The sequence below is a fragment of the Colobus angolensis genome, unplaced genomic scaffold, assembly GCF_000951035.1.
Source record: "Colobus angolensis palliatus isolate OR3802 unplaced genomic scaffold, Cang.pa_1.0 Scaffold493, whole genome shotgun sequence".
NCBI classification, from domain to species: domain Eukaryota; kingdom Metazoa; phylum Chordata; class Mammalia; order Primates; family Cercopithecidae; genus Colobus; species Colobus angolensis.
Window position 1 is genome coordinate 583547 of NW_012118410.1, and position 144179 is coordinate 727725.

Sequence of the window (144179 nt, forward strand, 5' to 3'; positions counted from 1 at the left end):
GAGTGAGTGAGTCTGATGCATGCTAAGTTTGAGAGCCACTGATTTGAAACATCATTCGAAAGAAGAGTGGCCTGAGGAACAGGACTCAAGTTCTGCTTCTCCACCATTCTTTGGATTGCAGTTTATGTCATATCATGTGTTTTTTTTATTAGGCAAACTCCTGCTGAAAACACAGGAAGCCTGCAGCAGTTTCAGGTGTCAATCCAAGCCCAACAACATTGAAGGGCAACCAAGGAACAAATTCTTCCTGTATCTCTTATTTAGAGCAAGACCTTTCACCAAGCCCTCCAGTAGACTTCTGCTTATGTCTCATTCACCAGAATTGTATCACATGCAAACCCACTTACTGGCAAGGGAAATGACTCTGACATTATTGGTTTAAAGTACTTTCAACCAAGCAGGACACATCAGGGCAAAAGTTTGTGGATCTTATACAGGAAGGCAGAAATCTGTACCAAATTGAGTTTTCTTCTGGGTGCGGTGGGAGAAGGAGAAAAGGTCAAGGATGGGTTTTGGATCGGTATCCAACTACATTTGCTACTGCTGTGGCACTAGTTACTCGGATATAGAAGCAGAAGTTATGGGAATAATGACTTCAATTTTAGATGTACTGCATTTTGGACTCTATCAGACATACAAGTGAAGATGTTCAGAAGGCAGTTGATTATAGAGATGTGAAGCTCTGTAGGAAGTTCTTAGTCAAAGGGTATTTGAGAATCATAAATTTAGAGATAGCATTTGCAGCCAACGGAGCAAATGAATTCACCTATGAAAAGTGTATATACAGTAAAATGTGGAGAGTCACCAGGAGATATAGTGAGGAAAATCAGCATTTGAAGGGAGGAATGTGAGGTGAATTTGATGAGGGGCCTCAAAACATGGTCCAGAGAAGCAGGGAGAAAAACTGAGTGAGCAGTGTTAAGGAAACCAAAGAAAGTATTTTATATAAGGCAAGAGTGGCCAACTATTTCAAATGCTACAAAAATTTCCAGTAAGATAAGGACTGAAGAATGTGAATTGCTTCAGTGGAATAGGTGGATGGAATTCATATTTCCGTGACTAGATAATGACAAATGGAGACACCAAGACAGACAATACTTTACTGACATACAACCCAATGGACAATGAGTTTTTACAGATGAGAAATGAGATAGGAATAAGTCTCAAAATTATATTTAGACAGTTCAAAACCAGCGTAAAGTTAAAAAACTTTCAATTAGGAAGGTTTATGGTTGCAACATCATTTGGATGGATAGGGAGAAGAGCTGAGGCATTTGTTTCCTGAGAGAGAGCTAGAATGAAATGCAATGAAGCCAAGCAGATTCCATGAAATAAAGGAAATGAGTGAAGAGAAGAGGAGAGGGCAATATTGAAATTTAAGAACTCTAAGAGCATATTGTTAAAACATATAATACTAATAGAAGACAATAAGATGTTTATTTGTGTAGAAATTATTGTAATTGCAATTGGGAGTTGGGGAGATTAATGATTAATCCACTGTCTTAATAGACAACTTTTGAAAACCATGTGGTACAGTTTAGAGGACAATGGTAGTCCTCTAAGTAAAAACTAGGGATGACTAGATTTTACTATGACAACTTTGTGGGAAGGGCTTGGCTCTGCATATACTTCTAAATTGCCCTCTATAATGATGCACAATCATTAACTAAATGTCCTTGTCATCTGTGCCCCCAACACTACCAAATGAAAGCAGCCTTTAAGTACTGAATGATCCAACTGAAGGAACACTTAGTTCATGTCATTTTATGGCATACAGTATCATTTAATGAGAATTATGATTTTTCTCAGAATAGTTCTATTTAAGTAATCTAACTCATTAATTGCTGTGAAGACAAATGTGAAAAATAAGATTTTTTAAACCTTATTTCAGCCACAGAAGACTGAAATTAAAAATAAAACTATCTGATAGATGAAAAAAATGCAAAGATCACATACAATAATTAGCAAATGAACTTGCTTTTCACCCTAGCATTTTCTGAGTTTGCTTTTCTCTCGGTGTAGTATGTCCTCAAATTTAGATGCTTCTGTGTTTTTCCATTATGAGTTCATTCTCTGTATATTAGAGACTTTTTTTTGTAGTGTCAGCAAATAAAAGTACCGTCACAAAATGTTTCTTCTATCATCAATCATCCTTGATGAGAATTTAAGTACGAAGTGAATACTTTTTGTATTTAAGTACAAAGTACATTTTTGTATTTAAAATTTACAAAGTACACTCTTCGTATTTAAGTACAAAGTGAATACTCTTATGCGGCCTGTTTCTAATAAAGAGCCTTGGATTGCATTTTGATATATCAATTTTACAAGTAAAATTTAATATTAATTTATTAGCTGTATCTTACAATTTGTTGTCCTAATTTTTAAAATTTTGATTTTTTAAAATTTAGAACTTGGAGCTACCATTTAATAGTGTTTCTCTCAAGTAGTCACCCAAGTACATGTATGCTCATATTTCAATTGTTCTTCATATTTGCAGAAGATTTTCCTGTAACGTTACCTGCAGTCATGTTTCATAGTTGAAATGTTGAAATGCCCGATTTCCTTTAGTATTTTTTTCCTTAGTTAGCATTCAAAATTGAGTTGTCATAAAATTAGTGTCAATATTGGTGAACTGACTGTACTTTATTAGTTCAATTTTGGTAAGATTAATTTGCTACTAGTAGTGATGTGTATTAAAAATAGCATCCAAAAATGTATCCTTCCATAAAAACAACAACAACAATACCTGGAAAATAGAATAAACTTTTTCAGATCTTTGGAAATTAGCCAAAGGCTTGTAGCAAACCAGGAAGCATTTATTTAAGAAAAGCTGATGAATGTTGGTAAGAGCAGCAAACTTTGTGGTGTTTAAACTTACCTTAGTCTCATTTACCACTTCCTAACTTAGAAACAGCCAAAAAAAAAAAAAAAAAAAAAAGGCTATATTCTCAGTATCAAAAGGAGCAGACTAGAGCTGGAGCTCTTTCAAAACTTCATTCCCAAAGCATTAACATGATTTGATCTTTTGATCTGTCTGCTGATTCCCTAGAAGACCCAACTGGAAAGGCTTGTCCTTAACTGACCCAATTCAAGTTTGCTTAGTGCTAAAATCTTCTCCCCAGAGAGACCATTTGTTGAAAACATTTATAGGCAAGTGTTTTGCCATCATGATGCCAGAGGTGATGGGTAATACTTGGGGCAAACAACAGACTACTCAAAAAGCTTGAATGACAAAATCGAGGAATGGGGTGTCCACAGGGGCTTTGAAAATCTCTGAGTATTCCTGGGAATCTAAAAAGTCATATACATGTTTAAGGCTGAGTGCATAACCAGGAAGGATCTGAGAAGGCCCTCAGCAATTAACTCTGGCTTACGTTGAAGCTCTGCACAAGCAGGAAGTGGATGTTAAGGAAGACTTGTAAGGAGACATGCCCCAAAATGCATGCAAAGCTCCTCTCTGTAAAGACTGGGGGATTTACTGGTTCCAGGTACTTAAGAAATTACTGTTTACTCATTAGCTGATCACTAAGCTAACTGAGTAGAGATTGCGGTGGCTACAGGTGACAAAGAATAAAGACTTTACTGAATTAGTCCAGAAATATCACTAGACAAACAACAGGGTGAATTCTACCCAATATTTAAAGAATTAGTGGCTAGGCGCGGTGGCTCACACCTGTAATCCCAGCACTTTGGGAGGTCAAGGTGGGCGGATCATGAGGTCAGGAGATCGAGACCATCCTGGCTAACACAGTGAAACCCCGTCTCTACTAAAAGTACAAAAAATTAGCCAGGCGTAGTGGTGGGTGACTGTAGTCCCAGCTACTCGGGAGGCTGAGGCAGGAGAATGGCGTGAACCCGGGAGGCGGAGCTTGCAGTGAGCCAAGATGGCACCACTGCACTCCAGCCTGGGCGACAGAGCGAGACTCTGTCTCGAAGAAGAAAAAAAAAAAGGAATTAGTAACACAAATCCTTCATAAACATCTCCACTCCCCCAGAAAAGAGGAGAAAACTCATTACGAGACTGTTCCTACTCGGACACCAAAACCAGACAGAAAAGCAAACTATAGACCAATATCTTTTATAATGTTGATGCTAATATCCTCAACAATATACTAGAAAACTGAATCCAAGACATATATAAAGAAGTATACACCTCAACCAAGTGATATTTTTATTCCAGAAATAAAAATGCAAGGGAGTTTCAACATACGAAAATCAATCAATGTAATACACTATATTAAGATAACAAAGAAAAAAAATATGATTATCTCAATAGACAAAAATGAAACCAAAGCAAAATAAACACTTGACAGCATCCATTTCAGGATAAAATACTCAACAATTTAGGAATTGAAGGGAAGTTTCTCAACCTAATTAAGGGCATCTACCAAAAACCTACATCTAATGTCATAGTCAAGGTAAAAGACTAAACGAATTCCCCGTAAGACCAAGAACAAGATAAGAAGGCACTGTGATGGTTAATTTTATGTATCAACTTGACTGGATGTCAGGCTGCCCAGATATTTGGTTAAACATTATTCTAGATGTGTCTGTGAGGGTGGTTCCAGATGAGATTAACATTTGAATAAGTAGACTGAGTAAAGCAGATTGCCATCCCTGCTGTGGGTGGGCCTCATCCAATCAGTTGAAACCCTGAATAGAACAAAGGATGGGGTAAGGGAGAATTTCCTGTCTCTACCTGTTTTTGGTTGGGACTTTGGTCTTCTCCTGCATCTGGACAGGAACGTATACCACTTGCTCTCTTGGTTCTCACACCCTTGTACTAGGACTGGAGCTATACCACTGGCTGTCCTAGGTCTCCAGCTTGAAAGACAGCAGATCATGGGACTTCTCAGCCTCCATAATCACATGAAGCTCTTCCTTTAATAAATCAATATCTCTCTCTCTCTCTCTGCCTGTCTCAGAGATGGATAGAAGGTATAGATTCTTTTTCTCTAGAGAACCCTGACTAATACAAGGCCCTTTCACTCCTCTGCTTACATCACATTTTCTCTTATCCCACTGACCAGAGCAAGGTACACAGTCAGGACCAGAGTCATCATAAGAAGGGACTTTTCATGAGTGCAGAGAGGGATATTAAGGCATTCATTTTGCAAAAATTTACCAAACTGGGCAAACTTCTCCTTATGTATTCTACATGGTAAATCCCATAGTTTCTGAGCAATTGTCCATGTTGGGTGTTTCCCTGAAAACTAGGAGCATAACTTGAGTTGATCTTCTACATTCCTTAAATCATTTTAAAGTGTGGTTGCCCCAAACATATTAGATACCAGACTTATAAACCTTTTTCTCTGGGGAATTAGAAATGGATGAAGATATGCTTAATTATGAAATGTGTCTAACAATGATCTGAGTTACCAAGATGGCAAACCTGGATGTTTCTAGCATCTAGGTTGCTTATAGGTTTCAGATTTAGGTTCTGAGCTACATTAGGTACCACAACTACACAAGTTGTAACATAACAACAATAACAATATTAGCAGTAGCAGCAGCAGCAGCAACAACAGCTATCACTAATTAAATTATTGCTGTGTTTCAGGTACTATTCTAGGTGTTTGAATTGATCAGTTCAATCTACACACAACTTTATTAGATTGATCTTATTTTCATTTTTGAGCTGAGGAAATGGAGGCAAAGAGAAGTTATGCCAGAAGTGTGAAGTGTAAAGGACTTAGTAGTGCTTTTCTTCAAGACATGGTGAAGTAATGTTTTTTGTTTAGTACTTTAGTCTGTCCTAAAATCATCCCAGTTTTAATAAAAGTTCTATTAAGACTTTAATAAAAAAGTATAGATAATTGCATACTATTATTGGGGAGAAAATAATTGAAATACATCAATTAGATTGCAGTTAAATGCATAAAATGGAGAAAGTTCATTTCTGTTTCATATAAATTCTGAAACACTGCTTCTGAAAAGGTCAAAGTCAAGATTCATTGGTAAATAGAGCTCATACTTCTTCCAAATATAAAATATAGCATTGTGTTATGACGTTCACACGAATTCAGGAGAATTAAAATAATTAAAACATTTTAAATATTTACATACTATTTACTTGGCATAACACTGCATACCTGAATTTCTTTTTCCCTGGTAAGAGAACTCAAAGGCCAGGGTAAGTGAAGAGAGATGTAACTATGTTATAATATCAAATACGCAACTATGTTTGTTGAATTCCACTAGTGATGCAAAAAATTTTGCTTCAGTTTGCTTTAAGGTAGATCAAAAATGAGGGAAAGTGACAGTGACTCAGGTGGCACAGGTGCCAGGGCAGCACTTTTTCTAAGAAGTCAGAGAAAACATTGCAGAGAGGAAGCACTAGGCCCGAGCGGAAGAGGTAGAAAGTGAGGAAAATAGAAAATATGAAAGAAAAAAGGAACAAGAAGACCCATAAACAGAGAGGTGGAAAGGGAGGAAGATTGAATTGAAAGAGGAGAAAAAAGAAGAAATGATACTTGGATAGATATATGGCAGTTAGACCCAGATCCAGAAATGAACATGGCAACTTCACCCCGTGGGAAAGCTGATCTCAAATTACTTTTCATGAATGGTCAAATATGTATATGATTTTATGAGTGGTCAAATACAATCTAACAAAAGAAGCTGAAGCAAATTAATAGAGAGGATTTATTTGGGCCAAGGTTGAGGACCGCAGCCTGGGAAACACCAGCAAGTGCACTCGCTATTCAGCCTTTGTCACAAGAAGGTTTTTAAAGGTGAAAGGGGACAAGGAGTGTACTGATATAAAGGTGTTAGAAATTCTCATTGGTTTAAAGAAGTAACATTGATTAGTGATTGGCTATATACATTGTTGAACCATAAGGTATGCATTATGTTGTGCAGTGTATGGAATTTTATGGCTAATTGTCATCAGTCTAGAGCTCACATAGCAAATGAAGAAGAAATTATTTTGCTTAAGGGCTGACAGATGTAACTGCTATCACATTTTAATGCCTCTGTCGACCTGAGAGTTGAAATGGGCTCACATTCCTCAGATAAAAAGTTTCTTTCTCAATTTTAACGTCTCAACTCAAATATCATCTCCTCAGAGACCTCTCCAGACCACCCAATTAAAGCTGCCCTTCCAGTTAAACTTATTTATCTTCTTCATAGCACTCATTATTTCCTGAAGCAATCTCATTTACCCATCTACATGTTTACCCCATATCTCTTTTCTCCATAACATAAGGGCTTATATTGAGGTCAAGGCCATTCCTTGTTTTCCAGTACATTTCCAATGCTTAGAAAATCAAATGTTTGTTGAGCACCTATGCTATGCCGAGAAAAGTTCCTGCCATATAGTAGGTGCTCAATAAACATTTGATGACTGTTGAGTAGGAGAAATATATATATATATATATATGCACTTTTTTTCATGAGCTCGAGACCATATACCTTAAAAACAATTATATGTACAATATCCAGAAAAATGATTCTATCTTTTCCTATTCTATTGAAGTTTTACTAGTGTAGAATTTTATGAAGACACGACCGAGTGGGAAGATGACGAATTCCCTACAGAGCCAGGATATTTATAATAAGTAAAATTACAGTAACTAGGATTTATATAGGGGAATATGGAGTGAGTAGGAAAAGTAGCAAGGTGTCATCTTAGGGAAAGAATTAATAAAACATTATTCACTATGAAATCTTTTCTTTTCTTTTTTTTTTGATTGGGTCTTCACTCTGTTACCTAGGCTGGAGTGCAGTGGCACAAGCATAGCTCACTGTAATCTCGAATTACTGGGTTCCAGTGATCCTTCCACCTCAGCCTCCCAAGTAGCTGGGCACCACTACACCTGGCTAATATTTTATGTTTTGTAGAAATGGGCTCTCATCACGTTGCCCAGGCTGGCTTTGAAATCCTGGCCTCCTTCCTCAGCCTCCCAAAGTCACTACTAAATCTTAAAAGGGGTTCTTTATTCCTACTATTCCCCCAAGCCAGACCCCCTAAGCCAGACACCCCTTGCCTATCGTCCATCATGCTACCTTCCAGTCAATGAATGAACTCACAGCAATCCTGGACTTGACAGTCTACAGATTTCTTCTCATAACAAAACAGGGACTCTCAGGCTGTATAAAAACAATAGCTATTTTTCTCTAAATTTATTACGTATGAGATAATTTTTTAAAAAACAGAAACCTCAGTTTGCTTAGTATTCTTCCACAGTGGGATGAGTATTTTTCTGTATACATCTGCATAAGATTGGGGCTTAAAGAAAACTTCCTTCTTCTTAATATGACCTTTACTTTTCCCCTTTTTGGAGAGGCTTGCTCATTTCTATAATCACTTTTTCATTCCTAACACCACTTTGCTGAAGAATAACATGACATAAAAAACAATGTGTCAGGAAGATAAGAATTTTAAATGTTTAAAGGGTTTAAACAGAAAGATACTGGTGATTTTGTGAATCCTCAAGAGGCAAGTAGTTTATTTGTATTAGTAACTGTATTAGAATCAAATCTGTGACATAGAGAGGAAATAAGTAGAGGATCACTTCACCTACCAAAAATACAGTCATCTGAAAAGCGAAACTAGAGGCTATACAGAGTTTTTTTGGTTGTAGTATTTAAAAATGAAAACAAAGGAGTTCAGTTAGAACTATGAAGGGATACTTTGGTGAACTGAATTCAGTTACATAGAGAACCAAACGAATTACCACAATTAATAGTGTTTATTTTTATTTTTATTTTGAGACAGAATCTTACTCTGTCACTCAGGCTGGAGTGCAGTGGCGTGATCTCAGCTTACTGCAACCTCTGCCCCCCGAGTTCAATTGATTCTCCTGCCTCAGCCTCCTCAGTAGCTGGGATTACAGGTGCCCACCACCATGCCTGGCTAAGTTGTGTGTTTTTAGTAGAGATGGGGTTTCACCATGTTGGCCAGGCTGGTCTTGAACTCCTGACCGTAAATGATCTGCCTGCCTCGGCGGCCACCCAAAGTGCTGGGATTACAGGCTTGAGCTTCCGTACCTGGCCAATAGCATTATTTTAACCTAAAGTTGCAAAAAATGTTTTGGAAAATATTGTTGAGCCTCAATTTTGAATCTTGCACTCAGTAGGCCCATCAAGAACCATCATGGAGTTGAATATGGACCAAGGATTGGGAAGGGTAGAGGAAAGAAGGATTCCAGAGTAGTCCAGTCCTTGAATTTTCTACAAACTTCCCTAGGAAAAGTCTTTTAAAGGATCTGTATTCAGACAGCAGATTTTGATCACTTTGTATGTAAGGGTTCCTTTTAGGATAGGTCTGGTATGGTTGTGAAAATTGAGGCATTAAATGGATTGCTTGGTTTATCCCAGGGCTGACACATTCCTGAGGTTAGAATGTAAAACAATCTGGCTTATCCCTTGGGCACTCAGAAGGAAGGTAACCAAGGTCAAGTTAGATTTAGAGGGCTTCTAAGGGATAGAACAAAATGCCTAAGGCCAGACTCAATCTAGAGTCTCTGGATTGGCTATAGAATCAAGCCAGCTTCCAGAACTGAAGGTGAGGCAATGTATAAACAAGTAGTATGAAACTATAAACTATGTTGTCTTCTATAAAATGTTGTCACCTCATTCCATGGTGACCTAGCATCTCAAATATATATATTATTGTTTTTATATTTATAATTTATTACATTATGGACTCAAAAAGACCCAACAGCTTAATAGTATGTAACCTCAGTTTATCAAGTCCATATGTCATTTGATAAAACCTACAATAGCAATTGACACAAATGCTATGGTTCAAAGAGTTTGAGTGCCACAAAAATATTTATCTTCCTTGTGCAAGTAACTTCTAGAACCTATAAGGAGGCAACCCAACCCAATCCAAAACAAACCAACCATAGATCCCAAACTTTCAGGTACTTGAAGGTTTTGTAAGATGTGTGAACTATCAGATATATTAAAGAACGATAAGGGACATAAATTGGGTCCATTTGTTTCTTCCATTGCTCTCAGAATACACATTCTAGGAATTTTGGCAGGATGGAATTTTGGTTGGAAGGAATTTTCAAATCAGAGTTTTAGTCTGGACACAAGGCTAGCGCTTTTTACCAGTCACCAAAGGAAGCCTTTTCCTACCAGTGAACAGGGCAGGAGTACCGAGCCCATCACAAAGTTACGACACTATATACTTTACTAAGAAGGGAAAAGGGGTTACTCACACTGCATACGGTGATAGCACATGACCTCCAAACATAGGTTAAAGCTGGCTCAGGATGGTATTTGGTCTTGGGGGAAGGTCCACTGGGCTTCGGGATAGATGAGTCGGCTTTGAACCTTAGTTCTGCAACTTAATAGCTTTGAGCTCTTGAGAAGAGGTAACATTTCTGTCTCTCTCTTTTCATCTGTATTTCCATCTGCCCCATTTAAGTCAAGGATTATGTCACTATGTGTTTTAGGACACTGTGAAGAAGCATAAAATTTCTAAGTCATATTATATGCATATCAGATTCTAGATATGCAAGGCTTGAGAAGACTGAGAGGGAGATTTATGGTGTGTGACCCAGAGCCTGCAGAGGAAAGATGGATGGATGAGACACTCATGTGCAAACAGCTCCCTCAAGTACAATGTTACAGAGGGAGCTCAGCCACCTGGCTCTATTGCTTCTTCTCATCTCCCTGCTTCATCTACACCTTCTTGCCCCTAAAGCGTAGCCTTCACAAAAGCCTTCAAGTCAGCAAAGTGCATTTATCTTACAGCATTTAGTGAAGGGTAACTTTGTGGAAGCATATCAAAAACTATTACATAACTCTTTTAAAACCTGCATTTATTTACATATGTCTTTCAGTTTTCCCTGTTCTAGCTTAGATTTATACCGTTACACTTGTAAAAGAAAATAGTACCATATAAAATCTATGTATGATGAAGTTTACTAGCAGATTTACTTGAAAAAAATGTGTAAATTTTAACTTCAGAAGGGAAAGAACTAACGACAGGAGGCATTAGGTAATGTAATATCTTATTTTCATTGAAAAATCATATATAGATTTCTGTTATTACGAAGTCAGTGTAATTTGTGACTGACCTCTTACTTTTGGTAGCTTTTCATGGATTAAAAGGGAAAATAGTGGAGTATTTAGGGTGTTAGGAACTGCTGATTGAGTATAAAAGCCACTGACATCCACAATATTTCTTTGTAGACAAAATGAAGTGGGCAGTGACGATTGAGTTCTAGGAGGGTCTAATTTTAAGAAGAGATTCAGCATGAATTGAAATATCTATAAGAACTAGATCAGGGTTAGTTGGAGCAGTAACTGAAAACATTTGTTTTCATAAAGACCTAGTAGTTACTAGGTATTTCTTGTTATAATTGTCCATCAAATTTAAAAAAAAAAGTACTTAGTAATGCTGGTTAATGTTTTTGTTTTTAGGTTTAGTGTAGTAGTTATCTGTATTTTTTTCCTTTTTAAAATAAATTTTTAATTTTAGAAGAATTTTTATTTATTTATTTTTTGAGATGGATTCTTGCTTTGTTGTCCAGGCTAGAGTGGAGTGGCGCGATCTTGGCTCACTTCGGCCTCCACCTCTCAGGTTCAAGCAATTCTGCCTCAGCCTCCCGAGTAGCTGGGATTACAGGTACCCACCACCATGCCTGGCTAATTTTTATATTTTTAGTAAAGACGAGGTTTCACCATGTTGGCCAGGCTGGTCTTGAACTCCTTACCTCAGGTGATCCACCAGCCTCAGCCTCCCAAAGTGCTGGAATTACAGGTGTGAGCCACCATGCCTAGCCTTAGAAGAATTTAAGATAGTACAAAGTTATCATATATCCCATACCTATTTTTCCCTATTATTAACATCATATATTTGTACATTTCTGTGGTACATTTGTTACAATTAATGAAAAAATTTTGGTATGTTATTTAAACTAAAGTCTGTAATTTATATGTATTTCTTTAGTTCTTATCAAATGTCTTTTTTTTTTTTTCTATATTAGAGAATCCCAAATATTACACCACATTACATTTAGTCTGTGTTTCTCCTTAGGTGCCTCTTGGTTGTGGTAGCTTCTGAGACTTTCTTTGTTTTTGATGACCTTGAGAGTTTTGAGAACTGGTCAAGTATTTTATTCAACATCCCTCAATTGGAATTTGTCTGATGTTCTTCTGGTTATTAAACTGGGGTAATGGGGTCGTAGGAAGAACATCAAGTGCTATTCTCATCACATCACATCAAGGGTACATACTGATAGTATGTTACTCTGTTGATATTTACCTTGACTGGCAAATTACACTGTTGATATTTACCTTGATCACCTGGCTGGGCTGGTGTTTGTCAGGTGCCTCCACTGTAAAGTTACTCTTTTATCTCTTTTCATACTGTGCTCTTTGGAAAAGAGTCATGACATGCAGCCCACAGTTAGAATAGGGACTTATGCTCCACCTTTGAGGGCAGAGTATTTACATAAATTATATGGAATTCTTCTGTGTGGGAGATTTCTCTATTTTCTTCCACTTATTTATTTGTTTAATTATTTATCTAGATAATTGTGGATTCCGATTTATTTATTTTTCCTTGGATTATAAGCCAATACTACTTTATTTTGTTGTTCAAATTTTCCAGCTTTGACCATTGGTAGGTCCTTTTGTTGGCTACTTTGTTCCTTTCCATAACCCATAGTTTTTTTTTCTTTCTTTCCTTTTTTTAAGTACTTCCTTACTTTCTTTTTTTTTTTTTTTTTTGAGACAGAGTCTCGCTCTGTCGCCCAGGCTGGAGTGCAGTGGCCGGATCTCAGCTCACTGCAAGCTCCGCCTCCCGGGTTTACGCCATTCTCCTGCCTCAGCCTCCCGAGTAGCTGGGATTACAGGCGCCCGCCACCTCTCCCGGCTAGTTTTTTGCATTTTTTAGTAGAGACGGAGTTTTACCGTGTTAGCCAGGATGTTCTCGATCTCCTGACCTCGTGATCCGCCCGTCTCGGCCTCCCAAAGTGCTGGGATTACAGGCTTGAGCCACCGCGCCCGGCCGTACTTCCTTACTTTCTAGCACTACAAGATGCTTGCTGTAGGCTCATATTAAATATTTTCTGCACCAATCCTAGAATCAGCCTATTCTCAAAAGAGCCGTGATTCTTTTGATTGAAAAATGGTATTAGAAAACAAGATCTGGGTGTTAGGTGTGTGCTTGTTGAAAATGGGATGTTGTTGCTTTTAGGCCCTCTCCAGTGACAGAGGAAGGAAATATATTTGTGGATACTAACCCATGTATATATACATATCTATAATTTCTCCCATGTTTAGCCATCTGTATCTGCATTAAGCTAAATATGAGTTCATACTGATATCTCCAAGTCTAATCCATGACCACATGGATCATTAGGAGATTCTTTCCCTTGCCTGTCTGCAGATCTCACTCCAGCAGTGAGAAACCTGGCTGTATCATCCAGTTCTCATTTTCTTAATTGTTTAATTTTAGTATATGTATATATACTATCAGTATATATCGGTATAAGAATTGCCCATATTCTTATTAGGAACAATATTATTCACTAGAGTACACTGCTTCTGTACCAATTATTTTTCCTTTAGCTTTACACATTTCTCTCATTTCCAAAGTTACTTAGATTACCTTTCCCTCCCACCCCATTCAGTGAGTTTATTTCATACATTTTTTTTGGTTTGTTTTTTTAGATGGAGTCTCACTATTGCCTAGTCTGGAGTGCAATGGTGCGATCTAAGCTCACTGCAGCCTCCACCTCCCAGGTTCAAGCGATTCTCATGCCTCAGCCTCCCAAGCAGCTGGGATTACAGGCTTGCACCACTACACCTGGCTAGTTTTTGTATTTTTAGTAGAGACAGAATTTCACCATGTTGGCCGGGCTGGTCTTGAACTCCTGACCTCAGGCAATCCACCTACCTCGGCCTCCCAAAGTACTGGATTACATGAAAGAGCTACCATGCCTGGCTGTGTTTCATACATTTTTAATACCCTTAGATTTATTTTATACATTGGTAATACAGTCAGCCTTGTCACATTCTGCATTTCATCCTGGGGTATTTGAATCTCCAAAATGGTTTTGATTTTTAAAGTTTGCATACAATAAGGTTTACTCTTTTTTTTATTTATTTATTTTTTGTGTGTTTTATTACTTTGTTATTTTTTTTTTTATTATTATACTTTAAGTTCTAGGGTACATGTGCATAACGTGCAGGTTTGTTACATATGTATACTTGTGCAATGTTGGTGTGCTGCACCCATCAACTCGTCAGCACCCATCAATTCATCATTTATATCAGGTATAACTCCCCAATGCAATCCCTCCCCCCTCCCCCCTCCCCATGATAAGCCCCAGTGTGTGATGTTCCCCTTCCCGAGTCCAAGTGATCTCATTGTTCAGTTCCCACCTATGAGTGAGAACATGCGGTGTTTGGTTTTCTCTTCTTGTGATAGTTTGCTAAGAATGATGGTTTCCAGCTGCATCCATGTCCCTACAAAGGACGCAAACTCATCCTTTTTTATGGCTGCATAGTATTCCATGGTGTATATGTGCCACATTTTCTTAATGCAGTCTGTCACAGATGGACATTTGGGTTGATTCCAAGTCTTTGCTATTGTGAATAGTGCCGCAATAAACATACGTGTGCATGTGTCTTTGTAGTAGAATAATTTATAATCCTTTGGGTATATACCCAGTAGTGGGATGGCTGGGTCATCATCACTCGCCATCAGAGAAATGCAAATCAAAACCACAATGAGATACCATCTCACACCAGTTAGAATGGCCATCATTAAAAAATCAGGAAACAACAAGTGTTGGAGAGGATGTGGAGAAATAGGAACACTTTTACACTGTTGGTGGGATTGTAAACTAGTTCAACCATTATGGAAAACAGTATGGCGATTCCTCAAGGATCTAGAACTAGATGTACCATAGGTTTACTCTTTATGCTGAAAAGTTCTGTGAGTTTTGACAAATGCATAGTGTCATGTATTTATTATTACAATATCATACTAGATGGTTTCAACACTCAAATAAATCCCTGTTCTTCATGAATTCAAGTGTTACCTAATACCTCCCAAAAACCTGGAAACCACTGGTGGTTTGACCATTGCTCTAACTTTGACTTTTCTAAAATGTCAGATAATTGGTGTCTTTTTCTTTGTCAGCATAGTTGCTAGCCTACATTTATTAAGTATTCACCATGTGGCTTTTTCTATGCTATGTGTTCTTCAGGTACTATCTTATTTTAATTCTCAGACTAACTGTTTACAGGAGGTGCAATTATCATCCTTAATTTACAGAAGAGAAAACATAGAATGGCTATGTGTCACTCCTAAAGTTGCACACAGCTTAGAAAAGGACTTGTCAGTTTAAAACAAGGGTTATTTGGCTTTGAAACTTGTGTCCAACTAGTACATTATACTGCAAAATTCATATTAATAACAGTTCTGTACATAAAACATTGGGACTCTTTACAACTCCAAATATGTATTACTTTCATAGGAAAATATGTTAATACTAAGAAGGAAGGAAGGAGGAAAAAGGAGTAAAGGAGAAAGCATGTCAGGTCCAGGAACAGGTTCTGTGGCTCTGTTAGGTTCTGCTTAAGGTCATGCATTATCTCAAGAGGGTGCACAGCAGTGAACATTCTGCTGACTCAGAGCAGCCCTTGAGTTCTACCAGCCCTGGAAAAGGTAAGTCCAGAGCGGCACATTTCATAACTTTTGCTCTAAAGAGGCTGTGATGTTCAACATATTTTCTTTTATTCACGTTGCCGATTGACTCGAGAACATAGTAAATTTTGAAAGTTCTAGTTATGTACCTTATTTGATAATGTGGCTATTAATACAGATTGCAACTATGATTCATGCCATGTTTTTAATCTTTTCACAAAACTTCAAAGAAGGCTTTTCCACCGTGTTTCCCATCAAACCCTTAAAAGTTAGCCAGTAGATGGATTATTGATTGTTGTTAAAATAAAACACTTTCTTGATATTTGAGAATGTTTTAATGTGAATTTAACCTATGAACCAATGGGTAAACAATTCATTCTGAGTATATAGATGTGTCTTGGAAGCCCAGAAAAAAAAATTTAAATGACCACTTATGAATCTGGTATCAGATTTCTGATAGAAAAGCATTCTCTCCAGAAAAAAAAAACATTAGCCTTCTTTTAGCAAATGACGGCAACATATTGGGAAACACAAAAGGTAATATCTATGTAAAATCATTTAGAAGTGTTCCCTGTGAGGCCATAAAATCACATGTGGAATTTCAATAATCTAGATATTCTGCTGTGAATTGGCATGACCATGGGCTTATACACATGGCATCCTGAAAGAGGAAATTACCTTGTTCATTAGCAAGATGCTTAGAATGGTCATAACGTTTCTCAAAGGTACTTGCATTGGTGGGCTGGGGCTGCTGCAACAAAGTAGGTGGCATAAACAACAAACTGGGTGGCATAAACAACAGGAATTTGTCATCTCACAGTTCCAGAGGGTAGAAGCTTGAGATTAAGGTGTGGGTATGGTTGCTTCCTTCTGAGGGCTGGGAGGGAGAATCTGTTCCAGGCGTCTCACCTAGCTTCTGGTGATTTGATGGCAATCTTTGGTGTTTTTGCCTTGAAGATACATCACCCTGATTTCTGCCTTCATATTTACATGACCTTCTCTTTGTGTCTCCTTCGTGATTTTCCCTCTGTGCAAGTCTGTGTCTGCATCCAGACTTTTCCTTTTTATAAGGACATCAGTCATACTGGATTAGGATCCATCCTTGTGACCTTGTTTTAACTTGATTATCTCTATAACGACTCTATTTCTAAATAAGGTCATATTCTGGGGTATTAGAGCTTAGGACTTCAATATATCTTATTTGGGGGACACAATTTAACCCATAACTCTGCCACTGAGATTTATTCTGCTAATACAGAGCCAATAGCCTCTACTATGCCCTACTTAAGCTCCTTTTCCTCGTTCTTTCCATTTACTCTCCGTTCAGCAAATTTCCTGGATGAATTCGGCCTGCAGAATGAACTGGGGGAGAATGAGGATGGGATTTACATTAGGCAAGAGGCTGAGATGGTGTGAGTGAACTAAAAACTCAAAAAACACATGATTCTGGGTAACTGATACTGAAGCCGTTCCTTGACTCTCATGAAAAGATGGAACCTCTGAAAATGTTCCCTATAAGGAGGTCACACTCCGGATTTGGACCAGCTTGGTAATAACCCAAATCCACCATTTCCTTTGGCAGATTATATTTAACATTTCTGAGTCTCAGTGCCCTAATTTTAAAATGGAAATATTAATATTAATATCCATTTCATAGGATTGTTTTCAGGATTAAATGGGATAATCTGTTGAAAGAGCTTAGTGCAATGCCTATCACATAATTAGCACTCAATAAATGTTATTCAGTGTTATTACTGTTATTTTATTTTCCTAGTCTTGTTATTTTTGTTGCCCAAAAGAAGACGTGAGTTCTCCTCTTAAGGAATTTGTATTTTATGAACTACAACTTGAATATGGATGTAAGAGTCTTTCTCAGTTCTCTTTCCTATTCTCAGTCTTTATTTCTCTCTTCTCTTTATTTTCTCTACCTTGAAAATTTCAGTTTCATCTCTTTCTACCACTTACATTTTCACCTATTGATATATTATTCCCGAATCCTTATCTTTGGTTCCAAACACTTTTATGACATATTTCATATCCTACTTTGGGTCAGAATTCTCTATCTTTATGCATTTCTAATTATTAGGAGTAAAATGAAATAACCTTTGTATCATTCACAGTGCCTAACAGAGTGTCTGACACATAGTAGGTGCAAAACAAATATCTGGGGATAAATATATGAGCTAATGTTTCAGAATTTAAAGTCAATCTAGATGATTCAGGACCCAAAGGGTTTCCCAGACTTAACGGGATAAATGATTTTTTTTTTTTCATTTCTTCTTTTTTGTTTTGAAAAAACAACTGGTCCTTTTCTCAATTTCATGCGGATTTAGAGGCACAGCCAATTAAGGTGTCTGGTGACCATTCTGGCCATAGGCATGGGTCCATGCCCAGGCTGACTTATTCACAGATGCCCTTATTTCTGGCACAGTGGCTTTTTCTCAGATAGGTGTAAGATCTGTTTAGGATTCAGCCATCTTCCCTGAGATTTCTCCATGGAAAAGAAGGGAGAGAAAAAATGAAAGAGAGAGAGAGAGAGTGAGTGTGTGTGTGTGTGAGAGAGAGAGATTGATAATTATTTAATTGGGGTTGACAATCTGGTATAATATGAAACTGAAATTATCACTAGCTTTGTCTTTATCATACACAAATGACTTGTCTGTAGCTATAGAGAATAAGGTAAACTCTCAGGAAGAAAAGGAGAGTGAGACTTCCATTGAAACCTCTGGATCTGGCTGTGACTGAAACCAGATCTACCCATGAACTTCCCAATTACATAAGCTAATGAATTGCCTTTCATTTTTGCCTAAGCTAATTGTAAGTTAGATTGCTCTCATTTGCAACAGAGTCTCAATTAATACAAATAATTAGTTTTATTTCTTACTGTCTTTGCTTGAAAGTTCTCATTGAAAGTCATACAAACATAAAGTTAGTTATTTTCTCTATGTAGACAAGTAGCAGAATCTTATTCTACGTTTTCTTGCTCCATGGATTTTTAGTGAAACAAACAGAAGGATCTGAATCTAATTTTCAGAGGAAGCCATAATTATACAATTAGTGATGTGAATATTTGTCTTATAAGCTACCTGAATAGGATTTCATTGTCCTGGGATAGGACATCAATAGGTATTAATAAATACCATGTGTGTATGTTGTACTGCAGCAGATTCAGAAGACAGTCTCTTCCCTTAAGGAGCTCACAATCTAGCAGAGGAGATAAAGCATATGCACACAAACAAACAAACAAAAAAAAACGGAACAGTACAACTATCCAATCAATAATTCATGCTGGACTTAGAAGGGTGTTTAGAATTCTAAAAGGGAAGGGAAGGAGAGGTGTGGAAAAGGGATGAAGAATTTCAGTGGTGACGTGGAGTAAATAAAAGCAGAGATGGAAAAGTGAAATGCTTACTTAGAGGCCAGTGATTCATCCATTTGGCTTGGGAAGGGATACCTGCAGAGGAGCGATGGATCCCAAGACTGAACAGTTAAAGACTGTGGTCAGATTTTTAAAAGCTCGGAATGTCACGCTGAGGAATTAGATTTCAGGTTTAAAGCAAGGAGAGTGGCTACAGGTATTTGGGTGGAGTGGGAGCTGCAATGTGACCAAGCTCTCTTGTCTTAGGTGTTTCAGGATATAGGGCTATAGTGATCTGCCCTAGGAACTCTTAAGGCAGAAGCTAAAGCAGGGAGTCATGCCAGGAGCTGTTGAGACACCTAAGGCATGAAGCGATGAGAGCTCAAATGCGGTCAGGCCAAAGAGAAGGGCAGGGTGAAGACACATGAGAGAGGAAACAAATTTGGAAGAATGGACAGAAGCCAAGTCTAGACTGGAGGAAGAAGATGAGGCAATGGATTTTGATCTGGGATGAAAGGTTGAATTTTGTGGGATAGAATTAGGAAATTTAGGAATTTTACTGTTTGAACACTGCTGTAATTTTATATTTATTTATGTTATCATTTGAATAATGTTCTTCTCTCATTATGGACTATACATTCCTTTAATTTGTGGACTATTTCACTATTTGCTATAGTTTTATATCCAACATTTAGCATGGCACCTGAAACATAATAGTGGCTCAATGAATATTTGCTGAATGAATGAATGTTTAGTATGGTATGTAAACTAGCATTCAGCATACACATTAAATTATTAATATATTTATTTGAGCTGAAATTGATATAGTAGTTTGAATCATATTTAAATGTTAAAGTAACTCTGTAAGAAAAGTTATAGAACTAATATTTCCCCAGTTTTATTGAGGTATGATTGACAAAAATTACATTTATTAGAGTATATATTGTGATGTTTTGGTATATGCATACACTAAAAAATGATGACCACAATCAACTCGTGTAACATATCCATTACTGCACACATTACTGTTATCATTTTCTTTCTGTGGCAAGAACTTCTGAGTCTACTGTCTTAGCAAATTTCAACTTTATAGTACATTATTAACTATACTAATTGTGTTATACGGTAGATCCCTGGTACTTATTCATCTTACTGCTAAAAGTTGGCATCCTTTGACCAATATCTCCCCTTTTCCCCTTCCCCAAACTCCCTGGTAACCATCATTCACTTTTTGTTACTGTGAGTTTGACTTTTAAGATTCCACATGTAAATGAGAACATGCAGTATTTGTCTTTCTGTGTCTAGCTTATGTCACCTGGCATCACACCCTCAAGGTTCATCCCCATTGTTGCAAATGACATTCTACAAAATTACACTTTTTTAGGCTGAATAATATTACATTGTATATATGCACCACATTTTCTTTATTCAAATGTTGACAGACACTAAGTTTGCTTTCATTATTCACTGTTGCAAATAATGCTGCAACGAATATGGGGGAGTGCAAATATCTCTAAGATATTGATTTCATTTCCTTTGGATATATACTCAGAAGTAGGATTGCTGGATGATAGGGTGGTTCTGTTTTTAATTTTTAAGGGAAACCCCCTTACTGTTTTCCATAATGGTAGTTTTCCATAATATTCATACCAATTTACCATCTCCACAGACATCACACAGTGTTCCCATTTCTCTACATCCTTGCCAACACACTTTTTTCTTTTGACTTTTTGATAACAGCCACCCTAACAAGTGTGAGATAATATCTCATTGTGGTTTTGATTTGCATTTCCCTGTTGATGAGTGATTTCAAGCTTCTTTTCATGCACTTGTCGGTCATTTGTATGTCTTTGGAGAAATGTCAATTCAGTTACTTTGCCCATTTTTGAATTGGGTTATTTGACTTTTGGCTATTAAATTATATGAGTTCCTTATATATCTGGATAGGAGCCTTGTACGAGCTGTACGGTTTGCAGATATTTTCTCCCATTCTGTAGGTTACCATTTTCTTCTGTTGATTGTTTGCAATGCAGAAACTTGTTTATTTTTGCTTTTATAGCCTGTGCTTTTGGTGTCAAATCCAAATAATCATTGCTGAGACCAATGCCAAGGAGAATTTCCCCTATGTTTGTCTTCTAGGAATTTTACAGTTTCACATCTTATGTTTAGGTCTTTAAATCATTTTGTGTTGTTTTTTGTGTATGGTATAAGAACAATGGGTCTAATTTCATTATTTTGTATGTGGATATCCAGTGAGGTAAACATCATTTATTGAAGAGTCTATCCTTTCCCTATTGTACATTGTCATTTGTAACCGATAAAGAAGGAAATGTTTTCAGGTAAATATTTTCTGAATTGCTAAATGTTACACCAACAGCAAAGTTAGTCATCAAAAGTGCTCATTAAGTCAGCCACAGGATTATCATCTGCTTTCTGCTTCAATGAATTCTACATAAAGGAATTCTTGCTCAGTGGAATGATGATGCAATTTTCAATTCTGGTCACAATGAGCAACAGAGAATTCTCTTTAATTTCTGTTTAAACATCATAAACATTTGGAGTTAGCCCTGACTTAAAATGCCAGCTGTGTTCTGAACTAGCTGTGTGACTTCGGGCAAGTCACTTTATCCCTCTGAGCTTCAGTTTTCTTACCTGCAAAATGGAAATAACAGTACCCACCTTCCTGCTTGTATTGTTGTGAGGATTACATCGGATAGTCTATGTCAGGTCTTTCGCATGGTGTCTGACTCATGGCAGATACTCAGTAAATATTTTTCAATTGTTGTTTGTACTTTTATTCCTATCATTATTAACTCAACATGTGTGAGTTTTTCAGAGAAAAGATTATGTCTTAGGCATCTTATACCTAATGTCCAACATGCTGTTGTAACCCTAACACCTAGCTCAAGCGTGTTTACAGAATTGAGCTAAGATCCTCCTCTTGAGAAGGATAAGAAAAACAAAGGAGCTGTTTAATAAAGAAGTTCAGCCTTTGTAATTATTCAGCCATGTGCTTCTAATTCAGGTTAAAAAAATTTGAAGGCCAAAGAATCTTTTTAAACATATCTTACACAGGAAGGTAGATTTAACTATTTAAGTGGAGTCACTGACAAACATGTTCTAGGAAAACAATAATGAACTTGTGTAATCGAAAGGTGATCTTTATCATTGCTTTGTTAAAAATAGTCTTCTCATCTAAAGCTGCTTTTATATATGCAACTTTGTGAGATCCTTTTACAATTCTTGTAATGGAAAAGCTAGAATGACATGTTATTAGGATTTTATCGTAATATATAATGTATAACATTACCCTGACTTATGGAATGACTAAATATGTGGAATAATTAGCTATGTTATAGTGAGATTCTCTTCTTTGTGGATTATGTGAATGCTTCAGAAGGTCAGTAGCATTACTATTTCTACTGGAGAACTTTCATTTTTAAATATATTATAAAAGTGACTTTCAATAATGACATAAAATGTAAAACTTTTTTATTACAGGAATTATAAAACAGTTTTGCACCAACTATTGTGGTAATTTAGGCTGAAATAATGCCAGTTATTTTGCTACTCTGCTGAAGTCCCCTTTTTTGAGCCTACACTGAACCTGTAATACTTATGGAAAGTGTTACTATAGCAACCTATATTGATGTCACAAGCTCAGGCTTCTGACTTCATTGCATAATGCAGTAGCAACTGGATTTGCAGCAGAAACACTCTGCTACAGAACAAGTGTCTTGGTTCACAGCAAAGAGGACAAAGAAAACAGCAAGTTTTAGGGGGTTGAATCCTGGATTGTGAGTCAGATTGCCTGAGTTCTTATTTTAACCCTGCCTCTCACTTGTTGCCTTGTTTTGAGTAATTGTGTTTACATGTGTGCACTGAGGTTTGAAGCAAGAAAGCTTCCATCTCTAGGATGGACAGAGCAGAGAAAAATTGAGGATATCTAATGTTTTGCATTTGGTAGAGAGCTCAGTAAAGCTAAAACACCCTAAAAATAACTTGACAGGAAAGGAATTACTAATGCTTTGTAGTAGGTATCTAGCTAGCTCACAAAGATAAAAAGGACACTTTGAAATTAAAAAGCATCTGGCTGGATTTTTTATTTTTAGTTTTCTGAAATAGTAATGGGTAAAGGACAAGATTAATGTCCTAATCTTAATTTTAGTAAGAATAGAGAGAACTTGTACATAAATATGTCACTATATCTATGTAACTATATTAACATAAAGATCTATTTAATGGGTATGCTGCTTCTCATGTTTATACTGTATACATTAAAAAATAAATGTGTTCTAACTGTGTCATATAAATGTTGATTCTCATTAGTAAACAGCTGAATAAGTGAAATGGCCTTGCTAATTTAAGATGACATTTTAAACAAATCCTGATGATACCTTTCTTAAAAAGACTTTGCATTGGAGCCTGTAACCTGTTCATTATTTCCATTGGTCTGGCTTCTTGTTAAAGACTACATTTTAGAATTGAGATGTGAATATTTTGGGATTTGAAAAGGCACTTAAACAAATCAACTTCCACACTAGAAACTAGGGTGAAAACATGATATGTCTTTTCATTTTTATTTTCTCTAAGGTAATAAGGCTAGACATTTTGATAAGGAGAACTATGACCCTTTATAACCATTCTATTCATATGCTTCAGTCATTCCAAATTGTCAGCCAAAATATCACATGCTATAAACATCATTAGCTCAATTCCATGTTGAATAACCCCCATGAAGACACAATTTGTTAAGTCTTAGGAAATTTTTAAGTTACTGTTGAAAATGTAGAGTGAGGTAGAAGTTGGGGGCATATTTTTGAATAAGCACTTAAATGCAATTAAACTCCACATTATAAAGAAGCACAAGCATTTGCATGAGGTGCAAAACCATCTTTTAAAAGCCAGAATTTAGTGTACAGTGTTTTATAGAATATATAAGAATGCAAATTAATTCTTTCATTATAGGCATCATGCCTCTCAAATTAGCTAATGTAACCTTTCTTTTATACTAACAAAAACTTGTGTGTTTGTGTGAATTTAATTAAACAGATTTTTATTCACTTTATTGACATGAAAAGGTCCTAAATGTACATAGTAAAGTTTTGTAAAAGAACAGGTTGGACCCCATTTTTTTATTTTCATCTTAAGCAAGACAGCAATATTGGTAATTTTCTGGACTCTATGTAGTCCATGTGCTAAATTCCACCATTTTCTATATACAACTTCTGCCAATAGCAGAGACTAAGCACCCATCATGAATATCAAGGAATCATACGTATAGAAGGAGCTTTAGTTTATTGACCAAACTGAGATCTGATAGATTTAAGTAACTTTCCAAAACTTAATTGGTAGAAGAATCCATACCTCAACCAAGTACTTGTTCTGTCACATTAGACTGTCTGGATCCTGCTGGACAGCTTCTGTCCAGAATCACTTCCTTGACTAATCTTGAAATTTCTATACTGTCCATTTCTTGAGATCTGTTCTTTTAGCTAAGTTTGTAATTATAAACTAAACTTGGCTATTGATAGTTATTCAGTTAAATTTATTCAACATTTTGAAGTGTCTATGTGTGCAGAGTTTTATAGTATATAAAAACAGCATAAGAGTATTTATAAAACTCTGGTGGGGTGATATTACTTTGAAAAGTAAATCAACCAGAAAACAAAATCAGATGCACAGTAATGCTGTCAAAATCGTATACATAAGAGTTAAGGGAATTCCAGGAAAGGGAATAATCAGAGGCAATGAGACCATGGACTTAGCCAAAGAACATTTCTTAGTGGTGTAATATTTCTTACATTTTAAACCTTCTTCTGTCCTGTCTCTCTATTGCTCCCCTTCTCACCCTCACTGTTTTTTTTTTTTCATCATACAAGTAATCCATATTTATTGTTGAAACATTAGGTAGAAGAGTTGAGCAAAAATAAAAGGATAATTCTGTGATCAAGAGATTATCTACAGCATCTTCTGCATGTCTTTTCTCAATGTTTTAATCTTACCTGTAGGCTCAAACAGTTTTTTTCAAAAAATATGGGAGCATATTCTGCCTATTACTTTGTAACTTTTTCTTCTTATATAAAAATATTGTATAACAATCTTTCTGTGATTATAATTAGAGATTTATCTGAATTTCAGTTACAGAAAATTCTATATATGGCTGTACCATAATTCATTTAATCATTTTGCTCTTTTTAGACTAGTCAATTCCCAGTTTCTTGCTGACATAATTTATATGTAAATTAAAACCTATATGTGGCCAGGCACAGTGGCTGTAATCCCAGCACTTTGGGAGGCCGAGACGGATCACTTGAGGACAGGAGTTTGAGATCAGCCTGGCCAACCAGTCTCTACTAAAAAAACAAAAAATTAGTTGGGTGTGGTGACATGCACCTGTAGTCTCAGCTACTCTGGAGGCTGAAGCAGGAGAATCGTTCAAATTTGGGAGGCAGAGATTGTAGTGAGCCAGGATCACACCACTGCACTCCAGCCTGGGTGACAGAGCAAGACTCCATCTCAAGAAAAACAAACAAACAAAAAACCCCACCTTTATACGACCTTGAACACTTGTTCAATTTTTTATTTAATTGAAAATAATTTTGTTCAAATTTTTTGAGATACAATTGACATACACTCAGATGTTTCCTGATTGTAAAACCCTAGAAGGGGAATAGCTGAGTCAAAGGGTATAAGTTATTTTAAGAATTTTGATACATGTTGAAAAATTGATTCCTAGAAATACATCAATTGATAATGTCACAAGAATGAAATGTATTTCCCTGCTCCCATGCTACTAGAGGATATTAGCATAATTTTTCATCATGGCAAAATGCTGGAGAAAAAATAGTACTTTAATAAAATTTGTGTTGTTTTTGTGAGATCTTCTGATGTTGAACAGCTTTTCCTATTTGAATTTAATTCAATTAAAATTCAAATTTCTTCTTTTAATTGACTATGTATATCCTCTGGTTACCTATTGGTATTGGTCTTTTTTAAAATTAATTTAGAAGGGTTACTTTTATAGTAAAGTTATATAATTGATTGCCACATACCATGCTAATTAGTGTTCTAGTTAGCCACTTGTCTTTTAACTATGGCTTTCATTTATTTGTTTCATGTTATTTCATAATTTTTACATACACAATGTATTAGTGTTCTCTTTTATGGTTTCTTCTTTTGGCGTCAGCCTCCAAAAGATCATATAAATATTTGCCTATTTTTTTTCACAGCATTGATTTTTCTTTTCATTTATTTCTTCTAGAAATTATTTTGACTTAAGAAGTGAGATATATTCAAATATTCATTTGAATATTTTTCCCAGTGTTTTTCTCCACCCTTCTGAAATCCAAAGTTTATATGTAATTTAAAAAATTCTGTTGCATGATCTAATCTCAGTATCACAATTTTATTTAATTAATTATTGTTTAATAATTAAATAATTGCTTACTTGCTTAAATAAAACAATTGTTTTATTGTTTGAAGCTTTTTGTATCATACTTATAATAATGTTGTAAAAATAATTATAAAACCTATGCTTTCTCCAATGGGTATACAAAAAGGGGATATTGCACTAGACTCTTTCCTTTCATTTGCTATTTTAATCCAAGACTCACAATTTTATCTTTGTTGTATCTAGTTGAAATTAACTAATTTTAACTGCTATATTATATTTTTTATTAACTATATAATAATATGTTACCTTATCTTTTCAGGAGGCGTTTGATTTGTTTATTTGTATTCAGTGCTTTACACGAATCTAGTAAGATGATTTTATGGTTTTTATTCTTAAGCTGTTAGTGAAGTGAATTACACTGGTAGATTTTTCTAATGATAAACGACTTGCAGTTTTGGCATCAACTCAACATAGTCATGATAGTATCATTTTATAGACTATGGGGGTTCAACTTAGTGATATTTTTATTTAGGATTTTCACATCTGTGGTGTCCAAGGAGATTTTCCTTTCTCATACTATCCCTAGTTTTGATATGAGAATCATACTTGCCTTAAAGGATGAGATTGGAGATGAGATTGGAGCATTCCTTTTTTCTCTTTTTCCCTGGAAAGGAAATTTTGTCTGTTCCTGTATTTATGGTAGAATTTTTTGTAAAGCTGTTGGATTTTGCAGTTGTTCTTGTTGTTTTTATTGTTTGTTTTAGAGAAGTGCGACTCCTTGAATTATGGTGGAATTGCCTGTAAAGCTATGTAAACTTTTGTTGTTCTTATTCTTGTTTGTTTGGGGGAGGGATGGAAGAATACGTAATTTACTGGTTTCAGTTCCTTAGTGGTTATATAAATCCATGTATATATGATTTTGTTTGGAAAATTTCTACTTAATTTTGTTTGGTAAATTGTATTGTTTCTAGAAATTTGTTTTATTTTAAAGTATTTATTAGTTTTATCTTTTGAATGTCTGAAATATAGTCCTTTTTAATGTTTTATTTGTGTCTTCTCTCTTTTGTCAATATCACTAAAGAAATTTTTTCAGCCTTTTCAAAAAGTAAAATTTTAACTTCCCTTACACCTCTTGTAATCGTTTGCTGTCTAATAAAGTAGGCAAAAGCTGAGTAGCTTAAAATGATCATGATTTTATTACAGGTCATGATTTTGTGGGTCAGAAATTCAGATAGCGTTTGCCTGGGTCATTCTTTTGCTCCGTGTGATATTAACTGGGTTCATCTCGTGGTATTTGCCGGTGGCTAGTCTGATCTGGAGAGCCTAAAATAGCTCTACTCGCATGCCTGGTGCCTTGGTAAGAACAGCTGGAGGGCTGAACTCACCTCGGTTTTTTCTTCTACCCATGCAGCACAGGGTCACTCCACATGTCCTCTCCAACAGAGTAGTCAGACTTCTTATGTTGCAGCCAGTGCTCCAGGAATGTTCTGAGAGACAGAAAGTGTAAGTTGCAGATTCTCTTAAAGGCTAGACATAGAACTGGCAAAGGGTCACTCTGCCATATTTTTTGTCAAAGTAGTCACAGAATGAAGATTCAAGGGAAGGGAAATCATGCCTCTTCCTATTGAGATTAGTAACAAAGAATCAGGGCCATTTTTACTCCATCACATTGATCCCATGTTCTATGAGTATTTAGGAACAATGTTTTTAAAATTCTAATCATGTGTATCCTTAACAGTGTGTCTCCTTGGGACCTAGGAGACATATCAATCAATTGCAATATATGATTCTAATTTGGATCCTGACTTGAACAAACAAAAATATGAGATAATCAGGGAAATTGAACACTGACTAGATATTTGAGACTTTTTAAATAAAGATATACCATGATATTTTGGTTATGTTAAAAACAAAAAAGCCTTTCTTACATAAAGTTACAAACAAATATTTATGGATGAATTTGCTTCAGAAAAATATCAATGGGAATGAGTATGTAGATCGGCTATGAACTGAATAATTGTTGAAGTTAGCTGAAATGTACCTTTGCATTCCATATACTATTTCATCTACTCCTGTAGGTGTTAGAAATTTTCATTAAAAAGTGAAGCATTTATCTTATTGATAATAATTTCTAATTTAATTTCATTGTTGTCAGAAAAAGTAGAATGCACACTTCCTCACTCCCACAAATATACACACACGTACTTATGTACATACATATAAATTAAATGAGACTTGCTCCTTTATACCTTAATACATTCAATTATTCAATTTTGGTAAATGTACTATATGTGTGGGAGAAAACTATGGAATCTCTAATCGATTTATCTGTCTATATATACATTAAATCATTTGGTAGTCCTAAATTTTCATTTTTTATATACTTTTTCTGCTTAAACTGTTAGAAAGGTGTGTTTAATCTTCATATTTTTATAATGATGTGTTGATTTTATAATTCTGGAAATGTTTTGCATTGTGTGTAATTTGAGGTTATCTTTAGCTTCATATTACATGTATAGTTGTTATATTTCACTGAGATTTAAAACTTTAAATAGTATCACTTCTTACTAATAATCTATTTTATATTAGAAACTATCTTTAGAATATTGATATAGTTGCCCCAGCTTTTGTTGAGTTATTATTTACCTGCTCTATCTTTATTTTTAATTTTTAAATTTTTTTTAAAATTTATTTTTAGTTTTTGTAGGTACATAGGTATATATATTTAGGGGGTACACAAGATGTTTTCGTATGGCATACAATGTGTAATAATCCCATTATGGAGAATGGAGTATTCATCCCCTCAAGACATTTATTCTTTGTGTTACAAACAATCCAATTATACTATTTTAATTTTCTTAAAGTGTACAATTAAATTATTAATTACTATAGTCACTCTGTTAAACACAGACAAACCCGTAGCATTTCTCTATGCCAATACTAAACAATCTGAAAAAAAATCAAACAAGTAATCCCATTCACAATAGCCACATGTAAAATTAAATACCTACGAATTAAAAAAAAGGAAAGATCTCCATAATAAAAACTATAAAATACTGATGAAAGGAATTAAAGAATATACCAAAAAATGGAAAAAATATTCCATATTCATGGATTGGAAGAATCAATATTGTTTCATCAAAATGCCAAAAGCAGGCTGCAGATTAAATGCAAAATACTGATGACATTCTTCACCGAAATTAAAAAATTTTTTTTTAAATGTATGTGAAACCACAAAAGACCCAGAATAGCCAAAGCTAATCTGAGCAAAAAGAACAAAACTGGAAGAATTATATTACCTGACTTGAAATTATACTACAGAGATAGCTCTATTCTGTTCCATTGTTCTATGTGTCTGTTTTTATGTCAGTACTATGCAGTTTTGGTTACTATACTATAGTATAATTAAGGTTCTTTCTAAGGTAAGGTTCTTTTGTGGCTCCATATAAATTTTAGGATTTTTTGCTATATTTCAGTGAAGAATGTTGTTGGTATTTTGATAGGGATTACATTGAATCTGCAGATTGTTTTGGGTAGCATGGACACTTAACAATATCTTTCCATTTTTTGAGGTCCACTTCAATTTCTTCCATCAATGTTTTGTAGTTTTTATTATTGTTATTTTTATTGTAGAGATCTTTCAATTTCAACTCTTTAACTCCTAGGTATTTAACTTTATGTGTGACTATTGTAACTGGGATTACTTTTTTGATTTATTTTTCTATGGTTCACTATTGGGATATAGAAATGCTACTAATTTTTGTATGTTGATTTTGTATCCTTCAGCTTTACTGAGCTTGTGTATCAGTTCTCATAGGTTTTTGGTGGAGTCTTTAGGTTTTTCCTAATACAAGATTATATCATCTGCAAACAAGGATAAGTTGATGTCTTTCTTTCCAAATTGGATGACCTTTATTTCTTTCTCTTGTCTTAGACTCTCTAGATTTCCAGTATTATGTTGAATAATTGTAGTGAGAATGGACATGTATTTAAATCATTTTCTGTCTTGTTTTATGTATATCCCTTAAATAGAGCATATAGTTTAATTTGTTTGGTGAGCTTTAAATTTTTTTTTTTTTAAGTGACAGGTTTGGTCTATACATATAAATATTGTGATTAGTGACATATTTTTCTTTTTCTTTTTCTTTTTTCTTTTTTGTTTTTTTTTTTTTTGAGACAGAGTCTTGCTCTGTTGCCTGGGCTGGAGTGCAGTGGCGGGATCTCAGCTCACTGCAAGCTCCGCCTCCCAGGTTCACGCCATTCTCCTGCCTCAGCCTCCGCCCGCCACCTCGCCCGGCTAGTTTTTTGTATTTTTTAGTAGAGACGGGGTTTCACCGTGTTAGCCAGGATGGTCTCAATCTCCTGACCTCGTGATCCGCCCGTCTCGGCCTCCCAAAGTGCTGGGATTACAGCCTTGAGCCACCGCGCCCGGCCCATATTTTTCTTTATTTCTGTGACCTTTCTGTTTGTCCTCTGCTTGTTAATTTTTCTGTTTCACTTACCATTTTCCTTTCCCTAAGTCTCTCAGATTTTATCTGAAAATACTAGAAATATCTTTACTTTGAATCTTGAAGATTTTTTTTAGCTATAAAATAGTAGATTAAGAATCATTTAAAAAATAATTTCCTGAAGAAATTATTCCACTTCCAGCTTCCATGGTTTCTACTGGGAAGTCTGCTTTTATTTTAATTGTCATTCCTTTATAGATGGTCTCTTCTGTCTCATTAGTTTTAAGACTTTCCTTTAAGTTGTGTGATTCTACATTTTTCTACACTATGTGTAGGCATAGATATCCTTCACGTATTTCTCCAGAAACTTTCATTAATTCTAGAAAAATTTCCAGTATAATGTCTTTGAATATTCTTCTTATTCATCCTTTATAGTATTCCTTTCTGAGCTCTTCTCATTCGAGTATTCATGTACAATTATCTTTCTTCCACATGTTGCATTTTCTTTTTTCTGTTTATTCTTCCCGTAATTTCTTCAGAGAAATCTGCCAAATTCCTAATTCTCTCTTGAATTATACCTAAACTGCTAGTCACTTCATCTCGAACATTTTATCTTATTTATTTTCATTATATTTTTCATCAGGTCCCTTAAACTTTTTTAGGTTGTTTTAATAGTTTTTAGGAATACAGAGTTGTTGAACACATGGAATAAAATATTGCTTTTTAGATTGGAAGTTCACAAATTATTTTCTGAAAAAGAAGAATTTTCTATTGAAAAGGATTAAATGAGTTTAATATTGACTTGATGGGGAGGGAAAACGTTTAGTATTACATTTATCCACAAAGTAAAAATTACCACTTTTTTTCATAGAAAACTAAATGATTTGATGAAAACTATTAGAGAATGGCAATTATGAATAATATGAATGCAGTTAGGAAGAGACTAAGATTAGAGAAACCAGGTTAGAAATGCTTTTTCTATTAACTAGGTATGACAAAAGGGCTGAATTGATCTGGAAAGGAAAGCTACTCTCTAAGGCACTTAAGTGTTGGTAGCATTTAAGGAGTTAAAGGTGAGAGAAGGAATCAACATGTCAATAATAATAATGCTGATGATGTCATCACTACTACTAGGAGTCCAAGAATGTAATCCCTAAAACTTGCTATTTTATGATATATTATGTAGGAATATTTTATTTAATATTCTTTTTATGCACTGAGAATAAATATGAAGTTGCTAAGCTTTACAGCCTAAACAAGCTATGTCTATCATTGCGTTCTGTATCCAACACCTCTTATATCCCAATTCACAATCTTTCAGCTTCATGTGTCTTTTGTTTCAACTGCTGCTGCAGTAACCAGCTGTGTGTGGGTTCAGAATGATTTCACTTGGAACTTGACAGTGTCTTACTTTAAGACTATGCCACGTGCTTCTTACCTCTCAATCCAGGACTCCCCTGTTGAAAAGGAAGTTTAAGTAATCTTACTTAGTACCCACAAATGCACAGTCTGGAATTTCGTGTGAATTAAGTCCCAGTGAACAAACTTTGGACTAATGGCTAATAAGATAAATGATAAATACTTTCCCTTTCTTCTCAGCTATCTATGGCCTTGAGGTGCGGTTCATGTGACTTTCCATGGGAGAGTTCTATGACATGAAGAAGCCTAATTACTGTTAACTAGTTTAGCAACACTCTTCAATCACCTTCTCCTTTTTCCCCACCTTGTTTCTTTTACGCTCACTCTCTGATAAAAAGTAGCAGCACATAAATCTTGACATTATGCTGTGCTTGCTGAGGTGCTGAGGCTAAAACACCTGCCCATATCTTAGCCCGTACTGAGGGGATATGGCTATTTCCTTCACATTTTTCAGAAGAGGATTGAATAGGGATGGACATCTAACACAAAGGCTAACACACAATTCAGCAACTAAGCTAATTATTTTACTCGATGTGTACAGGGAGATGGGAGTCTGCTTCTTTAGTTGGTCTCAGTTCCACTTAACTCATGGATTATGAGCATCTAGCTAAATGGAATTTGAATCTATTATATATAATAGATTATTTACATAGAGATTATATATATATATTATAATATGATTTTTTGAGACAATACAGATCTTAAACTCAAGGCAGCTGGTTCACCCAGGACTCAACCAAAGAATCAGCAATCTGTTCCAATAATGGATGGGAAATGGCCTATGGTGGCCTTACTGAGAGACTGTTCCACTGTTATACTGTTCTAAGGGGTTTTTAAGGGTGAATTTGATATGAGAATTTTACTTTTAATTATGACTTTAGAACCAAGATGTTACCTCTACAGAGTACAGAGTTTTGGGACATGAGAAGATCTCTGCCAAAAAGAGTAAATATTAGAATGGCTTAAGAAGAAAGAGATGTGATACTGAAGTCAATGTTATCGTGGATTGCCTTAGCCCTACTTTTCTAGCATTAGGGAAGATAAATAAAGCTACTAAGATGGAAGACACAAAGTTGCTTGAGGACCCCACATTTTTAAGTAGAGGAGTTTCTTTCCCTCCCACTTAACTCCTCATTTCTATAGCCCAGATCTTGTTTAGGTTTCTTCACCCTGTGGTCCAGGTAAAGGCATTTGAATGCCAACCATTTTCCAGGCCGCTGACTAAACACTTTATGTAGTTTTCCTTATTAAAAATCTGTAACACTGTCAAGAAGTAGTATTATCTCCAATTTACAAATGAAATTGAGGCTCTGAAGTCTAGCTGATTTATTCAGCTAATAAGTGAAGGAGCTAGAGTTGAAATGTAGGCAAATCTAACAATAAAGCTTGTTCTCTTTCTAGCACACAAGACCCTGTCCTTTATGTTGCAGACTCTCTGGTCTTATCAGTGTTTCTTGGGGTTGACTTGGAATGCCCTTTATAGGAGGAAGGAGAGGTCATTTCTTTCCCCCCTTATATGATAAAATTTTCCTAAGAGTCCTTAAATTATAAAGCTGCCACCATTTCTTTATGGCATTGCCAAAAGTGGAATGAGGTGGTGGGACCGGAAAGGAGGCTAGAGGCCATGCCCTGCAACAATGGCTCAGCTACAGTTCCCTTGATACGTGTTTTGACTTCAGAGTCCTTTGTCTTATGATTTTGGTGGCATTTAGGTAAAACCTAAATGTGAAAGTGGATGGTTTAGTTTTCCTGATGGAAAGCTTAATTTAGCTCTCCAGTATGTTGCTTGTAGCCTGCTTGTAGATGTAATTGTTTACTTAATGAGGATGCATCCTTCCTTTCAAAGCACTGCCTTTAAAATGAATTTCCATAGATTTACATAAATTCCCTGGGGATCACTATAATGTGAGCAAAGAAAGAATTGCCCAGCTGTGCACTGATTTAATAGAATTATGATGCTTTAGGGCGTGGACTCTGCAAAATATATCTGGGGGAAATAGTCACTCAAACTGTTGGAGAAATAATCCCTTAAATGAATTTTCTCTGATTCCAATAGAAGATTTTAGAAGCCAGCATCAACCCAAGAATTTTTTAAAAAATTCGTCTTAAGGCCAGGCACGGTGGCTCAAGCCTGTAATCCCAGCACTTTGGGAGGCCGAGATGGGTGGATCACGAGGTCAGGAGATTGAGACCATCCTGGCTAACACGGTGAAACCCCGTCTCTACTAGAAAAAAAAAAAAATACAAAAACTAGCCGGGCAAGGTGGCGGGCGCCTGTAGTCCCAGCTACTCGGGAGGCTGAGGTAGGAGAATGGCGTAAACCCAGGAGTCCTGCGGAGCTTGCAGTGAGCTGAGATCTGGCCACTGCACTCCAGTCCAGGCGACAGAGCGAGACTCCGCCTAAAAAAAAAAAAAAAAAAAAAATTCGTCTTAAGAAAAGCTTGTGAAAATGCTGTTCATTTAAGAAATAATTGGTTTTACTTGAGAATGGATGTTAATATTTTATTATAACAGTTTTCGGGTAGAGGCATTGATTTTAAAATAGTTTGGTTTAAAATGAAGAGAATTAGCTAATGCCCAATATTTCACCCTGTCAAAACTTGAAACTAGCAGCATCCTCAATACATTTACCGTTAAATGTAACAAGGGTTCCACACCTCATCAGGGCCAGAGTTTATTAGCGTTGCTTTCTATGTCCTTCACACCTTAATCCTTGTTGGTGATGTTTAAAAATCCAAGAGGTTATCAGTTTATGGGGCTCAAAGGTTTTATCTATTCAACTTCTTTGCATCTTCCTTTAGATGGTGGTGTCTGAAACAATTATGTGGTTTTATACTCTGTGGCTGGTTGTATAGGTCAGTTAGAATAATATAATAACAAGGGTAAGATCTTATGATTCCCTTGGCATTAGAACATAGTACTGTGAATGACGTGCTTTTCAAGATAATACCTCATCCTTAGCTAGCTGTCTATAAATGCATATCTTCATATCTTTGGTTTACAGGGATTTACTCAAGAATATGAGTTGATCAATATTAATTTATATTCTGTGTTGGAAAAACAACCACCGATATTGAGTCAATAGGTTCATCTTTGTGTGTGAATACATAAATCCATCAATAAATATTTAGCAATATACGGAAAATACTCAGTGGGAGAAGCAGAAAAGGAATAGATATTGTTTTCGTGGCATCAAGGAGTGTTTAGCAGCCATACCAAAAAAAAACCAACAATAATAATTCACACATATTGTACATTCATTATGAGCAAGGATTTTTCTTTCATTATTTCATATAAACTTCAAAGCAACCTTAGGATATAGGCACTCTGATTATCCCATTTTACAGAAGAAAACTGAGGGAAGAGAGGTTAAATTACTTGCTTCACAATTAGTGTGTAGGGTAGCTGGGCTACCAACCTTGACACTTTGACTCCATACCTTATGTTCTTTTAAAAATTCAATTCTTACTTTTTTATGATAAAATATGTGTATCATACCATTTTAACTATTTTTTAGTGTGAATTTCAATGGCATTAAGTACATTCACACTGTTTTGCAAACATCATCACCATTTATCTCCAGAACTTTGCCCATCTTTCCAAATTGAAACACTGTGTCTATTATGCAATAACTCCTAATTTCCCTCTTCCCTCCAGCTCCTGGCAAACACCATTCTACTTTCGGTCTCTATGAATTTGACTACTCGAGGTACCTCATATAAGTGGAATCATATACTATTTGTCCTTTTGCGTCTGTCTTATTTCACTTAGCATGTCTCCGAAGTTCATCCATGTTATAGCATTTATCAGAACTTCATTCCCTTTTAAGGCATGGATATACTACATTTGTTTATTTGTCCATCAGTGGACTCTTAGATGTCTTCCACCTTTTGGCTATTGTGAATAATGCCTCTATGAACATGAATGTTTCAATGTCTGTTTGAGTCCCTACTTTCAATTCTCTTAGAGGTGTCTGTTTTCTGTTGCTGTAAAAGAATACTATAGACTGGGTAATTTATAAAGAAAAGAAAAACTTATTTATTATAGTTGTGGAGGCTGGGAAGTCCAAGGGCATGGCACCAGCATCTGCTTGGCTTCTGGTGAGGGCCTTTTTACTCAGTCATAACATGGTAGAGGCAAAAGGACTAGAGAGGATGCAAAAAAGGAGAAAGTCGAGAAAGCCGAGGAAGCCGAGCTTGCATTTATAATAATCCATTCTGTGACAACTGATCCATTTCCTCAAAAATTAAACAAGTCTTTCAAGAAAGACATCAATCTACCTTAAAGACCTGATCACCTCTTAAAGGCTCCATCGCCCATCACTGTCACACTGGCAATTAAATTGCAATGTGAGTTTTGGCAGAAATGAACCACATCCAAAACACAGCAGGATGTATACCCAGAAGAGGAATTGCTATATCCTATGGTTATTCTGTTAAATTTTTGGGGAAGTGCCCTACTGTTTTTTATGGTGGCTGGAGCATTTTACATTCTCACTAGTAATGCACAAGGATTCCAAGTAATTTCTCCACATTCTGGCCAAGACTTTTTTGTTCTTAATAATAATTTTCACCCTAATTTGTATCTCATTGTGGCTTTGATTTGTATTTCATTAAGGATGATTGACTATTTTTAAATCTTCTTTAGAGAAAGTTCTGTTTAAGTCCTTTGCTTTTTCTTTAATGGAGTTGTTTTGTTGCTGCTGAGTTGTAAAAATTATTTCTATATTGTGGTTACTAATCCCTTATCAGTCACATGATTTATAAATATCTTCTCCCATCCCATGGGTTGTGTCTTCACTCTGTTGATAGTGTTCTTTGATGCACAAAATTTTTAATTTTGTAAAGTTCAATTTATCTTTTTTAAATTTTCTTGCCTGTGTTCAAACCCTATGCTCTTAACTATTACACTGAAGCATACAATCAAGATTGTAATGTGCGAAATTATTTGGTACCTGGTGGTGAAATGAGAATGAGGGTCTGTGTTGTCGAGGAATGCAATGAAGAAAGCAATGAAACCTAGTACATTATAGATGTTTTTAGGGCATGTTTCTTGTTGTGAGTTTATTTTTCCATAAGAACTGAAAAAAAAGTTGACTGAATGGTATGGCATCTCCCTGTCCTTTCTTATGTATTTCTTGGGCATTTAATGGAGGACGGAAGGGTTAGAGAAGGGGTGGGTTGCCTGGTGGTGAATAGGTATAGCTGTCCATCTCTTAGCTGAAGATACATCATCAGGATGTTTTCTGGTAGAAATTTTATTAAACTGAATTTAAAGTGGTAAAACAAAGCCTCTCTGCAGTCTCATTCACTCCCTGCCGCTGGAAGCTCACTTTTCCTTGGAGCTTAACCAAGGCAGAAAGTGAAAGAGAAAAAAACAATCCTTTCTTTTACCTTTTCTTCTCTGCCTAGAACAGCACTAAATTCTGTCCCCTGGGTATTATTGGGGCAGAGGAGATAGACAGAGAACTGATCCCATATTGTGCTCCTTCGTCTAAAGAAGGTGTTGTGTAACTTCAGAGTTCTTTGCTTCTAACTACATACCCCGACTTTTGTTTTTTCTTTGCTTATAACTTAGCCCTCTAGTTCTTTTTTTTTTTTTTAATTTTTGGACTTGGGATACATGGAAATTAAACATTTTTTTTTCCTTTTTCTCCCTGTGTTTTTTGTGGATTATTAATTTCATGCCTCAGACTCAGAGGTTAGGCACAGATGCTGTAACAATAACAATTGGCAAAGTAAATAATAAATAACCTCATCCTTCCCATGTAAGTATAGGAATAAGCCTCAAGTACTCACATTCTAGGCACATGCTTTCTCCAGGCTCTTAACATTCTCTACCTTTAAGATAACCATAAAAGGGGTCTGCAAATGTAATGGTGATAGCCTCCAAGCTGTCAGGAAGTTTGCAATACGAGGAGCTCTTTTGTAAGCCTCCTGCTAAGCCTCCATAGCCACAATATTAGATGAAATAGTTTCCTCTTCTTGCAATGGCTTGGGTAAGAGGGGTGAAGATTGTGATACTGCTTGATTAAGCAGTGAAGGAGATGAAGATAGGAGAGCATAAGGAGGGTCTTCTAGGCTGACTTGACTGAATTTCATATGATGATCTCCCTCCCAATATAGAGACTCAGTGGTCCAGGTATCGTACCTCCCTGTAAACTCAGGGTTGCAGTGTCCTGGTCATCTATGGACTCCAAATGACTTTATTCCACCTTCCAAGGTCTACTCTAGCTTGACTTCAATTATCTTACACAAGTGAGCAATGAGGTCTCTGTTCCATACCAAAGGCCAAGAAGAAGATTCATTTTGAAAGATACTTTTAATAATACTGTTGTTCATTGTGCTAAGTGTTTAATATTTCATTAAATTCATTAAATTCTGAGAACAACTGTAGAAAGATTTTATCATTCCCTTTTCCTAAGGAAATTGAGGCTGGGGAGGGGAAGGGAATTTGCTCACTGTAATTCCACCTGTGGCATGCAAAGCTTGTAGTCTGAGTAGGTCTCCTAGGTTCCACAGCACCTCCTGCTTCCCCTCTTTGCCTCTATCTCTTCCTAATCTTCTCTCTCTGGCCTTTGACTCTTGTTCCTTTTTGGCCTTTGACTCTCGTTCTTTTTACACTGTTGTTATAGATTCCAGAAAACGAAGGAGAAACAGGGATGCCTTATATGGGACTTGTTAACTGAAATTAGAAACAACTACTGCCTTTTGGAGGAGAGAGCTGCTGTTCCTTAAGCATTTTAGAACATAAAGTCGGATACAATCCAGACATTAGTTGATGGTCCTGTCCACATGATAAATGAATCTAGTACACACTCCGTTTGATGTCATTGTTGTTTCACCAACTAGCACAGTTGACTAAGGAAATGTGAGATGCAGTTTTCACACTGCTTATGGAAACCACTGGGTGAAAGAATTGCTGCATAGGTGGAGATATGATCATTCAGCTGCAATGAGGGCAATTTGCAAGAGAGAATTGCTCTTGCTCATCCTGAGGCCCAGTGACAGGCCTTGGATTCTCATTTCATGGCAGAAACTACTTCCTGACACATTTTTTCTTTCTACGGCTCAGTCGTTGGCTTGTTCTTACTTGTTTTTATCAGAATAATGATTTTTTGTAGTGTCAATTTCATGGCACAATTATTATTCTGCCCAATCTAGTAATCAAGGAAAATTAACAGCATTATATATTGATTTTTAGAGAGAGTAGGTTTTATTGTGCTTTATTTACTCTTGAATAGGCTAATTTGATACCCCCCAAAGCCCCAGTAGGCTTAGACAATGCTACTAATATATATAGTTATGTATATCTATGTATATATGTATATATAATGTATATAATACAATAATTTAGAAAATATTATATTTTCCTAAATTGCATTTTCTTAAATGTAGCATAAATATCAGAGTTCTAATCATTTTTCAAATGACGCTTACAAAATAATAAGAAAAAAATTCAACTTTGCCTGTTGAGAATTATAGCAGAGGTGCTTGATAACTTCCCTGGCATCTTGAAAAAGAAATTGTTATAAAAAATTTTTTCCTTGAAAAAAAATTATAACCAGGTAGAAAGTGTTTCACTTAGCAGCTGTTATCATGAGCTATTAACAGATATAAAAATAACAACCTTATCTATTTCTTAGATGGTCATTAAGTCCCAGGAGAGGAGGCAGAGGGCATGTCCTTAAGCTGTAAGGTATTTCTAAAGTTAGTGCTTTGGGTGGGGAGCGGACATCACCTTCTTCGTCATCATAACAATAATAGCAAATGGATAGCATACCAAGGTCATAGGCACTATTATGAACAATTTACATGTCCTAATTCATTTAATCCTCATGGCAACCCAAGGAGGTAGAAACTATTCATTTCCTTACCTTACAGTTGCGGATACTGAACCATGAAGAGGTTAGGTAACTTGCCCATGATTACACAGCTACATGGGAGAGCCAAGAATAAAACAGCTTGGCTCCAGAGTTTATGCTTTTACCCACTACCCTAGATGGCAACATTTATTGAGGTCATATTATATGTCATGTCATGCATTATGCTGGGCATGGTGAGTGGGGAGATAAAACTCATTCAAGGGATTTACAGTCTAACACACATGTATATAATCTTCCTACCTTGAGAGGTCATTTTAAAAGTTTCTTATGGTAAGGAAAAAATTTCCCCAACTGACTGTGAATTATGTGGATTTATGTTAATAAAGAAACACTGCTCTCCATGAATGAAGTGTCACAAGGATGCTCTCAGAGTTAGAATGAAGCCTTAACAACCACTGCACCAATGACCATGTATTGAATGCTTCCACAAAGTAGGCATTGCACTAAATACTCGTATGTAGTCTCACAGTATACCCACAACTACATGAGCCAGGGCTTTAATTAGAAAGAATCGCCATCTCCAGCCCCACCCCTGCATTGATGCTTTTGGGTTGGTTTTGTTGGATGTACTGCTAGGCAGCACTCTTGCAATGTGCCTTGAGTCACAGGGAGGTGAAAGATATCCTCTTGTTGGTTTCACGGTTTCAGCTGTAAGACATCTCTTCTTATATAAAACCCAGAAATCATACCACACACTCAAGATAGTCTGTTTTTATGAATTTTGTAGGGGAAAAAAAGCCAGCTAATTTCTACACTCCTCTGATCCTGTTATTTTCATGATCACACTTCCCTGCATTTCCTAGTTTCAGTTAAGGCTGAAAACAATGTGCCAAACTGCAGGAGTGTCTATTCTCAGAGTGCTTCCCTCTCTGCAGACAGATGGGAGGTGGCTGTTCGTCTCACCCAGATCCAGAGGCTTGCTGGACTTCTTGCCGTCTATTAGATGTAGCAGATGTAGATCTAAGCTTATATCTAATAGATGGCAAGATCTATTAGAAAATGAGCAAGCTTTAGAAACCTAGCTAGAGTTTGAGGGGAGTACTTAAAATGAACTTCAAAAACATTTAAAGGTTTGCCTTCTGATGCCCTTTTCTGGCTTCAGCAGCTAGAACCATGAAATGTTAAATTGAACAACACTGGGCTATAAATATCCATGATTCATATTTGAATAGCTAAAGATTTCATCATAATACAAACAGTTCAATTAAACCCTATGTGAAATGGTGAAAAGACCCCAATTATGAAGACTCTCTCATCTACAAAGACCCATCTTTAGCTGTTATAAAACCCCGGTGTCAGTATTTGATAACCTTGACCATAAAGTTTGAAGAACATTTCTGTCTCTCTGCGTTACCTCCTTGTATGTAAAATGTCTGCACAGGTGCAAAGAATACTAGACAAACAATTGAGAGAGAGGAGCTAAGGTGAGGATACTCTTATTTTTTACTTTTGTGTATTAGAATTTTTAAAACACAAATACATTTTACTTTTGAAATTTTAAAAGTACTTTTAAAATAAAGAAGTAAGTTGCCAGGCAAGGTGGCTCACACCTATAATCCCAGCACTTTGGGAGGCCAAGGCAGGCGGATCACTTGAGGTCGGGAGTTTGAGACCAGCCTGGCTAACATGACAAAACCCCGTCTCTACTGAAAATGCAAATGTTAGCCAGCGGTTGTGGCAGATGCCTGTAATCCCAGCTGCTCTGGAAGCTGAGGCAGGAAAGTCACTTGAACCTGGGAGGTGGAGGTTGAAGTGAGCTGAGATCACGCCACTGCACAATCCAGTCTGGACAACAGAGTGGGACTCTGTCTCAAAAAAAAACAAAACAAGGCAGGGTGCGGTGGCTCAGGCCTGTAATCCCAGCACTTTGGGAGGCCGAGGTGGGCGGATCATGAGGTCAGGAGATCGAGACCATCTTGGCTAACACAGTGAAACCCCATCTCTACTGAAAATACAAAAAAATTAGCCAGGCGTGGTGGCGGGTGCCTGTAGTCCCAGCTACTCGGGAGGCTGAGGCAGCAGAATGGCATGAACCCGTGAGGCGGAACTTGCAGTGAGCTGAGATTGTGCCACTGCACTCCACCCTGGGCGACAAAGCGAGACTCCTCCGTCTCAAAACAAACAAACAAACAAGCAAAACAAAACAACAAAAAAAGAAGAAGTAAATTGTTTTAGATTACTCAAAAGAAAAGAAACATATGCCTCCTTTGTTCTTTGTTGAGAATATTCCCAGGGGGTGTTAGCCATTTCCTCTCACAGTCTCAACCTTTACTTGAACAAATGCCTAAATTTGCATAACCAGTTACTAAAATAATTTTCACATTAAAACAACCATTTTTAAAGTGTCCTTTGTAGCTCTTTAGTTTCGGTCCAAGATCACTTATTGTCTTAGTTGTCATTTGTCTCTTAGACTCATTTAATCACAAATAGTCTCTCACTCTTTTTCTCTTTCTCACTAAAGCAACCATTATTTACCTGCCATAGTACATGACAAAATCGTTTTAGAGTGATTTTATAATTATACTTTTCTGAAGATGTGCTTTTGGTTGCCAAAAGTCAGACCTGCCAATCTAATGCATATTTTTATATGTAAGAGAAGACTAAAAATAGGTGATTTTTAAAAAGTTTGTCATTTTGTTATGTCACCCTTAGTAAAACTATAGCTCCAGAACAGATACTGTAAAACATTTTGATAGGGCAGTTTTCTATTAGCAGTATCATGTTCTTTTAATGTAAATATCAGAAATATCTGGATTACCAACAGAATATAAAAGAAAAAAGTAGGCTAAAGCCTTTGGCATCTTTAAATTAAATTTGTTTCTCATGATTACAGAAATGCGAGAACACATATGATTTAAGAAAGAAAAAGCAGTTGTTATCTGTAAAAAGTTCCTGGTCTTCTCTGCCAATGTTTGGAGACAGCTTTAGCTGGGAAAAAAGTGAAGTTTATCTTCACAGCATCTGTTCACCTTTCTTTTCCCTTTCGTAAGTTGCTATTTCTGTTTCTGGAATATTCATGCATTCATGCGCTCTTTTGGAATGCTTCTGATAACCTCATTTCCACTTAGATGTTCACATCTGATAGCTTCTTGTTTTCTTTCCAGGGAACATATTTTTAAGTAAAAAGATTAAATCTCTAATGGTTGACTATTGAGTATAAAGGAACAGGGGATAATCTGGGAGAAGGTCATTTCCCAATGCCTCAGAAGTGATAAAATGAAAAAATATATATTTTTTCTCTAATATATATATTAGAGTGTGCTTTACCTATCTTGGTACTCCAATAAAACACACTTTGAGAGAAAGCAAATCAGTTGAATGCATCTTCTATGTATTATATTCTAGGGATAAAATTGTTTTACATTTTATTTTTGCTAATACCATTATTATTTTAAAGTTCAGGTTTTAGCTCACAATAATTTAGAATTACTCTGAATTTAACTTTAAAAAAAGTAACTCAAACAGTATTTTGTTTCAATATCATTGTATTTAAAATATCCCAAAACTTGGAATGGTTAAAGCATCTATTTTGAAATGTCAAATAATAATAATAACGAGAAAAATATTAAGAATGTACAGTGTACCAAACACTATGCTAAATTATTCTTATGGATTATGGTTTTTAAGAGAAGCGTGGGTTGTGGGAATTATTTCCTCTTTTCCACAGAAGAGGAACCTGAAGCTTAGAGAGTCCAAGCAATCGGTTCAACTGTCAAACCAGAAAGTGGCAGAATCAGAATTTGGACCTCATTCTGTTTCCCTCCACAGCCCTTCACTCCTAATCGTTACACTGTAGATCTAACTACATGTCTTGCTCATCCTTATTAAGTGCTGCCTGTGTACCAGGCACTGACTTCAGATACTTATATACCTTTTCTTCCTCTTTTGATCATGCTTATGTGGGATGTCAAATTTTATGCAGCTTAGGAGTAGCAGGGCCAGGGCTCAGATTCAGGGCTTATGATTTAAAGTTGAGTAGTGTTTCTACCACAGGCAGCTAATCTCTTCATCAAGCCAAGCCTGATATAAACCATGGAGAAAGTTTGAGGTGGGATCTTCAGTGACAATCCACTCCAAAAACTTTTGGGCTACCTTTACAATAAAGGGAAGTATATAGTTCTCAATTTTTCACTTACCAAGCAAGGCATTAATGTAAAGTCGTAACTAAACTTTATAGTTGCCATGCAAAATTTCTAAGTTAAATATTTTCCATTCTCTAATTTGAAACAATTTAGGTGAGAATGTTTTGTTTTTAGCTGCCAGTAACTGATTTACTCAATGTTAAAGTTTAACTCTTTAGGGTACTGTATTTCTAATAATGAATGAGGAGCAGGAATGTTTGTGTGTAATGATACAATTGATGCAGGGCAGGGAAGCCCCAAAGTGCAGCTTAGCCTGCTGAGTTCTTGGCTTTGCCCAGGACAGAATTTAAGAGCAAGCCAGAGGTAGAAGAACAGGCATTACTAAGGGACAGTGTTACAGCAACATGACGGCTCCTGCAGAGCTGGACTACCCAGCAGACACAGAGTAGCAGCTCCAGGCAGTGTTGCCGTCATATTTATACCTACTTTTAACTGCATGCAGATTAAGGGGTAGTTTATGCAGACATTTCTAGGGAAGGGGCAGTAACTTTTGGGTCATTGGGTCATTGCCATGGAAAGGGGAAGTAATTCCTGGGTATTGCCATGGCAACAGCAAATGGACCTGGCATACCTGTCTAAAAGATGCTTTCACTTGAGCCCTGGTTTAGCTGGTTCTCAGTCTTGTCTGGTGTCCGGGCCCTGATTCTGGAGATGAGGGCCGCCTCCTACCTCACAATGAGTGAGAAGTCGTGGTTCTATGAAAGGAAGTATTTACTGAAGGGAATATAATTTTCTTGACTAACACACTAGGTGAGTATAGCAATAGAGAGAATATAATTATTATAACAGAAGTAGATTGGTGACCAAAGATATCTTGCGTGGATCTCACTAAAATACACTTTCTCAAACTGAAAGACCGATAGCAACTCCAAGTCACCAGGGTTTTACGTAATTGTCTTAAAGTTCCATTGTTTTTTCTTTTTTTTTTATTTATTTTTATTATACTTTAAGTTCTAGGGTACATGTGCATAACGTGCAGGTTTGTTACATATGTATACTTGTGCCATGTTGGTGTGCTGCACCCATCAACTCGTCAGAACCCATCAATTCATCATTTATATCATGCATAACTCCCCAATGCAATCCCTCCCCCCTCCCTCCTCCCCATGATAGGCCCCAGTGTGTGATGTTCCCCTTCCCGAGTCCAAGTGATCTCATTGTTCAGTTCCCACCTATGAGTGAGAACATGGGGTGTTTGATTTTCTCTTCTTGTGATAGTTTGCTAAGAATGATGGTTTCCAGCTGCATCCATGTCCCTACAAAGGACGCAAACTCATCCTTTTTTATGGCTGCATAGTATTCCATGGTGTATAGGTGCCACATTTTCTTAATCCAGTCTGTCACAGATGGACATCTGGGTTGATTCCAAGTCTTTGCTATTGTGAATAGTGCCGCAATAAACATACGTGTGCATGTGTCTTTGTAGTAGAATAATTTATAATCCTTTGGGTATATACCCAGTAGTGGGATGGCTGGGTCATATGGTACATCTAGTTCTAGATCCTTGGGGAATTGCCATACTGTTTTCCATAATGGTTGAACTAGTTTACAATCCCACCAACAGTGTAAAAGTGTTCCTATTTCTCCACATCCTCTCCAACACCTGTTGTTTCCTGATTTTTTAATGATGGCCATTCTAACTGGTGTGAGATGGTATCTCATTGTGGTTTTGATTTGCATTTCTCTGATGGCGAGTGATGATGAGCATTTTTTCATGTGTCTGTTGGCTGTATGAATGTCTTCTTTTGAGAAATGTCTGTTCATATCCTTTCCCCACTTTTTGATGGGGTTGTTTGTTTTTTTCTTGTATATTTGTTTGAGTTCTTCGTAGATTCTGAATATTAGCCTGACTTCAAACTATACTACAAGGCTACAGTAAACAAAACAGCATGGTACTGGTACCAAAACAGAGATATAGACCAATGGAACAGAACAGAGGCCTCAGAAATAATACCACACATCTACAGCCATCTGATCTTTGACAAACCTGAGAGAAACAAGAAATGGGGAAAGGATTCCCTATTTAATAAATGGTGCTGGGAAAATTGGCTAGCCGTAAGTAGAAAGCTGAAACTGGATCCTTTCCTTACTCCTTATACGAAGATTAATTCAAGATGGATTAGAGACTTAAATGTTAGACCTAATACCATAAAAACCCTAGAAGAAAATCTAGGTAGTACCATTCAGGACATAGGCATGGGCAAGGACTTCATGTCTAAAACACCAAAAGCAATGGCAGCAAAAGCCAAAATTGACAAATGGGATCTAATTAAACTAAAGAGCTTCTGCACAGCAAAAGAAACTACCATCAGAGTGAACAGGCAACCTACAGAATGGGAGAAAATTTTTGCATTGTTTTTTCTTTGCAGTTTGTCTTCTTTGTCCTCAGTTGTTCACTGTCACATCCCTAGCAGCTTAGGTGGACCTCAGTCATGTCCATCCCAATCTTTCCCAGGCAGGAATCTGTATACTATCCTGTATCCTACACTAATGGATCTTCTCCAGCTGCCATCGCTGAGCCTTGAGAGCTCTTAGATGGCAGGTTAAGCTCCTGGTGTCAGAAGGGACTCTCTTTATGGGAAAGCAGGAAATGAGGCATTAACTCTGCATCTGGAACACCAGATTTAAGATGATTTGATTATTCAGATTAATTATCTTCCGTGACCACTGTTTTTTTTGTTTTGTTTTGTTTTGTTTTCTGACTCAGAGTCTTACTTGGTCGCCCAGGCTGGAGTGCGGTGGCACAATCTCAGCTCACTGCAACCTCCACCTCCTGGATTCAAGTGATTCAACCACCTCAGCTTCCTGAGTAGCTGGGATTACAGGCATGTGCCACCACACCCGGCTAATTTTTGTATTTTTGGTAGAGACAGGGTTTCACCATGTTGGCCAGGCTGGTCTCAAACCTCTGACCTCAGGTGATCTGCCTGCCTCAGCCTCCCAAAGTGCTAGGATTACAGGTGTGAGCCACGAAGCCAGCACACATTGATTTTTAAACAGTCACACTCTCCAATGCAGTTTAAAATGTAATCTAATCGTCACTGTATTCCATTCCTAGGGGTCCCATAACAAAGTACTAGAAATTGGATGACTTAAAACAACACAAATTCATTGTCTCACAGCTCTGAAAGACTAGAAGTTTGAGATCAGCGTATCAGCAAGGACCTGCCCTCTCTGAAGACTCTAGGAATAAACACTTCCTTGCCTTTTGCAGCTTCTTATGGTTCCTGGCAATCCGTGGCATTCCTTGGTTAGAGGTGCACAACTCCAATCTCTGCCTCCATCTCCACTTGGCCTTATTCCCCTTGTCTATGTGTGTCCTCTCCTTTTCTTATGAGAATATCATCACTGGATTTTGTGCCCATCTTAATCCAATGTGACCTCATTTTTAACTAAGTACATTCTGGGGTTCCAGACAGACATGAGTTTTGGGGCACACTCATCAATGTTGGTCTGCATTAGGCACTTGTGTGGCACTCAGGACACAATGGTGAGCAAAAATCAATGTGATTTTTGTCCTCATGGATATTACAGTCTAGCAAGGAAATTAAGTATACATCAAATAATTGTGGTATCAAGAGTACTGAGTTTATTAAATGGTTGGTGTTTCTCACAGTTTATTGCATTAATAATCAGACTACATCCAAACTCTGATCTCCAAATACCATATACCACTAAAAGAAGCCAGGGGATTTTGGTGAAAGGTCTGGTTCCCAGTTTGGAGTAGGAAATAGACTAGATATCTATCTTGTTACAGAAAGGAGTAAGGAAATCAACAAAGACGATTGGGTTTGTATCAAAAAGTCTCAGGAGCCAACTTGAAGACGCTCCTACTGGCCAAAGATGGGGCAATTCAAGCATCAACAGGAAACCATCAAAACCACATCAAAACACATCACATATTAAAATTCATGAGTACAAAATGATATTTAAACTTTGGAGGATGCTAGAGAACCCACTTATTATTCTAAAAACTTATTCTTTGTGAAAGAATCAAGCATTTAATTTGTTTTTCCTGATTAACGTCTTCAGAATAACCAGAGCTGGTGAAGACAGATTTCCATCCGTAGGTGTATGTGAGCTAACATATGATTAAGGGATGACAAAATAGTGCCATATTTTAAACCCCTGATGAGATAATAGATCTAGGCACTGATCACTGATGGCTAGTAATACCACCAAAAGAGGGACAACTGGATGTGATGTGCCTCTACAAAATATTCTGTCCCAAATTTCAACCTGAATTAAGTCATGCTTCCTAGGTCTAACTACCAATTTACAGGAACACATTAAATGACATGGTAGAGAGGCAGCAGCAAAATCTTAGAATATTATGAACCCTGCAGAAATCAATGATCTGGTTTCCTTAAGAAGTGAATCGCCAGGAAAAAAAAAGCGGGGGAGTGAGGGCCTTTTAATGGAAAGGAATAAAAAACTGTCACCAATATGTGGTTTGTTTGGATTCAGATTCAAACCAGCTCAAACAAACAAACATGTATTAGACAATAAGAGAAATTTGAATGCAGTATGTATAGTTGATGATGTTAGAAAATATTACTTTCTCTTGGAGGAGCAAGGATAATATTTTAACTGTGTTTGTTTTATTTTATTTATTTTTTAAATTTTGAGACAGGATGTTGTTCTGTTTCCCAGGCTGGAGTACAGTGGTGTGATCACAGTTTACTGCAGCCTCGACCTCCCAGGTTCTAGCAGTCACTCACTTCAGACTTCCAAGTAGCAGTGACCACAGATGTACACCACCATGCCCAGCTTTTTTTTTTATTCTTTGTAGAGACAGGGTCTCACTATGTTGCCCAGGCTGGTCTCAAGCTCCTGGGCTCAAGCAATCTTCCCACATTGTTGGGATTACAAGGGTGAGCCACTGTGTCTGGCCTGATATTTTGACTGTGTTTAAAAAAAGAGTTCTTATCTTTTTGAGGTGCATACTGAAATATTTATGAATGAAGTAGTATAACAGTGGAGATTTGCCTCAAAATATTCCACTTGTGGAAAAAGAAAAAAGCAGATGGGAGAAAAGATGAAACAAGCAGGAGCCAAGAGCTGGGTTTTGTAGCTGGGTGACAGGTGCATCATGGAGACATCATACTTTACTTTTTTTTTTTTTTTTTTTTTTTTTTTTTTTTTTTGGTATTTTCTCCTTTGTCAATGAAAAGTAAAAGAAGAGAAAAAAACATCAATTAGAAAATAGAAAAGAGCCCTCCCTGGTGAATTCCTGCATGTCACCATAGGTGTTGACAGTGCTTGCCTCTGGATAATGCTGACTTCCTCTAGAGTGGTCACCAAGGTAACACACTATTCTGTTGTGTCTCCAGGCAGGGAACATGGCAGAGATAGGAGTCGGGCTCCCTTGAGGTCTTTTAAGTACTGAGTGATCAAGTACCATTGGGAACTGTGAAAGATGATGAAGACCACAGGAAACTGTGAATAAAGCTGTCTACCTTTGATTTTTTATTTTCATTTCTTTGTTTGTTCTTTTTTTGTTTTCTCACTTACGTGCTTCTTAAAGGAAGTGGAATAGAGAAATCCCCGGAGAGAAAGTATATGGTGCATGTGAAAATGGACACCATGTTTCTCTTTTTCCTGGGCATGAAAAATTTAGGCTAAAAGGTAAGTCAACAGTTTAAACAATAGCTACTTGATGTTTTTAAAAAAACTCATCGTGTAAATACTATCTTTGAGTGAACGATTGATGTTCGCTTATAACATTACCTACATCATTGTGAATATTCCTTCTTTTCCTGAAATTAATTGCTACTTGAAACTTAAGCCAAATTAGAGTTGAATATTTGTTTTTAAAATACTTAAGTTCTTTCTACATTGTTTGATGATTCTATAAGAAATTAAATTTATTATCGTAGAGTCTGTCAGAAATATCTTCTGGTGAAAAAGATTTTATTATGGGTTATATATACTGCTGTAGGCACAGGAGAAGAGATGATGAAAATATCAGTATCTACATATTATTGCAATTTGCTAAATACATGTGGCAATCATAAAAACAAAATCATAAACTTATTAAGATATACTATCAATAAGTATGCTTTAATAAAATATAAATTGTGCCAATCTGGCAAGAAAGTAAATATATCTTGTGCTCTAAAATGACAAATTGACTTTTGGACATTTCCACCTGGATGACCTTCCCACAAACAATGACAAATCGATAACACTTAATTGAGTTCAATTCCACATTGATTTATTGAACCCCTTTCAGGAGATATGTTAGGAGCTGAGGACACAGAGATAACTGAGATCTAACCTCTGATCTGGAGAGGTCACAAATAAAACACAATTGGTTTTTCATCAAAACTTTCACTTTCTTTTGAACTTCCTGTCTTAATTGATGACAGCACACAATCCCCAAAGCTAGAAACGTTTGAATCATGTTTGACACACTTTGCCGCACAAACAGCATTCATTTCCATTTCTTTCTGATTTTGCTTCTAAAAATTATCTGATTCTATATCCTCTCTTTCAGTTCTGTTAGTGACTCACTTTGCACTTGATTATTTTTCTCCCAGTCTATTGCAATAGCCTCCCAACTGATTCCTCTGCTTTCAAACTGTTTCCTTTTCCCCCACTCACGCACTGCCCCACCAGAGTTGCTTCATGCAAACAAAGATCATACTGTATCACTCTTCTGTGATAAAACCTTTTCTAAATGCATTCTGTGCATCGTTGAAACCTGTAGGACTTTCTGCAAGGAGTCACATGAAGGCCTGCAGAGGACATGCAGGTGATCCGAGGGACAGAAGAGCCTGTACTCTACTGAAAGGGACAGAACTACTCCACTCCAGCCCTGTGGCAGTGCAAGTCCAGTTTTGTCTAAACTTTTCTTTTCTTTTTTTCCTTCAGAAGCTAGAAATTCTGATTTCTTATTGATATCTCTTTGTTTAAAATATTGGCATGTATTTTAAAACCACTTTGTGGGCCAGTTTGTGACCCCCTGCTTTTGTGTCTGGAACCTCACATCATTTTGTAATGTTGCAAACTTCTATTCATCTGTTTTCAGGACACAGATCAAATGACCCTTTTCTAATCCTCATCTAAATTAATAGCTCAGTAGTTTAAATTTCTGTAAATTAAGAGGGTTCATTCTGCCAATGACTCAACAAAAAACTAGCAAAAGTGGTATGTTACGGATAAGCCAACCCAGAAGCTAGGCATTGGATGGAGAAAACGAGCACAGAAATTGATAAAAAATATATTAATTGTCTTAATTATTTAATATAAAAGTAACTATTTAAAAAATGCTAAAACCAAAATACTCAAAGACAAGATGTCCAAGACTGCTTTGGTTTTCTTCAGGTAAGTAAGGTAGTCATGAGAATGGAAACAGAATAATTGTTGATTTTGTTCAAAAAATATAGATAAGTAAAAGTAAGCAACTAAAAAGACAAAAATCTATAAATTCAAAACTAATGGAAGAAAAATGAAGAAAATAAATTATATATGCAGTGGAAGATGAAAAAGAAGATGGAAAAATCAAGAAAAAGTGACCAGAAGATAAAATAAAATAGTATACCTAAGTTCAAATATGTTAGTATTTATAATAGATGTAACTAGATCACAGTCTTCTATTAAAATATAGAGTTTATAAAAGTAGGTTTTAAAAAATTCAGCTATCATTTATGAGATAAACTTAATACAAACTATATTAAAATGCTGGAAATACAAGGATCAAAAGAGATGCATCATGAATATACCAACCTAAAAAAAGTCGATACAGCAATATTAGTATCAGTCAAAAATAGAAATTTAAGGCAAGGAATAGTGAAACAGAATGACTTTAAATGATGATAAAATGAACATTCCATCAAGAGGTGGAATTATAGGCCAGACACATGGCTCATGTTTGTAAGGAGTCCCAACACTTTGGGAGGCTGAGGCAAGATGATAGCTTGAGGCCAGGAGTTTGAGACCAGCCTGGTCAAGATATTGAGACTCTCATCTCTACAAAAAATTTTTTTAAAAAAATGGTAGGATCATAAACTTGTATATTCTAGTAACATAGTCTTGAGCAACCAAGTACAAATTGATTTAGAGGAGAAATGGACAAATCTGCAGTCATTCTGGATTATATATATCTGTATCTATATCTACATCCATCTATCTATCTTCTATCTATCAATCAGAAACAGACTAAACATGCCAAAGTTTAATGAGGATTAGCAAATCCGAACACAATTGACAAGGTTGACCTGTATAGATTATTATACACATATGTACATAAAATTTCCTACACGATATTAAAGAATATGCATTCTTTTCAAGTTTACATTGAATGTTTATAAAAACTGACCATGAAAAAAATCATAGCACAAGGGAGTATCTACAGTTTTAAAAAATTGAATTCAAAGATTGAATTCAATCTCTAAACAATGCAGTTAGATTAAAAACAAGACAGTTTTTAAAATCTATTTTTTTAAAAAGTACTTTGATATATTTGGAAGTAACAGAGCATAAAAATTGAGGTCCAGCTTCTAATTACTTTCCAATGTATACCAATACCATTTATGGATTAAAAAGGTTACCTTTTTATGTGAACTATTTCCACGTGTATTTGGGTGTTTTATTGAACTCTGTGTTAGACCCTATTAGTAAAACAGTACCAAATTAGCCTTGAAGTTCTGCAATATGTTTTAATGGGCTAATTTCACCTTATTATTCTTTGTAAGAATTTTCTAGAATGTGTATTTTCCTGATTAATTTAAATATTGTCTTGTAAAGTTTCAGAAAAAAATTAATTGAATTTTAAAGTTGACTGCATAAGATTTTTCTGTCAGTTTAGGAATAATTGATATTTTTACAATGCTGAACCTAACTTTCATATTCAAGAACAAGACTTGTCTTTCAACGCATTTAAGTCATTTTTGTTTCTTAGTGGCATTTAAATGGTTTTCTTATATAGATCTTGTGTATTTCTTATTAACTTATTTTTAGGTATTTTAATTTTTTGGTTGCTGTTATTACTGGCATCTTCCCTTTTATTACATTTTTCTTCATTTTTTTTGCATTTAGACAGGAACTAATGTCTGTTGTTTTTAACTAGGTACATTATTTAATTCTCTAATTGTTTATAGTCTCTTTCAGTTGGTTCTCTTAGATGTTCCTGTCTTAACTCTTATTTCTTGCTCTTCTCTCACTGCATTAACTTATTACTTCTGGAAAACAATGGTTAAAGAAGTCAAATAGTAGTGGTACTGGTAGAATCTTTCTTTTGCTCCTTATTTTAGTGAGAATGCTTCTACCCTTTCACCACTGAACACTCCCCTTCCCAGTTAATCAATAACAAACAAACAAAAAAAGGCAGCATTAAGAATCAGAAAACAGAATTTTGAACTATTAAGACTAAATTATCTGTTATATCCATACATACAAATACTATAAATTCACCTGATAAACTTAATTTTCAGATTGGATCAAAAACCCAAACTAAGTACTTAATCAAAAGACATATTCAAAACAAAGTAATTCAAAGAGGTTAAAAAGGCAGAAAAGAAAATAGAAAGTAAATGCTAAGCAATAAAAGATGGAGTTATGATATTAACATCAGAGCCTCAGGGCAAAAGTATTAATGAGACACAGAAGTGTATTTTAAGAATAATAAAGTGGAAAATCCACAAATGGATGTGACTGTTTTAAAATGTATGCAATAAATACCAAAATGAGAAGCCAAAGCTGGTATCAGGCTCTACCATCTTTGTGAGGTGTGTATATCCTATACCATGATCAGAGAAAACAAAACCAAACCACAAAGCTTTGTCTTAGATAAACCACACAATATAAGAACACAATTTCCTCAAGAAACAAAGCTGTGAGGCCCTTTCCTATAAGTTTCTGACCCCATGGGAGACCAACTTTATCTCTGACATCTAAAGATATACAGTAATTCCTGTAGATATGATGATCACATGAGGGAGAACATCCTTTCACCACCAAGGAGAAAAGTGAGCACACTATAACTTTTGGAGTATTTTTTATTGCTTTAAATATTGGCTCCTTCCTCTATTCAGGAAACTCAGTTTTTCTGAAGGCTGGGCTCCCCTGCAAACATTACAAATAAAAATATTGTTCTTAATGATCAAATTTTTTTCTTGAATTTTAACTTTTTTCTAAGAAATAGGATCTTGCTGTGTTGTCCAGGCTGAAGTATAGTTGCAGGATCATGGCTCTCTGCAGCCCTGACCTCTCAGGCTCAAGCAATCCTTCTTCCTCAGCCTCCCTAGTAGTTGGGGACCACAAGTGCATGCCACCATGCCCAACTAATTTTTTTTTTAAATTCTTTTTTGTAGAGATGGGATCCTACTATGTTGCCCAGGTTGGTCTTGAACTTTTGGCCTCAAGCAATCCTCCCACCTAGGCCTCCCAAAGTGCTGGGACTACAGGCATGAGCCACCATACTCAGCCCAATTTTTCTTTATTGTATGAAGCATGAAAAGTAGAAAATGTAAAGAGAAATGGACAAAAGCAGAATGATGATGCAATATGAACTCACCTTTTTTGACCCATGACAAATTAGGGAGATAAAAATAAATAAAGATGCATAATATTGGAAAATTAGCATTATAGCAATATTCAAAAACATAATTTTGTTACTTGTCAACTTTGTCATTATTGATTGCCCACAAGAAAGATGAAGATATTGATGGACTTCAACTGCCTTCTCCTACTAACTCCACATTTTTAGTTCTTTGTATTGCTATTGTTGAATAAGTTAAACATTGCTAAATTATTTAAATTTGGCATTTCCTTTATAACCCTATTTTGCCCACATCTATTTACTGCTCATCACTAATCCCTTTGCATGGACTCTCCAGTCATCTTTTACCTGGTTATCAAGCAGCATCCTTTTTTGCAAGAAGCACCTGTAGGTCCTGTCTCCTCTAAGTTCTCAACGGTTTGAGAGTCTCTATCTAAGGATACTGTAGTTGTTGAGAGTGTAGGGTCTGTAGCGAGGCTGCTTAGGTTTGAATCTAGCTTTGCCATTCACTATGTGACCTTGAGCAAGTAACTTTGTCTGAATTTCTTTATTCTTAAAAGAAGGCTATCTATATGTGCTCTTGTTTGTTGGCCCAGTCTATTTCAGCCCCAGATTCACTCTCAGCCCTGCCCTACCCTATTCTGTACTCCAGAGGGAAGGCTGACCTCTGTTCTTGGCGTGATCTGGCTTGGTTGACCCACTGGCTTCCAACTAGGTTTGGCCAATGGGAAGCACTTGCAGGGAATCAGAGGGTGGGAGGAGAGAAGTGGGCATTATTTCCTTGATTTCTCCCCACTTCAGGTGCCTGTCTTGGGGAGTAACTGTACCCCTTGTGAGGATAGTTCTTGGAGGTGACCACTTTTTCAAGGATCCAGTGCTTCTTAGATGCTGAAAACACATTAATGGTATTCCACTGCTCCTCTTCCCTGGGTACCTCACCAGGCCTTGTTCCTTTAACCCTGACTAACATTCTAAGCATTGCCTTTATTAAAGTTTCTTCATTTGAAGTATTTGGGGTGAACTGTGTTACCCATCAGGATCCTTATTGACACAGTACTCAGGGTCAGGAGTGACCTTAAAAATAGAATTCTGATAAACCCTGATTTCTCAAGGTTGCTTAATACCCTAGGCAAATTCACGGATGACCTCTATTCTTGAGAACACACAACACTAGCAGTAGGTACGTGATGTGGCATCATCATCTCTTGAATGGTCATCCTAGTGGTGTGAGATGCAGAGCCCGCAGAGGACAAGGCTTTGGAAAATCACCAGGCTGTTGTACCTCTGATATTGTCACAATGATGATGACACATGTTTCAGGTGGTATAAGTTACTTGACTGTGCCAGAGAGCTTGTATAAAGATAAATATTAATATATTGCTTTATCTTCAATTCAAGACAAAAGTAGAGAACCAGGAAGGTTCTATGGAGGCCTTAAGAGAATCCCTTATTGCCTATAGCTGCAGCACAGACACGAATAAGGATTAGGCCTAAAATTGAATTACATGGTTGCAGAATTACAACTCTAGTTAAATGTACAACTTTTGGAAATCTCTTTTGTTAAAGTTAGAACCCAGGATGAGAGCAAATGAGATTCTGAGACTTAAGATAGAGACATTTGTGCGGACACAATTGTGTACAGTAGTTGCTTACTATTTGCTGAGCAGGTAAATACCCACTGATGACTATTAACTAAGAGATGCTCAAATCTGAGTTCACCTTCAGGTCCCATTACTTTCTACCTATTTGACTTGGGAGAATCATATCCTGAATCTTTCTCTGCTCTAGCCTCCCCACTTGTGCCTGGGTGACTATAGGTCCAAGTTTCATATCCAAAAGTCTCAAATTCAGAAGACTCCAAAAACCTTACCATTTTTGTTAATTTGGCACAAACTCATTTGGTGGCAAAAACTGACCTGATCTGAATTGATATGAGTTATGAATAGAATTAATTTTTCCAACATTAATAGTGTGAATAGTGTGAATATTCATAGACTTCACTGCAAAAATTAACATATTTGAATACAGGGGGCTTCTTCAGGACTTGTGAATTTTATGTCTTATATAGCACATCTATCTCATTCCCTTTCTAAAAGCTGAAAAAAAATTTGAATTTCAAGAAACATTTGGCTCTAAGGTTTTTGAATATGGAATTGTTTACCAATAATAGTACCTAACTTACGGGGTAGTTGTGTGGACTCAATTAATACATGTAAGGCTCTAGTGACAGGCACACAGTAAATAATAAATGATCATTTTCTTTAGTATTAGAAAACCTTTCCTGCGCTGATACTGTGGCAGTGAGAACTGTTTAACTCCTTTACCACCTTATTTGAGACTGCTTGTATAGGACTTGGCATGAAGGCTGGGTAAAGTGGGTTGTGCCTGTTTTCTGTTGCTGGAGGGGCAGGGAAGAAAAGGAGAACTGAGCAGGACTTGGTTTGTGAATTTGATCTTTGCTTCCTGTATTCCAAGTTGGACTAAGGCCCTGACCAGAGTTTACTACAACTATATTGAGGTTTTGTCCAAGGCTGAGGGAGATATCCAGCTTGGGGTGGAGCCTGGAAACTGTGGTTTGCATAGAGACAAGATGCACTTCTGCCTCTTCACGTGTGTCTCCTCAACTGCTGTTCCTACTTCCAAAAAATAGGTGAAACTTGTGGGCTGAACCCACAGCATTATCATTTGCTGGGAGAGGGTAGCACTGCAACTGGGGTGCTTTGTGGTGCTTCTCACCCTGGGCCTCTCACACCATCAGTGGAGCTTATTCTATTTCTCTTCTGTTCATATATTTTTTTGTTTGTTTTTGATCTTCCGCTTTGGCTATAATTAGTTCTAGGTGATTGTGAATAGAATGCATTTTGTCTGCAGCTTCGTTCTCAGCCAGGAAGAACAACAACAAAAGGCACAAATAGTGAGCTCTGGAGATTTTTTTACTGATTCTGGAGAGACACTGGTTGTTTTTTACGTTTCTTTTCTTTGGCTTTGGATGCCTTTAGTCTTCTTCCTGTTTTGGAAGTATTACACATATGTATATTATACACAAGCCCAACAGAATGGACTTCCCCTTCCCAAGGCTAATCTGGCTATCACTATTGCTGAATGTCAAACCTATCTACAGCACAGGCCAATACTGGGCTCCTAGTATGGCTCCATTCTTTAAGGGAAAGAGCCAGACACCTACTGGTAAATTGAACATGTTGGTTTCTTAACCATTATGGAGGGGGAAGCTATCCTTACAAGAGTCACATTCTGGATAGAGATCATGTTTCTCATAAAGTGAGCAGAAACTGTATCTCTTCCTTTGTTTGATGACTACTGATTTTTTTTTTTTTTTTTTTTGAGATGGTGTCTGTCACTCAGGCTGGAATGCAGTGGTGCAATCTCGGCTCACTGCAACCTCCGCCTCCTGGGTTCAAGTGATCCTCTTGCCTTAGCATCCTGAGTAGCTGGAATTATAGGCGTGTGCCACCATGTCCAGCTAAATTTTGTATTTTTAGTAGATATGGGGTTTACTGTGTTGGTCAGGCTGGTCTCAAACTCCTGATCTCATGATCTACCAGCCTTGGCCTCCCAAAATGCTGGGATTACAGGCGTGAGCCACCACGCCTGTCCCCGATTTGTTTTTTATGTCTTGTTTTACCTAAAATTTTTAAGTGTCTTTAGTTGTGCCGGGAGAGAATCTGTGATGGTTTCACTCTGCCAACTTACTCTGAAAATCTCATCTACTGCATTATCTGTTACAGTAAGAAGACATATTGCCCTCGAGGGCAGTTCATAGGAATTCATGGATAAGTGTAATCAGACACAGGGTGGTTAATTTTTTGTGTGTGTGTGCAGAAGGAAGATGAAAGACGTCCAGAGATTTGAGACCTGCCAAGTGGCACATCAACTTTACCCAACTAAGATGCGCCAATCATTCCTTCCATACATTCATTTATACTACTCATGTTTCTTGAGCACCTACTGTGAGCTGGGGATTGGCAGATAGAGCAGAAGGATGAAAGAAACATAAATTCCTACTTTTATTTCTATTGGAAAAAAGAAACAGGCAATAAACAAATATGTACATCATGTTCCTTATTAGAAAATGTAAGAGCTATGGAGAGAAATCGGGGAAGGCTGAGAGTGCCATGGACAGCGGGAGGTTGCAATTTGCCCTACTTGGGAAAGTCCTCACTGAGAAGCTGATAGTTGAGAAGATTTAAGAAATAGAAGGAAGCAAATCATGACATTTCTAGGGAGAAGAACGTTCCAGGCAGAGAGAATAACAAGGTAACATTTTCTTTCTCCTACTTTCTTCTGGATATAGCAGAAAAAAAAAAAAATCCCTGTAATGATCTAAGCTGTTCAGAAAATTGTTTCAATTCTTCACTTTACTATCCATGTATTACATAGCCTGAAGAGGCTGCATACTTTAGAGCAATGATTAGTATTTATAATAAAAATTTTAGTATGTCTTTTGGCTATACAAGAATGAGTATGCATAAATCAGTAACTGTCAATACATGTTCTGAAAGATTTAACCTGGTGCTTATTTTTGAGTTACCACCTGTAGGTGGTTGGTTTGAAGCCCAGGCAGAGCAGCAGAGTGGTCCTCTGCAGAGACGTGCTTTGTGAGCTTGCAGAAGATCTGCCAGATTCTTTCAAGCAAAAGTATCTTGCTCTTTTCTGTTTGTATCTTGTTCCCTCTTTTAATGGCCAAATGGTGGTCCAGATTTGAATTGTGATTTGTTCTCTAGTCTTTGCAATGATCTACTTTAGAAAGCAGAGGAAGATAATCTAAAAAGAAATACAAACTTTTGCTCCAATGGTTTTACTAGTTGATTTCAATCTGAAAGTAAATTATTCTCTGGAGAATATATGCAAGCTACTTTTTTGAGAAAGGATTTAATAAATAACTTTCCACCTATGTCTGGTTCTTCTTGAAAAAGACATCAATAAAACAATATTTGGAATTTAAAATAATGACCTAAAAATAGCTGAGAGACTATACTCCCATTTGGGAAAAAATCACTATAAAATTATATTTTTTGAATCTCATTCTGAGCATTACATAAAGCAAAACCAATTCACAATAACTCAGTATATTCTCAAGTGAAATCTCTAGTAATTTCCAGTTCCAGACCCTGGAGACCTCATTACATTGGCATCTGAAACAGATCTGCCCCAAGCTGTTTTCAAGTGAGTTAAACAAGCATCACAGAGATTGCCATGCAGATATATTCACTAGTTGCTGGTACATATATTCACATATGCAAATACATCCCATGCACCTCACTTTATGGAATACGTATATTTTTGAAAAAATATATTCTAATTTGATTTTATCTTAAAGGTTTTACACCATTGATTCTCACAGGGCACATTCCTTGACCAAGTTTATCAAAATCACTGGTCTTTGTTAAAATTCTATGTTATACTCCAGTCCTATTCTATTATATCCTTTAAGAAAGAATGTGTCTTTTCCTTACAAACCCATGGTTTCCACTGAGGGTAAGAATCTCCACTCTAAGGAATTACTGTTCTTGTTTGGGGAATGTGACGGGTCACAGAAATGTTAGCATGAACACAACGTTGAAAACTATAGTGAGGTTTCCTTCTCCGTAGTTCTACAGAATCTGGTCTGCACTTCAATCTTAAGGCACTTACCGCAAGACAGTGTAATTCTTTGTTCCATATGTGTAGATCCTACCTACTAAGAGCATCTTGAAGACAGAGTGACGATTGCTCACTTTATAATACCATTTCCGTAGCAACTGCTCAACAAATATTTATCAAGTAGATGAATGAATAATTTCAAAGATACTACATTTTGGCCAGGCGTGGTGGCTCATGCCTGTAATCCCAGCACTTTGGGAGGCCAAGGCAGGCGGATCACCTGAGGTCAGGAGTTCGAGACCAGCCTGGCCAACATAGTGAAACGCCATTTCTACCAAAAATACAGAAATTAGCCAGGCATGGTGGCACATGCCTGTAGTTCCAGCTATTTGGGAGGCTGAGGCAGGAGAATCACTTGAATCTGGGAGGCGGAGGTTGCAGGCGGAGATCACGCCACGGCACTCCAGCCTGGGTGACAAAGTGAGACCCTATCTCAAACAAACAAACAAACAAACAAAAAAACTACATTTCGAGAAATCAAAGGTTAGCTTGAACCTTAAGGGATTTAAAATTAATTAGCAGAATTAAATATACTTAGGTACAGAGGAAAAACAAATCTTGTGTTAAAACGTATCAGTTTTCTAAGGAGAATGAATTCTACTACATGAGACACCATTTTAATTTGCTGGGCACCTTGATGTATTTGCATATGCAAATATAAGGCTGATGCTGATTTTGAGATTAAAACCTGGAAGGAATTGAATTGCTCCACCAAACAGAATTAAAAAAAAAAAATGAGAATTTCTAGTAGGTGTCACAGAAAGGAAGGGGGAGGAATTGAGGATGACAGATGGGGATGGGTGAGAGCAGAGAGAGAGAAACCAACGAAGTAAAGATGGGAGCTACAAAGCGTGAAATGGCCTGTGAGACCCCCGATATAAATCCCCAGATTTTAATATTGTGTTACACTTTTTGAATTGCTATGAAGTAGACCCTTGCTCTGTGTTCTCAGTTATTTAGTAATGACTGTTCAATCCAGATCTGAGACTACAAGGTATACATGTTCATTTGATATAGGGTATATGTACATATTTCTGAATCAATATGGTACAAAATAGCAACTGACTAGGCATTTGTATAACTGTGATGTAAATCTCTTTTGTTTTTGAAATTTTTGGTAAAGTTTGTAATTTACACAAAACCTTATGTGAGTGGGGTTTATTTGCTTATTTGGTTGGTTTTGTTTTATAGACATCAGGAAAGGGGCTGAGTTCCACTTCTGGACTGACCAGAGGCAGAATTAGAACAGCAGTATAGTAGAAACAGCATGCATAGGAGAGGAAGATGACCCACATCTGAATTAAGTCCACAGAAGAAGGGTTTCAGAGCCAGAGATGACTGTGAGCACAGAATTCCCCCAGGAATTCATTGGAATCTTGTATGTCAAAGACTGGCAGGAGTGGGGTTTGAGACACTCTCAGATAGCTCTTAAGGGGTAGATAGGATCTAGCTGACATCTGAGTTATGATACATGAAAAGAAGAAATTGAAATTACAATGCAATATATTATAAGTGGCAGATAAATGGCAGATAGAATAAACAGTAGAGAAGTTCAAAGTCAGGGAAGCCATTTGAGCTGGAGCAGATGGAAAGGTTGCTTGAAGGACTTAGGGCTGAATGTGAATCTTGTGAAAGAAAAGATTTCTGATAAGGGATTGTTATTCATGATATTTATTATGCTAACCCTCTTTTATTTTCTCATAAATACTTATTTGGCTTCTAGACTATATCAGGCAGTATGCTAGACTGTCGAGATATAGAGATCATTAAGACATAATCTTTGTCCCCAGGGAACACAAAACCTAAGGGCAAAAGTGATTTCATAAGCAAGTAACGATACTATCTTACAAAAGAATGAGTCCCAGACTGATATATGAGCAAAATCCTATGAAAGAACACACATGGGGATAATGCTTTCTGCTTGGGTTATTTTAGGGAGGATTTCACCAAGAACTTGATATATGAACTGGGCCTTGTGTGATGCATGGACTATGACTAGTTAGAGAATAAGAAAGGGTATTTTAATCAAAGGGAATCATGTGAGCAAATCTGGGAGACTTGAAGCATGTGGGTAGGTAAAATATGGCAAAGTCCAATGTGGCTGAAGGACAGCGAGTGTGTTAGGAGAAGTCAAGGAGCTGAAAAGTTTGATTGGCATTATTTATAGTAGCAAGGAATCATCACAGGTTTCTTAGCTGGAAAGCATAGTTGAATTCATTTGGGAAAGATGATTGAATGGGGACAATGGCAACAAAAGAAGATAATTTAATGGCTACCATTTGCCTGTATTTACTTCCTAAGTACATTCTAAATATTTGACACATATTAACTACTCACAGCAACTCTAAGAGGTAGATCCTATTTTTTTTTTAACTTTCATTTTAAGTTCAGGGGTACGTATGCAGGTTTGTCATATAGGTAAACTTGTGTCATGGAGGTTTGTTGTACAGATTATTTTGGCATCCAGGTACTAAGCCTAGTACCCAGTAGTTATTTTTTCTGCTCCTCTCCCTCCTCTCACCCTCCACCCTCAAGTAGGCCCCAGTGTCTGTTGTTCCCCACTTTGTGTCCATGAGTTGTCATCATTTAGCTTCTTCTTATAAGTGAGAACATGCACAATTAGGTTTTCTGTTCCTGCCATTAGTTTGCTAAGGATCATGGTCTCCTGCTGCATCCATGTTCCTGCAAAGGACATGATCTCATTCTGTTTGTGTGGCTGCACAGTATTCCATGGTGTAAATGTACCACCTTTGCTTTATCCAAGGTAGATATTATTATTAATCCCATTTTATAGATGAGAGAGCTATACTGGTTCTGTAGCAAATAAGTGGTGGACTCAGGTTTGATTTCATCCTGTCTGATTGCAGAATATGTACTCTTAAATGCTGCAGTGAACTGCATCTTAAAATTATGAAACCAAGGCAAAAGTCCAAGGTGGAGATTATGAGATTTTAAACTCGAAAATTATATACAAAAATGGTAAAAAGGGGATGGAGCCCAAAACCACTACAAGGAGTGTGGGGGGAAGAGGCGACAAAGACGAATCAGTTTTCTTATTTGGGTTGCCAGAATATCGGGAAGATATTACCCCAAAGAGACACACCAATTTACTTAGAAAAGATGAAAAATACAGCCTTTCAATATGTCATGGTCTTTATGCCCTCAACAAGTATCTAACCAAATGGTGACATTGATACTACCATTTCAGCATGTATGGATAACCTCAAATTTATGGAAAGGATACAAGGCTGATGTTGCAAACTGTTGGATTAAATTTAAGTATGTGGTACATAATGCCAAAAATTCAAGTAGAAAGGAAAGATTCAGTTAATCAATCAATCACTCCATTGTTTGGTGTCACCAAATGAGAACATCTGGAAGATTGAATGAATTTCACTTTTAATATAGTTTCTCTGCCATTATGTAGCTGCCACATTTAAGAAATGAGGCCAACCTCAGAGATATGTATGCAAAGATGCAGGCAATAATAGCATCTGGGTCTGTTTCTGGATTGTAAAAACATTCGTAGCCCCTGGCATGTGCATATAGATTGCTGAATTTCATGAAATAAGAAAAATAATAATGCTTCATATTGGTGTAATGCTTTACATAGTTTCAACACTTTCCCAGAAAAAAAAATGCAAAAGTGCACATGTATTCCAAGATGATTAGTATGATAGCAGCATGTCTGACTATTTAATTATTCTTTATGTGTTTCTTGAATGTCTATAGTGCATTTGGAACTGAAATAGAGGGATTGAAGGGAGTTCAGTAGAGTCAAATCACACATGTTTCGCTCCTTGTATATTTTCTAAACCAGCTGGGAGAATGTTAAGATGTTTTTATTTCCTACAGGCTGACCTATTTAGAAGATAACCGCCCTTTGCTGAGCCCGATGCTTCTACATGCTAATATGCTTTATACTTGTTTAGTTTTTAAATTTGCTTATTCACTTAGTGTTTGTTAAAATATTTCTGTGTTCACTAGTATGATAGTTTATTTGAAGCCACTAGACACGTGGCTTCTGTCTGCTTACCCATGAAGCATAGCAGAGAGATGGACCAAGGTATGCTGTCCACAGAGAGATGGACAAAAGTGTGCTGACTTAATGACTCTGCTCGATGACAGTATGGTGCATAATGATACATGAATAGCTTCAGGGACACTTAGATAATCATTTGGAATATAAAACCCATCAGTTTTAGATATAGTATAGGATCTGTGTAGATGTGTATCATATGATAACATATATGACAACTGAGGGAAAAAATGCCTCTGCTTCACATCTACCCAGGAAAGGTAGACAAGTGAAATCTTCATCTCTGAGACATTTAAAGAATAGCAACTGATCATTTTATTTTTGCCTAATAATGCCATCAGTAGCTACCAGCTCTTGAATGCTTGCCCTGCCATGTACTTTACAGATTAAAATGCTAAGCACTTAAAAAAATTTAAATTTAATCGAATGTGGACAGCATCCTAATGAAGTCGTAATATTATTTTAGTTTTAAAGATAAAAAACTTAAAGCTCAAGGTGATAGCGTAACTTTCTCAAGGTCAGACTCTTAGGAAAGCAGGCCTTGAACGCAGGCGCCGTAAAGGCTGTGTGTGCTCTTTTTACCTACTACAACATCCACAACATCACAGGAGGCTCAGCAAGATTTAAGGGTCAAGAATAAAAGAACTTCAAGGAACCAATTCTACAGTTAGAATATAGAAGCCACTTGCAGATTAAGAGTCTAGAAAGTCTAGAAAACACTGTATTTATATTCAATATTTAAGCTTAATGCCCTACATACCTAGACCTAGCCAGTTACTCATTTGGTGAACTTGGAGAAGGTAAATCATTCACACATACTATTTGAGTGACAAAGTACAAAAAGTAGTGAAAACAAGTCATACTTGCCCCAATTTATTTAAATAACTCAATTACTTTCACACAAATTCTACATTTAAATTTTTTTTTTTTTTTTTTTTTTCTGAGATGGAGTCTTGCTCTGTCACCCGGGCTGGAGTGCAGTGGCGTAATCTCGGCTCACTGCAACCTCCACCTCCTGGGTTCCAGTGATTCTCCTGTCTCAGCCTCCCCAGTAGCTATGACTACAGGAACTTACCACCACACCCTGCCCATTTTTGTATTTTTGGTAGAGACGGGGTTCTGCCATGTTGGCCAGGCTGGTCTTGAACTCCTGACCTCAAATGATCCACCCTCCTCAGCCTCCCAAAGTGCTGGGATTACAGGTGTGAGCCACCATGCCCGGCCTACATTTAACTATTAATTGAGCATCTATAATATGTAATTTATTGTTGTAGGCACTACTGCAAGGCTTAAAAACAAAAAGAAAAAACAAGTATGGTAGCTTCTCTCCTTAGTCATGCAGGCAGAAGAGTAGACCAGGGAGGAGCTCTCTGTCCCCTGGGTTTTGCTTATCCACAAGGCATCTTTTTTCAGCTATTTTCCAACATCTTCACTCAAAAAATCCTAAACAAAAATTGCACACAGTGGGTAACTCTTGTAGTTTGGGCAACATTTTATAAAACTGAATTAGTGAAATCAACATACAATAGATACGATTAACTGTTAGGGGAAGTAAACCAAGAGATTGTAAGTATAATTACAAAAGGCAGACCAAAATAATCTGAGATGTAATCCCAGGGCTGAGTTATAATTAGGATTAGAAAGTACATATAGGCTGGGCGTGGTGGCTCACACCTGCAATCCCAGCACCTGGGAGGCTGAGGTGGGAGGATTGCTTGAGCCCAGGAGTTTGAGAACAGCCTGGGCAACATAGGGAGATCCTGTCTTTTTAAATAAATAAATAAATAAATAAATAAATAAATAAATAAATAAATAAATAAAAGAAAAAATGTACATGTAATTGGTGGAAATTTCAAAGGTAAAAACTTGAATTTGGAAAGCCCATACTTAATTTTAATTTTTCTATGAAATCTGAGGGTTTTTATTTTTTCATTAGTTGCCATTTTCATCAGATAGCAGGAAACTAAATATGCTCTCATCCAGCTGAGCTTGGTCAAAGTCATGACCCAGTATCTGTTAATATACTCTGTCAATTCGAGGTTTGTTTTGCTTCCCCTTATTGGGTCTTTATTGAGTTGTGTTTGAGTTTTATATCAGGACCACTGTATTAGTGAAGTGGGAAGATCTGCTCTGTGAGCATTCCCTGTCCCCTTTGTATGTCCTCTGGTCCTTGTGGTTGGTTGGTCTGTTTCTGATTTTCTGTATTCCTGATTACCAGGTCCAAGTGCTCTGAAGTTTCCTCCCTTGAAATGCAAGACCCACTCTCAACCTGACCGACTTCCTCTTAGAGGTCTAGGGAACTGTTTTCCTTAAAATGCTCTAGGGGTGCCCATGACTTCGCTAGTCAGCTTGTAGCCTCATCGTCTAGCTTGCTGAGTCAACAATGGAGGTTTTACTGTTCCTGTGCCATTGATGATGGAAAAACCCCTTCTGCCAAAATATATTTAAAGAGGTTTATTCTGAGCCAATATGAGTGACCATGGGCCAGGGATCCACAGTCTCAAGAGATCCTGAGAAAGTGTGCTTGTGGTGATAAGATTACAGTTTGGTTTAATAACAAACTGGTTTCAGGGAGACAGGAATTGCAGGTATTATCATAAATAAATACATGGAAGGTATACATTGGTTCAGTCCAGAACTGCAGGACATCTCAAAGTGGGGCTGGGTGTGCTTGGAAGTCAGAGGTTGGTTTTAGGGATTAGTCAGTTGAAGGTTGAGAGAGTTAAGCTATTGTCTAAATATGTGAAATCAGTAGAAAAGAATGCCTGATTTAAGATAATGGTGTTGTGGAGACGAAGGTTCTTATTGTGTAGATAAAGCTTCATAAGAGGCAACTGTCAGAGAATAGATGGTAAGTGTTTCTTTTCAAACTTTTGAAGGCACTGGACGCTCAGTCTCTCCTAGACCCAGGAAAGTCATAGAATAGAGAAGCATGGCTGCATGAATGGAGTTTCTTTACAGATGCAAATTTCCCCTACCTTAATCTGCTGGCCTTGCAACAGCCATTTCAAAATATGTCAAAAAATACATTTTGGGGTAAAATATTTTCATTTCCTTTAGGGTCTGTTATCTGTCATGTGATGCTATACTAGAGTCAGGTTTGAAAGTAAGCCACATAATATAGAGATCATAATAATCCATCTAATGAGATTTTATGGTTTGCAGGACATGACTCCTCAGACCGCTTAGATAGGAATTTGGGCAAGAAAAAAGAAAAAGGTCAGAGTTTAGTCCTCATCTTGCTGGATGGAGGGCCTCCTTCATGAATTCTGAAGCCTCTCCAGGCTACAGTTTGGGAAGGGAGGCACACATCTTCTCCGTTCTGAAATACTCACAAACTTACCTGGCTTTTCTATGTTTCCATACTCTAGGCTCAGGTCTTTTTAGGGGGCCAGAGCAGGACCCTCTTTCTTGGAGAACCATAGAATAAACTAACTAAATTAGTTTCTTTTTTCCATGTCCAAAGACTTTTCTTCAGTAGCCCAGAAATCTTTTCTCTCTGACAGGTTGGAAACACTGAAGAGACAATCATCTTTCCAACTCCACTTACAAGTCTGTGAGGGTTTTGGCTCTTTATGTTTAAAGCCAAACTTCTGGCACTTAAAACCTTTATTCTATTTTTAAAAATCTTGATTCTTGCAAGTCAAAACCACCTTAGCTTTCAAAACTATTGTTTTTGTTCTAAGTTTCAAGATCTATGTATAGACTAAGTTGGCTCATATTCTCAAATGCATCTATCTCTCCACTGAGGAGACAAATGCCAAGTGATTCAGTACGTAAAAGGTTGTAGGACAATGAGCAAAATGCTGAAAAGAAAATGCCTGGTTTTCACAGAATTTTATTTCTGCACACTTAACTCCATGCTAAATGTCTTTTTCCCTGTGAAAAACATGGGTGAATACTCCCGCCCAATCCAGGCATTATTCACTCAAGAAAATGGAATTGAAGTATCTGTCCAGCATCTCTTTTCTCCAGATGTGTACTCCCACATATGAGGGAGGGTAACTGCTCAGTGAGTTTGTTTTGCCCACTGCCCAGAAAAAGCTGATTTATGAAGACAGGAGAATTGCAATAGAGAAAGAATTTAATTCAATCAGAGCCCACTGAACAAGAGCTTGGAGTTTTATTGTTACTCAAATCAGCCTCCTTGAAAATTCCCAAGGTTACAGTTTTTCAAGGATAGCTTAGGAGGAGGGAGTGTTGCTAGGGAGTGGGTGCTGCTGATTGGTTGGTGGTGCAATCATAAGGATGTGGAAAGTGGTCCTTGTGTGGGCTGAGTTCACTTCTGGGTGGGGCCACAGAACCAATTGGCAGGTTCAGGTGGAGCCATTGGTAGTGAGAAATGCAAAAATCTGAAAAGATCTCAAAGGGCCAATCCTAGGTTCTTCAGTAGTGATGTTATCTGCAGGAGTAATTGGGGAAGTTGTACATCTTGTGACTTTTGGAATAATGACTGGCAATCATTTAAGCTGACACCGTAGCAGGATGTGAGCTCCTCTCATCCTCCTAACCTGGTGGTCTTTCTTTAGTTTTACAAAGGCGGTTTAGTTTTTGAAAAGGGCTATTATGTAAACTATAAACAATTTCTCTCAAAGTTAACTTGGCCCATGCCCAGGAACGACTGAGTGCAGTTTGGAAGTTAAAGGCAAGTTGGAGGTGGGTTGGATCAGATCTCCTTCACCATTATAATTTTCTCACTGCCATAATTTTAGCAAAGGCAGTTTGAGCAGTACATGAATGTGGGATCATCTCATCTTCTGTTCCTGGCATTAAGGGTTAGGTAGGAAACTTGGTTTTTGGGTAAAGTTCTCTCTTTTCTCAGCTAGGAGCACTATTTTTCTGACGGGTCTACTTTGATTCAAGATTTCCTAGGTGACTCAGACATGAAGGCAAGAACAGATTTCTTAATAGAGAAAAAGAAAAGAGGCACAGCAGGTTTTACAGGAAGGTAGCACATAACTCTCTTGGTCCTCTCCCCAAAGCCTTCCTTTCTGCAGAGTCATGGCCCTACTTTTGAGCCCCAGATTGTCAAGATCAAGTGGCAATGAGACATAGTCAAGTCTTGACTCTTGAAGCAACAATTTGGCCCGCTACCTGTCCTTTTCTGATTCTTAAAACCTCACAAGCCTATTAAGATGTGTATTATTATTCACAAAGCAAAAGGTGAAGATCTTGCCTTTTAAAAACTCTTAGCAGCTCTTTTACAACATTCTTCTGCCAGACTAGGCTTTGCTCAATGCTTACTGCATAAACTAGGGATGCTGGAATGGTTCAGTACTTTCCAGGGAGGAGATTTAGATTTTTTTTTCTTTTTGCATTTTTAGCATTTCAGAATATTTTTGATGCTCAGTTAAATTTAGGTTTTGCCTCACCCACTCTTTTCTATCCTCTCTTAAAGTAGAAGAGAAAGGATTACGTATTGTCAGAACATCAGGGGAGAAGGACTTGGCATCAGGGAGCGGAGCCTGGTCCATTGTGTAAGCATTCATGTACTTTGGCTTCCAGGGAGAGTTGCAGTCTCCACTGGCCTTTGGTCATTCATATTCATCCCGGCTGGCATCTGAGAGATGATGGATAAGTAGTCAGACTGTGTGTCTTCTATGTACAACCACACTGCTATCTACACTGTTATATCACATGATATTTGCTATTTTAACAATTTTCTAGTGTTCAATTCAGTGGCATTAATTATATTCACACTATTGTGGAAGCATCACCACAATCTGCTTCTTAAACCTTGTCATCACTCTGAACAGAAACTCTGCTGGCATCAAGTAATAACTCCCCATTACTTCCTACCCTAGGACCAAGCAGCATCTGATATCCTTTCTGTATCTATAAATTTGCCTATTTTAGATATTTCATATGAATGGAATCATAATATTTGTCCGTTTTTATCTGGCTTCTTTCACCTAGCTTAATGTTCTCAAGGTTTATCCATGTTGTAGCGTGTATCAGAACTTCATTCCTTTTTATACCTGAAAAATATTTCATATATATATATCCCATATATATATACACACACACAAACATACACACACACACACACACACACACACAGCGCTATTGATGGCCATTGGGTTGTTCTACCTTTGGGCTACTGTAAATAGTGCTGCAATGAATATCAACACACAAGCATCTGTTTGAGTTTTTGTTTTTGGTTTTTGGGGGTATTGTACCTAAAACGGAATTGCTGAGTCTTGTGGTAACTCTATGTTTAACTTTTTGAGGAACTGCCAAACTACTTTCCATAGCAGCTGTGCTATTTTACATTCCTACCAGCAATGTATGAGAGTTTTTATTCCTCTGTATCCTCACTAACACTTGTTTTCTGTTTTTTAAACTATTGCCATGCTAGTAAATGTGAAATAGTATCTTATTGTAGTTTCAATTTTCCTTTCCCTAATGACAGAGGATGTTGAATATCTTTTCATATATTTATTGGACATTTGTATATCTTCTTTGGAGAAATATCTATTTAAGTCTTTTGACCATTTTAAAATTGGGTTGTTTTTCTTTTTCTTTCTTTCTTTTTTCTTTTTTTGGTTGTATTTTAGGAGTTTAATAAATATTCTGGATATTAGCTCATCGGATATGAGATTTGAAAATATTTTCCCCCATTTTGTAGGTTGTGTACATTTTATTGATGATGTTCTTTGTTGCACAAAAGTATTTTAATTTTTAGGAAGTCCAATTTACCTATTTCTGTTGTTTTTGCTTATGCTTTTGATGTCATATCAAAGAATATTTTGCCAAATTCAGGTCATGAACATTTATTCCTATATTTTCTTCTAAAAGTTTTATGATTTTAGCTCTTATATTTAGTTGATTCATTTTGAGTATTGTGTAATTTTTGAGTATTGTATGAGGTAGAACTTATTTCTTTTGCATGTAGAAAGTCAGTTGCCCCATCATCATTTGTTGAAGAGATTATTTTTTTCCCACTGAATGGACTTGGCGCTCTTATCAAACATCAGTTGGACATGAGTGTATGTTTATTTCTGTGAACTCCATTCTGTTCCACTGATCTATATGTCTATTCTTCAGCCATATCCTCCCAATTTTGTCTCATTTTGGACAGGAAAACTGCCCTTTAATCTTTCTGCTTTGTTTTCAACTCTATTGTTTGTGTATAAACCTTTGCCTGCTAATTTATATTTTGTTCTTGAATTGTCAAAGCCAAACATAGAATTAAATATAAATTCAATAAACTCTCCTCTCACTTTCTCAAAAATATCTGGCTCTTTCAAATGATAGCCCCTTGGCTTTCAAAACTATATTCTCTACTGGGATTGCTTCAAAGTCTATCTAGAATTTCATTTAATTTTTAAAACACCTCTGGATTAAAATTTCCTGGGTTGTCTTTAATCTATCCTTCTTTGAGGTAGGAACACCCTATCAGGCAATGGAGACAGTTTCAAAAGGAACAAGAGGCCATAGGTAACTGACTGGCAGTCAGAGAAAATCTGGTAGTTATAGTGAATCTTGTAAGCCACACTATTATTTGTATTGCCTTGCTGAAATGTAATATGAAAAAAAGATCATCTGCTCAGAACAGAAGAATGATTTAGGCCGGGCGCGGTGGCTCAAGCCTGTAATCCCAGCACTTTGGGAGGCCGAGACGGGCGGATCACGAGGTCAGGAGATCGAGACCATCCTGGCTAACACGGTGAAACCCCGTCTCTACTAAAAAAATACAAAAAACTAGCCGGGCGAGGTGGCGGGCGCCTGTAGTCCCAGCTACTCGGGAGGCTGAGGCAGGAGAAGGGCGTGAACCCGGGAGGCGGAGCTTGCAGTGAGCTGAGATCCGGCCACGGAACAACAGTAGAAGGGAAAGAAAAATAAGGAAGCTAGAATATTATCTAGGCCATCCCATGAATAACAGTGTTAAGCTGTTAACATGAAACTTAGTATTGTATCCTGTGTGAAATTTAATACAGATGAAACTTAATAGATCACTATGATCCAAAAACTAGTAATGAGGAAGAGCACCCACTTTTGCTGTATGCTTTGTGGCAGAGCTGACATTCTAACAATACAGCAATGTGATGTCTGCTTGTCTGTAGAGCCCCAGCTTGCTTGTTAGCTAGAAATTATCAATGGGTTAATTAGCACCTGTAAATCAAGGAAATGGTCCGAGGTCATATGAAAGTCTCAAGATGAAAACAGCTGAATTTTCTTGGTGCACTTGTGATACTTTTTTTTTTTTTTTGAGACAGAGTTTCGTTCTTTTTGCCCAGGTTGTAGTGCAATGGCGTGATCTCAGCTCACTGCAACCTCTGCCTCCCTAGTTCAAGCAATTCTCCTGCCTCAGCCTCCGAAGTAGCTGGGCTTATAGGCGCCCGCCACCACGCCCCACTAATTTTTTGTATTTTTAGTAGAGATAGGGTTTCACTATGTTGGCCAGGATGATCTCGATCTCTTGACCTCGTGATCCACCCTCCTCGGCCTCCCGAAGTGCTGGGATTACAGGCGTGAGCCACCGTGCCTGGCTACGATACTTTTAAATGATAAATCGGCTGGGTGCAGTGGTTCATGCCTGTAATCCCAACACTTTGGGAGGCCAAGGTGGGCAGATCACCTGAGGTCGGGAGTTCGAGACCAGCCTGACCAACATGGAGAAACCCCATTTCTATTAAAAACACAAAATTAGCTAGGCATGGTGGCGCATGCCTGTAATCCCAGCTACTCAGGAGGCTGAGGCAGGAGAATTGCTTGAACCCAGGAGGCAGAGGTTACAGGGAGCCGAGATCACGCCATTGCACTCCAGTCTGGGCAACAAAAAGACACTCTATCTGAGAAAAGAAAAAAAAAGATAAATCTGGATCCAGGGTAACACTTACTTTACATTTTAAAAAATTTTAAGATAACATTTAAACAACAACAAAAAAAGAAGATCTTTGTTATCCATAAATGATATTTACCAGGTCATTCACAATTGCCATTGTAACATCACAAACATATGTGTTGTCCACCCACATGGTTTCCTCCACCTCTGATGAGACTGTGGGAGATACTTCAGGGAATATCAATGGTAAGCAACTCTCACCTACTTTTGGAGAATTTGACTTGTTCTTTGGCTGGTCACCACTTAGAAAGAAATTGCTATAAATCTTAGATGTTTATGCTGATATCTCTGTGGATATGTATACAGGTATATTTCCAGGGGGAAGGGAATGAGAGGGGAAATTTGAGGAAGAAAGTGAGAAATCAAGTAGTTGTCTTGATTTAGACTTTCCAGAATTTTGTGTTTTTTCTTAGAAAACAAATGGTCCAGTGCAAATATTTTTCTCATGAGTTGACGAATCTAAAGATTAATCGACAAGCTTCAGAATTGCCAAAAAACTACCTAAAACAGTATAAAAACTTTTAGTATGATAATAGTTTTTCACATATGTGAATTTTTCTGGATACAAGGTTCGTAGACTTTACAGGTGTTCCTGATTAAAAAAAAAGCTAAGATCAAGTCTAGAGCAAAGGCAGCGGAGAGGTTTTATCTTAATCATCAAGGTACATTTTTAAATAGTGGATTCTTGGAGCTTATGTTGAGAATGATTTTGAGATTCAGCAGAAAAGGTTGATAAGCAACATCTGTGTTGGCTATCCTTAACTTAAAGTAATGAGTTTTTCCAGAACACTCAGCAATTATCTTTGTTTTTAATTGCTAGTATCTAAGGAAAGTACAATACAAAAGGGATATTTCAGTTTTGTTTGTGGAAGAATTGTAAATTTTTTTTAAAAATAATTGAGCATGAATTTAGGTTTTTAGTTTTGTTCTTTCTTGATATTTTCTGTACTGGAACCATTTGTCCTGCTTCAACAATATTTAAGACAGGTGCAACTGTAGCATCAAGTTAAGAAATATTCCGTGGCAGTAAATTCAGTAGTTCAATGCATGAACACAACTCTTGATTAATGTAATAGCAACTGTGAGTATGCATTAAAGACCAGAATTTGGCCATGTGTGTCTACAATTTTGAGAAAATGACATGGATAAACTATGAAACTCTAAAACTTGTATACAGGAGGATTCATAATAGAAATGAAATGAGCCCTATACTTAATATTGTCTGAGTCACTCTGCTAATCATTGAGAAACCTGGGAACCATAGAAACATCTTTCTTTGTGCACTCAGTGCTTCTGGCTTCCTTGATGTCCACAGGAACCCAGATTGAGAAGAAGACACAGCTTACCTTTATCTAACTGCGTGCTTCATTTAGAAGGATGCTTGCAATTTGTGTAGAACTACAGGGACTCTCTATTCTTTTCACTTCCAACTGGCAAAAGTGAGAACCTGGGACAGGCTTTGGAAGAGGAGCACCAAGCCCTTTATATGAGGCTTCAGACGGTCAACAAATATTCACTCATCACAAATTGGGGGCAAGATACTGGGCTTGGGCTGGGGACACGGACATCAATTAAACATGGATCCTGCCTCCAAGGCTCTTAAAATCCAGTACAAGACCTAAGATGTGTTTGCCAATCACTCCAATAGGAGGTGGAAAACACATAGGAGGAAAGCCAAAGTGCCATAGGAGAGGTGAACTGTTTCCAGAGTTCAGAGGGAGGATGACCTTAGTAGATAGAGGCAGCAGCCAGTCCTTCTGGTTTGCTGGCTGACTTTTTAAGTCTGCACATGTGTGATTATGGTACAACTCCTGGTCGGTACTCTTCATTTAGCTGCATGAGTATCCACAGTATGCATACTCACCTTCCTGGCCTTGTAAGAGAAACTGAACTCATATTTTTAGGTATTTGTAAGTATCTTATATGATTTGGCTCCTTATTTAATATGAGCACTTTTGAATCTGTCTTTATGGCAGAACTGTTTTTGTTTTGTTTTGTTTTGTTTAGATGGAGTTTCGCTCTTTCGCCAAGGCTGGAGGGAAGTGGTGTGATCTTGGCTCACTGCAACCTCCACCCCTCAGGTTCAATTGATTCTCCTGCTCAGCCTCCCAAGTAGCTGGGATTACAAGTGCCCGCCACCATGGCCAGCTAATTTTTATATTTTTAGTAGAGACTGGTTTTCACCATGTTGGCCAGGCTGGTTTCAAACTCCTGACCTCAAGTGATCTGCTTGCCTCGGCCTCCCAAAGTGCTACAATTACAGGCATGAGCCACTGTGCCCAGCACATGGCAGAATATTTTAATGATTCATTGACTTAGCAAAGTGTCATCTTCATTTTATTTTCAGTAGAGCCAGGAGTTGACTGGTTGCATTGACAATAAATTATTCTTTCTAAGCATAAGTCAAAGGATAGAAAACAAAGAAAAATATTGTGCTACTGTGGTAAGTGCCTGCTATTAATAGTTAAATACACAGTTTTTAATGTTTTTGAATATGTTAGATATCTTATAGGTTCAAACTCTACCAATTGGAAGAAGGCAAATCAGAGGAAAGTCAATTATTCTGTAGCTATCTCAAAATAAAAATGTTTCCTTTAGTATGTATAAATTACTAATTAGTATCAAACAGTGATCCAGAGCTAGGAGAATTGGATAATTACCGTTTTCAGTAGATATCTTGTAACACATGATTTAAAAATAGTTATTTAAAAGTATAACAATTTATTATTGGATTCAGCCAAAGCCCACTGAAGGAATTCTAGAATTCTTGAGCTTTTGAGAGGATCATACAAGGAAATAAATTACCTGCTCTGTGTCTGGGATGAACCAACAGCCATCCTCCTTAAGTTATAGGACACTAAAAGAAAACCAGAATGTGATCAGTTAATATCCACTCCAACCTCATCTGTTCCTTCATGTCATTCTTTTGCTCCTTGTCCTTCTTTTGGAAGCAATCTCCACCCATAGAATGACAACTTTCACGTAGCTGTCATTTTTGAGGAATGCAGGCAAACCAGTTTTTAGAGATTGCTAAGTATGACTCCTATCCACAATGACCTTTATGCTGTACATTTATGTTGGAAAAATGTTAAAATGAACAGAGTCAATAGTGTGCAAATAATGTGGTATAATTTGGTTTGGCTACATTTGACCTTCTTTGTATGCTATGTTTCATTATTTAGCTTCTTTTGCCCACAGAATCTAGTCAAGCATTCATGCATGTGCATGGCAAGAAATAGGTTTGCAGGATGTTTGACAGCTCAGGGAAAGTGATAAAGCAATGTTGTCAAACAAGCAGCACAAAAGGCCTAAGAAGCACTAAGTGAGTCGTCAATAAGTGGTAACATCACTATAAATTATCAAATCAAAACATCTTCAATGTGAAAACAATAAAAGTCGTGAATTCCTAGAATTCTTAGAACTCAATCACTTAAAATCTGAAGGATTTTAACACTTCAGAGACAAAATGGAAAGTGCACTATTGACTGAGATTTGGATTCTCTTTCTTTTATTTGTTTTTTTGAGATGGAGTTTTGCTCCTGTCACCCAGGCTGGAGTGCAATGGTGCAATCTTGGCTCGTTGCAACCTCTGCTTCCCAGGTTCAAGTGATTCTCCTGCCTCAGCCTCCTGAGTAGCTGAGATTACAGCTGCGCACCACAGTGCCTAGTTAATTTTTGATTTTTTTTTTGTAGAGATGGGGTTTCATCATGTTGGCCAGGCTGGTCTTGAACTTCTGACCTTAAGTGATCTGCCCACCTTGGCCTCCCAGAGTTCTGGGATTACAAGCGTGAGCCACTGCACCTGGTCTGGATTCTCTTTCTGTTGTTAGTAGATCCTGTGACATTGGCCAAGTTATTAAATCTCTTTTTTATTTTCCTACTCTGTAAAATGTCACTGTTGATAGCTGCTCTACCTACCTTTCAAAGTGGCCATGAGGGTCTGTTGTGGGAAGACAGGGATCCCGAAAGGTGGGACCGGCTGAAACCATGGCAGAAGAACATAAATTGTGAAGATTTCATGGACATTTATTAGTTCCCCAAATTAATACTTTTATAATTTCTTATGCCTGTCTTTACTGCAGTCTCTGAACATAAATTGTGAAGATTTCATGGACATTTATCACTTCCCCAATCAATATTCTTGTGATTTCCTGTGCCTGTCTTTACTTTAATATCTTAATCCCATCATCTTCATAAGCTGAGGATGAATGTTGTCTCAGGACCCTGTGATGATTACCTTAACTGCACAAATTGTTTAAACAATATGAAATCTGGGCACCTTGAAAAAAGAACAGAATAACTGCAATGTTCAGGGAACAAGGGAGATAACCATCAGGTCTGGTTGCCTGAGAGCCAGGCAGAACAGAGACATATTTCTCTTCTTTCAAAAGCCAATAGAAGAAATATCGCTGAATTCTTTTTCTCAGCAAGGAACAGTTCTGAGAAAGAGAATGTGTGCCTAGGGGTAGGCCTTTAAAATGGCCGCTCTGGGGATGTCTGTCTTTTACGGTTGTAGACAAGGGATGAAATAAGCTCCGGTCCTCCGTAGCACTCTGAGACCTATTAGGATGAGGAAATTTCCACCTAATAAATTTTGGTCAGACTGGTTGTCTGCTCTCAAACTCTGTCTCCTGATAAGATGTTATCAATGACAATGCGTGCCCGAAACTTCATTAGCAATTTTAATTTTGCCCTGTCCTGTGGTCGTGTGATCTCACTCTGCCTCCGTTTGCCTTGTGATATTTTATCACCTTGTGAAGCATGTGATCTCTGTGAGCCACACCCTATTCGTATACTCCCTCCTCTTTTGAAAATCACTAATAGAAACTTGCTGGTTTTGTGGCTTGAGGGGCATCATGGAATCTGCTGACATGTGATGTCTCCCCTGGACACCCAGCTTTAAAATTTCTCTCTTTTGTACTCTTTCCCTTTATTTCTCAGACTGGCCAACACTTAGGGAAAATAGAAAAGAACCTATGTGAAAATATGTTGAATTATCGGGGGCAGGTTCCCCCGATAAGGGTCAAAGGCGAGGGTGTCTGGGGAAGCGCTTTGCACACTCTAAAGTGCTATGCAAATACTAATCATTCTATCCAGCCTTCTGCACAGGGAATGGAGGCTCAATAAATACTTGAGATGTCAATGAGTCAGGTGTGGTGGCTCCTGCCTGTAATCCTAGCACTTTGGGAGGCTGAGGTGGAAGGCTTGCTTGAGCCTAGGGGTTTGAAAGCAGTTGGTCAAAAAAGTAAGACCCTGTCTCTACAAAAATAAAAATAAGAAAATTAGCTGGGCACTGCTATTCAGGAGGCTGAGATGGGAGGATCCTTTGAACTCAGAAGTTCAAGGCTGGAGTGAGCTATGATCCTGCCACTGCACTCTAGCCTGGGTGACAGATTGAGACACTGTCACACACAACAAAAGTGAATGTACTGTGACTCTTACACACCTGAAGTTTTTGAAACCATTAAAAATCATGTTGATCTCAATAATCATCATGCTAAATTTGAAAGTCAGTTTAGTATACTTTAGGGAATAAAATGAGCAAGAATGCAAAAGGAATCATGACAGAGTTTGGTTTCGCCAAACATCTCTAATTATAGATCATAGATGAGAATGTCATTTTGACATGCTGACTTTGGATAAAATGCATCATTTTGACTTAGCAATGTTTTGTCCTAAATCCAAAAGCTTCTGGTTCCTCTGTAATCTTTATTTCATTTCCTTGTGGTTAAAAATAAAAGCAATTTGATCTACAGTCCACACATTTCAAACACTAAGCACATGTAAGTTATTTTGCCAGGCTCTTAGAAAATATGGCTTTGGCCCATTAGAGACTGGGAGTGTCCTAAGCAAGACATTATTGTTTTTTAAAGAGTGACTCAAACAATCAGCTGAGTGAGGAGATAAGGGTTATAGGAGGAAATTCAGGGAAGGAGCAGCAGCATAGGTAAGGTTTGAGCTAAATTTAAGGAGCTGAGTATGTACAGGGTTGAACAAGGGAATATTGACTGTTTCATTTTTATACTAGTTATTTTCTGATGAAAAATTTTCAAAAGTAGGGCTGGGCACAGTGGCTCATGCAAATAATCCCAGCACTCTGGGAGGCTGAGGAGGGTGGATCATGAAATCAGGAGATTGAGACCAGCCTGACCAGAATGCTGAAACTCTGTCTCTACCAAAAATACAAAAATTAGCCAGGTGTGGTGGTGTGCACCTTAGTCCCAGCTACTTGGGAGGTTAAGGCAGCAGAGTTGCTTGAACCCAGGAGGTGGAGGTTGCAGTGAGCCAAAATCACACCATTGCACTCCAGCCTGGGTGACAGAGCAAGATTCCATCTCAAAAAAAAAAAAAAAAAAAAATCGAAAGCACTGGGAACCTTGCCTTTTGAGAAGAGAACTATATATGTTTATGTTTCTATCAACATTTCTGTTAATTTTGTTGCCATGGCTTGTTTTCACATTAGATAACTTCTCTTTGAAGTAGAAATCTTGAGTTCTTGCTGAATTTTAAAGTTGACTTAAGTACTGTTTGTGATTTTGAAATCTTATTGATGACAATATTGAGATGGCCTATCCAACTTTTCAAAAAGTCCCCGATTTCATCTGCCCACTGCTAACTTTCCCCAAGTTTTTCTATGAACATAACTTCATTGCTTACAACTCAGCATGACCTCAGGTAGAATTCCAGAATGAGCTGTGGCAGCCCTTTCACCCCATCCTGTGCCAGATGTTCCTCTGAGATTCACTAGATGTTTTGCTACTGTTTTAAAAGCACCGATGAAACTTTATACCTTGAAAGTCCAGTTGTGTATTCATTAGTGCTCTCTGAGCAAGCAAATGCAATATGCTCTGATTCAGTTTCACAGATTCAGCCTTGACTTTGTGCAGGTTTATTCCAATTTTGAGTTGCTTTATTGAGGTAATACTCACTCCCCTCCCCAAATTTTGCTTCATTGGCCCGGATGGTTGCAAATGGCAGCACCCTACAGGGAATTCACACCTTACTGCTCTAGAAATCAGTACTCTCTTAGTAATTCTAATAACTGACTGTTCCTTATATACTAAATGACATGGCACATAAACACCTTTTATTGCCAGTTTTAGGTAAATCACTGCAATCAAACACCAGGGATTCATTTGGATAGAGAAGTAGTGAGCAGGAAGTAAAATGGAAAAATACAAAGAGAACTTTCAGAGATTGAATCAGAAAGGGTCAGAGGCCCCATGCCAAATCAAATTCACGTTGAGGAGGTTTGTTCCAATTTCCCATGGCTCACAATTTGTCTGTTTTCTACTGTGGTTCTTAGGGGTTGTCAAGCTTTACCTCAAATCTTTCTCTTCTCTCCTTCATGATTGCTCCTCTGAGGTTCCTGCACAGTCTAGCCTAACTTGTAGATAGGAAAAGTAATCAGCTGATTTTCCTGTAGTGATAATAAAACTGGTTAGAATTTTTAAATTGTTATAATTTTTAATCAACATGGCCATGAGGATTATCTTTGGCAAGAGGAAGGATTGATCCAGATCTGAGTTCTGGTCTGTGTTAGTTCATTTTGGGGCCTCAGCTTCCTTATAAAGTGGAGCTTGAAATAATTTTACACGGTTATCAGAAAGATTAAACATCCTAATGTATGTGAAAGTGCTGTGTATACTATAACATGCCAAATGAAACTTTATAGTCCAAAGGAGGCAGGCTTACTGTTACAAGTAGCCATTGCTTGGAAGAGGAAGCCAGGCAGCTCCCCTGGGTTTTATTATTTACATGAGAAGAAAGACAAAGGGATTTGCTGGAAATATCTTTTAATTAGGACAGAAAATACTACTTCAAATGGAACATTTCCCTGAGATGTCTCCCTGGGGCAGGCTGGTTGTGTTGTTAAGAAAGCATTGCCTATATCAGTTTCTTCCACCACAAATGGTCAAGAGACTGCAGGAGACTTTACTGATAATCTCCCATCAATCTGGTTTCCTGGATATACTTGTTCAGTTCCCGTTGATGGGCATTCTCCTCTCAAGTTTGGAGGCAACTGGAGTCTGTGCAGCGTGGTTGCCCTGTTTCTCTCTTCTTGGATTTATACCTGCCTGTTAGTGACACAGTGTTCCTTTACAAGGTGTGTGCTGGGCATGTTGATGGCTCCAACAATGGGGCACAAGGCCAGCCCCATGAGCACTTGACCTACTTTGACTTGGCTTTGATGCCAGTGTTTACCCGTCGTGCCAGTGGCATCTCAAGTGTTAGTGCTGTCTTTGATTCTGCTGCAGGCCCTGTTAACTTTTAAAGTTATTTTTTCTTCTTAGCTAAGCAAGCTTCTTATGGCTACACGATATCATTTAGTTTAGTGTGTAGAGAGTATTTATAGCTACTTATTAAAAATACCTGTATTTTACTTAGTGCTGCAAAATCATTATGTTCAAAGGCATAGCATTTCAAGGAGTTGATTGATTTATTGGGGCTAAATATTTATTGTTTTAGGCACAAGATTCCCTCAGATACCTTCTTTACTTCTAATGTTGTTTTTCAATTGTGCTTTTGGAATCTGACTCCCTGGATTGAAATTTCAGTTCCATTTCTTACTGAGAAAACCTAAGACACAGAATACAGTGAATATGCCAGTAAGGTAGACAGTTTTTTCTCTCTCATGAGAGAGAGAAAGCTTAGGTATCTTAACTTTTAGTAGTCAAAACTTTTGCACGTTTTTTTTTTTTTTGGGGGGTGCTGTAATTTGGGATGCCCAAATGGTGTTCCAGCTGCCATTCATTAAAAATGTATTCAATGCCTTTAAGTGTTTGGTGGGCAGGAAGATCTTGAAGAAGCTTATGATTTAGATTGGGTTTATGAAATGGATTCATCCAATAAGCATGGATTGAGGGCTGCTTTGTGCCTGACCAGGCACTTTGGCTCAGACATGAAGACTATAGGTGTATTTGTCCATTCTCGTGCTACTATGAAGAAATACCCAAGACTGGGTAATTTATAAAGAAAAAAGGTTTAATTGACTCAGGGTTCCACATGGCTGGGGCAGCCTCAGAAAACTTACAATAATGACAAAAGGCACTTCTTCAGAATGAGTACAAGCAGGGGAAATGCCCAATGCTTATAAAACCATCAGATCTTGTGAGACTCACTATCACAAAAAGAGCATCGGGGGAAATCACCCTGATGATCAGATTACCTTCACCTGGTCCCACACTTGACATGTGGGGATTATAATTCAAGATGAGATTTTGGGTAGGGACACAGCCAAATCATATCAATAGGACTCTCCCTATTCAAAAAGCTGCTTGCTCACCTTTGAGACACATTCTCTGCTGATTTCCCCCCTTCTTCACTGGCACCCTTTCCTTGCTGTATTTGTATGAACTTACCCTGTCAGCTCTAAACCCTGACTACCGAGGCTACACTATTTTCACATTATGTCTTCTCTTAATCTTCAGAATGACACAACCAACCACCATGTGCTGTGACGCTATATTATACATTTACTTATTAGCCTAGTTTCTTCCCTCATCTGGAATCTAAGGGCCACAATGGCAGAGGTTGTCTGTTCACCTCTGCATGCTACCTAGGATATGCTGTGCCTCAAAGATAAACTCTCAATAAAAAGTTTCTTAGTGAAAGGATTCCTTTGTCTAGCGCTTTCCAGTGTGCAGTGAGATACTGTGCTGTAACCTTTCCATATTTACTCCCCATTTCCTGGCTAACTTCTCTTACTGTGGAAACTGTCATGCCCAGTGCTTCTCCAGGGTGTTCTGGAATGAGACCAAATGTGCAGTATGTGCACCAAGATAGCAGTTTTTTAGAGACTTTCTTTGACCTGTGGGTCAGAGACTTGGGTGTGTGGAATTCTATAGAGAGCTGTACTTCCTCAGAATGTTTCACTGTCTGACTTACAAAATTCTTTGCACTCAAAAATGGAGTCTTCGTGCCGTGCCATCTGGTGTCAGTGCTGGGTTGTGAAGTGTGGGCTTCCAGATGGATGCTCTGCGCCTGGATGCTGACCTGAGACTGCAGTAGGGAGGGCTCCAGGGAGGAGAGGTGGACCTTGATGGATTTTTTTTTTCTGTGCTCTGCCCTAAGGAGACCTTTTGTTTTGATTTTGGTTGTGTTTTGCTTTCCCATCATTTTCTTCTTTATAAATGCTTATGAATAATTTTTTGTCGGGATTTCATGAAATAAATCTTCCATTCCAATTTTTATTCTCAAGTTTTCCTGGTTCACAGATAAGACAGTCTTTCAGAGGACAGGAAGTGAGAAATAAGCATTTGGGGAAAATTCACAGTGCACCTCCTATGGTAAAATCCTCTTTTCCTCTGAATTTAATCTTCTGTTAGATACAAAAATAGTTTTCAGATAGAATGTCCCTTCTATGATATTGATTACTAGCATCTGCATGTGCGTATTATGGGCTAGTCACTTCTAAATGTGTTAAAGCATATTATCTCAGTTAATTTTCACAATAATTCTAGGAGGCAGCTTTTATTATCCCCACTTTAGAGGTGGGGAAACTATAGAGACACCAAGAGATTAAGTACCTTTCCAAGGTTAGCTAGCTAGTAAATGGGTTTGGTGGTTCTAGACCTTTGTTCTCAGAAAGTAAAGTGTACCATGATTTCTGTAGAGCTAACTGATGTTTTTATGGATTTTAGGTGAAATGTTGGTGCCAAATGAACTTTTCTGGTTCTTCTGAATGTAAGCACATATTTTGTGCAAAACCTCATTTAAAAGCCTTTTAAAACTTGCTCCCCTGCTTCCAATTAAGACAAAATTTCCTAACCTGACATTTGAAGAGTTGCTCATTAAAAGCCATTTTGCCTTTTTTATAATTTTATTACTTTTTCAGTCAATTTTGTCTCCTTTATTTAAAAAAGTTAATGGAGGAATTTTAAATAATACAACATATTGGGAACAATTAAAAATTTCATAATACTGGTACTTGTACTTTCTAGATGTGACATTATTTGTAATGATCAAAATAGCAAGTATGATTTGAAGATATAATTCATGCAAAATACTCTTTATATGTGAAGCTATTCAATGTCATTTAAAAAAATGAATTGATATGTATTTCAGTGTAATTCTGCCTTAGTGAATTTCTTAAGCACCTGCTCTGTACTAAGTGTTATGTTTAGAACTTTGAGGACATTAAATAGTCTATGACATGGTCCAAGCTCTGAATGAGCTTAAAGTCTTATTAGACAAAAATATTATGAGAAATTATAAATTACAAGTTTGTAATGAAAAACAACAAAGCAATTAAACCACAAATAATGAAGTAAAGATGTTTTCCTTGTTTATACTCTCAAAGTCTTTCAGAAAAGGATTTCAAGCACCTAGGATCAATTATGCTATTTTTCATATCTCCTTCTATATTTTTTACTCATTCATTCATCTGTTCATTCATTCAATATTTATTGAACAAATATGTATAGAAGATGACCATAGATTCTTTCAAGGAATCTTGACATTCTGTGGAATAGAGTTTGATAGACATTTTGATAGATAATAAAGACATTTACCATTTGGAATATCAAACAAAATGATGGCTTCTGCTTTCATTAAATAATTTTAGGCTGGTGTCATAGATAAAATTGTTTTAAATCAATCCATTGGCACATATAGAGGACCTCTTATTTTAGAAACTAAATTAGGCATTGGGAGTTTAAAAATAATAAGGTGCTTTTCTTGAAATCAATGAAGAGGAAAAAGGAACGATCCACAGTTGATTATAATGCAATGATGAATGCAAAAAATAGAAGTGAGCAAAAGGTGCCATGGGGGACGGAGAGCACAGAGAGTGTGTAAAACACCCCAGAGAGGTCAGGAGAGGTTTCTGGGCAGATGAAACCTTAAAGAAGAGTGAGAATAGGTGGAGACACAATTCCAAGTCCCTGAACCGAAAGACAGTGTACCTTATTTAGGCTCCTTGTGTGTGTGTGTGTGTGTGTGTGTGCATGTGTGAGAGAGAGAGAGAGAGAGACAGACCCCCCCTGCCCCGACACACACACACAGGGGTGGTAGAGGAGAGATAGAGAGAGAAAGAGAATGTGTTTTGAGGGAGTTGTTATAAGAAATTATTTATGCTGAAGATTTAGATTGAGTCCCTCATCTTACAAAAACAGAAAATTGTTTAAGTCACTGTTTCTTAGTTCTTCCAAGAATGTTGCATACCTGAATATTCTAGATACCAAGGAGAGAACTTAATTAACATGCAACAGATGCCCTAGAGTATGAGGACTTAATTCTCTGAGGAACTCCAGGTAAGAAAGGACCTAAGATGAATGAAGGTGATTGTTAAATGTGACTCTTTGGTATAAAGTTTTTGAATTAAAATTACTTTTACTTTTGTTTTATTTTTATATTTTTTCTTATTAATATTTATTCTGAGGATTCCTGAATATTGCTTTTGAGTTGATTGCATCCTCTCTCTCCCTCTCTTTTTTTCCCTCTTTCCGTTTTTTTACTTTACAAGAGTCCTCCAAATAATTGGCCAATTAGAACTTTCTTTCCTTGCATGGGCCCAGAGTTTTTGTCTGAGGCCTTAATTAGTATAAAATTCTATATTGTTGTGCCCATTTCCATCCTTTGCATTTGATTTAAGAAAAATTTTCATAGCCAGAATCAAAGTTCTGGTCTCTGTCATGGTAAAGATGAAGTATAAATTGGCCCCAGAGAGGTGATTTTTAAGCTCATTTGAGAAAGGAGACTTTCTTTTCAAAGTGACTGATTGTCCTAAGTACACTTCTGTAACAATTTTCTAGGCCTGCAGAGTAAAGGAAGCTATTTCTTTCTCCCTTCTTTTCTTTTTTTTTCTTTTTGTAAAGGTTAATGTCTTCAAATGTCTTCCAAACAATGTGCTTTGTGTCTCTTTTTACATTTTTGCAGTTCTGGTTCACTTCTTACTTTGCTGGAGTGGGTGTCTCCCATAAATAAGTAACTTCTTTTGAGGGCAGACGAGATGCAGCTTCTGCCCTTCAACTCTGCCAGCAAACTTTCTGCCGGAAGTCAGAAGTCTTCCTTAGAGAAAGCTTCCAGCTCTTTGTTTCAGGGGCTTCCTGGCACAGGTTAGGAGTAAGTAGTACTGGTCCACAAAGTTTGGCCTACAGTTCTGTGTACAGGCCAAGAAATAAAGCTCTTGTGATCTCCTTTTAATTGTGCCATACTGATATAAAGAGAAAAGATTCACTCTTTCAGAGACATGCCTGTTTCTTCATCTAAGCCTTGAATATAAATTTTCCATAAAACATGCCACTATCTAGGGAGCTAGAGGCCTATAATTTGTTTGAAATGTGGTTAAAGATACCAAATTTCAGACCCTGAAGAGACTGCATGGTCATTCAAGCAGGATGGTCAGTTTGATCAAAATCAGAAACAGTCATGACATATTTCCAGGACTCTGTTATGTGCATCAGACCACATATGTCTCTAATACCATTCAACTGCCCATGTTTGTTTAAGAAAAGAAGCAAAAAAGAGGAAGAAGACCTTTGCCAGTTGAGTAAAGTCACTGTTGGAATAGTGACTACAGTTTTCTTAATGATAGAGAAGCAAACGGCTTGCTCACATGAAGAAACTGTTGGTCCATTATTAGATGGGGAAGGCTGAGTTCAATGGATTCATCATGGAAATGCTTATGCTTCTATGTACCAGCAGTCTGGTTTTATGGGCCTCTTACATGGGTTGTTGGCCCAGCTAAATACAAAATGAAATCCATATCCCCTTGTGTTTATCTTGACAGTTTCTGTGGCCACCATTGCTTTTTGGTAAATCTCATTATGTGCTCCAAGCTTCTAAATGAAACGTTCCTTTCTGCCAGCATACTGAATAAACAGTACTCCTGCTTCTGGAATCCTTGTGAGTTATTCTGTGCATCAAACAGCTGCATCAGCTTTATCGGAAATGAGTTTTTTCCTGGGCTGGTATTTCTCAGTGAAGGCCATGTTTAGCATGGCAAGGCTAACTATGAAATCATTTTGATAAGCAATGCAGAAAGCTTCATAAAAGCACAACTTCCCAAGGTCTTCTTTCTTTCTAAAGCAAGTAAGTTAGATGCTGATTTTCCAAATATTTATAATAGTAAATTATATGCATTTCCCTTTCTGAAATTTTATGCTGCATAACTCTTTACCATTGGAAGGACCATTCCTTATTTTAGATCTCACTTTCTTTCAAGTCATCAGGAGTTCCATATAGAAATTGAATTGGGAATCAAGGTTTTTGCTATTAGATTGATTCTTCTGAGACCCTACCTGATATATAGATATGGAGTGAAAAAAATTTTTTTTGAAACAGAGTCTTGCTCTGTAGCCCACGTTGGAGTGCAGTGGCGCAATATCTGCTCACTGCAAACTCTACCTCCTGGGTCCAAGCTATTCTCCTGCCTCAGCCTCCCGAATAGCTGGGACTACAGTCACATACCACCACTCCTGGCTAATATTTTGTATTTTTAGTAGAGACGGGGTTTCACCGTGTTAGCCAGGATGGTCTCGATCTCCTGACCTCATGATCTGCCTGTCTTGGCCTCCCAAAGTGCTGGGATTACAGGCATGAGCCAACATGCCCAGCTAATATGGAGTAAATTTTAAATGAAAGACTATATTCAAATATCTCAGTGAAAATAATATTGCCACTATTCTTAATTATTAATGCATAAAGATTTCATCTTATGTTTTCCTTTAACGCATTGGCTTAAAATATTGAAATTACAAACTAAGGGTAATGCTATGTTTTGGCCGTTTCTCCACTCAAATCTCATCTTAAATTGTTGTTTCCATAATTCCGACGTGTCATGGGAGGGACCCTATGGGAGGTAGTTGAATCATGGGGGCAGTTTTCCCCATGCTGTTCTTGTGATAGTGAGTGAGTTCTCAGGAGATCTGATTTTTATTTATTTTGGTTTTTTTTGAGACGCAGTCTCGCCTGCCACCCAGGCTGGAGTGCAGTGGCGCTATCTCGGCTCACTGCAAGTTCCACCTCCCGGGTTCATGCCGTTCTCCTGCCTCAGCCTCCCAAGTAGCTGGGATTACAGGCGCCCACCACCATGACTGACTAATTTGTGTGTGTGTGTGTGTGTGTGTGTGTGTGTGTGTTTTAGTAGAAACGGGGTTTCACCGTGTTAGCCAGGGTCATCTCGATTTCCTGACCTTGTGATCCACCCACCTTGGCCTCCCAAAGTGCTGGATTACAGGATGAGACACAGCGCCTGGCCGATATGATGGTTTTATAAGAGGCTTTTTCCCCTTTGTTGGGCACTTCTCCTTCCATGTGAAGAAGGACGTATTTGCTTCTTCTGCCATGACTGTAAGTTTCCTGAGGCCTCCCCAGTCCTGCAGAACTGTGAATCAATTGAACCTTCTTTTCTTTGTAAATTACCTAGTCTCAGGTATGTCTTTATTAGCAGTGTGAAAATGGACTAATACAGGTAAATTATTGGTGACTCATAACAAGTGGAAGCTATATATTTTTCTTCCTGTGGTTTAAAAAAATATATACGCCCAGTGGTTCAATCAGAAGCCTGTTACTTTTACATTTGCAAATTTATAACTTAGTACACTTATGTGACTCCAGTGAGCATTTATAAGCAGCAAAGATCTTGTACTTAAAAGCACTGAATCATTTTTATCCACAAAAGAACCCTATTAGAGGATGTAATGAGATTTTGAAAATTAAAAAAAAAAAAGTTCAAGCCATTGACTCATAATGGTTCACACGACAGATCACATTAGATGAAGGATGTTTGAATCTTTTCAGTTTCTAGGCTATCATTTGTTCTACCAGATTTCAGGAGGCAAAGCGAGTGAGAAGACAGGCAGGAAAGGGACACAGAGAGCTTCTGCAGAGATGACAACTCCCCTCCTCTAAAGGGCACTGTCATTCCCAAGGGCACTGCCATTCCCAAGGCTGCAGTCCCTACGGGACTATGGCTGCTTTTGTGGCACCCACGGGTGAAAACCTGGTCTCAGCTGGCATGGAGGCTCTCAGTCAGCAGCTGCTATGCATCCTCTTAGCCCTGCAGCCCAAACTCACCAGGCAATTTTCATGCTTTGGTTAAAGTGCACAAATTGATGTTTGAAAGCGTGTCAGAACCTTGACCTCTTGCTCTCTCATTCGGGTCACTCATGATTTTCAGTGGTTGAAATGATACAGAATATTTCTCGGCTACTGTACCAACTGGGGACCTTCATGGCCAGTGATGCATCCCTGCCTGGGCCTCACTTGGCCCTGGGCCTGCCACTGGAGGCACCCCACCCACTTGGCCCACCTATGTTACAGATTGTACCCATGTTTGGTGGTTTCTGAGCTCTGGTCTCACATCCAAGAAGACTGAGGTGATGCAGACAATTAGAAGGATGAGAATGAGTGGAGAAGAATTTTACTGAGCAACATAGTAGCTCTCAGCACAGAGGTGATGCAGGGTGGTTTTTCTCTCTGTGTGACTGGGTCCAGAGCTTTTTATAGATTCAGAATGGAGAGTGTGTGCTGATTGGCTTGTGAGTATGCAAAGAAAGGCTAAAGCAAAGGCACCATTCAGAGATGGGCATTGCAGTGTAGAAAACCAATTAGGAAGGGTAGGTATATGTAAAATAGCTGAAGGGTTGGGATCAATCAGAGTAAAGTGTGCCATACAGAAAGACAGTTTTTTAATCTGGTCCATGGATTTGACTTGTAGCTTGGCTTTCAGGCGTTAAACTGTCTTCAGTTTGGAGGTGGAGTTTCACTAGGGACCCACCCCTATCTGCCTAGGCATTTGTCTGTCTCCTGCTGCTATCTCTACTTGATGGATGGCTATTGATGAAAAAAAGATCAGGAGTTTGGTGGAGGTATTGATGAAACAAAAAAAAAAAACTATTGATGAAAAAAAGATCAAGAGTTTGGTGGCTAAGCATTTTCACATTCAAAGAGTGATTGAGAAGAAAAATCTATCCTGATTTTCTTTTCTTCCTTTCTTGTATTCCCACTCAGTTTAGAGAATCCATGAGTACTATGTAATTCTCTTTAGGATTTGTTTTAGGAAAAAGTCCAAAAATATTGGGATTGAGGTGAGCTTGTAATTGGCACAAAATATTCTATGCCCATGCTATCTGCCCTCTACTTTTGTTTCAAAGAAAATGGTAAATAAAAATGATGACTTCCTGAATACTGATATCTTGCATTATCCTATATGTTTACTCTGCATTATCTCTTAGTTCTTGCAAGACTCCTATGATGGCTGCTATTATCATCCCCATTTTAGAGATGAGGAGATGAAGCTTAAGAGAGGTTAAGTAACTTGCTTCGTATTGCAGAGCTAGCACATAGTTCTCTTAGGGGAAAAAAACCCATTTTGTATGAGAAGTTTCACATTAGTATATTTTCTGTTTTCATTTTTATTTTGATACTTTCGTGAATGTAAACTAGACCATCACTGAATATCAGTCTAGAAGAATCTGAAACTGGACGACAGCATTTGGTCAGCAGACAGCTAAATACACCTGCTGGAGATGTGATGTTACAAAAACACATCTGTGTCCAGGAAACCCCAATTAATGGGTCAATAATGATTGAGACACTGGGCATTTCCTAAGGGAGTATTAACCAGCTGGGAGGAGTTAATGGACCAAACCATGCTACAGGTCATTAACTACAGCAGTAATTATTCCTGGGAAATATCTTATTTTGAAATTAATTCTCTGACTTGAATATGCATATTTAAAACAGTTTGATTCTTATACTGCATGGACTGAAGAGGCTATGATAAGGGAAAGTCTATTAAAGGCACAGATTATAATTTTGTAAAGCAAAATATGAAAAAATATGTATGTGTAAAAAGGGAAACATAGTTGAGTACCTCAGATTCCATTTTATTTTTATATAAACTGGAATTTATGTATCCTCTCTTTTCTTCCCCACTACTTTGGGAAGCATAATACCCTAGAAATCAAATAAATCTGATTTACCTGTGGAGTGGCACAGCAGTGTTACCCAAAGAGTATACTATCAGGAGAATAAAGACCAAGGGTGAGGTGGGGCAGGGGAGAGGGGAATAAAGAGGAAATTGAAAATGAAAGAGTTTCAAAGTGAGTCAGCAGAAGGAATTGGCAAAAGGGAAGAAATTAAGAGAAGTATAGATGATCTCACAGAGTGTTCTAGTCACTTGATTTTTTTTTCTCCTTTCTCATTTATAAGCCCCTTACACAGTTTCTATCTTCAATACCTGTTGGTTTCAGGTTTCCCACAGAATCTGTCATCATCCCTTCCACTCTCTTCAAATACCCTGACCCACTCCCCATCACCAGGAACTTCATTTCCATTTCCAGTGGAGGTCAAGGTTTGAGCACCCCAGGTGGGCTGGTAGCTTGGAACCTTTCAAACCAGTGTTGTTTAGATTGACAGTCCCCAAGCCCTGGGCCAGGGACTGGTACTGGTCTGTGGCCTGTTAGGAACCAGGCCACACAGCAGGAGGTGAGTGGAAGTTGAGCAAACATTACCGCCTGAGCTCTGCCTCCTGTCAGATCAGCTGCGTCATTAGATTCTCATAGCAGCACAAACCCTATTGTGAAATACACATGGAGTGATCTAGGTTGCACAATCCTTATGAGAATCTAATGCCTGATGATCTCAGGTGGAAGAGTTTTATCCCAAAACCATCCCCCTACCCAGTCCATGGGAAAATTGTCTTCCACGAAACAGATCCCTGGTGCCAAAAAGATTGGGGACTGCTGGCTTGGATAATTATTAAAGGGGAAGGAGGGACTGATCAACCTTTCTAACATTACTTTAAGCAATTCAGCTATGGCCCCAGATGTGCACACTGCATTCTGCAAAGCAGCAGTTCTGCAGATCAGCAGAGCCTCCCCTCCCCTTGTACAAAGAAGTTGAGTAACTGGTTTTTTTGGTTATTACTGTACTAATGCCTCTTATCCCTACCACTCATCAAAAACTCATCTTTGAAACAGTTACCAGAGTTAATCTTCTAAAATAAGAATTTGATCATGTTGGCTGGGCATGGTGGCTCAAGCCTGTAATCCCAGCACTTTGGTAGGCCGAGATGGGCAGATCACGAGACCATCCTGGCTAACACGGTAAAACCCCATCTCTACTAAAAAACACACACACACAAAACCTAGCTGGGCGAGGTGCTGGGCGCCTGTCGTCCCAGCTACTCAGGAGGCTGAGGCAGGAGAAGGGCATAAACCCGGGAGGCGGAACTTGCAGTGAGCTGAGATCCGACCACTGAACTCCAGCCTGGGCGACAGAGTGAGACTCCATCTCAAAAAAGAAAAAAGAATTTGATCATGTTATGGTAGGCAAAAGAAATAGCATGTTTAAAGCTGTGGGTATATTAAAATCAAAACATGTTTTTGAGTAACCTCAAGTAGTTGTCCATGGCTGGATATTGGGTTCTGCAGATGAGGCCAGAAAGGCACTGGGGGAACTATGGGCCTTGTTGGCAGAGGGAAGAGTGTTTCACTTTTCTCCACCTTAAGAAGCAATTGAATTTGCCTCCCTACTATGTAGAATACTGCAGTTTCTCTGTGAGAAGTTCTAGTAAAACTGATTTTCTCTAGTGACATGCTAATACCTCGTAGAGATTGGTCCCCTGAGAAGCTTTAAGCTGGCTTTCTTTATAATTTTACTAACCAGGAGGGAACTCCCTCATCTTCCATTGTCTTTTGTTTTCAACTCTACTTCCAACTCATCTCTCTTTCTCTCTCTCATACACATTTAGAAACTTAATCCTTTAAAGGTCGATTCTAATTTGTCACCTCTGCTCTTAATTTCATCCTTTTCTATATCCTCCAGAACTGTGAGTGATCAATTATAACCTCTATTTATACAAACCCTGTTTATAGTCTGTAAACAGGCTCATTTTTCAAAATGAAAAACAATGTTATTCTTTTGAAATTGTGCCCCCATAGCCATAATCTTATCTATCATCTTACAAAGCCACAGTTTTGGTAACAATAATAATTCATATTGATTATTAAATATTGGCTATGTATCAAGCACTTTAACATTTATCATTTTATAGTCATTTGTCATAATAGTCATTTGTAATTAGTATAGTTTCTATTTTATACATGGAGAAACTGCCATTTAGAAAGGTTAATTAGGTCTCACAGAAAAGAGGTGTCTGAACTAGGATTTAAAGCCAGATTTGTCTGAATCTAAAGCCTTTTATACAATAGTAGTATAGTTTCCCAGCAAGCCTATGTTTGTTCTTTGCACTTCCATATTGTCCAGAACCTGGGAGGAGAGTGACATCATCTAGTTGCCAATCCCATGGCCACTCTTCAGTCTTTATTGGTCTTAATTATTCTGCAGAATAATCACGTGGCATCCTGAAGCACTGTTTTCTCATAGTTTCCATGACACCATTGCATTCTGGTTATTTCTTATTTTAACCAGTTCTTCTGTCCTCTTTGCTGCCAAGTTTTACTTCTCCTGCCCCATGCATGGTAGCATTCCTTGGGTTCCAGCTTTGACAAAGATTTAATCTGCTCTCACAGTGCCAACTCCAGCATCCAGAACTATGGCACCAACTTAGACCTTTCACCTGAATTTCAGCATATTCTTTCTAGCTGGCTACAAGATTCTGGGCTGGGCGCAGTGGCTCATGCCTGTAATCCCAGCACTTTGGGAGGCCGAGGCGGGCAGAACACGAGGTTGAGAGATTGAGACCATCCTGGCCAACATGGTGAAACCCCGTCTCTGTTAAGGATACAAAAATTAGCTGGGTGTGGTGGCACGTGCCTGTAGTCCCAGCTACTTGGGAGGCTGAGGCAGGAGAAATGCTTGAACCCAGGAGGTGGAGGTTGCAGTGAGCCGAGATGGAGATTGCACCACTGCACTCCAGCCAGGTGACAGAGGGATACTCCATCTCAAAAAAAAAAAGATTCTTATGTGTGGACATTTCACACAGAAACTGCAACTGAAAATGCAACAGCGAGGAGGTTGAATCCATTATCTTCTTCCCCGAACTGCCTTTTTTTTTTTTTTTTTGGTGAGTGGAAATAGCAACCTCCTCTTACTACATTTTGAGCTCTGTTGGCTTCCTAGACTCCTTCTTGGTCTCCACAACTAACAAATATGTTCCATATCTTTACTATTTTTTTCTATATCCATTTCCTTACTATATGTTTTATATCTACTAATTTTATACCCTCCTCTGTACTTTTTCAGACTTTTATCATCTTTCTCCTGGTCCAGTGCTGTGGTCTTCTTCCAGAATCCTGTACCCCTTATCCTTACCACCTATCAAAAACTCACCTTTGAAACAGCTACAGAGTTAATCTTCTAAAATAAGAATTTGATCATATTATGGTGGGGAAAATAAATAGCATGTTTAAGGCTGTGGGTGTATTATAATCAAGACATATTTTGGGGTAATTTCAGGGAGTTGTCTATGGCTGAATATTGGGTTCTGCAGATGAGGCCAGAAAGGCACTGGAGGAATGAATTGAGAAGTCTCCGACACCACTCTCTAAATAGGGGGTCAGAAAATGTTTCCTTTTTTTTTTTTCCTTTTTGAGACAGAGTCTCACGCTGTCACCAGACTGGAGTGCGGTGGTGCGATCTCAGCTCACTGCAACCTCCGCCTCCCGGGTTCATGCCATTCTACTGCCTCAGCCTCCCAAGTATCTGGGACTACCGGTGCCTGCCACCATGCCCAGGTAATTTTTGTACTTTTAGTAGAGACAGAGTTTCACCATGTTGGCCAAGATGGTCTCAATCTCTTGACCTCGTGATCTGCACGCCTCGGCCTCCCAAAGTGTTGGGATTATAGGCATGAGCCACCATGCCCGGCCAGCAAATGTTTCCTTTTAAGTGTGACTCTGTGGGCCATGTACAATTTCTGTCCCATCTTATTTTCTCCACCCTTTAAAAATGTGAGGAGCATTCTTAGCTGCACACCTTACACAAACAGATCATGGGCTAGATTTGGCCAGTAGGCCTTAGTTTACTAACTCCTGCTCTAGAGTTTGGCTATCATCTATGGTGGATAGTAGGCAATGAAGGGTTTTTGGCAGGGAGTGCACCAATCAGAAGGAAACTGAACTTTGAGGTAAGGCATAGTGACACAAGGCCCTGCTCTATTTGGAACACTTTACTCTTCCTCTAAAGTGGTGATAGTGGAAGCCATGGGGTGGTAACCCCTCTGGCAGCTTTAGCTCCCAGCACTGTCTCCAGCCAACCCAACCCACAAGGGAAGGGAACTGGACACTGTCTTAGTATCGATTAAGAAGTTGTCGGTGCTGGGAAGTTCAGGGAATGCTTCCCAGTGGCAATGGGTCATTTAGTAGAAACTTATGAGAACAAGAGTTAAGAAGTTACACAAAAGGCAGAAGTAATGGTAGTTGTAAAGGTTCACAGACACTAATGACCATGACTTGTCACTTTGGACTGATTTATTTTTAGCCACTTGAAACACCTAAGGAGATATTTAATAGAATGCACCATATTGGGATATTTTCCTTTTGGCATTGAGAGAGATCATTGAGGAATCTGTCCTCACTATCTTTGGGTGAACATGCTATTACACACTTCATTGGAACGCACTTGCTTTTTCCTAGAGTGTGGAACTCTCGATGTTAGTATTATAAAAGGCAAAGTAATGTCCTTGAGCTATAACAATGAATACCTTGAGCTGTACCAATGAATGAAAACACAGGTTCTCACCCTCTGCTTTCATTGAATAGAGTCTCAGTAGATGTATGTTGAGTGAATAACACATAAATTCTGGAGTGGATGCTTGTGGTGGATCTTGATGTCCAGAATGCCTTGGCAGTTTGTTGCTGGGCTATATGGATTTATTCTTCTCTAAGTTGATTCTAGTGAGTTTGAAATGTCTTGTGATGCCCCTATAGCAAATATGGCACCAGGGAACCGTGTTTACAAAACTCATGTTCAGTATAGCCTTCTACCACTTTTGATGGTTACCTTAATGAATGTTTCTAATATACATATGTTATATATAGAAATTCATGCTCTATTGCTCTTGTTTATATACTGTCATAAAAAGATGAACTTTAAATTCTATACTGAGAATTTCTCTAAATTTTCTGTGTATTTCCTTAGGGGATGCAAAGTAAAATTCTGTTTTAGGGTGTTCTGAATATGCTGGATTATCTCTATTATTTTTTATTTATTTAATTTTTTTAGAGGTCGAGTTTTGTTGTGTTGCCCAGGCTGGTCTCAAATTCATGGCCTCAAGTGATCCTCCTGCCTCAGCCTCCTGAGTAGTTGAGACTATCAGCATGTGCTACCATGCCTGGCTTGTTATTCTTATTAAGTCATAATTTACAAACCACAAAATACATTTATGGAGTGCTTTTCCTTCAACTGATTGCTGGCAGAGTATTATTATCATATTTTTTCATATTTTTCATTATTATCATATTTTTCATTTGTACTGACTTTGTCATCTATAAACCATTTTACCCACGTGGTCTCATCTGACCTTGCCGCAGGTACTGTTTCATGAATCTTACGTGCCATAGCTTATACATGTACCTTTAAAAATGTACCACCATGAAAGCAAAAAATAATTCTACTTAACCATGATAAAATACTTTGAGTCACTTATAGAATTTATTTTATGCCTCTAATAAATGTACTTTGAATCTCTCTTCAGCCACAGATGAGTTCCCTAATTATTCCGTGTGACTTATGACTTGAAGTGCCTCTAATAGGTGCATTATTATAGCAAATAGGTAAAAGAACTAGGTAATAGATCAAGGAGATTTACCTTGTTGCTACATCCCACATTAAATTCCTGAGTCTGGAGGCTTCCATACCCAGGTTCAGCAGAGAGACGGCTTGAAACAAAGAGACTGTGAATATAGCTAGGAAGAACTGGGGAGGTGGTGACAAAGACATTACCAAGTTCTCACCTCAGTGATTCCTTAGCTTTATACTTCTGGAGTACCAGGGCAGCCCTAAGCAGCAGCTTGGTCCCAAACATTGATGTGGAATATTGAAACCAATCATACATGATGATATGCACCTCAACTTCAGTTGCTGATACAGAAAGATATGTGCATCTAATAACCACCAAGGGTATTTTATTACTATTACGTAAATGAGGAAATCTAGGTACAAGGATTTTACTAGTAGCTAGAAGAGGCAATACCAGGAATTACAGTTGTCTTTCAAGGGTAAATTCTATGCTCATTAGACTCTGCCATAACTTCCTCATATGTTCAGGCTATTGATCTGAAATTGTAAACTCAGTTTTCAAAGAGAAGACCAATAAAATTTGCTTGGATCTTATGGAAATTCCTTGCTTTTTTTTTTTTTTTCCCCATAAATCACTCCTCAAGAAATTCTAACCTACAGGACTCAGGTTAAGACACTCAAATGGATGAGGACATGGAAAGTCATTTTCTTTGAGCCTTTTCACATCTTTCAAAACCTACTTGAACCAATGCTGTGTGCATGTGATGATACCATCCCACAGCTAATAAGAGTCTATCTCAGTGATGCCTGAAATTGACAGAAAATGAAACAAAATCCCATATAATGACAACCATTTAAAAGTCTCTGTCCTCTAGGAATCAAAGGACTCAGCAGCATGCCACAGAGGAGGATTGAATCACAAATGAAGTAGATTTAGAGGTACCTCTTTAAAGTAATGATGAAGCACTGATTTTTCTAATGTGTCCTCCAGCACCGGTGATAGTAAGTCACTTCTAATTACCTTTTCCTTTCTGGGCTATATACAGATAAATGCTTGGGATATTAAAATACCTTGTGGGCTGGTTATTTAATTGCTACAGAATTGATTTCATGAAGGAAAGAAAAACAGATTAGATCCTAAGATGTAAATGTGAGACTTGACAGACTGCAGTGTGTGCTCAAGTCTATCAATAGAACTGCCAGCCCCCAGTCTCTAGCTGGCTATGATGGATCTTTGCGGCACAAGAAGAACATATTTGACAGTTACAAGAGCAGATGCAACTGTCCTCCCCACCAAAATAACAAGCAATGGTGCATTTTTGTGTTCTCATTTCTCATGCCATCTAGTGTATTATATACATTATCAAAATAATTTTAGATTAGAATGGCTTCCCTGTTTGCTTATGAAGTCTTCATGCTTCCCTTTTGCTCTTTTCTCTTTGTTTATTCCTTACTTCAATATCACAGGTGGTGATGGTATGCTCGTAGGTTTTGTATTTTTGCTGTGTCTCATGACTACAAACTAGGAAACATAAGATACCTTTTCTCTGATCTTGCTTCAGAGAAATCTTGCCATTTCAGATGAGATACCCACATAACAGAAAACATCAGGCTTAATATTACTTTAAAATTTATTTACCTAACATTTATTTGTTTAGCAAATGTCAGTTTAGTATTTACATTTTGTCAGGCACTGCTCTGTGTGCTGTGGATTCAGTGATGCATAAGACAACATACTTGCTGTCACTTTCCCTCCTCTCTAGATGGGAAACACACCATGAGCAGAAATGTAACAGATTCCCCTCAGCTTACGATGGGGCAGTGTCCCAGTAACTTGAAATGTAAGTAAAAATGCATTTAACACTTACTTTGACCTACAGTTGGGCAAAATCATCTAACACAAAACCTATTTTATTATAAAATATTGAATATCTCATGTGATTTATTGAATACCCTACTGAAAGTGAAAAGCAGAATGGCTGCATGAGTACCTGATGTACAATTTCTACTGAATGTGTATGGCTTTCACCCCATTGTAAAGTCAAAAAATCTGAAGTCAAGCCATGGTAAGCTGGAGGCAGTCTGCATTAGGTCATGACAGGTACAATTAAGGTATATTTTATGAATATATTTTCAGGTACGTTTTTCTTTATTGCAATTATGAAGGTAGGGTAGCATATTAATCTTCTTGAACTGCCATAACAAAATATCATAAACTGAGTGGCTTAAACAACAGAAATTTATTTATCCCCATTCTGTAGGCTAGGAATTCCAAGATCAAGGTGCTGACAAGGTGGGTTTCATTCTAAGGTTTCTTCTTTTGGCTTGTAGGTGGCTGCCTTTTCTCTGTGTTTTCTGAGAAACCCTTTTTTTGTGTGCTTCCAGAGAGACAGAGAAAGTGGGAGAGAACTCTCTAGTGTCTCTGCTTATAAGGACATTAATTCTATAATATCAGGTTCCACCCTTATGACCTCAGTTTACCTTAATTATGTCCTTAGAGGCCCTTACTTCAAATATGAGCACACCGGGGGTTAGGGCTTCAGCATATGAATTTGAGGGGAACACATATTAATATATTCAATTCGTAATAGATAGAGTAAGAGCTCTAAGTGTGACAGTAGTCATTGTAACGTGGGTCAGTGGGGAAGAACTCTTTTATAAAAATGATCAGCTAGAGCTTTTCTGATAAGGTGACCTTAAAAAAAAAAGTGGGGCGGGCGCGGTGGCTCAAGCCTGTAATCCCAGCACTTTGGGAGGCCCAGACGGGCAGATCACGAGGTCAGGAGATCGAGACCATCCTGGCTAACACGGTGAAATCCTGTCTCTACTAAAAAAAATACAAAAAACTAGCCGGGCGTGGTGGCGGGCGCCTGTAGTCCCAGCTACTCGGGAGGCTGAGGCAGGAGAATGGCGTGAACCCAGAGGCGGAGCTTGCAGTGAGCAGCCTGGGCAACAGAGCGAGACTCCATCTCAAAAAAAAAAAGAAAGAAAGGGAAAAATAATGTCTCCCTCATTCTTTTGGAGTATATAGTTATGAGGTGTTGCACAGATGTAAAGAACATGGCTGGTTGACTAGCATTGCAAAGAAATTGATTAAGGAAAATGCCGTTAATTCAGACCTTACTTTGGCAGAAATGTTAAAGGGTTTGTATCCTAAGTTTACCTTTATGCCATCTATTTACACACATGCTTTCCACATATTGATAGGCAGAACACAGTGGCTCAAGCCTGTAATCCCAACATTTAGGTGGACTGGACTATGCTTTCAAAATTTCTCCTTGAAAACAATGGGATTGATATTTTTCTCCCTTGAAGGAGTGAAGAGGAGAAGAGAGGCCAGGAGTGTCTCACTAGGGGAGCACCCTCTGTATGGAAACAAATGCTAAGGGTGGGCAGAAGCAACCTCTCCCAAGATCTGCCTGCCATTTATGAATTGTACTTGGGCTGTGCTGAATAGTAATGAAATTATGAAGTCATGCAGCCTTGGTGGTACTCAAAGAAAGACACAATGGATTCCTAACAGAAGGGATGCAGTGAGTTCTCCTTGACAGAAGAATTACCTATGGAAGGCATCAAATTTTATTTCACAGAGGTTGAATCCCAACGAACAGAGAGGATACTCCAAGTACTGACGGTTTTGCCTGGAGGCCATCATTCCAGCTTGCACAGACTTTGAATGGACCAGCTGTACCAGATGCATTTGTTTTTCGCTTGGTCATTAGATTTTATATTACTGCAGAGACAAATAAAATAAAAATCATTTCAGAAGAAGCTTATTAGGCTGACTTTTTTTGTTATGAGTAGCCTACTTTTTACTAAATGTGAATTTAAATCCTTGTAAAAAAGAAGAAATATTCTAGTGACTTACCGTACAGGACTAAAAGTCCTCTACGCTCCGTCTTTTTTTTTTTTTTAAAGAAAGTGAACATAAGTGAACATATTTAGTTTGGGAGATAACAGCTTCAATACATTAAAAATTGATATGTACCCTCTGTTTTTTATATTCATGACAGTGTTAATCAGGCCAGTTAGCTCAATTTTGAAGAATATTTCCCCCCCTTATATTGACTCTTCACATGGCTGTGTTCTCACCATAGATTTTATTCTCGTCTCATGCAGCTGTCTTAGAGTGTGTCTCACTGGTCATAGGAGTATAAAAAAGGGGGAACAAGAAGGCATTATTGTGTAATAGAAAAGCATGAGACTTGGAGTTAGTTGAGAAAGGAAAGAGAAATGGACAGGTGCCCCCACACTGTGCCAAGCATCTTCCCATCATTTATCTTATTTGAAAGCATGTGAGTCTCACAGGCAGGGGTTGCTACCATTGAAGCTTAGAGGTGTCCACTGATTTGCTCTGGGCCACAGTAGGTATCAGGATCCAAATCCACCTCAATCAGCTTCTAGAGTCAGTGCTCGCTCCACCTGCCACAGCGCATCTCAGGGGCTGAGTTCTGTTTTGTAAGCCTATGAGCATTTCTATAAAGTAATAATAAGTACCAACATCAGATTACTATTGTTAAAATAGTATATCAAGATATATGTGTTGTGCTTTGTAAACTCTAAATGCCAAACAATGGAGATGATGTATTGTGGATGTATTATTGAAAATTTAGCATGACTCTTTTTTTTTTTTTTTTGAGATGGAGTCTTGCTGTGTCACCCAGGCTGGAGTGCAGTGGCGCGATCTCGGCTTACTGCAACCTCTGCCTCCCGGGTTCAAGTGGGATTCTCCTGCCTCAGCCTCCTGACCATCTGGGACTATAGACACATGCCACCACACCCAGCTATTTTTTTTTTTTTTTGTACTTTTAGTAGAGACGGGGTTTCACCATGTTGGTCAGGCTGGTCTCAAACTAGGGAAGATAACTTAAAATACTTCTGCCTCCAATGTGGTATAGTTCACTAGAGCCATTTTCATAACAAAAACAGAAAATCGTAGTGAAGATGCATATTACTTAAAAAATATTGCCAATGGCAATTTGTACATAGAAAGCTAGAATCACTAAGAGGAGAACCTCTGAAGCAGCTATGATGCTTCCAATTGACTGTTGACAACCACTGTGTACACGAATATGGTTTTCATAGGTGGGACATGTGCCCATAGCATAGGAAAATATTAGTATGATTAAAATGTAGCAAGAGCAGAGCAATGTCAGTGGGTGGCGTTATTATAAGATTTTTTTCTAGGTACTGTCAGGGAAAATCTTGTGCTTACTACTTTCCTAAAAAGAGAGAGGAGAGTAAGTGGGGGAAAACACACACATACTTTTACCCTTCAAAGACGTATCCCTTCATTCATACATAGTAATCAGACGCCACCAACTATTTCTGGCTCACAATCGTTTGCAAATTGCCTGGCTACCACTCACCTTGTTTCATCCTTGCCTACACATTCAGCAGCCATCAGAACCACCTACAACGGCTTCCACTCAGAATAGCATGGTTACTAACAAATCCCCTCAAAGGGAAAATGAATGTGTGCAGTCGGGTGACACCCTTCCTTTTTCCTTCTTCTTCCCCCTGGCTGGGGCCCACTTGGCACCAAGCGTCCTTCTGTACAGATGGTGCACTCTTTTCTGCTCCTGCTTTATCACATTCTCTGCCAAAGCACCGAGTGCCAGTTTTCCGGTGAGAATCAGCTTGCAGAAAGCTAGCTGCCTAGGTTATGTCACCTCCTTTGTAGTCTACTGGGGTTACAGTGAGACAATGGCTAGGAACAGAGAAGAGAAAGGAGGTAGGCAGAGATAGAGTTTGTACAAGGAAGAAAATTACTAGAGAAATGGAATGCGTTCACTTGTGTGAACTTCATTAAGTTATTTTGACTCTCTGGACTTCAGTTGTCTCATCTCTAAAGTGAAGGAGTTGAACTGGATATCTATTGCTTCTCACCTCTAACATTCTACAAGCTTGTGGCCTTTTAGCTTATATTGCTTCAGATGATGCATAGAAGTGAGCTCCATTGTGCTGAAAACCTTCCACATGGAAGTGATGACTGTATTATGGCAGCCAGCAATTTGGAGGAGGAATAAATAAGTTTCAGATAAGTGCGGGTGGTAGCTTCTTTATAGCAAAACTAGGTCTGCCTGATGAAATATTTCAGTGAGGTCCTAATTTCAGACTGTCGTGTTCTTCAATGCGAAGAAGAGTTTTCTACGCAGGTGCAGGTTTCTTGTGATGTAGACAATTAGTCTGGTGTTGCTGATGCAGGAAAGGATGATTTACTGGGCTTTTACTGTAATTTTGGTTTCAGGGATGTAGTGGTAAGCAATTTTGAACCTAATAACCATACAGCAGGATGCGCAATGGCTCACACCAGCAGACTACAGGCAGTCTTTCCACTAGAGTGCCAGATTATGGCTACCTGCCCTTCAAACATTTTTGCTGAGGTGGAGACCATTCTGAAAGGCTTTCAGAGGGGTCTGACCTCACCTTAGTTTCCTACTGCGGCCATCAGAGCAGCTGTGAGAGCACTACTCAGGATCTCTGGGCAGGTTCTGGGGCTGTCCAAGATTCCAAGATTCCAGGGAAAAGTCTGCAGCATTTTTACAGGACTCCGGGCTCTCACTCGACTCCACACTCTGCTGTGTGGCTATAAATGTTTCTCTGTAGATTCTGTTATATACTATGTAGAAATAAAGAAGAATGCTTGAGGTAAAAAAGAATACTGCTGTTTTGATATTGAGCTTTCACACGTCTGAATTATGAGTCATTCCTCCATGAATATGTTCTAATAACTATTTTGAATATGTGATAACTATGTATTTTGTGATCTCCCCACCTTTCTTTCCTATTAAAGTTTCTGCTTGAGGGGTATGGGTAGAACTTGACAGAAAAACAGGTTTTGTTTTTGCTTTTTAACTATGCTGGGGTTCTGCTTACAATTATGTATTAAAATGGGTGGTGCTCCTTTGTTTCCTATACTTTTCATTTGCTACATATTTATTTTTCCTTGTAGCACATACCCTGGCATGCACAAGAACAACTCAGATCACAAGAATTATATATAACCCAGAGCTAGGGAAATACTAGTATTAAAAGTATATTAGTCTGCTCAGACTGCCACAACAAAATGCCATAGACTAGGTGGCTTAGTCAGAAATTTATTTTCTCACAGTTCTGGAGGCTAAAAGTCCAAGATCAGGGCTCTAGCCAATTCTGTTTCTGGTGAAGACTCTCTTCCTGGCTTACATACAACCACCTTCTTCCTATGTCCTCATATGGCCTTTTCACAGTGCATGCTTGGTGGGAGAGAGTGCATGCTCTGGTGTCTCTTCTTATAATGATGCTAATCCTATTGCATCAGGGCCTTACCCTTATGGCCTCATTTAACCTTGATGACTTCCTTCGAGGCCCTATCTTCAAATATAGTCATGCTGGAGGTTAAGGCTTGAATATATACATTTTGGTGGGATATAAACATTCAGTTCATAACAAGAAGTACACTTCTCAGGGGAAGTAGTGTAGGGTTGAAGATAGTGGAGTTTAATGGCTAAAGAGTATGGTCTTTGGAGTCAGTTACATCCTAGTTTGATTTCTTGTTTTGCCACTTACTATGTGACCTTGGGTGAATTCATTCCTCAAATTTTTTTTTTTTTAGTATCTACTGGGTGTTATTTGAGGAGTTGGTCATAGAGTTGTAAATATGACAGAAGGAACAATACTGTGGGAAGTCCTTAGAAAAGTAGATGGAGCATGGGAAGTATTCAGTAAATTGTAGTTTCCAAAATTTTCTGGTTAGTTCAGGCCTGGTAGAAATAGATTCTATTTTGTTTAGAATCCCTTGGATTTCCCAGGAATTGAGTCAACTCCAGTGGGACTATACTTTAGCAAACATTGTACAATTTCTACAAGGAGAGTGGTTATCCCTGAGGTGTATGCGTGTCCTTGTGTAAATGAGAAGGCATGTGTTCAGGTGGGGAGAAGGAAGGCTGGTCACAGATGGCAGGGACAATAGAGCTGGATGTAAGCAGAGACTAAAAAGCCCCATTGTGCACTGACTGATGAGGCTTAGTCACTATAGATTGTGCTATAGGAGAATTGGTTCTCTGATGGTCTCTTGAAGTCACCCATTGTCTCTGAAATTCTTTCAGGTGAAAGGTGAGCCACAGGAGGCTCTTCTATTGGAGATTCTGCCTGGATTTCCCCAGTCTACCTTAGGGAGTCTCTCCAATTCTGAAGTCATGTTGATTTCTTTTCCAACCTCGATCAACAGATGAATATGTTCATGTGCACACACTTGTGTGGACTTATTCAAATATGTACACACACACACACACATATATACATTAAAAAACTTATAATAGAGGTCTTTTAGGTGTAAGAGCATTGAGGGTATAAATATTACAATCAACTTTATTTTCTGCTAAGGGAAGGAAATGATTCAGCAGCATCCTCTTGCTGTTTAGAATCACAGATAACATCTTTTAATTCTTTATTGGTTTTAAAATTAATTTGTTATCATAACAATCTAAAGGTGTCTTAAAAGCTGTCCTCTAGAATCTCTAGTAATATCTCAAGTACAACCACTGAGAGGTTTTTCAATCACTTGAAGGTTTTCTAACCTTCAAATTAATTCTGGTGGCATCAGAATGCTGCAGAAAGGGCATCGGGCTGAGGGAGACTGGAGGAATTGGAGGGACTCTAGTCCTCCATCTGCCTCAAACCAGGAAAGACCTTGAGAAAGTCACCAACAGATTCCCTTAGAAGCAGATTCTAGTCTTCCAGTTTAATTAATCTCCCTGGGACTTAATATTCCTATTTGCAAAATGAAGGCGTTAGAGTAGATGACCTCAATTGCTCTTTCTGGTTGATCCTTAAAAGTGGCCAGACTGAAATGCCACAGGCATTATGCTTTGTGTGCATTATCACATTTAATTTTCTCAGGACACTTGTCACTCACATTATCCTCATTTTTCAGACAAGGAAACCAAAGGCTAGAGAAGTTAAGACATTGGCCCTGAGATCCTTACAGCAAGTAAGTAATAGTCAACCCCAGACTGCATTCATAAACATTATGTGATCTTGTTCAATGAACTAAAATAGCCTTTGTTTGTCCAGACATGAGCTTGGCTGTAAGGGGACACAATTAAACATAAGACAGTTTTCTGCATTCTTGTGTGTTGAAGTCAGATTTGGGACACATAAAAGAAACATACTTGAAGTGATTAGGTTTTTAACTGCTGTCTAAACAATAATTTGGCAAAGGAAGAGAAAAATTTGGGCTTGAGGTCTTCAACATGGGCATGCGATTCGGGGGCTGGTCTTCAACCATGGGTAGGATTTGAATAAACAAGGGATTTACAGGAGAATGATACAGAATGTGAACATAACAAGAGAAAAGATGAGACAGAAGTTGTGTCTGGTACACAACTATCCATGGTTGAAGACCAGCCCCCCAATTGCATGCCCATGTTGAAGACTTCAAACCCCAATTTTTCCCTTCCTTTGCCAAATCATTGTTTAGACAGCAGTTAAAAACCTAATCACTTCAAGTATGTTTTTTGTATGTTTATTTCTTTTATGTGTCCCAAATCTGACTTCGACACACAAGAATGCAGAAAACTGTCTTATGTTTAATTGCGTCCTCTTATAGTCAAACTCAGGTCTGGTACAGGTAGTTGCTGGGCTTTCTGTGAGTTGTGGAGGTCTGCATTATGAAATTAACTTGGAAAGACATAGGGCAGCTCTAGGGATGAGATGGTGGGAATGTAGGGAGTTCATTCCAAGTGACAACTAAAGGACAAAAGTAGATTTAGGGACAGTTTAGTTATAGGGGATGCAAGAAAAGGAAATGTCAAAGATGACTCAAGATTTTTTCACTGGATTTCTAAGAAATGTTAATATTGCCATACTGCTCTGTGTAAGATATAAGAAACGATTTTTAGATGAAGAAAAAGCAGGAAGATAGAACTTTCTGGGAGCTGGAACTTACTAGTGGAAAGGGACACATGAAGAATGGGAATATTTTACATGCTTATTTAGAGGGGTGTGTGTGTGTGTATGTTGCTTCTGTCTCTCCAAAACTTTTGTAAAGTCTGCTTTACATACAAAGGATTTTGGAACACTCCTTTTTGTCTCTTTCATTTTGCTTTTGGTGGAAATCAAGGAAAGGGACTATATTACTCATATGGTAGATTGATATTGTGCAGAACAGGAACAGTTTGTGGAGACACTGAGTTAATTTAGCTAGGGTTTGGAGCTAGATGGAGCATGAGAACCTACCCTTTCCAACCCAAACACACATCCCTACTTCACCCTTGCCTTCTTAATGTTTGCATTAGTCTTTCAATAGGATATGGAATGGAAATTAGTTCAATCTTACCTAGACCTAAGGAAAAGTATGAAGCCCTCAGCTGTTGAATGTGTTAGATATGGAACGGTAATCAAGAAAAGTAGAGAGGAAAGTCATATCTATGAAAAGCAATCTAAATAAAGTAGAACAGTTCTAATCCCATGAGATCCATTCATAGCATGATTATTAATAAGTTGATTTATTTAAATGATCTTTTATGTCCCTTTAAACAAATCCTTTGGAACTTTGAAAAGCAAAGAAGCTAAGAAAAATTCAAGTTTTTTGAATGCATATTCTGCCAGGTTTTCAGGAAAGTATATATTTGGCAGTCAACACTTATTGAGTACCAGTTAAAATTAAGGAATTACACTTTGTCTTGTGGGAAGATACAAAAGAATCATGTCTCTGCCTTTGCAATCTAGGGTTTACTTCATACACTGTGATCCTTTTCTATTGACAGAGAAGGTGTTAACTTGGAATCTTAGATTTTGAAAGGAAGTTAGAGGACTATACTACTCTTTCTGAGTCTGCAATGGTTTTTTTTTTTAAACGAGATATTCTAGCGGCATCCTTTATCCTCTGTTTCTAACTTGAATCTCAGCAAAGGTTGAGGAAATTCTAGAAAAATCAGAGCTAGTAGTGTTTATAGTGATTAGAACTTAAGTGTGTGTGTGTGTGTGTGTGTGCGCGCGTGTGTGTATTGGGGAGAAAGAAGGAGAGGAAGGAGGGGCATAACAATTAGTATAGAAAATTGAGAGATGGCATTTGGGATTTTCAAATATAATAAAATATTTATAGGTCTGAAAGCATTTTAAACTGATTTAGAAAACTGGAAAAATTACTAAATCAGATTTAGGTTTGTAAGCTATCAAGTTGTGTCCCATACTTCATTTTAAAACATATTATTGGCTGGGGGTAGTGGCTCACATCTGTAATCCTAGCACATTGGGAGACAGAGGCAGGCAGATCACCTGAGGTCAGGAGTTCCAGACCAGCCTGGCCAACATGGTGAAGCCCCATCTCTACTAAAAATACAAAAATTAGCTGGGCATGGTGGCATGTGCCTGTAATCCCAGCTACTCAGGAGAATGAGGCAGGAGAATCATTTGAACCCCAGAGGTGGAGGTTGCAGTGAGCTGAGATCGCACCATTGCACTCTAGTCTGGGCAAAAAGAGCTAGATTCTGTTTCAAAAAAAAAAGTTATTTTCTCCATGTCCATTTGTCCAAATGATACATTCAGTACAAGTCAGCTGTACAATTTCATTCACAGAATAAAAGTATCATAGACAGGCACAAAATTGTTTATCTAGTACAACCATCATCTCTATGACTTTTTCACTCACTCTAAACCTTCAAGAAGGAGAAACTTTTCCTTTATTGGATCCTAGGGTATCATTGGAAAGCTTGGACTATGTAAAAGATCCTGAATTGAGTTGAAATTTGTCTTCCTGGAGTTTCCATTTATTTATCACAAACAAAATAGGATAACCCCTGTTCATAATACAACTATGAAAGGTTTGAAGCTTTCTACCATGTCAAACCAATCTCCATTCGCCTCTTCTGCGTGTCTCTTCTTCTCCAGGCTGAACATCTGCATTTCCTTCTTCCTTTCTCTGTGCGGTATGACTTGAAGTTTTGTCATTGACTGAAAAATATCCAATATGCCCATATTCTTGTTGGTGATCATAATGATGGCATAGTATCTTAAGAGTGATTCATTCATTCAAGAAATTATTTACTGAGTACTCACTAAGTCAGAGTTCCATGCTGAATACTAAAGATAGAGCAGTGAACACAGTAGAATAGAACTGTCATTCTCATGGAGCTTACACTTAAGTGAAGGAGACAGAAAATATATTAGATATACAGTATAATATAATGTATAAAATAGGAGAGTTTAGAGGAAAAATGAGCAGGACAGAGATAATAAGATGTAGATGGGGAGAGAGTTGTTAGGGTCATCGGTTAAGGTGACCTAGGAATGCCTCACTGAAGAGGTAAGTCTTAAGTAAAGACTTAGGAACATGAAGGAATGAGTTTGTGGATATTTGGTGAAAGAGAGTTCCAGACAGATGAAAGAGCAAGTTCAAAGGCCTTGAGGTGGGGCAAAGCTGGTATGTTAAGAAAATGAAAGCAAAACAGCAAGGAGGTTACTATGGTGGAAAAGGAAAAACTAGAGCAGAATTAGGAGATGAAGTCACAATGGGGTTAGATCATTAAGGACTTTGGCTATGAACCTGAGAGCAATGAGGAACTGTTGGAACATTTGGAGCAGAGGAGTGACTTGATATAACTTTTAGCAGAAACACTCTGGTTGCTACTGCTGGTGTTGATTAGACAGAAAGTGAGGCAGGAGGACCAGCTAGGAGACTGCTGTAATAATGTAGGCAAGACATAATGGTGGCATGTGGACTGGCATAGCAGTGGAATCCGTGAGAAACAGTTGAATTCTGAATACAGTTTGAAGCTAGAGTTGATAAGATTTGCTAGTGAATCAGAAGTGGGCTGTGAAAGAAAAAAGTAGTGTCAAGGATAACTGCAAGATTTTCAGCCTGAGTCACCATTTACTGAGCTGAGTAGGGTGGGTATAGGGAGTGAGGAGCAGGTTGATGGGGGATGATAAGGAGTTCAGCTTTGAATCTATGAAGTTCGAGTTGCCTATTGCCACATGAATGGAAGTCTGGGTTGGAGATAAACTTGTGAGAATTATCTGCACAGAGATGGGATTTAAATAGAGGAACTTGAAGGTTATCACCAAAAGGGAGAGAGTGATGTAAGAGAAGAGAAGATAGTCGTGAGGGCTCCTGGGTGGTTGACCCACAGAGAACTGGGCAGACTGCTTCCTCTCCTCCTATGTATCCACTTGGACTAAAGCCCCTTAAGATCACTTTAGTCTTCTGGGTAGCTCCACCATACTGTGGACTTGTACTGAGCCTTCTGTTTCTGACTTTCCCAGCCTACCCTCTGAGACTTTTTCCTGTGTGCTCCTCCTAACCTGCATCCTCCTACATCCCACCACCCCTGGGTTATATCCACCATGTGGAGGCTGATGGACCCCCACTAAAATTCAGTTTGGATGTCAAGACTGATAATGCTATACTGCAACACCAAGGGTATGAAAAGCTTCATTACTTACAAAATAGAAGTCTCAGAAATCAGGATGGGCTTCTCAAGGAAAGGATACTGGCTCCATATTTATATTGTGGAAAGAGGTTGGAGCTGGGTCAAGGTACCCACGTGTGGGGAAGGGCTTATGTGGTTTGTATCTCCTGCAGGAGCCAAAGAAGGAAACACTCAAGCTGTTTTAACAGCTTTCCCAGAGGTGGGGCAAGAGGGAAAGAATGAGGGGTTAGGATTAAAATATGGCAGTAGTCAAATATCAAAAAATGATGTTAGATACATTATTATATCCTGCTTTTGTGTCATTAATATTCTGGACTTGAGTTCAGGGATCATTCATTTATCCTTATTCAACACACTCTTGTTAAATGTAGCCCATTAACCCCAGCTCCTAAAATCCCCTTGGATCCAATTCTATCAAAGAGTATTTTTGCAATACTACCAAGCCACTTATCATTGGAAAATGTAATGATGATAACCTCAACATTTTTAATGACTGATTTAAAAATGCTGAATATGACAAAGCTAAGAAGAAAGCACTGTGGCATCTCACTTAACTATTTCCTCCAGGTTGACGTAATCCATTAGCCATCCTTTGAATGCAGCCAATCGCTAACTTGCCACATTAAACTGGCATCCAAACCTTATTATTCCAGAGTGTCTCAAAGAAGGTTATTGTATTAGTCTGTTCTTGTGTAGCTATAAAGAAATACTTGACGTTGAGTAACCCATAAAGAAAAGAGTTCTAATTGGCCCATGGTTCTGCAAGCTGTATGGGAAGCACGGTGCTAGCAATGGCTCGGCTTCTGGGGAGCTCTTACTCATGGCAGAAGGTGACAGGGAGCCAGCATGTCACATGGCGAGAGCTGGAGCAAGGGGGAGGGAGGTGCCACACATTTTTAAAGAACCAGATCTCACATGAACTCACTCATCACCAAGGGGATGGGGCTGAGTCATTCAAGAGGGGTCCATCCCCATGATGCAAACACCTCCCACTAGACCTCACCTCCAACACTGGGAATTACAGTTTAATATGAGATTTTGAGGGGACAAATACCGGTACTATATCAGTCATAAAAAACAATGCTAATTCTCTTGCATAAATCCAGACGGTTTACCAGATTAATAACAGTATCAAAGGAAGAAACATGGTTATATTTGCTTTGTGATTATATTCTCAGAATGCTGTTGGGAATCCATCACAAATATAGCTCCCTGAAGCTTTTTAATTTCAGTTTCATCTATTTTTGCTCTCCTAATACTGCTCTTAGAACCCAGAGATCTCAATGGCAATACTTTATACTGTGTTTATAATTCATCATTATAAGGAGACATGAGTTCATTTAGAACATATAGGTACTGTCCAATAGTCTTTACCCTCATTGGGGTTCAATTTCTTCCCAATAATGTTCAGCTGGGGTTTTGGAGGTTGAACACCATTATCTTTATATCATCGTTATATCATTAATTCAAAGTCACAGGCCTTCCTTTGCTCCATAACTTTGGTATTTTTAATCCTCCCTCCTCCTAATCTGATCTCATTTGGGACTCTACTGACTCTGATGTGAATCTAACTGGCCCTACCATTTTTATCCTCAATGTTCATTTTTTTTCCGTCACTCACTTAATAGTTCTATTTGCTATGTTCCTAGCACTGTATTACTAAGATGATGAATACAAAATACATGAATACTTTTCAATTGTTGTTTTCTTTAAAAAATATCTGAGGCTACATTTTTGTTTAGTTTTCTTTCCCCTTTCCTCCTCATTTTATCATTTAGCAATTGCTCTCAAAATTGTATTTTTGAGAACATCATAACACTTTTGAGTCATAATCTCCTTAGGCGTCTCATGCCATGAATAATGCATATCTTTTCTTTAAACACTTTGCAGACATTCATCTAGTCTAGTGTGTACAACTCATGATGTCCAGTTTTCTTTTCCTTGGAAAAGTCAAAATTCAAGATAGCATGGTCACTTTCTTTTAGATTTCACATTACTTTCACTTCATCAATAAGTTCCCCTTGTTGTCAGAGCTAGGTCCAAAGTGGTTGTTTCCTCTGGCTACTTCCTCGTTGTTTTAGAGATTAAATTGTCATTAATGATACTCAAGAAACTTTTACATAGTTGGCTTTTAGCTAAATAAGTCTTTTTTTTATATTCATGGCTGGTTGATGTCTTGGTACATTACTGATGAGAACAGGAACCTTGCCTGTCTTGTTCACCGCTAATTCCTGCATCGTGGTGGGGCCATATGGCCAGTGATGTTATTACTTAGTGCTTTCTAGTGTGCTCTGCCTTCGGGAAATGGAGATGTCTATGCAGCATTAATGTTTTCAACCTGTAACACTAGTCTGCTTCTCCTCTTAAAAATCTGTTTCTTTTGAATAAGACAAATTCTTCCCTTATCATGTTCTAATGTAGAGAGCAATCACATCACATTTCAGAGATTCATTGTTTCATATTTTTATTGATTTAACAAATATTTATTGAGTGCCTACATAAGAATAACAATTACATTAAAAGCTATTGTGATTGAACATTAACTGTGTGTCGGGCACTTTCTAAGGCATTTTACATGAAGTAATTAACTTGATCTTTACAATCCAACTGTGATGCAGAGATATGGAATTTTCCAAGGTTAACATTTTAAGTGGAGGAATGTGATAGTATTCTAGGCACTGGTGATCAAGCAATGGGCAACATGGGCAAGATTCCTCTTCTAAGGGCGTTTACATTTCAGTGAGGAAAGTAAATGGTAAATAAATTTTAAAAAGATACTTTTACAAAATATGTGCTATGAAAATAAAAACATGAGGATTTGCTAGAGAGAAAGTGGAGAAGAAAATACCTTTTATCAGCTGGCCAGGGAAGGCCTCTCTGGGGAGGCGACAGTTTAACTATGGTTCCACCAGAATGTTTTCAGTGGCATGTAACAGAAAACTGAAATCACAATAGTTTAAATAATAGGGGAATTGTTATCTTGCATAAAAAATGCCTTAAGCTAGGCATAGTGGTGTGTGCCTGTAGTCCCATCTACTTTAGAGGCTGAGGTGGGAGGATGGCTTGAGCCTAGGAATTTGAAGCCAGTCTGGGCAACAAAGAAAGACCCCATTTCTTAAGAAAACAAAAGATGTCTTAAGGTAGAAGGGCTCTGGGAATAGTTCAGAGGGTAAAGGTGTAAGGAAATTTTTGTTCTTACATGCCTATCTCAGCATGTGGATTGGCTACCACCTTGCTCAAAAGATGGAATGACACTTGTAGCCATTCTGTCCTCATCCACCTTAGGCAAAAAGAAAGTTTCTTCCTGAAGGTCTGTTTTTTTAATCAGCAAAAAAATTGTATTAGTCTGTTTTTCATGCTGCTGATAAAGACATACCCGAGACTGGGTAATTTATAAAGAAAAAGAGGTTTAATGGACTCAGAGTTCCATGTGGCTGGAGAGGCCTCACAATCATGGTGGAAGGTGAAAGGCATGTCTTACATGGCAAGAAAAGAGAGAATAAGAGCCAAGCAAAAGGGGTTTACCCTTGTAAAACAATCAGCTATCATGAGACTTATTCACTACCATGAGAACAGTATGGGGGAAACCATCCCCATGATTCAGTTATCGCCTACAGAGTCCCTCCCACAACATGTGGAATTACGGGAGCTACAATACAAGATGAAATTTGGGTGGGGACACAGACAAACCATATCAGAAATCTTTGTTCCCAGCAGATTTCATATTATACCATATTGGCCAAAATTGTGTCACTTGCATGGGGAATGATGTCACCATGACTGATGCAGACTCTAAGTTTTAGTTAGACTGATTGAGAGTCAGTCACTGGAGCTTGGGTTTGCATCACTTTTCCTAAGTACAAGAACAAACAGAGAAGGGTAGACAATTTAAAAATTAGGTACAAAAAAGGGCATAGATTGGTGTAGAAAATGAAATAGAGGTTCATTCCTCTTCAAAGGAACTTTCCTCCCAGTCTAATTGAGAATAGATAGTAACCTCTCCTAGAAGCAAAATTTACTCAAAGACCTGTGCTAATATTCTTAAATATCTGCTAGCCATAATTAAGAAATCAATATACTCTGTGTTCTTAGCTCCCACATTTTAGCCTAGATATTTGTCCCAGTATGCCTGAACATGTCCAAGCAAGCATTAGGTCATAGCTTATTCTGCTTTCCTTATTTGGAAGTGTTTTTGCCTCTCTCACCATTCCACAAGTTATTTCCTTTTTTCGTTTGTTCTCCTCTGCCTTCGCCTCTTTTAGGAAGTTTTAAATTGCTAGCCAGTTGGGACAAGTATGAGGTCCGTTGGGACAAATATGAGGTCCCATTCCAGCCAATGGAAACCAGACACAGCAGTAGGTAACCAGACGTGTCAGGTTATAAATGACCTTGTCTCTTTTGTTTGTGTGTGCCCTCGTGACAAGATTGCTAGTGAGTGGCACCCTTTCTGCAGAAAGTAAACTAGCCTTGCTGAGAGATCCTTTGTTTCAGTGTTGATTTTTCTGAGAACCCATCCCCAACAATTGGGATAGGCAATTGCTAGTGCCTGTAGTAAGCTTCATCCCAAGAAATAAGAAGGTGTCCACCATATGAGGATCTGGGGGAAGAATTTTCAGAGAAGTAAACAACAGGTACAAGTCCTTGAGAGCAGGAACTAGCTTAATACATTCAAGAAACAGAAAGAGGGTTGTTTGTCACATAGTCACCTGGGATCACACAAAGTAGGAAACAGGAAGAGGTGAGAAGTGAAATGGCGTAGTGTTTGAATGTGGGCTTAGGAGCTATAGTTTCTGGGTTCAAATAACAGACCTGTGTTTATTATTTATTTGTCATTTCACAAATTATCTAAGTTAGCTGTGTCTCAGTTTCCTCATCATTAAAACACATATAAATAATAATATAAACTCATGAAATTGTTGAAAGATAAGAAAATAAACAATTAGAACAGGGCATAGAATATTGTAGGTGCTCAATAAATGTCAGTTATCATTATTATATCACTGGTTCAGGGTTCAGATCACATAGGATCTTGGAGGCCATAAGACAAGTGTGTCAATTTTATTTAAATTAAACCATAAAGCCATTGAAGAGTTTTAGGCAGGCAGTGATCTAATATGATTTAGATTTTTACAGAATAGTTTTTTTTCCTGCTATGTATAGATTAAGGTACAGGGAAGTGGGGAAAGAGTAGATGCAGGATAGTTAGTAGGATTTTACAGTAAACTAGGTCAGGTGGGTTTGACTAGGGTGAAAGCACTGGGGAGGAAGATAGAGCCAACAGAACTTAACAGCTGACACTTGAGCTCGTGGTTTAGGGAAATAAGGAATTCTGAATGTTTGATGTGAAAAACTGGAAAAAATCGTGATGCCCTTTATAGAAATAGGGAAGGGCCCCATAGGATTCATAAAACTGCCAAAGAGGTCTATGGAACAAAAATGTTCAGAACCCTGCTTTAAAATCCTTTGTCTGTGAATCCACTCTTCCACATTTCTTTAGAGTTTTTCTTTTATCCTCCCTGTTTTCTTGGTAACTCACTTTCTCCCAATGTATACACTTGATCTGATGATACATAAAACAATTTGTGAAGATGATTTAGGTCAAGCTGGTTTAGCATACAGCAGAAATGAGAACACAATGAATTTAGCACTAGCTTGTTGAATACGTCCCAGAGCTTTCAAAGCCCAGCTGTTCAAGTTCAGTAAATGACTCTTATGAAAAGTGATTTGTAGTTATGTTCATTTCTATTTCTCCTACCCTTTCCTTCCAGCTGCTAAAGACAATTTTTACTGTAGGTCAAAATAATTGTAATTTCTTTCATTCTCAAAGTCAAATTAAAAGCAGACAGAATAGCCATCTTGGTTTAGCCTGATTGCATTCCATTGACATAGTCCAGATGGCCTTCATTGATGGGTAGATACATGCCTCTCTCCTACCTGTCCCTCAAAGTGTCCTGTGAGGATACAATCTGTGTAGACATCCATCTTTGCTATACCACATGGACTTTTTTTCCCACGTTTTACTGAATATCAACATTTGAAAAGGGAGTTCATAAAGTTCCTGCAAATAACTCGAACCTTATTGCATTCTGTTGGCAACAACAAAAACAAAACCTTATGCATTATACTTTTACTGGCAAGGTCCACTCTCATGTTTGTGTGCTTCTGCAAGTACGATAACTCATAGGATAAATTTTTTGCTATACCTAAAGATAATATCATTGACATGCCACTAGTATTTGGGCACATAAATTATCTTTCCAGTAGTGATGATGACGTGAGCTTTGAACTACTTCTTTCCACTTTTCTTTCTTATGGTAAAAATCACTATATTGCTCAGGACACTTTTTGTTGCAAATTATAGAAACCCAACTTGAGCTAGTTTTGGCAGAAAATCTAGCATAAAGATCAAAGGAATAGTTAAAGACATTTTTACAAGGCAAGGAACAGAGCAGTTTTGGGAGTCTCAGAAACAAACAGGCACTGATGTTTGAACACTGCCTAGGTTCCTTTTCTTTCCATCTCTCATCGTTTTTTTTCTCTCTCTCTCAGCAGAACACCTTCTTCCACTGACAGCTTTGAGGCTGTATCTTTCCAGCTTTAGCATCAGAAAGGAAAGGAGTCTATGTCTCAGCTCCAAATGGAAAAATCCTAAAAAAGAACACTGATTGGTGATGTTAGGACAGAAGCCCAACAGCCATCAAATCACTGCAACAAGAAAATAAAGGTTACGTTGTAAGATAGCAGCCCTCAGATCATGACTTTAGACCTAGAGTAAAGGGGTAGTTCCCCAAGAGAGTGGGGGATGTTGTTCTCAGAAGAGAACCCTATTCAACAAAAACAAAACAATTTTTAAAATGGCAAGAGTTTACTAAAAGAACCCGTTTGCAAGATGGTCAGAAGGAATTGGCGGTCAACTCAGCAACTAGGGAATAGATTTACTGGTTCAGGAGTGGCACACGCCTTTCCTTAGTTTTCAGTCTCAGACAGTTAAACTCATTGGATGATTTTCTTAATATACTTAGATATCTAATTGAAGATCAGCACTTTTCCAGCAATCATATCTTATTGAATTGTTTTGCTTTCTTTATGTCTCTGTTTTAATTTAAAGATTTTTTTTTTTTTTCTAATTCATTGCCTATTATGTGGTCTAGGAAATTTCCTCTTCAAGAAGCCATCTAGTATATGGTGAACCCGAACTGCTTTGGGCATTAATCAGTATTTTCCTTCTATACCAATAACTGGATTATAAACAAGCAGAATTGTTTATACTAGATACTGACACATATCTGGAAGGAATTTTATTTATAGCTGGCATAATCCCTATATTTTTACTAACTAAGTCAGATTCAGAGAAGGTAAATGATTTGCCCAAGGTCACACCTCTCATTATTAAAAAAGCCAGCCCTAAAACCCCAGGATGGCCTGACTTCTCTGGTTTTTTATCTTTTCCATTACATCAGGCTTAGTGAAGAAAAGTGAATACAAATTCAACAAGAATGCACATGAATATGAGGTTGAGTCAACCCAGTTCCTGTTGATGAATACCTGCTGCTGTTAGGACTTAGAACATCAAGGGCAAATGGGGGGTGCCTTGCACAGAGAGAAGCTTTCCTCTCTCATGTGTGCAGGACCTTTGGTGTTGGGAATATTATGGACAGCATAAAAGAACTTTCAGAGGAGATAGATTCCGTCTCTCTTCTTTTGACCCATGTCCAGCCAGGTTCTACTCACCATGTATCTCTCCAAGCAGCCTCTCCTTTGCTTTTGCCACTGATGCGGTAGCTCCTTATTTTCCCTGCTTCCCAAGCAGCCTCCTTCCAACCCATCATCACCATAGTGATCTGTCTAAAATGCAAATTGGATCGCATCAGGCTCCAGCTTAAAATAGTTCAATGCCTACCCCTTCCTTCAACCAGACAGGATAAAATTCATTCTCTTTGCGCCATCATTCCTCTCTGCCTCTCTTCTCAATTCCTGCCAAACCTGGTGTCTGATTTGTTAAGATTCTGTACAGACCTAATAAATAGAACTCCTAGAAATTAGGGTCATGGAACCTTATTCATCTTGACGTATCTAGTAATGCACAAGTATTTATTGAACTGGATTTCTTTTGAACCAGACTAGGTCTGCAAATCAAACAAAGCTATTTACTGAATAAGTTAATGTTTTTCTGACAAAACCACAAATACAAATAATTGCTCTTGTATATTACTTTTTAGTCTTCTGAAACCAGATTCATTGCTATTATAATACTATAAGCAACTGATGAAATAAATGGAATTTGAATTTTGCAATCTGATTTGCAGCTTGAGGGAATATCATGAAACTTAACGCAAGGCTAAATCCTGACTAAATGTGGGCAAGGAATTTTTATTTCTTATGTGGTTTTTGATACTCTGGGACTATTTAAGTTTTTTGCTCTTTTGAATCTCTTTTCATGCACTTCTGCTGCAATTTTATTTTTGAAAAAGAGTGAATGGAATTTTAAAAAGAGCAATTGCTACTAAGAGCGGAAGACTGTAAGCCCTGATATACACAGAAATCAAACCATGCTGGAAGAAAGATGTAATTCTATGAGGGCTATCTGGATTGCAGTTCACTGATTCCAGTGTCTGCGGACCTCCGTGAAGGTGGGAAGACCTGCTACCCTGCTCAGCTGTCAATAAGAAAGTTAAAGCTGAGGATGCCCTTTCTATTGAAAGAATGAAGATTATTTCTGCGATTGTTAGTGAATATGTTTCTTAAGATATATGTGAAATAGGATAAATATTTGTATAACTTTACTACCCTCAGATCTCCTTTAAAATAGTGTCATTAAAAATGCCTCTGAGGCTGGGCGCAGTGGCTCACACTTGTAATCCCAGCACTTTGGGAGGCCAAGGAGGGCGGATCACGAGGTCAGGAGATCGAGACCATCCTGGCTAACACAGTGAAATCCTGTCTCTACTAAAAATATAAAAAATTAAACAGGCATGGTGGCAGGCACCTGTAGTCCCAGCTACTCGGGAGGCTGAGGCAGGAGAATGAAGTGAACCCCTGCAGTCTGGGCAACAGAGGGAGACTCCATCTCAAAAAAAAAATGCCTCTGAATGGCATTATGTAGGGACATTAAGGAACTTAGAGAAATGTGGGCCTGATTAACTCAGTTAGAGGAAGGCAGAATTCAGAGAAGTTCAGCAGTAGTCAAAATTGCAGTCTTCAGGGGTAATATTTTTGTATGATCAAAATATAGAGTGAGGATAAACTTGGAAGATAGGGGAAAAGTTTTGACTGTGGATATAACTTGGCATCAACTTCAAAACATCGGATATTAGCTTTTGCATAGCAAGACAGATGCTGGGTTCCATCATTCTGATACTAATTGCATTGGTCTAGTCTTTTTGGAACTGAGTGGGGCTGAGAGCTGTCATGGTCAAGCATCAGTGCCTCCGGAGTAGTTAGGAGGCAGAGACCAATATCTTCATTTCCAATTCACTAGCCTCCTCTCTGTCCCCATTCCCTGGACCACGTTTGGTACACAGAGACATGTTATAGAAATTGATTGCATAAATCATATCTTACCCTTTTCATCATATATGTAGTTCAGAAAACAGATGAGCTTGTTGTTTCAAAGAGATACTTTCTGAGACATTCTTTTTAAAATTTTTTGAGACAAAGTCTTGCTCTGTCACCCATGCTGGAGTCCAGTGGCGCAATCTCAGCTCACTGCAACCTCTACCTCCCAGTTTCAAGCGATTCTCCTGCCTCAGCCTCCTGAGTAGCTGGGATTACAGGCACACATCACCAAGCTCAGCTAATTTTTTGTATTTTTAGCAGAGATGGGGTTTTCACCATGTTAGCCAGGCTGGTCTTGAACACCTGACCTCATGATCAACCCACCTCAGTCTCCCAAAGTGCTGGGATTACAGACATGAGCCACCGCACCAAAGACGTCATCCCTGCCTCACCATTGGCTTGTGTGACCTTAATGTCTCCTGGTTATAATCACCTGTTTCCACAATCAAGTTCTTTTCATTTGTCTACTTGTCTTCTGTTCTGATGACTCCCACACACATCAAGGCTGGTGGTGTCCAGTCAACAGCTCCATCCCTAAATGTTCCCCACTGACACATGCCATATCTCAACCAGTCTGGTGTAATTTGCATTCGACTCTCCTCTTCTTGTCCCATTCTCTACATCCCTGGGCCCTGTTTCTATTTGGCTTCATGATTCTTTTCAAGGATCCAGGCTTAAAACTCTTGGAATCTTTATTTTTATTTTTTAATTCAACAGAGGCTTACATTTCCCCATATCCAGTGAGTTAATATGACCTGCCCATCTTCCTTCAGACTCTTTCTAATGACTACTTCTTTTTTACTTCTCTGCAATCACCCCCCGCCCAAACCCTCTTTGCCTCATATGTAGATTATCACAGCCTCCCACAACCTTCTCCTGTCTGCTGTCTTTGCCATCCACAGATCACCTGGCATTTTGATGTAGATAAATTTTCCCTACAGAGATTTTCTCAAGTTATCAGCTTGCTGACTTGCATGTAGTTTTAGACTGTGCCGTTTTGCAAAGTGCATTGCAAACCAGTGATCCATTGTTCCTGAAAATGTGTAAAGCTCGATCCTTTTCTCATGACTTGATTTATGATGGAGCTCTTGCCTGGAAAGTCTTGCCTTTATTTTCTGCTGCCTGTCAGGGCTTAGTTATAACATCTCTTACCACTTAGTTAACTTTTTCTTTTTTGGGGTATAAGGAGGTCTCACTGTGGTACCCAGACTGGAGTGCAGAGGCTATTCACAGGGACCATCATTGTGCAATGCAGTTCCAAACTCCTAGGCTTAAGCCTCCTCTTGCCTTAGACTCCTGAGTAGCTGGGACTCCATCATGCATCACCACCCCTGGTTTCCTTTAGTGAACTTTTTTTGTAACTCTTTCAGTCTTCACTGAGCTCATCCTTGGCTGATCTTCAGCTTGTAGAAGCTGTGTTTTTTGGTACAGTTTCCTTTTATTTCATCTATAATAATATTATGTTGTCAGATATAAGTTCATTGATGTTAGAGACTTTGCCTCACATGTGGTCACCTTGGTACAAGTCTAAGTATGCACAACTTTCTGTGAGCCTAATAAATATACCTTCTGCTTAAAAATATGCTGTTAGTACAATTTGGTCTCTTGTTTCTAATTGCCAAACACCAGCTATTTTAAATCTCAAAAAGATAGTCAATGTTGTTTGCAGCTGTTTTGTGGTCCTTATGTTCTAGAATCTTTTGGTTAAGCTTCCCAAAGGATAATGGCTGAAGAAAGAAGAGTTTCCCTCTGTGTTTTATTAAAGAATGCCGCAAGCATGCAGAGCTAATGTTAATTACATAACGTACTTTATAGAGAAAATTTTAGTAGGAATGATTCAACATCCGGTATTTTTATAGTCATCACTTTTATTCTTGTATTTCTGTAGTTGAAAATGAATGAACTCTACTTACTACTCTCATATCCAGTGATTTCAATGCTTGTCTTTGATCACTTAGTAGTAGCAGTAGTAGTAAATAATAGTAATAGTAAAAGTAGTAGATGTTAAGAGTATAAGTAGATAGCAGTAATATCTGCCATTTATGACTGTGATCCAAACAGTGTGCCAGCTAAGATATGTAGATGATTTCATTTACACTTATAGAACCCTATGAAGTGTTTTTGTTCACTATTATAAGGCAGGAAACTTGCTTAAAGAAGATAATAAGTTGCCTGGAGACTACAGATATTTGTAGACCCCGACCCAGGCTCAGATGTGTCTAATGTCAAAGCCAGAGTTTACAGTGATATTAATTAGTGAAATCAGTGGGAAAAAATTATTATAGACTTTAAAAAATAAACTACAGGCTTTTACATCCATTTTGTTGGTTCCTTCTTTTATATGGTGATTGTATCCGATTATTCATATCCTGAGTTTTTAAAGGTACTAATGTGTGGTCTATACAATCTTGGAGAGTGAATTTGAGCAATGCAGAAATCCTGTATTGGATAATCAACCCTTAAACCCCACTAACCTTTCATCAGACATTCAAGCTTGAGTTCTTGAGATATTTCTATTCATGTAAGTGGAAAATGTGATATTGTGAAATTCACCTCAATTTTGACTTTTCCAATTTTAAATAAGAAGCCCATTCAAAAAAATTGTATGAAAGTCCTAGGCATTCATGATATAAATAATTTACTAGTTTTTTGAGTGCATTTTAAAGACTGAGACTGTGGAACTCAAGCTATCTCCCTGAGTTAATCCTAGTAGCAATGTTATCATTCTTCACTTATTTAGGATTTCTGTCAGCACATGTTCTTCATGGTGCAGCTGCTGTGTATGTTAAAGATGTAATGTGTGAAGCTGGTCTGTAGTTGAACCAGTTGCTGTCTGGCAAGTCTTATTTGTGGTTCATTTCATAGTCCTATGTGATGTGTGCATGATTTGTTCTTGGCACTGACTCAGAAGATGAAAACCAGAAACATTTAGCATATAAATAAAGAAGTGTTTTGCACTGGTCTTTTGGAAGTGTTAAAGTTATTTAGCTATTTCAATAGTATATGCAGTTTATTTATTTATTTTTTCATCAGATAATACTGGTTAAGAACTAATAGGAGTGTAGAAATAGTGTTCTCTGACTTCACATTGTAAACCAAAAATAAAATTCGAAGTCCCACAACTGACTGAACAGACCACTCTCTAGGCCAACAGGATTCCAAAGAAACCAGAAAAATGAGTCCAGGCCATGATAGGAAGGGGGTAGGTCAGACAGGCCTCATTATGCCCTCTCTCTTAGAGTTTAGATAGGTCTGACCAGCATTAACATTAAAATAAAGGTTCTAAGACTGACAGAACAGAGTCCTCTAGCAATAAGATACCAAATTCCAACCTGACTCCAGTATAACATCACATGACAGGTAAAGAAGGAAATAAAAATATTTTACCCCTAAATATGTTTCCCTGACATATTTTGAAATGGCCCTGCAAAGCTGTCTCTTGTGGTAGAAATCAGCATTCTCTAGAGCACCTATTTCCCTTACTAGGTCTTTTCTGGTGTGTCTGGTGCCTCTTAAAAGTCTAAATAGAAAATGTTTGCCGTCTATTGTCTCTAAAGGCAGCCACCTATGAGACTTCATCTATGTAATAAGATCCTTGGTCTCCACAACACCTTATTTTAACTCAGACACTCATGTCTACTGATTCCAAGTCTTTAGATAATAAGGTGTTCAACAAATTGCCAATCAGAAAACTCTCTTTCAACAGATTGCCAATCAGAAAACCTTAAAATCCACCTATGTTCTGAAAGACATCCCTCCCACGCTCCATACCCTACTTAGAGATGTCCTGCCTTTCTAGGACAAACCCACGTTTGCTTCACATGTATTGATTGGTATCTTATGTCTCCTTAAAACACGTAAAACCAAGCTATAACCCAACTACCTTGGGCACATGTTCTCAGGACCTCCTTGAGGCTGTGTCATAGGTTATGGTGTTACCAGAGAGGGGTGCTGATCCAGACCCCAAGAGAGGGTTCTTGGATCTCATGCAAGAAAGAATTCAGGGAGAGTCTGTAAAGTAAAAGCAAATTTGTTAGGAAAGTAAAGGAATAAAAGAATAGCAACTCCATAGACAGAGCCACCTCAAGGACTGCTGGTTGCCCATTTTTATGGTTATTTCTTGATTATATGCTAAACAAGAGGTGGATCATTCATGCCTTCCTTTTTTAGACCATATAGGGTAACTTCCTGATGTTGCCATGGCATTTGTAAACTGTCATGGCGCTGGTGGGAGTACAGAAGTGAGGATGAGCAGAAGTCCCTGTCCTAACCATCTTGGTTTTGGTAGGTTTTACCTGGCTTTTTTACTGTAACTGGTTTTATTAGCAGTGTCTTCATGACCTGTATCTTGTGCTGACCTCCTATCTCATCCTGTGCCTAAAAATGCCTTAACCCATCTGGGAATGCAGCCCAGTAGGTCTCAGCCTTATTTCACTCAGTCCCTATTCAAGATGGAGTTGTTCTGTCTCAAACACCTCTGACAATGGTCCTCACATTTCACTCAGAATAAATCTGTTCAAATTTTTTACAAAGTTTGGCTTTTTTTGGTCAACAATGTCTGCCTAGGATTACACAGCTCTTGGTTCTCCTTTGAAGGAATCTCTAGTGGTGTCTCACAGTGCTGAGGAACATTTGAGTTATGATGGAGAGAATGATTCTGGAAAACTTCTATGAATATGCCCCTTGCCATTGCCAAAACTATACTTTGCAATATTTGTGGATGACAAAGCCACAACTGTAGGGAAGTCCGAAGCTGTTCTTGTCTTTGAAGGCAGATCATCTGCTGCCCGGTGTTGGGCCAGGTGTCCTACTAAATGGTAAGGCTTCCTCCTTTCTCTGGGACACATACTTCCCAGATTCAGTTCAGAGCCATTTGTGTTCCTGATGGCTGTCAGACACTTCTCTTTTATCAGAGTCACTTATCCTAGTTTTGAGCCAATTTCATGGGCTCTGAGGCTGAAGATATATCTGCATATCTGAGGAAAGGTAGAGCCTGATTCCTTTAAGGAATTTATTTTATAGAGCTCAAGTAGCATTTGGCCAACAGTACTGTTGCTTATCCTCATGGGGATGTGTTTTTCTTGTGGGGCTGTGCTCACAGGAGGATGTGATACTTGAAATTGCTTCCTCTGCTTCAGCCTGAGGGCAGATTCCTACCCAAGAGAGATTTGGGTTTGTCATGCAAATTAACATCTGGACAAGAGTTCCACAATCCAGATTTGTCCTGAAGGTATGACTAAATCTTAATGCATTCCCAAGTCAGGTCTGAGCTAATTCTACAGGTTATTGTTGGTAAGGTATTCCTGAGCTCTGTATATGTTAGCTCAAAGTGCCTCCTTTTGTGAAATACAGTAGCCATTATGTTCCAGTTAATGTAACAAGAAGCTAAAGTAGATTTGTATTAAGTGGCCTTGGCAATAACTTTCTCCTTTCTCCTGTGCCCCCTTTTCTTTATTCCTCTTTACTCCTCTGCTTTCCTCCCTCTGTCCCTTCCTTCCACCCTCTCTCTTTTCCTCCCTGTCTCCCTCTCTTTCAGCTCAATTTTCTTGTTTGTGAGTGGGGTGAGTTTTCAGTCAAAATTCAACTGCCTCAGTTGCAGACATAACATTGCTGTTGTGCCTCTTCATTTTTGGATAACATCTAGTGATAACTAATATTGTTAGTGTTTCAAATCTGCAACAACTCTACTTCTTCCAGAAATGCTGCCTATGCCCTGCTAGTTATTGTAGGTAAACACTGCTTTCTAGTTGAGGTGAATCTATTCTCATGTTTCATGGTGATCAGAATCACACAGCACATTATACATTCAGGCTTTTCTCAAGTTATAATGTTGGGCATTGTGATGTGCTGCATTACACCTAATCTTCATTTCTGTCATGAAATCAGCATTGGAAATTTGAAGAGTCGTACTTGTGGCATTTGTGAATATTTATATACAAATTTAGACTTTTTTTGGCAGAAGAATTAACTAAATGTTCAATATTGAGTAATGAGCAAACTTCATGCACAAAAAGAAACTGTTTATGTATTAAATGTCAACCATGCGTCGGGTACTGTTCCAGATGCAGGTGTACACTGGGGAACTGATCAGCCCTAGTACTCCCTGAGCTTACAGTACAGTAGGTACAGTAGGAAAGACATTCATAGAGCCGGTAACCACGAGTACAGGATGCCTTGTGAGCACAGACTTGGAGGATATAAGGGAACCATTCCCCTTGCTATAAAATATTGAGATAAACAATGCAACAAATTAACCCAGTGGCAAATATAAATATTCAGTTACATGAAGAATATTTTAATAAAGAAAAGCTTGAAATAAAAGTTATTTTTAGTGAAAATACAATCTTTTCCTAAAAGTACCTTAAGTTTTTTGTAATAATTGACCCTTCTTTTTTTATATTTTTTTTAACGTTTATTTTAAGTTCAGGGGTACATGTGCAGGTTTGTTATATAACTAAACTGGTGTCATGGAGGATTGTTGTATAGATTATTTTGTTAACAGGTATTGAGCCTAGTACCCATTAGTTATTCTTCCTAATCCTCTCCCTTCTCCACCCTTCATCATCCAGTAGGCCTCAGTATTTGTTGTTCCCCTCTAGGTGTCCATGTGTTTTCATCATTTAGCTCCCACTTATAAGTGTTTTCTGTTGTTGCATAGGTTTGCTAAGAATAATGGCCTCCAGCTCCATCCACGTTCCTGCAAAAGACATACATCTTGTTCTTTTTTATGGTTGCGTAGTATTCCATAGTGTATATATACCATATCTTTTTTATCCAGTCTACCATTGGTAAGCATTTAGGTTGATTTCATGTCTTTGCTATTGTGAATAGTGCTACAAAGAACATACATATGCATGTGTCTTTATGATAGAACTATTTTATATTCCTTTGGGTAGGTACCCAATAATGGGATTGCTAGGTTGATTGGTAGTTCGGTTTTTCGATCTTTGAGATATCACCACACTACTTTCTACAATGGTTGAACTAATTTACACTCACACCAACAGTGTAAATGCATTCCTTTTTCTCCACAACCTTGCCAGGATCTGTTATTTTTTTGACTTTTTAGTAGTAGCCTTTCTCACTGGTGTGAGATGGTATCTCATCATAGTTTTAATTTGCATTTTTCTTTTTTTTATTATTTAAGTTCTGGGGTACATGTGAAGAACGTGCAGGTTTGTTGTATGGGTATACATGTGCCATGGTAGTTTGTTGGATCCATCAACCCGTCATCTGCATTAGGTATCTCTCCCAGTGCTATCCCTCCCCTAGGCCCCTACCCCCTGAGAGGCCCCGGTGTGTGATGTTCCCCTTCCTGTGATTTGTATTTTTCTAATGATCACTGATGTTGAGCTTTTTTTTTTGTAAAATTGTTGGCCAGATGTATGTCTTTTTTTGAAAAGTGTCTGTTTATGTCCTTTGCTTACTTTTTAATGAGGTTGTTTGTTTTTTCCTTATAAATTTGTTTAAGTTCCTTATAGATGCCAGGTATCAGACCTTTGTCAGATGCATAGTTTGCAAACATTTTCTCCCATTCTGTAGGTTGTCTGTTTACTCTATTGATAGTTTCTTTTGCTTTGCAGAAACTATTTAATTTAATTAGATCTCATTTGTCAATTTTTGCTTTTGTTGCAATTGCTTTTAGTATCTTTGTCATGCAATTTTTGTCCATTCCTATGTCTGGAATAGTATGGCCTAGGTTGTCTTCCAGGGTTTTTATAGTTTTGGGTTTTACATTGAAGTCTTTAATCTATCTTGAGTTGATTTTTTTGTATGGTACAAGTGAGGGCCCCATTTTCAATTATCTGCCTAAGGCTGACCAGTTATCCCAGCACCACCTATTGAATAGGGAGTCCCACATCATTGACAACAGCGAAACAGAAAAACATGAAAAAAGGAAAATAAAAGAAAACTAAACTAAAGAATGAACCGTGGAAAACAGTGTTTGTAAAGGCTTGTTCCCCACCCCCACTTCCATCTTCACTGCCTACCCCAGTTCCTCTCCCAATTCCATGCTTTTTTGTGAACTGCAAGATATACTTGAAAACTAAAACACACAATTCTTAAGAGGCCTGTGATATGCACCTAATTTACAACTAGCAAAGGAGTGAGCTTAGGCATCTATGTGTGCTCATGGCTGGCACAGCCTGGTCCAACCTTGTTAATGTGTAGCGTAGCTTGCCAGCCAGTTGTATTAGCTCTGGTGAAACATTTAAAATGGGCCTGCCTCTTTGGAAGGTCATAGAAAACTTGGTGGTGGTTGGGGTTGAGTATGGGAATATGCAGGAATAAAGTACTAAAAAAAAAAAAAAGACATTATTCTTCAGTGCATTCAATATTGTCATCACCTCTCAGCATCAGACTCTTCTACTAGGAGTACTTAAATTTAAGAAAATATCCATGCAGGAAAAAGGAAATCTTTGTCTTTTTTTTGGCCAAATGCCTGACCCAACTGATGGACTTTGCCTAATGTCATACACTGGTAGCTCATTTTTGTGCTTTGGACCAGAAGAGAAAAGATTTCGTAGCTCCATTATCCTTACAGAACAAACTCTGTATTTCATAACTCACTATATCCAATTCTAGAAATTTCTATCAGTGGAAAGGAAGAAAAACAACAGTAAAGTCAGCAGACTTCAAGCCTAGTAGGACCACACAGATTAAGGACAAACACCTTGATGTGGACTTGAGGAAAATCATTTTACAGGCTATAGGAGCCAGGTGGGAAGCTGATACACTAGTGGGAAATTTTCAAAGTGATTTTTGAGCAAGCTGTAAATATTTACCATGCCAACTTATTCCATTGCCATTTACATTAAATGAAAGAATAAAGATTTTGCAAGATTTTTCAAAGCAAACAGTACTAAACAAATGTCAGGTGTTAGGCTTACACCCTTGTGTAGGTGGCTTATATGGTAATTGCAACTCTGTTTATGTCTGGGAAGAAACAACCATTTACTGGTCGTGAGAACTTAATCGTCCCATAGTCCCACTGTGCACTTGCTGAAAGTATCATTTCAATTAAGTTAACTCTCCTCTGCCCCTAGCTTTTTGATGCTGTGGACCATATCAGTTGCAAATGACCACAATGATAAAGTTTTTGTGTCCTAGAATGGACCACATACTATTAATTTGGAGAACTAGGGAATCTCACACAATGTCTGTGTCAAGTGAATGTTTTAGATGAGGCAACTGCATCTGAGAAGCAATCTTTCTCTAATCTCCTCGTACTTTCCCTTCCTCGGGGCACAGTCAAATAGAAAATAGCTGTTTCTGGGTCCTTCCCTATCCAATGTTCTATTAAAGTATTTAATATTATTAATATATGCACCTTCTTGGAAGTCGGGGAGAATGGAGCTTGATTTCCAAATCTTCCAATTCTTAATGATGGTCTTTTGACAAGCTGTTAAACCTCTCTGGGTGAATTGTCTAACATATTTAATGAATGGGACTAAGAAGGAGCTGCCAGATGGGTAGGAGGGAAGTGAGCTTGAGATGGTGTCCCAGAAGGCTTTCTTATGGACTGTGAACTCCCTGAGAGTTCTTGAATATTGAACCCTGACTTTTCCAAGATACTAATGTCTGGTCTCTTCAAATTGTGTCAGATGCCACCCATTAATTGATGAAATGTCAAGCAAATGCTCAGTCACTGAAAAATGAGAGGAATGAGATGCATGCTGCAGGTGGAAAAGGAGTCAGAAGAATATTTTTTTCCTTTTATGATCAGAGAAATAAGAACTTCATTATATTGTACTGGGAATCAATAAAGAGAGGAAATAATTGATAATGCTGGAGAGAAAGGAATAAAATACTAGGCAACATCCTTGAATACATTATTGGAGGTGGGGTAGATTGGGTATAAAGTTCAAGAGAAAGTGTAGGTCTTTGCCTGTATTTTCTACAATATTCCCTCAGATAAATTGATTTTTTAAAATATAAAGCGTGCGTGGAATGTTTCCAACACTCATTGTTCAAGGGTTACGAGTCCTTCAAAATCTTCATTAGCTTACCCTTCCCAATAAGTTTCACTCCAGCCACACAGACAATCAAAAAAGAGCAGCAAGTGGATGCTACTGGGCACCCAAGATGATAACTGAAGTTAGAAATAAATTTGAATTTGATTTCAGTTATTTGTCAGCTCAGGCAAATAGCATGTCGTATTAGTTTACATAATCTTCATTTTCTGTCATAAGAAAGCTTTCAAACTCCATTATCTTCATTTAAGTTAGTTAGAAAAAAATAAAATTTAAAATTCCTCAGTCAAACCAGCCACATTTCAAGTGCTTATCAGCCAAATGTGGATAGTGATTATAGTTTTAGAGAACACTGAATGTATAACATTTCCATTAATTGAAACTAATACTCTTAGACAGCACTGAGATCAACTTTAAAATATCACACAGATATAGTTAGAATATTTCCTATATACAATGCTTGATGCCCCCCAGTGATGCAGAAACAAATCATGTTCTTGCCATCGTGAAACATACAGTCCAATCCAATAGGGGAACTAGATGTGTAAACATGACGCAGACATAAACATGAGTACATAAGAACACAGAGCTGACTCAAACTAGGCAGTATCTGGAAGTTACATAGAGGAGAATACTTTTGAACAGAATCTCTATAAGGAACAAACTTGATTGAGAAAGGAAGAAATTAGTTTTGATCGAGGCAACAGCATGAACAAAATAAGAGTGCACATGAGGAAGTTAATATGTATGAGCATTAGGTGTTGTTTTGATACTACTAAACTATATCGAGAAATAACAACAAGAAATGCCCAAATTTGTCTCAACGAATTAGCTTTCTCGAAATTCCAAAAGGGACAAATAAAAAGCCAGATATTTTTTATTAGCTGGGTTACTGCCAATGTGCTTTGTGTTGACTTCTGATGAGGCTTGTTTGAAATGTGGAGCTTATAGCAAAGGCAGTGATAATCTGTCCTGCTCTCTAAGCACAAATCCAAATTTGGGAATGTTACTACACTAAGGCCAGCTGTTTTGTAAAGTGGGCTGAAACGATGCTGAAATAGGCACACAGGTGAGGGAGGCAGATGAGCTAGATGACCCATCTCAGCCTAGAGGGGAAATAGGAAGTAGATGAGTAAGTTGTACATTGGTGGAGGATCTTTTACCTCCCACAGTGGCCTCATCCATAGGCAGGTATGACCCAAGCAGTGTCTAGGTATATATATCTTTTATATAGCCAGCAACCTTGTTGAATGTTCTTTTAAGTTCGATAACATCTAATTACATATACACACAGGTTTCTGGGTATGTGATCATGCAAACTGTAAACAACAACAACAGAAGAACAATTATGATTATCCTATTACTTTTATTGTATCATTGTATTGACTTGACTATCCGATAAAATACACGCATGATAGAAATAATAGAATGCACTTAAAATAATTCTTTTATAGCTGTCTTTAGAGGGAGTACTTCTAAAGTTCCATCCTTAATAATGATCTTTGCTATAAAGATATTTGTAAATATAATTACTCAGGGTAAGACAGTTTCCTTCTAGTTGTAGGTTAGCAGTTTTAAAAAAAATGAATGATTATTGAATCTTATTAAATGTTTGCACTTAAAAAATGTATTTAGGTATAGCTTAATGACCTCTTGTGAAAAAAAAAAGTAGGTGGTAATATGACTTTTCTCCCTTAATCTATTATTACTGTGAATTTTATTGATAGAAATTTTTTCACAAGTAAAATTGACTGTTGCATTTATTTTCTTGTAGTCAGATAGTTTTAATATCAGAGTTTTATTGGCTTAATAAAGTAAGGTGAGCGGCTATTACTGTTTTTATTTCTCTGGAACAGCTAGTATAATATTCTCTGTTCCTTGAAGGGACTCTCTGTTCTTTGAAGGTTTGTCCATAAAGTTTTTTGAGACAGATTCCTTGATGAGGAAATATGGGTTGTAGGGTGCTTGAAGAAAGGGAAAATTTTGATTGCTGCCTTAATTTATATATTTGGTTATTGGTATAGTTAGGTTTTGTCTATATTTTTGAGTCATTCTTGGTAAGTTGTTGACATAAATATCATTATCCCAACCTTTCTTTGGTTACTAATTTCCTGGTACATATTCCTTCTGACTCTTTAATTTTAAGCATTCTGTGTCACTTTGTTTCAGTCCCAGCTCTTGCAAATAACGTGTAACCAGATATGTAAAACACAATCTAAGAATGTGTTTCTTTTTATCCGTGACTTTTAAGTTTCTTTTTTCTTCAAACATCTCATCCAAGATATCTGAGAGCTTCTGGAGTGTGATTTTTCCTCACTTTACCTCCCTTAGTGGCTTTTGCTAGCTAGATGTATATAGTGACATCATCTACTTGTTAGCAATATTTAACTGTAATAAAATTCCTACTGGACCAAGTGAAGCCCATTCCTTCAATTATTTTAGGTGTACTCATTTATTTATTTGTTTAGATATTTGAACGTATATTTTGCCAATCCATTTTACACATGTTTCTATTATACCTTCTCTTTGTTTTTATCCTGCATTTCTTGCCTTTGAAATAATAAATTATTAAAAATTTAGAAAACTAAATTGCCCTTAATTTCCTATACCACTCTCAAAGTTAGACATGTGACTTAAATACATTAACAAGAATGCCTATATTTTCCCAAGATATTCTACAGTTAATTTCTTCTTCTTCCCCCAAAACACTCTTCTTAGTTTTATCTAAATTCCCTTTCCAGCCCCATCTATCAAGATGTGTGAAGGGCCTTGGACTTTGCTCTACTTGCAAACTAACAAGTTAGCTTGCTATAGTTCCATGGATGCTAGAATACACAACCTGGGGCAGAGATGAAGAACTTGTATTGCTCAGAGTAATAGCAATAGCCAGAGTATTGGCATTGTCTTTCCCAGTTCCTGGAGCCCCAATTCCCAAAGAGGAATACCAAGAGGGAGGGCCAGATGATACTTGGAAACACAGTGGGTTTCATTACAGGGAGCAACGTTCTGAACTTAGAAAACTTGAATCTTTTATAAAGGGCAGTAAGCATGGATGTCCTTTTCTAGGGAGAAGATGCTCTCTCAGTCTTCCAAGGCTGTAAGGAAAACTGTCCTTTACTCTAGAGAGAGGCATTCCACGTACAAGGTAGTCAGTGTCTCTGCTTACAAGACCTGCAGAAACAAAAAGAGATACAGAGAATTATCTCACAACACCATTTTTTTCTATAATACTTGTTGTTTCAAAATACATCTGAAAATACTAATTTCACAGTTTATTGTCAACATAGTAGGTTTATCACACATTAATTATCTATCAATTAATTTGGTCACATCTGCTTCTAACATCTTATTCTTTGCCATTGGGTTGATTGTTCTTGGTAAAGGATCTCCTCAGTGGTATTATCTGTGGGAACCTGTAGATGATAAACTTTCTAGATGCTTCTTTTTTAAAAGAGGGTTCTTGATTTGTAAATAAAAATGGGTATAAAATTCTTGACTGATATTTATTTTCACTTGGTGCCTTGAGTATATGCCATGCTCTCTTCTGGTATCCACTCTTGCTTACAGGAGTCTTCTCCCAGTGTTATTGTTATTTCTTTCATAGGTTTGCTTTCTTTTTAGTAGCTTGTGGGAATTTTTCTTCCTCTTTGATAATCTGTAGTTTTAATACAGCTTGTTCTGATGTCTATATTTCAAAACAAACTTCATTGAACCTTGGCATTCAGTGGATTTTTAAATCTGGGAAATCAAGTCTTTTTTTTCAGCTCTGTAACATTCTCAGCCACTGTCTATTTTAGTATCATCTGGTCTTTATTTATTCTGCTCTTTACTTCACAAAGACCTATCAGAAAAATATGAGAGATGATTTATCCTCCTTATTGTTTACATCTTTCTACATTTTTCATTTCTTTATCTTTGCAATTTTTTTTTTTTTTTTGAGACGGAGTCTTGCTCTGTCCCCCGGGCTGGAGTGCAGTGGCGGGATCTCAGCTCACTGCAAGCTCCACCTCCCGGGTTTATGCCATCCTCCTGCCTCAGCCTCCGGAGTAGCTGGGACTACAGGCGCCCGCCACCTCGCCCAGCTAGTTTTTTGTATTTTTAGTAGAGACGGGGTTTCACCGTGTTAGCCAGGATGGTCTCGATCTCCTGACCTCGTGATCCGCCCTTCTCAGCCTCCCAAAGTGCTGGGATTACAGGCTTGAGCCACCGTGCCCGGCTTATCTTTGCAATGTTATAGGAGACATTGTCAATTTTATCTTTTAACTTTATCTTAACCTGTATTAAGTTCATCATTTAACCCATTTGTTGAGATTTTCAGTTTAAAGAACACTATTTTATTTTCATAATTTTCATATTTTACAACAATGTGCCTTTGTTTCATGATTATCTGATTTTATTTTATAACCGCATGTCCCTCTTTGACCTCTTTGAAAATTTTAAACATTTTACTGTCAAAGTTCTTTTTATGTTATTCTCTAATTACATTTCTTCAGATTCAGAGTTTTTACTTATATATCTGTCCATTGTCATTTATAGCAATGGACGACCTTTTATATTTTCTAAATCTTTCCCAGTTTTGTGTTCTGGCACTTACTATGCATGCAGGTTTCAGCCTCCCCCTATTTGTGAGGTGCAAGACTTAGCTCCCAGGCATTTTGCTTTTGTCGGTGCCCCCAAATTATAGCCCATGTGTGGTCTCAGTTTTCATGAGTCTTTTTGTTTTATCTTTTGCTTACTTCTGTGAAATCTACCTTTGTTTATGGCACTGGGAGGCTTCTCTTTTTGGTTTTGAAACTCAGGTGCATTTTATTTTTAAAAATGTCTCTATGTTTAAATATTTTGAAGCGAGTATCTTGTTTCCATGTGTGTGTAATCAGCCATATTTCACTTAAATTTCTGCTTAAGAAGGTTTGCAATGAAGAAGAATGTATGATAAAAGAAAAGTAGTTTGAGGAGAAAACTGGTAAATAAAAGAATTTTTATAGAAAAAGAGAGACAAATTTATTTGTGGGAAGGAGTGGTGGAGGAACCAGAGAAGGACAATTTGACAAAAGAAAAGAGAGAGAGAGAGAATCACTGAAGGGCAAATGGGATGGCATCGCAGGTCTAAGGGGACTTTTGTTGCACTTGGAAGATGATGTCATAAATTTGGCATCCCGTGAAGCTGGCTGGATGCTCAGATATCACTTCAGTGAGGTCAGGTTAAGCTGTGGCTGGATTATCAGCTCTTTGGAGGCAGAACTTTATGCCAATATGGCTGCAGATCCTGTTTCTCAGGGATGAAGTCTGCCAATTCAACTCACAAGAGAGTTGTAAACCAGAATATCCATTTTTAAAATGAGAAGTATACTTGGCAAGAGGACTGGAATGTTTATGACTCTCTAGAGGAAAGTTACCTAAGAAGTCAAATTACCAAAAGCAGGTTGGTTGATGAGCAAAGAATCGGAATAATGAGAGTTGATGGAATCACTTTAATGTATTGAGCTATAGTAGTCCAAGGGAATCTACACATCAAGAGACTGGCTAATTTAGATCCACTGGTCGGTAGACAGCTGTATAGTACACAGTTAGACCTGTCCCTTTGAATCAGTTTCCTATGCTCCATGATAATTGTTCTTATTTACATAGTGAAACCAGCAATGACCACAATCAGTACTATTTCTATATAACAGATACTGCCATCATTGTTGAGACTTACTGTGTGCAGGTTATGTGTAAATTCTCTAATTTAAACTTCAATTTATGTGAAATATATACCACCAAACTTATTTTACAGATGAGAAAGCTGAGGCATAGAAAATTTAGATAAATTGGCCGGGCGCGGTGGCTCAAGCCTGTAATCCCAGCACTTTGGGAGGCCGAGGTGGGCGGATCACAAGGTCAGGAGATCAAGACCATGGTGAAACCCCGTCTCTACTAAAAATACAAAAAATAAGCCGGGCGCGGTGGCGGGCGCCTGTAGTCCCAGCTACTCAGGAGGCTGAGCCATGAGAATGGCGTGAACCCGGGAGGCGGAGCTTGCAGTGAGCCGAGATCGTGCCACTGCACTCCAGCCTGGGCGACAGAGCAAGACTCCGTCTCAAAAAAAAAAAAAGAAAAGAAAAGAAAAGTTAGATAAATTAAACAAAATTATACAAAGAGTAGTTTCACTAGGATTATTTAGACTAATGTCTGCCTCCAAATTTTATGTCTTTATGATTCAGTTGATTACCTGTAGTCCTAAATAGGCTAATGATTCTCCAAGAGGACACTGAGGGCACCAAGTCTGGATGATTCTGAAACACTCTGGCCTTTCATTACTGAGGGGCATTTCTTGTATAGATGGCTAATCTCATTAATTACATTTCTCTCAATTTCATTCTCAGCATGCAAACTTGAAGTTATAAGGAATACCTCGCTGACACCCCTATCTGCCTTACTAGAATATCTCTGTAAGAGAAAGAGACTCAACTTCCAAAACAGGAGTCAGGAAGAAAGGAAAGGAAATGGGGGAATGGTAAGGAATTTGGGAGAGGACAAAAGGGAAGTCGAGGAAGTTTCTATGCAGTCACTTCTGTGTTCTCTGCGAAGTAGTAACTAAGGTCACCCCCCTGCTCTGACAGCAAAAAGTCTCTTTTTAAGGTCAGTGCCTTTAGTGGTGTTAATGACTAGGTGATAATAGGGAAGGAATAGGAGAAAAATACAAGGGAGAATAAATTTGTAAAGATCCAAGAAGCAGAGCCACACAATCTACTTTAATAATAATCAGAAGTTGAGGAAGTAGAGAGAATATCCCAGTAAGTTTATGATGTGCAATGGATTTCTCTTCTTGGGTTCCACACATAGATCTGGGCTTGGAAGTATGGTTTTGATAGTCATTGGTTTGACCAGTACTTGAGAAATGAAATAAATGTAATGAATGAGATGGCCCAGGCAGGGAGTGTCGATCAAGAATGCAACAGAGCAGAATGGAATCCTGGAGAAGATGTAAGGTTTGGGCAGGGAAGGGGTAGCCCACAATGGAGACCAAGAAGTAACAGCAAGAAACAAGAGGAAAACCACAAATGGAGAGACAAGGAATCACCATTTGAGTGTACGCAGCCTCTGCGTCTGCCTCATCACCATATATACATTGTAGATGGTATACACACATAATAAATGCTGGGTGAAACAGATACATCAATGATTTTATTTTCTAACAAACTCTAAGATGCTTGAAAGGCAGTCTGGTAACATAAAGAACACTGGTTTTCCACTTGGGAGGCTGAAGCAAGAGGATCTCTTGAGGCCAGGAGTTTGAGACCAGCCTGAGCAACACAGTTAGATCCTGTATCTAAAAAAAAACATTAAAAAGTTTACCTGGAATAGTGTTGTGCCTGTAGTCCTAGCAACTCAGGAGACTGAGGCAGGAGGATACCTTGAGCCCAGAAGTTTGAGGGTACAGTCAGCTATGATCATTCTACTGCATGCAAGCCTGGGTGACAGAGTGAGACCTTGTCTCAAAACAAACAACAAAAACCCACTGATTTTTATAGTTAGCATAATCTTAGCCTTAGTTATTAAATATTCTGTGTGATTCCATCAATGTTTATGAAAATTCTTAATACATAAAAGTCACTATACAAAAGAGGATTATTGTTTTTTTAAAGGTTGTTTAAAGTTAGAAGCTTAACTATTTATACTTAAGCTTCCTTATTTAAAAATTTAGGCCGGGCATGGTGGCTCATGCCTGTAATCACAGCACTTTGGGAGACCAAGGTGGGCAGATCACCTAAGGTCAGGAGTTGGAGACCAGCCTGGCTAATGTGCTAAAACCCTGTCTCTACTAAAAGAATTCAATACTTAGCTGGCGTGGTGGTGCATGCCTCTAATCCCAGTTACTTGGGAGGCTGAGGTAGGAAAATTGCTTGAACCCGGGAGGCAGAGGTTGCAGTGAGCGGGAGATCACGCCACTGCACTCCAGCCTGGACATATGCCACTGCACTCCAGCCTGGACAATAGAGCAAGACTCCATCTCAAAAAAATAAATAAAATAAAAATGTATAATTTATGATAGGGAATGATTTTTTACACTCTGGTGTCAGAAGCTAATGTGTGTTATAAATAAGATGGCAGTGGAGATAATTTGTCTTAAAACCATAACTAGCTTTCATGTCTATAAAAGTTTAACTCATATATAAGTTGCTTTTAAGATAATATTTTATTCACTTTTATCTGGGATATTTCTTTTTTCATTTCTGTCTATTTTTGTTCTATTTATTTTGAGGATAATGCTATAAGGTGCATTCAGGATCTTCCTCCTGAGGAATTGTCTTTTATGTTATTAAAAGTAACAGTTTTATTTATTTCTAGCATGGCTTTTGTTCAAAATCTCTATTGCCTGATATTAATGTGGTGAACATCTTTTACAAATACCTTTTGTTTCTTTAGTATTATCTTGGTTTATTCTTTCCTATTTATTAAATGTCAGACTTCTGTAATTTGAGTATTATGTTTTATAAAACAGCTAAGAACTGTCATTTTTTTAAAAAAATTCCATTTTAGAATCTCTGTGCTCTTAAGTTTAACCCATTTATATTTCTTTCTTCTTTCTTTTTGTTTTTTTGAAACACAGTTTCACTCTTGTTGCCCAGGCTGGAGGGCAATGGCGCGATCTCAGCTCACTGCAACCTCTACCTCCCGGGTTTAAGTGATTCCCCTGCCTCAGCCTCCTGAGTAGCTGGGATTACAGGTGCATACCACCATGCCCAGTTCATTTTTGTGTTTTTAGTAGAGATGGGGTTTTGATATGTTGGTCAGGCTGGTCTAGAACTCCTGCCCTCAGGTAATCCGCCTGCCTCACCCTCCCAAAGTGCTGAGATTATAGGCTTGAGCTACTGCGCCTGTCACCCATTTATATTTCTTTTGATTACTGATTTGGAATAATTTTGACCCTCTTAGTTTACCTCTTTTGTTTACCATGGACTTTTGTTTTTGCTTGAAATCTTTTGAATAATTATTTAGCTTGTATGAAACGATAGACTGACGTATATTTTTCCATTGTCTTCTGGCGTCTATTTTTACTGTTGTGAAATCTGCTATCCCTCTAATTGTCATTTCTTTATGGGTAATCTCCGTTTCTCCTAGATGTTTTTAACATTTTCTTTTTGATTTGTAGTCTGAAGTTTCATTCAGATGTGCCTTGGTGTGAATTTATGCTTTAATTCTGCTCAGCATCTGCTATACTTGTTTAAATTGTGGAATGATTTACTGTTCTGAAAACTTATCAGCTATTATCTTTCCATTTATACATTGTCAGCATTTTCTCTATTATTCTTTTGGAAACTCCTATTTGAAAATATGTTGGATTTTCTCTATTTTTTGTGTCTTTACTTTGTATTCATATTTCCTATTTTGATGGCTCTGACTGGTACTCTTGATAATTTTTTCAAAACTATTTTCCAGTACACATGTCTGCTTTTTGGCCGGGTTTATGCATTGTTTTACCCATTCTGTGCATTTTACATTTTAGTGATAATTTTTTAAAAATTCTAGAATTATGTTTAACCTTTTTCATAATCTGCTTCTTAAAATTGTCTCATTAATTTTGTTAGTGCTTTATTTCACATTTTAATAATTTTAATCCCTGAAATATACCCAATTTGGAATACTTTTAAAATACACTATTTTAAAGTTTTAATTAACATGGTAATTACCCTGTTGTATCTACTGACCTATTCTCATAGTAATTCATTTCCTTATATGATTTATAATTTCACAGAGCTAGCTCACCTTCACAAGCATTTATCTGTGAGAGTCTTATGTGATCTGGTTTCTTATAAATTAGTTGTATATTTCATTGCTCATTTACTTCTGCCACAAATATTAGTTTCCATTGATCTAGGATCAATTTTCTTTTCAAATCTCATTTCGCAGATTTGAGTCTCATGCACCAGTTGGATACTGCACATTTAGATCTCACACCTAGTTAGATATACTGTTTTAGTTTTTCTTTGGAAATTTATTTTTTCCCTACCCAGTGTTTTAAATCAGCTACAGGCTTCCTTGCCACTTCTAGTCCAATTTTGATGGAAAATATGGTTGTTATTAGGGTCCTGGCTTTATTTCAATGTCTCCTGTTCCTGGATAGCTATTGAAAGCCTAACCTTTTACTGTCAAGATCTATATTGGAACCTGATGGGTTCTCTCCCTCTCAGAGATAAAGGCATCAAATTTGACATTTACTTCTTTATTTATAATTCTGTTATTTCCTTCAGGATTAGTTTTGTACTTTAAAAATGTTATACTTATCAGGGTTTTCTATATACTTGAAGTGAAAGTAGAGTCTGCAACAACTCAACCAGTCATATTCCCAGAAGAGACAGTATATATCAGGCTAACTTTAATTAATATATATCTTTGAAAAATAGATTTTTCAAATATTTTACAGTTTAATGCTTTGTTTAGGTGATTTATCTTTCCTGGCCCAATTGCTCTAAAATATAATATACCTTAACATTTTTTGGAGTAAGTCTATTGAGTAATATATACACAGCTTTATTTTGATGGAAAAATATGAACCTTGATAGGATGTGCTGTAAAACTTGCATTGAAACTATAGATACTTTGGAACTGAAAGGGGGAGAAGGTAAAGTTATTACCCTGCTGCTGCTTTTCAAATCTTGCCACATTGGACCTTACTGGGAATTTGACGCTGCTACTTACTCCCTTTCCTCTTTTATTCTCTAGTAACGCTCAACTGATAATATTTCTTGATCACATTCTTTGTTTCCCACCTATCTGACTTTTGTTGTCCTTTCTTCATCCAGCCTTTTTGTCCTGAAAACCCCTGTACCTGCCTCCCATCTCCCTGCTCCCCACTACATGGTCCTCCTTCTGTGGGAAGCAGCAGACACAGCTCAGATGCTTTCCCCTTGGAGAGTCAATGAATGAATGGAAGATGTGAGCGTGAGCGGCTGTGGTTCTCTTCGATTTTGAAGTATATTCCCCACACAAGATAACCCCCTAGTATCTTTAAATGTGACCTTATTTGGAAATAGGGTCTTCGTATATGTAATCAAGGTAAGATCAGGTCAGTAGGGTAGGACCTAATCCAACATGACTGCTGTCCTTGTGACAAGAAGAAAACACCATGTGAATACAGAGACACAGGGAGAACGTTATGTGAAGACAGAGACACAGGGAGAACGTCATGTGAAGACAGAGGCAGAGACAGGAGAGATACGGCTGCTATCCAAGGAACTCCAAGGACTAATGGCTTTTTCCAGAATCTTGGAAGAGGCAAGGAAGGATTCTCCCCTCCAGGTTTCAGAGGGAGCATGGCCCTTGATTTTGATCTTGTGGCCTCCAGTACTGATCTTGTGGCCTCCAGTACTGTGAGACAATACCTTTCTGTTGCTTTAAGCCATGCAGTTTGTGGTATTTTGTTATAGTAGCCGTAGGAGACAGATACATGATTCTTCAGGGGGAGCCTTTGTTTTCTCAGAAATGAGTTGTGGAGTCTCTTAAACCTTTGCACATGGTGAGAATCACAAAATCCTGACCTCAGAGATGAAAACCTTTATTTATTTATTTATTTTATTTTAATTAATTAATTTATTTATTTTGAGGGTGTCATTCTGTCGCCCAGACTGGAGGGCAGTGGCATGATCTCAGCTCACTGCAACCTCTGCCTCCCAGGTTCAAGTGATTCTGCTGCCTCAGCCTCCCAAGTAGCTGGGACTACAGGCGCGTACCATCACACCTGGCTAATGTTTTGTATTTTTAGTAGGGACGGGGTTTCACTGTGTTAGCCAGGATGGTCTAGATTTCCTGACCTCATGATCTGCACGCTTTGGCCTCCCAAAGTGCTGAGATTACAGGAGTGAGCCACCTTTTAAGGTGAGTAAGTATCAGCCTCCACTTTTGTTGCTTATTTCCCTCACACCTGATCGTCTTTGCATATGCTACATGAGAATCTTCTATTTCCATGAGAAAGCGAGACAGTCACACCTCCTTTCTTCACTCAGAAGGGGTCACTGCTGAGGAGATACCTTAGTCTACTGCCTGTCTGTCTCAGTATATCACTCTGCCTTCCACCCCCAGAGGTTAGCAGGAAATAAAATGCTGAAATGGTTAAAAAAAAAAAAAAAAGTGGAAGCAGCTTGCTATTTCATTCCTTTCAAATTTCACTTTAAGGTCCCTTCCCCCTGTATATGTGCTTCTACTTTATGATGAGTTAAACAAGAATAAGCACCTGAATTTTTGTTAGAGTCCACCACCCCATACTTTAAAAAAAAAAAAGAAAAAAAAAAAAAAGATGCACTGACACTTCTGAAGCCCTTTTTGTAGATAACAACTCTATCTCACCACACTGTTCTCTGGTAGAAGCGAACCCTTTTCAATTGCTTTAAAATGGCTTGGAGTGGGAGAAAAGTGGAATCATCCTGCTCTTTTTATGAAGGTCAGAATGACTGTCTCAAATGATCACACTTATTTTACTTAGTCATTTATTCCAAGCAAGTACAAATGTATCTCTGATTTCTGTTTTTTCCAGTGACCCCCATCTACCCACTTACTACCTTTTCTTCTTAGTGATTTCTCCTTGCCACCTACCTACCCTCAATCAATTTCCAAAAGAAGGTTGTGTGCAGAGGATGTGCCTGTTCATAAGAGGATTAAGAATTGTGGATGCTGGAAACGTATGGCGGGAAATGAAAGCTGTGTGTCAGCGGGTCTTCCAGGAGCTTGGGGTGTTGAGAAGGAAGAAGAAAGTGCCCCTTTCGTCCCAGAGCACAGCCCTCTCTGCTTTCATTTTGTTTTTATCTAGTGCCATGATGTGGGCTCATGGCCTCAGGATGAAGAATTTAGTCCAGGTTCCCTGTTTCTCATGTCCTCTTCTAGGTATAACTTATTCCCAATATCCTTTTTGAGAGATTCATATTAGCCCTTTGTGCTGTGCTCAGGTAGTGCTAAATGATGAATAAATTTACAAAGTCCTTCTTTCTGTCATGGGTTCAAATCCTGACTGTATTAGCTGTAAACACGTGAACTTTTCTGAGTCCAGTCAGTTTCTTATCTGTAAAGTAGGAATAATAACACCTACCTAGGGGAGTTGGCGGAAGGATTAAATGGTATAGTTTTCATTCTTGGCCTTGAAAACTCACCGTGCTTGTTATTATTAATATTGTTGGTAAAATTTATCTCCATGCACATTTCCAGGTGGCTGTCAATGTTCTATGTTAGAACAGGTTTTTGTTTAGATACTTAAAAAAAAAAAATTGCTATTATGTGTGCATCAGGAAACAGAAACCTTTGTCTGCACGTGAACAATGTTGCTGTTGCTATCTGAGGTTTCTTAGGCATCTTACACCTTGAAAAGGGAGCGCTGAAGGTGTGGAAGGTAGCACAGCTCCTTTTGTCTCTGGCTTGGCTGGGAGTCTTTGTTGGAACGGAGTGCAGAGACGGCACTGGCAGGCCATCAGGACTCAGGCTGGGGTTGAGCCCGGGATAAAGGACGCCGAGGCTGCAGCCATGAGAAAGCCTGGCCGAGGAGCCCTTGGCGTGTAGCAGCACAAGGACATGGGTAGCAATGCTTTAATGCCAGATCTGCAATTGCTTAGATGCCTATTAATGCATCTGTTCCCCGCCCCCAACTTCTGTCAAGTGGATATTGTATGAATCTTACAGATGGAACCCAAGGTGATGAGCTTGCTCTCTCCAAGACTAGCCAGGCAACTAGTTGGAGGGAAAATAATAACTTAAAAGTATCTTTCATATTTCTCCATGAGGGTACGTTGCTAATGGTACCTAAATAAGTGATTCTACTGTCTAGGTAGTTCCAAAAATTAATTTAAAATTACATAGAAATGAATAACTTTTATTTACACTGAAGGGGAAATTTCTGTCTCTTTAAATTAAAAATTAGAAAATGATAGAGTTATGGCATAAGTTCTGCATTTCTGTTTGTTAACTGATGAGGAGAAATGCCAATTTAATTAGTTTGGATGACCTATAGTTTATTATTTGGAAAGTTTTTCCTCATCTTATATTGTGTGTGTGTGTGTGTGTGTATCTACATCTATATCTATATCTATATTTTTTGAGACAAAGACGTGCTCTATCACCCAGGCTGGAGTACAGTGGCACAATCTTGGTTTACTGCAACCTCCACCTCCCAGGTTCAAGCAATTCTCCTGCCTTAGCCTCCCAAGTAGGGATTACAGGCACATGCCCTCATGCCCAGCTAATTTTTTTATTTTTAATAGAGACAGGGTTTCACTATATTGGCCAGGCTGGTCTCT